Source organism: Rhynchophorus ferrugineus, unplaced genomic scaffold, assembly GCF_030347505.1.
Source record: "Rhynchophorus ferrugineus isolate W39M unplaced genomic scaffold, kcgeb_rfMv2 rfM1, whole genome shotgun sequence".
Lineage (NCBI taxonomy): Eukaryota > Metazoa > Arthropoda > Insecta > Coleoptera > Curculionidae > Rhynchophorus > Rhynchophorus ferrugineus.
This window is the reverse complement of record NW_027472580.1, coordinates 32,465,684-32,609,862: the sequence shown is the minus strand read 5'-3', so window position 1 is coordinate 32,609,862 and position 144,179 is coordinate 32,465,684. Positions and strand designations below refer to the sequence as shown.

At 31.0% G+C, this 144,179-nt stretch overlaps 3 protein-coding genes and 5 long non-coding RNA genes across 8 annotated transcripts in view; 4 read left to right on the top strand and 4 right to left on the bottom strand.

Moving 5' to 3' along the window:
- Positions 1–2,234, bottom strand: part of Sol1 (CUB domain-containing protein Sol1) — a 1,033,997-nt gene extending 1,031,763 nt beyond the window's left edge. Inside the window, exon 1 of the mRNA XM_076419377.1 lies at positions 2,096–2,234. The gene's annotated coding sequence lies outside the window, so the exon portion shown is untranslated. The remainder of the gene's footprint in view (positions 1–2,095) is intronic.
- Positions 2,235–17,669: 15,435 nt separating this feature from the next.
- Positions 17,670–67,362, top strand: LOC143206703 (innexin shaking-B-like). Its single transcript, XM_076419376.1, has 5 exons — positions 17,670–17,970; positions 24,198–24,456; positions 38,455–38,588; positions 66,813–66,993; positions 67,054–67,362. Exons 2-5 carry the CDS (start codon positions 24,250–24,252, stop codon positions 67,066–67,068), a joined length of 537 nt encoding a protein of 178 aa, XP_076275491.1. The 5' UTR covers positions 17,670–17,970; positions 24,198–24,249; the 3' UTR covers positions 67,069–67,362.
- LOC143206707 (uncharacterized) lies at positions 40,902–43,371 on the bottom strand. The gene is made up of 2 exons (XR_013008507.1): positions 43,154–43,371; positions 40,902–43,092 (listed from the first exon to the last, which is right to left on the bottom strand). It is a non-coding gene; the product is annotated as an uncharacterized LOC143206707 (long non-coding RNA).
- LOC143206705 (uncharacterized) lies at positions 45,784–47,266 on the bottom strand. The gene is made up of 2 exons (XR_013008504.1): positions 46,355–47,266; positions 45,784–45,940 (listed from the first exon to the last, which is right to left on the bottom strand). It is a non-coding gene; the product is annotated as an uncharacterized LOC143206705 (long non-coding RNA).
- LOC143206704 (uncharacterized) lies at positions 56,933–60,339 on the top strand. The gene is made up of 2 exons (XR_013008503.1): positions 56,933–57,141; positions 60,174–60,339. It is a non-coding gene; the product is annotated as an uncharacterized LOC143206704 (long non-coding RNA).
- LOC143206706 (uncharacterized) lies at positions 60,333–63,628 on the bottom strand. The gene is made up of 2 exons (XR_013008506.1): positions 63,299–63,628; positions 60,333–60,796 (listed from the first exon to the last, which is right to left on the bottom strand). It is a non-coding gene; the product is annotated as an uncharacterized LOC143206706 (long non-coding RNA).
- A 12,528-nt stretch (positions 67,363–79,890) lies between the features above and the next one.
- shakB (Innexin family member shaking B) lies at positions 79,891–143,604 on the top strand. The gene is made up of 4 exons (XM_076419375.1): positions 79,891–80,121; positions 82,888–83,426; positions 132,897–133,116; positions 141,078–143,604. The coding sequence occupies exons 2-4, from the start codon at positions 83,064–83,066 to the stop codon at positions 141,614–141,616; spliced, it is 1,122 nt and encodes a 373-aa protein (XP_076275490.1). The 5' UTR covers positions 79,891–80,121; positions 82,888–83,063; the 3' UTR covers positions 141,617–143,604.
- Positions 127,910–128,858, top strand: LOC143193712 (uncharacterized). Its single transcript, XR_013005078.1, has 3 exons — positions 127,910–128,084; positions 128,150–128,389; positions 128,446–128,858. It is a non-coding gene; the product is annotated as an uncharacterized LOC143193712 (long non-coding RNA).
- Positions 143,605–144,179: the final 575 nt, after the last annotated feature.

The window sequence follows — 144,179 nt, the reverse complement described above, 5'->3', positions numbered from 1 at the left end:
TACCGTCCTAATTACAAAGTGCATTATTTGTCAGAAAGCATCACAACATATAAGAAGCGAATGATTTAGAATTTTAAAATGCATGCTTTAGATGCAAATTTAAAAACAATATTAAATGATGCTTGAGAATATCTGAAGTAGAAGTACCAATAAAGAAGATAATATATAGCTAGAGTTAATCAGCTTCCTAAACGATAAAAACAATAGATTTACCATCCTTGAACGCTATATAAATATAAAATGGAGAATCGATCTATTGGTCAATAAATCAAGTATAGTTGATATCAAATGTTTCATTTTAAAGATATCCTACATTAAAAAGGTGAAAAATCAAAGAAATATAATCGATAACTCACCAAAAAAAATTATTTTTTAAAAAATCTATGATGGTTTAATTATTACATGATATACAACATATATTGAAAAATATGCGTTCATGAAATAGTCTTCATGAAATGAAATTATTTCTTGAATTATTTATTAATAAGCTGATCTAGGTCATTTCTATTCTATTCTATTTACCACCTGACTGTATTTTAAGTTTTATATATTAAATTCACAATTTAAAAATATGCAGTATATCGCAAATTGAATATATGCGAGATAGTATTTTACAATTTTTATTTTATTTTATATATTTTACCCAGCTCTGATAATACCTATATACTAGGCAAGACTGTTTCACTTTTAAGATGGTTAAAATATCTTCAGTTTTAGAAAATGTGCTAGAAAACATCTGATCCAAATTGTTAATGCTGTATCATAAGGTTTACTCAGAGTAATATTTATTTAAAATTCCCATTTTATTACCGAGTTTTCTAAAAAAATATTTTAAATCAGGTTTTCAATAACTGTTTGTTGTATTAATTATATGTATAGTATCTTGTAAAATAAATGTCATTAATTTGTCATTAATTTTGAAAATATATTGAAATTCAATATGACAACAATAATATAATAAAAATGACATAATATTACAATATAATAACAATATGATTGAAATAAAAAATTAGCATACAAAAGATCATTAACTGAAAACGACATTAATGATAACACACATTTTAAAGTTAATACTCGAAATATGTAATCTATCAAATAAAAAAAGACCACTTTTTTCATAATCTTTATTGCTTTAAATATTATATAATTTAAAACATAATTTTATTATAATATACGTAGTGAAATTAAATATAATCATCAATTTTACTATTTATATTTATTAATAATAGTTTATGCATTCATCTGAATTTTAATTGAGATCTTTCTAATCAAAGCAATGTACCTTGAACGCTGTTCAAATATAAGAAATGTCTCCATTCAATATAAGACAAGTTTATGTTCTTTACGACATATAGAAAGATTGTATTTTTAACAGATCTTATTAATTCCCCAAGAAGAGTCTGTTTGAATATATTTGTTCATGACACAGTCTTTATGAAAAGAAAGTATGTTTTGAATGATTAATAAGCTGAGCTAGGTGACTTCTATATTCTTCTATGCCTGACTGCATTTTTTATTTTATATTTTAAATAAACTATTAAAGATATGCAGAATATCGTAATTTGAATATATGCGAGATAGTATTTTGTAATTTTTATATTATTTTTAATATTTTGCCCAGCTCCGATATTACCTATATATTGAACAAAACTGTTTCACTAAAAATATCTTTTAATTCAAAAATATATTTTAGAAATTTTTTTCCATATTTTAGAGAATACAAAATCCAAATTTTTAATGCTCTACCATAATATTTGATCAGAGTAATATATATTTAGAAACAATGCATTTCTTGTTATACACTTCTTATTACTCTTATTTTTATGCATGTTAAGTTAAGTTAAAACTTAAAAATATATAATCTATCAAAAACAAAAAGACTACTTTTTTTCAAAATCTTTGGTGCTATAAATAATATATCATTTAAAACATATAATATTATTAAAATATAGGTAGTGATTTATTTAATTAACATTAAATGTAATGGTTAATTTTATAATGTTTTATTCCTAATTTTTTTAATTTTATTGTTTTTTTAAATAACTTTAATCAAATAAATGCATCTTAAAATCGTACGTTAAAATAACATGCATACCTTGAGCAGTATCCAACAAATCGAAGCGGCTAACCGAAAAACGTTTAACACGATTAATTCACCACCAAAACACAAACCGTCTAATTCTCAAACCACTCAAACAAATCCAATATTATAATCGGCGAAAAACCGAATACAAACAATTCATGGAAATATCGTCGGCGATGAGCACGGCGCGATAGGATACGCGTGCGAGTCCAGGCGCGAAGACACCGGTCTGGATCCCTGGCGGCAGATCCCGCGTTTATCGGCTGACTAACGGACGCGTCCAGACGCTCACCGGCTTTTCGGTGGACGTGCCCTGTTCGCGCGCCTGCCTAAACTTGTTTCGCCATGGTCTCTCAATCTTGGAGGAACTGGAATGCGTCCTCTGGCGTGAATGATAAATGTGCACGTCTCTTTTCTCGCCTGAAAAATGTTGACATATAATTAAAAACACATTTACCATTTTCCACTTTTCGTGTCATTCTTTTTTCTTGTTAGATATTGCCGTTCGTGATTCCAACCCGGATTGTTTACTACACAACGGAAAGTGTTTGCACCAATTACGTGAATCATCAATCTAGAATAGAGTTAAAGTACTTTTATTATACCACAAGTACCGTGACAATTTCAAAGTTTTTTTTTTCATATTTTCAGTGAGTTTTTTGTAAAAAACTCAAATATTTTCCATCCATTCGTTAAATTTTTATCTATTCTAATTCCAGAAAGTATATCTATATAATTAAATTTTTTTTGTGGGTTTCGAACCAACACCATTACTCTCTCATTTTCTTTCTTATTCTAGATTGACCAGCTAGAACCACATGGTCTTTTGCTGATGTCGCTTCGGATTCAGGATAGAGAAGGGTTTTGCGGGTGACAGAGACCCTGGGTTACGACTGGGATTGTCGTAGTTGGTTTAGCTACCGGGGTTTGTGGATGGGTAGAGATTTGATCAGATTGTTGTTATATTCTAGGGCGCCTAGGAGAACCTTACACTGAATATGTTCGTGAAACTTTTCACGAACGCTTTGTTTGATTCGAGGCGTGTGTTCACGTTCCTCATAATCCATGGGGCATTGGGCAACGGAGTTTTTTGGATTGGTGCATTTGGAGTAGTGCAGGTTGTCTCTCAGAGACGTACCCGTACCACATCTGTGCTCTGTAGAGTCAGACTGAACTGACTAATATCTTATACAAAGTAGCTTCCTGGAAGATGGGGAGTTCGTAGGCTCTACATCCCACTGCCTTTGCATATAGCATGCTGAATTTAGGCTGACCCTTGAGACCTACGTTCGAACTGGATATCGAGGTATAATACCCCCTGGAGCCTTCTTACTTACACAATCGTGTGATTCAATTTGACTTGAATTCTGTTGCGGATGGCTTCGGGACTGTAACCAGTGGTGAAGAAAGGCATATCTTCTGCATAAATTGCTCTGTGCGAATGTTTGTGGAGTGGGAAATCAGCCATATAAAGGCTGAACAGGGCAGAGGCTAGTGGAGTATTTTGCGGGACTTCTGCGGAGATCATTTTGTTTTTGATTTTGATTTAATAAGCAAACATTCAACAATTAACGACATATATTGGTATAAAGGGTTTGTGTAAAGACTCTTAAAATGTTATTATATCACGGCCAAGAATTTTAGAGTTAAACAACAAGAAGATTACTTCATAATGAAGGAAACAGAAGCAGGTGTACCTCAAGGCAATGTTTTGGGTTTTTTTCTTTACATACTCTGTAATGTGACATGTTAACAAATAGTTATATTTTCTGCGGACCCTGCGATACTTGCTATTGGAGACAATAGCGAAGAAATAGCCAGAAAACTGCAATGCGCAAGTAATAATATAAATAAGTGGGCCCAGACATTGAGAATAAAAGTCGACGAGAGTAAATATGTGCATATACGAAATGCTGGGTATCATGAATATTAACGCAAGATCTCGTTGGAAAGAGAGTATCAAAAAGGAAAGAAAAGAACTCGAAATAAAATACAAAAAAAGTATTGTTATTTGGAGGATTAAAGAATAATATGCTGCGAAGTATTGCGGATGCCTTCAGATACTACAAGAAAAGTTACTTAATTTGCAACAAGACATGAGGAAAGACTCCACTCCCATGTAAACACTGAAGTGATGCAACTCTTGGATAACACTGAACTAGGTCGCAGACTCAAGATAATCAAACAGTGTGATCTTATGTAGTTGTGTAATAAAGTGTGTTGTGCCCTGAAAAGTGCTGCTAACCTTTACTTTATTTGTTTAGAGGTTAGGTAACGACCAGGGCCTTCCTGGATAAGTACCTTAATTAAGTTGCTGTAGAGAAAAATTGTAAATTGGTCGCCAACGACTAGTATTAATATATTAATAATACTAGGTATTAATAGTATATTAAAATCTTTTTAATTTCTCATTTGCTCATGTTGCTCAAATCAAAGCATTCACTACCCCACATTAACCAGTGTTGCTGAAGCCTAACTTAAAACATGAACATTACCAATATACCGTCTTTATAATAATAATGTAATAATAGCTTGTATTATTTTTATTTATTTTGTTTTTTTAATTTTTTTAGTTGCTTAGTTTTAGGAGAGATGATAACTCATGGAATTTGAAATGAAAGTGTATAATGAAGCATTTGAAAAGTTATAATATAGACTTGTCACTAGTTTCTATCGGTATAAGTTTTCTGTGCTCACAGAGGACATAGGCCGTCATAAATATTAGACTGGCGATAAAAACAGAGCAAGCAGTATCATGTCTACTCTGTGTTACACTGACTGATGAAAAAACTCGGCAGAATCAGATACAGATCCAGAATAGCGATGAAAATGTGAACATCTCAATAGTGTCAAAATGGTATTCAATGGTAAATATTTCGTTAATATTGCTGAGCAATATAGATATTTTTTATCAAAAAATTGTTTAAACATGTAGATGCGTTTTGTACTAGGAATTGATGATTAGTCTAGCTATAATTAAATAGATAGACCAATTGATTGATAGAAAATTATGCTTGTAATAAACAATTTAAGGTCGATTTTTGCTAAACAAATTATAAGAAAATCTACACAGATATCAGAAAACATTTAAGGTAGACAAAAATTCTCAATGAACTGACATACAGAAAACGTAATATAACCATTTTTTTGTTTTAGGTGGATAATAGAATTTGGAGCAGGCCGCATATTTCTCGAAAAAATGTTCCTGTTACTTAATTCCACCACGCCACGTTGTATCTTTGTATTATTCCGTTTCAACATTATATGTATTATGAAATTAACGAAATTACTTTTTTGAGGTCTTATTTTATCTATTGAATATATTTAATATTCGTTCGAATATCCACCGCTGCTTGCTACGCCATCATGACTTTATATTGTTCAATTTTAAATGATATCTTCGCATAGATCTGACCTTATTTGAAGCAGAAAAAGTATTAGAAAAGTCTTATAGATTCAAATACCGATATATATATATACAAAGACATTCAAATAATTAATGCAAAATGTTCATCGTGCTGTCCACTGGATGGCACATAACTGCCATCTTCCTTCTGAAAACAAGTGAACATCATCATCATTAGTCCATAGCTGGCGCTCGCGGAGAATGTCTGCAACCTATATGTTTCTCTTGGTATCGCAAGTCTTCGAAAGTTTTCACTACAGTTACCACAGTTGGCGGTTGGTCGTATCTTCTCTGACCTCGAACAATTTCACTTTTCCATTTCTCAGATTTTGAACCGTGTATGTTTTGGAACTATTTACTATGTCTTCCATCTGTGAGGAATTCGTTCAAGATATTCAATCCACAGATATGTCAAATAGGATCATCACCACTTACCGGCTCGATATCTGCAATTATGTTTGCTAATACTATATTTCAAAAACAATAGCAAACACAATAACAAATAAATATTCTTTCAGAATATATGTCCTAGCATGTTGGTTTACACTTTCAATTTTGACACCTCTATTAATATATGTAAATTCATAAACCTAAGACAAAAATTAGCTTAATTCGGAAAGCTCGTTTTTAAAATAACCGACTTTTTTATTATATTTTAGAGTCTCTAGAGTCAGACTGGCGAGTGACCAATTTAGAAATAATTCCAGAGGACATTTGGTTTTATCCAGCCTGTTTCCCAAGTTTGCCCGGGATGCTTTGGCTTACCGAATTTTGCATTCTTGCCTTTTAGCATTTAAGTCTAAAAACTCCTTATTGTTTATTTATCGTCATTATTTTATTATTTTATTGACATTATTTAAATTTACTTAATATACCATGCCAGTAACTTCACTATTCCATCAAAATCAATCATCTCTCAGCAGTATGGTGAATTTAGAGGTAGCCGTAAAAATAATAGCATATTTTACGACTGTCAAGTATCTGTTCTATTTATTTTGTTTTGATAATAGTAATCCAAATAAGTTTAATAATGAATAATTAAGTTGTATTTAAACCACAGTAGAAAACATTTTTATGGCAAAATTAGTTTTTTTATTCAACATAATTCCCTTCATCGGTGATACCTTTATTTCATCCTTCAACGGTCCATTAACGCTGTAATAGTCACTGTTGATGGTCCTTGCTATTTCAAGGTAGTCAATGAAAATTATTCCATGCGCATCCCAAAATACAAACACCATAACCCTGCCAGACGACTGTTGTGTTTTCGCGCGCTTTGGAGCGGGTTCATCATGTGCAGTCCACTCGAATGACTATCGATTAGACTTCGAAGTGAAATGATGGAGCCATGTTTTATCCATTGTCACATATCGACGCAAAACTCGGATTTGTTACGCTTGATCATCTTCAAACACTGCTCCGAATCATCAACTCGTAGTTGTTTTTGGTCAAAAGTGAACTCGCGTGGCACCCACTTTGCACGGAACTTATGATCTACTCCTTCAGTTGATATCTTTAGAGTGTCTACTATTTCATTCAGTTTCAATATACGGTAATTCAATATCATTTTCTGGATTTTTTAAATATTTTTGTCGGTAGCACCTCTTTTGGGCGCCCACTGCGTTCGTCTTCGGTGCTCATTTCACCAGGTCTAAACTTAACATACCAATCCTTGATGGTTGATTTTCCTGGGGCACTGTCCGGAAACTGGGCATCAAGCCAAGTTTTTGCTTCAACTGTATTTTTTTCCTTCAAAAAGCAATATTTTTAGCAACACGCGAAATTCCTTTATATGCAGTTTTTTGCAGCAACAAAAGTACTAACAAAAACACTAACAGAACTTTGCTTCACTCAAAATGCTATAATTCACAAACTTAAGGTTAAGGTTAACTAAAAAATATATTGATTTAATTCAAGTAGCGCCATCTATGTGTCAGGCCGGGAACTTTTCAATTGCTCATCGACAAAAATTGTAATCCAAGAATTAAAAATCAATCCGTATCATATCAATTAACCAAGTTCTTCTCAGGTGGCCTATTAATTGATAACTCGCCAGATTGCTGTCCGGAATCCACATTCAGTAATATATCCAGTTCAGATCAACCTTATTTGGTAAAAGGGAGACTTAAACGATATTTTAAAAAATATTAAGAAATTACCATACCTAATATGTACATATGCGGTACAGATTCGAATTAAATAAAAATTTAAATATTCAATATTGCTTGTGATATATCATTATTTATAAATCAAAGGGTACATATGCAATATTTAACGTAATTCATGATATGTTACGGGGGACATTTTGGGCGATATATTAGCAGTAATACATTGTCCATTATTCAACGTCTCCTAATTTGGTAATTTATGGAAATTTAATGTTGATGGGTTATTTCCGCCGACTTAATAGATTATGATTTATTGTGGAATATTTCCGAAACAAAAATAGCGGCCCTAAAATCCTTTATCGGTACAATTGATAATGTACATGTTTAATATCGCATATTTTTTCTGAATAATTAAGTAGGGTAATTTTAACACTGAAATAGGGTTCAAAAAACTGTCTAGATGTCACGTGGTTCGTTCACTTCTACTAGTGTTTTTTTTTAATATTTTAAAGTCTGCTTTTTACCAACTAGGCTTTATCTGGAAAGAACGTACGGTTTAGCGTGGGCTCCAAACCACGGTCCTCGGCATTAAGCCAACCGACTGGCGAGTGACCAACTTAGAAATCATTCCAGAATGACATCCGATCTTACCCAACCTGGTTATTGGCGGGAATGACATCATTTTCCTTGTCAGATATTACGCTCTTGCTTAGGTCAATCACAAATATTAAATAATCACAAACATAAATTTACGACCATATCCCAGCAGGATTCGAACCCGCGGCTATCGCAACAGTATGTGAATCGTCCTGTCGCCTTTACCACAGCGCCAACCAAGCCGGCACTGGTGTTATTACAGTCAAACATATGTTACAAGAAAATTACGATTACGATTGTTAAGCTATAAAATCATATCTTTAATTTATTTTTTGTTAACATTATTTAACGTTCCGTCACGAAAAAATTCTGTTCATTGTTCTCACATTCAGAACATAGTTTATAAATTATCTGGAGTTCCAATCAATGTTGTTTTAATTTTCAGCTGTGAGACGATTTAGTTCCCAGTTCACGAATTATCCGGTATCTGAATTGTTCAACAATGAAGCCTAGATCCCGTTTAAATATTTCCATACAATTTCGCGATACGTTTGGAGTTGTTATGGGCATTTTCGATGTTTTCGCGATGTGACAGTCATCGGATGTTTACTGCATGTTATGATTTGCAACAATTATGTTTTTCCGGGTTTATATATACATAATTATTAATTCATTTACATTTGTATAAGGATAAAAAATCACCAAAGGATGCTAAATTTCAATCACCTATCCAAAAGCTAACATGTTGGCAACGCTGTTATTATAATATATCTCTTATCAGCGACCAAGTATAACTTGCCATTTTTCACACTTACACTTGAAGCTATTTCGCATCCACAAGTCTAAATAACGGATTGTAGAAAATCTATTTCCACCTGCCATAAGAATGAACAAAATAAAATTATAAATATTCTAAATTAACATATTTATATTTAATGCAACATTATGAATGAATTATTTTTCAATAATTTGGAAAGTAACTAAATAATCATGCTCACATAACGTAGCCAAAACCAGACGATATTATCTCTAGCGGACTAAGTAAATTTATTACTGATAATGTCCCAAAATTTTCGAGAAATTATACATAGGGAGGCTTAATAATATAAGAGATAAAAGAATATTTCGAACCATGTATTGGAGCTTCGCAATAAGCACGAGCTATAGTCATAGAGAAATAGAGATTTAAATTCATAAGAAATTTTGGCGACATGTTTAGCGACGTCCAATATGTAGATGTCGCTAACTTTAACATATTACTTGTTTAATTCGCTATGCTAAGAGCCGCGACGGAATCTCATTGGTTCATTTCGATCTACGGTTTGTTTATTTTGCACGCCATTTTCAATGTGCCCTATATAGAGAATAGTGTGATTAGCTTTTTATGACGTTTATACGTTAAATTATTATTTTATTTTATTAGTATACACGAATCGGCAGTTGAAATGCATTCCCGTTCTCGGAAGTGTTGTGTGCCCGTATGCACAGATAGTGAGGAAATGCATCATCGTTTTCTGTTAAAGAAGCGATCTTTAAGAAGTTAGTAGAAAACATTAACAATCCTAAACGGGTTGGGTTAAACATGAAACAGATTTATGATCGTTACCCTGTGAGACATTTTTGTGATACATTTAAACTTTCCTTTAAGTACTTATGGACAATTTAGTGATGGTGAAAATAATACCACGAGCCCAGAATATGTATAAATGGAAATGGATCAAAATCAAAAGTATATAGAAGGTAAGTTTAAGGAGTCAGTCACATTTCTGTTCAGAATTGTTACCATTAATTTGTAAACTGTCTTACTAGATTTGTAGTGCCTATTTCCATCGTTCCAGGCGCACAACCAGGGTGTTCGAAGCAAGTATAATTTACATTTGAACAAACTCCAAAAAATAATGCTAGAGTTTGTATGCATTCAGCCAATATCCCCGTTTCTGCTCATTCTTACTGTTAATTACTTTACTCTATAACTTCAGTCCAGATGTTCAGATAAGCGCAAACAAAGTTTTACGTTGTACCGTAATGTACATCTATGGTTATTTAGTAAAACTTAAAAAAAAAAGAAATTAAGTGTGATTTTTGTTTACATACAATTATGAATAAATCAGTAGACCCACAATTTGACTGATTTTATAGAGGCAAGACAATATCTCGTGCCCAGACTCTAACAAAATTATTTTATATACTGTCAGTAGATCTTTGAGCTATGTCTTACTTTTGCCAAGTCGATAATATAAAAAATATTTGTCAAATGTTTTAAAAAAAGTTAATTTAAAATCCTTCAATTGTACATTCCATGATGATCTTTTGGATAAAATATTAAAAGTACTGACGGAGAGACGGAAGAGAAAATTTTGATTTGCAATGCACCAAAATTTTTGCTTATGTTTTTAAATATATGTATATAATATTTATATTTTGTAGATCAATTTACATTATAAATTTATATTTATTGTTATGGAATATATTTATATGTATTTATTTTTACAGATTATATTTATATTTTTTTATTTTTAAATATTATATTTATATGGATATTTAATTGAATTTAATTTAATAAATATATTTTAGAAAAAAATAGTTTTTTTTTTAAATTTCATTGGTCAATTAAACATGACGAAAGCTGTTACGTACTATCAAACATTACTAATAAGCCAATCAAATGTCTTCACAGTAAGATATTTTTCTTACAGTTGCGTATAATGGAGATTCAAATTGACCAATGAGATTACTATTCAAGTATCACTATTCAAGGCCCATTATGGCTCCCTCTGGATGTTGGGCAAAGCAAAACTTTGCGCCAGAGTCCCCTATTAAGTTGCATCTCTATTACTCTATGACTATAGTGCAACAGTGCATATACTAGATTTAATTCAGAGACATTTCACCATTCCTTCCAGCAATCCTAGACATATCTCAGGCCTTTGATAAAGTGTGGCATACTAGATTGGAGATTAAATTATCGAAGCTTCTCCTTCTCCACTTTTTTGATAAGCAGAATTATATTTAATATATTCAGGAGTTACATAAGGCATTTAAATGGGTCTAACATTGTATATCCTACATACATTATCTAAAGACCAGAGTCATCACCATTATATCAACATAACATACAATAACATCATAGACTTCAATAACGGCATCAAAGAGCTTTCAAACATACCTCAATAATATAAAACTATGGCTGAAAACATGGCGAAACAAAGCAAACGAAACAAACTATAATGTAACAATTCATGTAACTTTTACTCCTTGTAAAAGAACATACCCGCCAGTTATTAAGAAACATTCACTCCCCAATCAGAGGATGCTAGATACCTTGGCATGCACTTAGACTTTCAAAAAAGATGTCAGGTTAGAGTCAGATTTCTCTAGTTCTTCAAGGTATTTTATATATAGCTGTTCAATATGTAACTAAAATGCTGATATGCACCCAACATGTACTCAAATGACCTATAGATATGCCTAATCCGAAGATTCCCGAAACTTGCGAATTCTGAAGTTTCGGAAATGCCCCCTATCATACCATTAGAGTTTTGAGTATATGCATCGCAATTTAAGATGTAAAGCAAGCCAAAGGCCATGGCCTAATGAAGTTTGGTAACACCAACGATAGGAAGTTAGATATTACATATGTCCTATATAATAGTACAGCAGGATTTCTATTTTTTAAAATATGATTATGAAAATTCGAATATATTCATGACAAATGTAAGAAAATGAGTTGACATTAAGTTTAACCTAAGATAGATATTCGTGATAAAATGGCGGAGGTATTTATCTGAAAAATTTATTTTAAAAGATATTTTTATAATTCCAAAATAATTTTTAAAATGTTAGCAAATTCGAAAATGATAAATGTGTTAATCAAATGTAAGCATTTTTTATTCAACAATAGGTAATGATACATTGTTTGTAAAGAAATAAATAATTAATCCTCTGGCCTACAATATACATATATATAATAAATATATAGAGTATCATTTGAAATTGTAAAAATGTTTATAATTTATTTTTGCTGTTAACTACTAGACATCAATAATCTTTAAGTTCTATACAATATTGTAAAATAATAATTTAAATTAGAGGTTTAATCAAAATAATAAAATTCATGTAGTAATGGTGGAGGTACTTGTTATCTATGTTTATTTTCTCAGTAAAAAAGATATATATTATTCTTTTCTAACCAACTAATAATTATAATATTATATAAATAAAGATTATAAGAATATTTTTTTCAGAATAGAAAAGAGAAATCTAAATATATATTTATACATGATTTATTTATGAGAGCTGTCTTAAATCAGAAAATTTTTCCAAAATGGTTTGTATGAAGGTTTTTAAATATATATATATATATATATATATATATATATATATATATATATATATATATATATATATATATATATATATATATATATATATATATATATATATATATATATATATATATATAAACAGTTACCAAAATAGCAAAAAGAAAAAAGGCATATGATATCTATCTAATAAAAATAAAAGAGATTTATTGTATTTCATTGAATTGTTGATAGTGTCGTTTAAATTTTGGCAATGAGAGGTGGTTTGACCACAGTTCCAGTGACGGAGGAAAAAAAATCTTACAGGCTAAATTAAATTCTGCTAGTCATGTATCAACGTAATAAAAAATCAAGGCAAAATACCCATAAGGGATGTTTCCATATATTTTTAAAGAAAATTTATTATGACTGTTTGTTTATTTTGAATAAATTTCCTTCGATTTTTTGTACCAAATGTATTTTGATCGGGGAAGCTTTTCGAGGATTACTGATATTAAATTTGTTTTTATTTCAGGAAACATATGTTTTTATTATTAAATATTATTGATGTTCGGATATTTTTATCAGTTTGTAGAAAACATGTGAAGGGATTCTTATGCTATGAAAAAGTTCTGAAAGAAGTAATAGAAGTTTTTGCTTCTAGCAAAAATAATGTCACGATACGTCTGACTACGTATAAAATATTAAGAATTTTTTTATTTTTTATAAAGTGAAAAGTCACATATTACATTACTTAGCAGACTTATCGAAAAATTTAATTGATTGTATTTTAGAAAATGTTATAATTACATTAGGCTATTAAGGTCTTAGTATCAAGAAGTGTAAAAGCTAGTTTTCATTCATAAAGTATTAGTGGAATATTGTAAAATCTGCCGACTGGCGAATGGATCCCCCATCAGAGAATGTATAAGAAATAATCACATCGATGACTAATGGTGAGTACAGACATGAACGAAGCGAACGATTTGGGGTCTGCGCGAGACTATGCCCGAAGATTCGACGAATATCTCACCGTTCGCGTTATTTTCTAATGATCCATATCAAATCGTGGCGCGTTGGCTTCCTGTCGGAAAGATTCAGTCGCTAAAATCATTTGACGGTTTTCATTATTGACAGTGGTTACATTATTGTATGGTCAGTAACATAAACAATGTTATGGTAAGGAAGAAAATACGAATACTATTTATATCCAACTTGTTAGTAGATTATGGTAAAAATATGTGACTCTTATGTGTATACAACTTTAGTACTCATTTTACAGATTCCTGAGATTTCAAACATTTACAATTCTATAATGAGTATGAAATAACCCAAAATCATTATAAAATATATTCAGCGCCAAGAGGAAAGATTGTATATGTAGAAATTTCACAATGAGGTAGACATAATAAAACCATAATTTAAGAATATTACCTTTATCTCGTAGCGCTAATGTATAAATAGAGTCATCAGGCAATTGATCCGTCAATGACAGAGACAAGAATTATATAAACAGGTATGTATTTACAGGATTTGTATTTACGGCATGGTATATGATTATATTCTAGAAAATTAATTGCTGTTTTGAAGGTGAAATGAAAATTGAAGATGGTTAAGTAGTATAAAAATATAAAAGCTGACCTGTACAAGATGACTTGGATGGAAGAGCCACCGTTTTGTAAGAAAATATTATGCTAGTATCTTTTCAGAATATAAACTAAAAATAAAATTTGTTAACATATTTGAGAAATATCTTGGAAAAAATGTAACATCTTCAAGCGGTTGTGAAAAAAACAGCTGTCTAAAGAATAATATAGGTAAGTGGCTCTTTTCTAAAATTACGGCATTTGATGAGCCTTATTTTATATTTTAGGTCAAAAATATGGTAGTATTTTTGGAAAGAAACTAAAAAAGCAATTTTTGATTGTAGCGCGGTTAATGGGTGGTTATTTTTACTTGTCCATATATTTGACATATTTTAAAATGTTTGCATTGCTCTATGATTTATATAAAATTAGTAGTAATATTATGTTATTGTATTTTTTCAACCTTTTTCTAATTGTTATTTCTAGTATTTGTACAACTTTCATATATGCTCTGTACAATAATATATTGTAAAACAATGTGCCAACAACCCCTAGTAAATTTAATTTTTTATGTCGTTAATAATTATTTTATATGAGATTATTATTAAACATCTTTTCTCTCACCAATTGTGACATAGTTTTTCCATAGCTGTCAAGTTTTGTGCTATGAAGAGCTTCAATGAAAAAGAAGAAAAACAACTCATAGTTTATGACACCATTTAATTACTATTTGAAAAATAGAAATGTTTTTAATGAGGTTTTTATATAATTATATGTATTATTATTAATCATATAGATAATAATATGAATAATTGATATGAAATACATATTTATTATTCAAAAACATCTTTGTGGTAATAATTCAATTAGAAGAAAAAACATGGTTATTTTGTCGAAACCAAAGCCTATGTTATTCATAATCCCGCCAATTTTTCCCAGTCTGGCTGAATTAATGAAATTTAGATAGGTGCCTGCGCACTACGACTTTGAATCAATTTTAAAACCTGTTCGGCTCGACTGTTCGCCGAATTCAGTTCTGCTCATGCGCATTTTCAATATTCTCTGTAAATTCACCCCGAATGCTCAGTTCTGTACCCACTATAAGGTTCCTGTTGATTATTTGTTTGCGCGTTAAAATAAAATTGTTGTCAACTAAAATAAAAGTATTCTGTTTTCTAATCCACATATTTCATAACTGATGCAGTCATTAACAGCCGAGAAAATCAATAGTCCCTTAGCCATAAACTATTAGAATTAGGAAATATTCCAAACAAGCTTTGAAAAACACCCCAAGGCCACCAAGGGCGGAACTTGCTATGAACTATCATAGTCTATGGTCACTAAAGGCAGGTTTCAGTAATTCATTTCCTCAGCCGTAGATACTACTCGAATTTGAAGCCACTAAATCTTAGAAAACTATTCCATTGAAACCTGGGTAAAAATAGTATAATTTCGATGATCATAAAAGGTAAACTGACGGGAGAAGGTGATCTTCAAAAAAATTACTACTTTACATTATACAAACATTAATATTACTAAACAATACTAATAACTACAACACTGATGATGAATACATGATTATTGTCCAGTCCATGACGAACCAGCTTAGAATTAATAGTTTTAAATATGTATTAGTGTTATCTGGAACATATATAGTATCAACACACCGACTCGATTGTTTAGTTAAGAATAGTAAAATTATTTTTGTAGCTATATTGATAATTATGTTGAATATTGGACGAATTTTATTCATAATTACGATTGGAAATGCTATGCACTTAATATAACAATACAAATTATCATGCTGTCGTGTCTTTAACATTAACGTGTTGTAGAAATTTTCTATAATTGTTAACTTTAGATAAATTCACCAGTTATTATTATCAACATTTTCTGAAATGGAAAAATAAATCGACTTATTAATTTTTCCATATTTACTTCTTGCTTGTATAAAATATTTTTATTATAGAAAATATTGATATTGATACTGATACCAATTAAAATTAGATACCATAAAAACTTTGATTGTTTGGGAAACCTACGAACCAATACAAAATAAAATTTCTTGTAACCCTTTACAGAATTTTTTGATTCAAGTTAAAAATCAAAAAATATTTTTGTTCTTGAACTATTGCTACATTGCCGATATTAAGCTATGGTCGCAAAGTTTTTCAGATGGTTAGGTTCTACCTATCTAATACGTGCTAATCTAATAAAAAGTTTGAATATTCCAATTGTATAAAAATGAGCCAAGAATTAAAATAAATGTCTTTTTTAAATAAAAAAATATAATTTTTTCATAAAGATCACATTAACAATATCTGATTATAAATATAAGAAATTTTTACACATATTGTCTTAAAAATCATATACTATATATAATATTTCATTTTAAAATGGTTAAGTTATTCGTATATTAAAATTTGTTGAATATATTTACAGCTGAACAATATACTGACAATTTGTTTCTTACTGACAGTGTGGAATTTCATTGAGAACATTTTTAATATTAAAATATTCTTTTGCCGGCTTGGTGACGCAGTGGTAAAGGCGATAGGACAGTCCTCCTACTGTTGGGATAGCCGCGGGTTCTAATCCTGCTGAGGCATAGTCGTAAATTTATGTTTGTGATTGTTAAAAATTTGTGATTGTCCTAAGCAAGAGTGTAAAATCCGACAAGGAAAATGAACCCAATCACGCCAATAACCAGGCTGGGTAAGACCGGATGTCTTCTGGGATGATTTCTAAAGTTAGTTGGTCACTCGCTAGTCGGTAGGCTTAATGCTAAGGACCGTGATTCGGAGCCCACGTTAAACTGTAGGTCCAGTCCAGATAAAGCCCTAGTTGGTAAAAGGAGACTCTAAAATATATTTAAACGACATTCTTAACCGCGATTCAAAAGAAACTAAAGACAAAATTTTTGATATTAAAAATATATTTGAGATATAATCCTTTCTTTCTTTGATTGAAAGTTTCTTGTCACATGTATATTGGAACATATATTTATACAGAAAATTCGACTAAATTATAATTCACTACCATTTTAAATGTTATAATATATTGAAATATATTACATTGTTAATGTAATGTACTCTTGTATATATGTTCGAAAAATTAATTTCAATAAGCAATAGCTATTTCCATGTCCAAGGCCAACTTAAAATATGGAATTTTTCTAAACAATTGAACTAAAAATGTAACATTGTGTTTTATTGGTCGGGCGTAAATCATAGACGAAGTGTGAATCAACCGGTCTGTCGTTGAGTTATGCTAGCGAAAGAGTACACAATAAAAACTTAAATCTCTGGAAATAAATTATGTTTATATCCAGCAAACGTTTAGCTGTACATTGATTGGAAACCATATCGTATCGTTTATAGAAAAATCATCCGGAAAGACATTATTTTAAGAGCCGTGTATATAAGTCGGCTGCTTAACAGCTGCTTGGCCGGAGCCTAAACAGAAAAACATGAGTTTTCCGCAATCTACACCGCGTATCCAGCACTATTCGGTTTTCAAGTTACGCCAATGGTTTCGCTTTTACGCCAGCTCATACGAAATAGTAAAATTTCAGGCGGGAACGCTCAACAAACACATTTTTCACAAATCTTGATAGATTTTCTCGACGAAAAAAAAGTTGTATTTAGTAATACGGACAACGGTTGTCGACAAATCGTTGATTTTTCGAACTAGGTTGGCCCAATTCGGGACGCCGATCCCTACTATGCATTTCATCGGGTTATCGTTGGTGGACAATTGTCATTTGTTTGCTATGTTTTCGTGTTGTTCTTGACGTGACGTTAAAATGGTGACGTTTAATTATGTTTACAACGGTTGCTAGGCTATTTCTAAAGTTTACTGAATTATTTACAGAAAATCTGCATTACGAGTAAGTATTATCATCTTTATTTAATTAATGATATTACAAAATTTATAAAATGATTATACTAAATTATTAGCAAGTAGTTTAAGACATAAAAATTATATTTTAACATAAAAAATAAAATACGTCCACTATTATCACGTGTAGTATAATATCAGTGGCTAATATTAGTTATCTTATTTTTCGGTATCTCCGCTTGATTTGGGATTCTGCTGATAATTCATGTTTTTTTCAGTCATAGTAGAACACATTTTTATGGTGAAATTAGTTTTTTTTTATTCAACATAATTCCCTTCAAGAGTGATACACTGATTATAGCGACCCCCCAAGTTCTCGATACCATTTTTGTAGTACGACATGTCCTTTTCTTCAAAATAACCCTGAGTCTTGGCGATCACCTCTTTATTCGACAAAAATTTCTTTCCAGTGAGCATCCTTTTGAGATCTGAGAACAGAAAATAATGGCTGGGGGCCATATCTATAGAATACGGTGGATAAGGAAGCAATTCGAAGCCCAATTAATGGATTTTTGCCATCGTTTTCACTGACTTGTGACAGCAGCACTTTCTTTTTCTTCAAATGCGGCCGGTTTTCGGCGATTTCCTGCCTTCAAACGGTCCACTAACGCTATGTAATAGTCGCTGTTGATAGTCCTTCCTTTTTCAAGGTAGTCAATGAAAATTATTCCATCCGCATCTCAAAATACAGACGCCATATTTGCAACGGGTTTATCGTGTGCAGTTCACTGGGATGACTGTCGATCGGACTTCGGAGTGAAAGGATGGACCCATATATCATTCATTGTCACATATCTACGCAAAATCTCTGGTTTATTACTATTATCATCTTCAAACACTGCTCCGAATCATCGACCCGTCGTTATTTTTAATCAAAAGCAAGATCGCGCGGCACCAACTTTGCACAGATCTTTCTCATACCCAAATATTCGTGAAAGATATGATGTACACGTTCAGTTGATATCTTTAGAGTGTCTGCTATTTCATTCAATTTCAATTTACGGCCATTCAAAATCATTTTGTGGATTTCATTTTGATGTTTTTATCGGTAACAACCTCTTTTGGGCGTCTACTGCGTTCGCCGTCTTCAGTACTCATTTCACCACGTCTAAACTTGGCATACCAATCCTTGATGGTTGATTTTCCTGGGGCAGTGTCCGGAGACTCGGCATTAAGCCAAGTTTTTGCTTCAACTGTATTTTTTCCCTTCAAAAAGCAATATTTTATCAACACGCGAAATTCTTTTTTATCCATTTTTTCACAATAACAAAAGTTGCTTCACTCAAAATGGTATAATTCACAAACTAATGATCCGATAGCTGTCAAATCTACACACACATCTTTTAAGGGTTAGGTCTAACTAAAAAATATATGGATTTAATTTTAGTAGCGCCATCTATGTGTCAGGCCGGGGTATTTTAAATTGACCTGTTAGAACTGTCCCAGTTTCTGCGCTTTTTTGTCTTCTCTTCAATGTTAAAGTCACTTACAACATAATACAAATTCTCTCGCTTAGGTCAACTTAAATCTACACTTTTCTATAATTAAAATAAGAAATGTCTTGAAATTAGATGAATTTCCCGCAAATGACGCGTATTCGATCCAAAACTAGACGAGAATAAAAAATATACACTGCTCAAAATCACTGATATATCTAGGTTATCCAATCTTCTTTGGCGTTTTACATCACGTAATTTTAAAATAATTCGTCATCGATCGGCGGCATCTTTTCCGGAACGGAAAACTATTTCAGCCACTTTCAGTGACAAGTCGTAATTTTGCAATAGGAGTAGAATATTTAGAACAATTTCACAGCACACAACAGCTGGGCTAACACAACTAAGACTAAATCATTGGGATATAATCCAAAATTTGAAGATCAAATCAAATGAAATAATATAGATATTATTGCAATATATTTAAGAGCACCTAGACAAATATTAAAATAGACCTCTCATACTTCATGGTAGAACACGTATGTATCCATAACACTCTAGACATGGAAGGTTCTTTGAATAATTGACTTATCTTAATTTTATTATATGCTACCATATAACTTACCTGCTGCTTTATAGGCCTCTACATTATTTTTAAAGGATTTACAACAAACGTAACATTAAATCACTCCAGCCGCATTTGTAACGAATTTTGTTTTATTGCGTTAAAAATGTCTGAATATTTATTTCTAAGACAGGGTGATGAGAGTGGAAACAACCAAAGATGTCTATATAATTAATAGACGATAATTGTAGGAAATCGTATTAAAGAGTTTGAATGATCTATGTCCATTAGATATGTGTGTAATTGTTCAGAATATACATGAGTATTTGGTAATTATTGGAGTATTGGTATAGTATATTTTATTAAAATGTGCGAGGAGAGAAAAAATACAAACTGTTTTGCAAATAAGGTATATACTTTTGACAGAATTCAATGATTAATTTTATAAAGAATGGGGTACACAGATATCAGAAGAAATAAAATGTACAGTGATATCAAACTGACTTGACAAGGAAACACAACTTCGAAGGAAACAAGAAATAAATGTAAAAAGGTAAATATGCTCTGTAATGAGAGTAAAATACGTTATTTGTATATATAATTGTTGATTAGGTGGACTAGGCCTTCGGATACCTCTGCATAAAAAAAACGCGCCTAGAACTCTACCTCATGGGTGGTGTGAAAAAGAGTACAATATTAATATAATAAAACAAATATAACCTATAAATTATTGTGTCTGTATATTTAAATGTAGTTTAAATTATTCGCTAATATATGCATTAGATGTACTATAATGTATAAATAAACTATATATATTTGGTAACATTTTTGTTTTATTATTTTATTTAAGCTAGAATTTTGTTATATGTCAAAGGCAAACTGAACTAAAACTCAATTGATACATTGGGACAACGCACTAAATTTACACTAACTTTGGATATACTATATATTCTATTTATATATTTTTTTCTGAAGATTCAGTTATAATATTATAAATATTTATATACTTGTTTTCTTCTGTATGGATGTGTTGGCTTTTTTAATAACAATGATCGGATTTACTACAGATTGAAACAAGATACACCAGCATTGAAAAGCTATATTTTTGTTCAAGTCCGTGGGAGCTATTCATGGATTATACAATTATTTTAATTAAAATAAGGAAATTTATATTTATAATTACTAGGAATTATTACCGTTACTTGAGCTATATCTGTCCATAATATATCAACTGTTTAGAATCTGTGCTTATGGATGACTAAAATCCCTATCATTAAATATGAGGTTGTGAAATTTCATCTAATAATTCTTTACAACGGAGCACGTTTTTCATTCAACTAATAAATTTCACGCAGCCAGAAAATAGCTTGTTTAGCAATACGATCAGTAGTTTACGACAATCTGGTCGATTTCCAGGCCGATTTGACCCGATTTTTGAGCGTCCAAATGAGTACGACACGTTTCGTTCGTCAATTGTTCCCCGTTGATTATTTGTTTGGCGTTTGCTCGGTAACGGTGTACTAGTCGCTTGTCAAAAAAACATGCCGTTATAAGACGACGAAAACCGCAAACATAACCTAAATTTGTTTGTCAAATCTCAGTAAGTCTCCAACCGATTTTTAAAATAAACCTTGTCTGTGTCTGACAAAGCTCTCGGTGTAGGGACTAAAAACGAGAGATTTATCGATATATATCTGTTTGCGCTTGAAGAAATATATTACTGCTAAGCAAAGAAATAAATTATGCTTTATATCCTTGAAACTCTTTGATGTATTTTAATATTCTTAGTAATGTACGTCTGGTTTCCTATATTTGGTCTCATGACCCTTTTTCATATTAAAAATAAGTTAAGAGCTGTGTAGTCTGGTCTTCTTGAATTGCGTTGATAAATACTAACTTTCTATTCAATTAGTATTTCGAATTTTGTATTAATATTTTTTCTTTAAATTTTTTAAAACACAAACAGTAATCAAAATACCTATATGAAATACTTCAAAAATACAAATTTTTGTAGATAACTCAATCATAAGCAAATATTCCTCAAAAGTGAATTGAATTGAGTGCAGGTGTATTGATACTCATGCAGAAATAGTGAAAAAGGTAACTGTGATACGTAATTGTATATATTCTGAATTTTTTAAATATATTGTAAAAGACAATCCTCGTATAAAGTATATAGATGTTTCGAGGAATTAGTAAAATTCATACATCAATGAGGTAAATTTTAACACTAAATAATTTAGTATGTTATATTATACATTTTATAAAAACTATTATAAATATAGTTGCACGAGAATTTTACTTGTGCCTAAATGTAATTGCACAAAAGTAATTATACCTAATTGTAAAAAATATTTTAAAGATAAAAACAAAATGAATGAAAACTATTATTCATTTAATAAAATAATATATTATTTTGGCTATAGTATAATGTTGACATATTTATTTTTTAACTATTTGCTTCTTGATGAGTCCGCATTTCTATCTTTTACATACACTTTATTTATTCTACTTATTTCAACTTTTGCAATTATGCAAAATCATCTAGCCGTACACAATTACTATTAGAATATTTTTAGATAATAGATATAGAATATTAATCGAAGCCTAATAATTAATAAATTTCAGACATAAAAAGATAGATTAAGTTAGATAGATTACATATTTTAAAATGAGGTCATTTTAAGGAAGTATTTTCATTTACTCTTATACAAAATTATAATATTAAATTATATTATGTAATTTTTCGACTTTTTAAATCTATATTTTTGTTACCAATCTATAATCTATTCAATTATAAAATCTAAATATTTTTATAATTTTCATTTATGATCCCCAGCCATAATAAAACTTTCTTATCATAATGAACAAGAAAATTTGTTAGAATATTTTACATTGATTCTTGCATAATAGTGCCCTCTCTTTAACTAAGAATGGTATAAAATATATTTTAAATATCTCAATATTTTAAAAGCGTATTAAGTATTATATCTACTGGTCAAAAATAACATTAAAAGCATGGAAATAAGCGACTTAACAGATATGAAACGCATAATATATCAATTTAGATTCTCGATTTGAAATTCAGCTTAAAATATAATGTAAACAAAGCAACGAAATGTATTTTATGAGATCGAGACAAATATTTTTTTTATAACATCTTTATTAGATACGCTTAGTACAATCTTAATCTACAATTAATTTATTACTACTTTCCCTATGTACTTGGATTAATTAACAAGCAAGACGAGTGCGAGAAAATACATCAGTATGTATTCCTCAATTATAAAATTATAATTATTTATTAATTATTAACTTATAGCTATAGTTTACACTAATAATACACACTAAATGTTTACACAAGTTCGTATGGTTTTGTTCGTTTCAATCTCCTGACATCGTGCGCGCTGTCCAGCAGTTGTATTGCTTCCACGTTAGTATGATTTAGTAATCTTCTTTCGTGTTTCAAGGCGAAATCCTGCACAAGTTCGCAAATCCATTTGATTTCCAGGTCATCATGCAGTTCTTCATTGGTTACATAGCGATAGACATTGGTAATCAATCGAAGAACCTTATTTTGACAGCGCTGTATGACTAACTGATTTGAATTTTTAGTGCAACCCCATATTTGCACCCCATAGGTCCAAATTGGCTTTATAATTGTATTGTAGATCCACCTTTTTGATTTTACTTCAAGTTGAGAGTATCTTCCGACTAACCAGTATAGTTGTTTTATTTTGGTTTTAATGTGTTTTGCTTTTTGTTTAACGTGATGCTTCCAATTTAATCTACCGTCAAGATGGATACCAAGGTATTTTGCTGATTCTGCTTGAGGGAAACAAATATGTATTTTTTACTAAAAACAATAGAAACATTTAAATTATATATTAGTTTAAATAAATTCAATGAAATTTGTTATCCTTTGATTTTTCGTAATTAGATAATATACCGTAGCAACGAACGCGCATTCTTCCCATTATTAGGGGTCATTATTTCTTTGAAAATAAAACAATAGGTATCGAATGTAATATAGAAATAACTATATAAAAATACGATATTCTATGAACTTTCCGTTAAATTTTTTGATATTTCTTTAAGAGATTATATATTCTACGTGATACAAATTATAAATACTCCATCTGGCTATTTATATATCTATATTTACTAAGTACACGATTGATATTTCTATGGTTATTTTATATAAGTATATTTCAGATTTCGTCGTTGGCTGCAACTGGTGATACATGGCGGGTAATAGTACTCTCAAATGGAACAAGCTAAAGTGGACGGTAGTACTAATTTGCCACCCGAGCATGTGAAGAAATTTGTCTACAAAACATATCCACTACACCAGTCTCCTCTAAGGGTAAAGCTTCATAAAAAACGAAAAGAAATTCCGCACACCCGTCGAACAATTCGAGAAGATAACGTTAGAGGCATGGAACTTCTTAGAGGATTTTATACGTTAACTCAAGTAAGTGTATCAAATTAAGTCTCCAGAGTCTCTTTCATTAATACAGAATTTGTTGTATTAATTAGTGTGCCATTTCTTTCGAGAGCTAGCTATTCACACTATTAACACTAAATAAAGCTTGTTTTAAGCTATACCTTAATGCATAAATTTGGTATACATGTATGAATACTTTCTTGTTGCCAAAATTTTGGAATAGACTGACTATAAATACTTAATATAGTGGCTAGAATCTGAATAAAAATAAACTATATTTTAGGATGTCGTTAATTAAATCCTTTTCACAATGATTTATTTTATTTTCTAAGACATTTCTATTCGAAAACGATACATAATTCTCTTAGAAAATCAATACTTGTTAACAAATGTTTTTAAACTTGATTTATTTGGGATATTATTCTTGGATAGAAATTCATATATAAATCAATATGAGAGTAACATATAAGAGTAATTTACACATATTTCGATTTGTTTTAATATTTTAAACGGAAATAATGGATACTTGTTTAACATTGAAATAAGTGACACAACAGTAAACTTAAAAACAGAGAAACGGCACAATTTCGTAGAAGAACTCGTTAATATATAAGCATTCAAGTTTATTTGTTTTTTAAATATATTTGCGATGTTCAAAATTATATGCGTGTAAAAAGCAGTTCCTTTGATGGACATTTTTAGAATTTTTAAAAATGATAGATTTTTAAATATTAATATGTTCTTCTGTTTTGAGTTTTTGATAAACAAATAAAAATAGTTTATAGAACGGGTAATTCAACTTTCGTAGTCGTCGTGTGCAACTTAGACTACTTATTTTTAAATAAACATAATAGATTATTGAATTTTGAATAACTTTAAAATGGTTGTTTTTAAATTCTTATAAATATTTCTGAAAAACATTGTCCCTTATATAACATAAAAGCAGTATACATCTCAGCAATTTTCTACTCGTAACATTGAGAACATTCTGTTCTCTTCTCCTCTAATTTCTCATTATCCAACTTTGTCACCCGATTTGTTTGTTCCTTCTTCAACATTTTAAACTCACCTCTTTTACCACGAAAATGAAAAAAGGATTTTCAACGCTTTGGAGCTATTGGCTTTCGGATTGGAGCTATTTTTATTGATTAAAGATTATTTAATGTTATTCAGGACGATGTTTTGAAATCTTTGCAGATTGTATCTTCAGTATGGTAGATCTGACATTGCAGCTCTTAGAATCAGCAGAATCAGATATTTTCATATTTAAGCAACTGTCTTTTTCATGGATCGTTGAATTATTAAAGAGCTATGAGGATGGGAGCCAGAGGGTTAGTCTTATAGTCCTTGTTTTTGTTGTGATTGTTTTGATGTTCTTCCAATCTTAAAACCCTCTCGATATAGATTTATGGAGTGACTAAAACCTTAACTTTATTGAAACGAATGCTATGACCATTACCCGTTCAGTTTTTAGCCAAAGCTGACAAAACTGTGTTTTCTTGTCTCACACATCATTGATTCTCTTTTATCCGAGTATTTATCACCCTCTCAGTTTCACCTATGTACAAATTCCCCCAAGCGCATTAGACCTGATACACACCTGTTAGCTTTAGCAGATGTGAGATTTTTGTTATATTTTCCCCTCCTTTTTGCCAACGAGGGTTTATCTGGACAGGACATACTTTTTCACATGGGCTCCGAACCACACATTAAACCAACCGACTAACTTAGAGAGTATCGCGGAAGACATCCGGTTTTACTCAGCCTGGTTACTGGGATGGTTATTCCTTGTCTGATTTTCTACTGTTGCCTATAAAGACATTTATATTTTCAATTACAAACATAAAATACATCCATTCCGTAGCAGGATTCGAAGCCACGACTATTGCAACAGTAGCAAGCCCGTCCTAGCCTTGACCAATACGCAAACCAAACCGGCGATATGTGATGTAAATACAACTGTGAACTTGTGTTTCTGAAGTATCCTTTCAGTACAGTCTGTTCTTTCTTCAAGAAACTGGAAAACTGCTGGGAAACCTTTTTCGGTCTTATCTTCTTCTGTTTCTCTTTTTATAGTAGGTGAGGATTTGATCTTATTGCTCGTTTAATAATCTTTTTATTTACATCTCTTAAGCTGTATCCATTTTGATATCTGAGGTCATTAGGTTTATTCTCTAAGTAATCTATTTTAGGGATAATGACGGCCCTATAAATTAAATAATTTAGGTAGAGTAGAAATGCATAACGTATGTAATGTAACGTAGCCTAAAGGTCTACATGAGCTGCAAGTTTGAAATTTTAACGCGTTTATTCAATGACTTTTTAAGTTGGTCTCTACTAGCTACCTGTTAATTATTTTTTCCTACTGCTTGAAACACCGCAGAGACTTCAATTTTAAATTCTGATATTGCCAGGTGATATTTGTACAGATGTTTTCCCGTCCTTCACGTCATCCAAATGCTTCCTTATTATTTTTGTCATCGGGTACAGAAAAAAGTCCGCGGTACTATATTTGACCAATATAGTGGTTGTCAAAACCAAATGTTTTATATCAAAGTACATCCAGGAGCCTTGTGATTATCTAGGAACAATGCGTGTCTCTATCGAAATACTGAATGATTGTAGATCGGAAAATTATCATCCCTATTGATATTTTGCTCGTTATTTTTAATCTGTTTTTGGCCTCCTTATCGTATTTTCTCTAAAAATTAAAATAAGAGGTAACATTTTCAGCGCAGATATATCAAAGCATAAATAATTGCGGTTTACTCTTTAAACATAAGGAAATAAATATTATAATAGAAATTTAATTTAGAGAATATATTGGGACAATATTAAACTTTGCTATAAATAACTATTGCTAGAATTATATTGGTAGTCCTAGAACCGTAAGATTTACTATACACTTGCTGCTTAAAATATATTTCAACTATATTTATGTTAGTAAAATAAATTTAATGTTATTAAAGATTATCCGTGGATTGAAGCCAATATGTAGAAATTTCACAGTTACATATTTTACAATTAACATATTTCCAAAGCGCGTTGCTCCGTAATAGACTCACTGTGCACTTGCTTGTATTAAAATAAAACGGTTAAATCAAATTTAATTACAAGCTGTATTATCCATTGGCAATAAATTTAACGAGGTTTTATTTATATTCGGAATCAAAATTAAAGCATTAAAGCCATAAATTACTCCGTAATGGTTTACCCTCCTGTCATACCTGCAGTATAAATCTTACAAGAATAATTACTTTTTTCGAAATGAGATTAATCAAAAATTCAATCTGAAATATTATTAGACTGTGTTTACAGAATTATGTAATTATTATAAGAAAATGTTCGTAATAACAAAATGATTGATATATAGTAGGGAAATATAAAAGCCAAATATTTTCATTCAATTTTTTTCATTCTCAGACCCACAAATTTTTAACTGCACATCACTCAATAAGTTTTCGGTCTAATACATGACTATGGATTGACTCACATGATTTCTGGTTGATAAGAAACTTGAAACGACACGCGTCAAAGTTTTGTTATTCCAATTATTTCAAAGCAATGGATAAACAGACAGAACTTCCTGCGACAAATATTGCTTTTATGGTAGAAAATAGTGTTGTACGTAAAACAATGGCTTAATTAAGGTTATGAAATCTTATAAGCACCTATGATCAGGAACGATGATTTAGGAATATGAAAGTCTTCTAGATGATGTTTTTATATAAGCAAACCATCTCGAGAAATAAAAGTGTTGAGAATTCAGAGAGGTGAAGCTACACAACATTTTACGTCGGTATGTAAGCGTAGATGAATCTTTGTATGGAGAAGTATGTGCTTTTCATTTAAGCAATAAAAAGGCGAAAACACGAAACGATATTGCAAATCATAGAACCAAACTACAACTTTCGAAAACTCAACTTTTAAGCTAAAACTGGAGCTTATACTTAAATTTGAAAAATATCTAAATACGTTTGGGGCGAATGTACTCTGCAGATAACTCAATTCAACATTTCTAGAGCAGGCTGAGAAGTGCACACTAAAATGGTACGACCTATTGCTCTAGCTTCGAAGAATAGTACGAATATGATGCTCAAGTATGTTGTATTATTACCGCGAATCTACCTACTAACAATCCACTAAGGAAGGACTTACTAACACAATTATGTATGCCAATATTAGTTAGACAACCAGGAATGCCAATATTAGTTTTTAATTAAGAAGAAATGAGACAAAAATTAGTTTAATTCTTCTATATTAAGTAAGTGCAACAAACCGACCAAAACCAAAAGCTTAAAAAACCCGCCTTAATACGTTCAGGTAGATTAGCCTTTCTGAAAGTGAGAATTAAGCTCATTGTAAAGGATAATACACCATCATTTTTTAAATGAATCCTCCTAACCCTGATTTTAAAATCTGATGTAATTGTTTTAATAAAGTCATTAATTGACCATAACCACCTACCACCATAAAGCACCATTCCATAATGTTTTTACTGAATCAATCTCGTGTAGGAATCAATCCATACATTAAAATATTACAAACGGAGACGTCAGCTTTACCGAGTCATTCTCAGCAGATACCGTAAAATATTTATCAAATACCCTTGTTTCGAAATTCTAAAAGAATGTTATTAGTTGAACTAGGGAATTATTGAGCAGTATTGGCTTCTATTAAGTAATTAATTCTTCTGTTCATGTGTATGTTACTGAACCCCTTCTAAAGGGCGGGACGAAGTTTGATAAGTTTGTGTGTGTGACTATGTGGATTCAAGAATGGTTTAGATTCACAACCGGACATGGTAGATAGCAATACGATTGAGTTCGAGGATCTATTAAGTGTTTTTTTTGTTAATATATACATTTATTATAACATATCACAACAAATCACCAATTGGATGTTACTGTTATGTTTTTATGGTATTTGTTTTATTGTCGAAATAAATTATTTTCACCAAAAAAAGTCAGTGTTGGAGCAGAACTATGTCTGTTGGTCCCCTAATTAATGTATCTTCGTTTATTTTCAAACACCGTATTAAAAACCAAATGTCATTATCTGCTTTTAAATATGTTGTATATATTTATATTGAAATATGAATAAATAGTTATTTTAAGGAAGTTATTCTAGAAACTTTTTAAAATAAAGCTTACTGGTATAGCTACTGCAATTCTTTTAATATTATTATACAGACTTTACCAATTATATATTATTTAAGAAAGAAATATTATTTAAAAAAGATTTAGGTAAGAAAAAACCAAGAAATATTATTAATATTAACCAACCCTTTATTTTATTATTTTTTTATAAAATATTAAAATATAACTGTTAACTATAACAGTAACTATTGTTATAACATACAAATTATATGAAGGTAATTTTCAAAATATGTATATTCTATACTAGTTATAAGCTGTTAACTAAAATAACTATAGATCAGAATAATGTGTTTCTACGCGGTAGCAGTATTATATATTCACAACAGTATTAATCACGATCACCTATGAGATTTTGCTATTTAGCTTGGGTTTATATATAGAAAAATATGAAAAATGTAATTCTAAATATTATTATAATCTGTTGTTTTTAATGATGAACATCTCTATTAGATAGTGGTTCCCTAACTGATAGAAACGATTAATAATGATTATAAATTTTTGCTTTAGTTCTAATTTTCGAATTGCTATTTTTTACTGTCAGTTTTATTAACTCTAGTTAAAAAAAAACACATAACATAAAAATAGGATAATAATAATAATAGTTAGGAATAGTCGAGAGTACTGGAGTAACCGAATTGGTAATTTTATTTTCTGTCAATAACGTCATAAATTTAGATCCTACTTTGAACCTATGCTTAAGATAATTAACAGACCATATTTTACACATTGTCAACACGTAGTGCGTATTCAGTGCTTGAGGTCCGTGAATCATGTTAAGCATTAGGTCCAGTTACTTAAGAAAAAATCAGAATAAATATTGACATTATTAAAAATCCTTAAGGAATAAACCACAAATAGTTAACGATAATGATAAAAAAATTAAGAGCTTTAATATAAAAGTAATAATCGTAACCACCAGTATTTTTGATATTTATTTTATGCATCGTGATTTGACTCATTAGATATTATTATTCTAAAACTTTATTAAGCAAACTCTTTTATATATGGTTATTGCAATAAAACAGCCAATGTCAGATACTGTCAAATTCAATTTGGAAAATTATAAAATTCATTTTAAACATGAAGGGGATTTTTCCTTCTCATTTGAAATATCCAGCGAGTCCGGCAACTAGAACTAACAAGTCAATTGAAAAGTCCCCGATCTACCAAAATAAAACATATTTTTTTGGCAAAATTAGTTTTTTTTATTCAGCATAATTCCCTTCAAGAGTGATACACTGATTATAGTGACCCTCCAACTTTTCGATACCATTTTTGTAGTACGATTTGTCCTTTGCTTCAAAATGCGCCTCAGTTTCATCGATCAACTCTTCATTCGACGAAAATTTCTTCAAATATTCGTGAATGATATAATGTACACGTTCAGTTGATATCTTTTGTCTGCTATTTCATTCTATTTCAATTTAGGCTATTTCAAGGATTTTTTAAATGTTTTCGTCGGTAACAACCTCTTTTAGGCGTCTATTGCGTTCACCGTCTCCGGTGCTCATTTCACCACGTCTAAACTTAGCAAAGCAATCCTTGATGGTTGATTTTCATGGGGCAGTGTCCGAAAACTCGGCATCTAGCCAAGTTTTTTCTTCAAATTTATTTTTTCCCTTCAAAAAGCAATATTTTATCAACACGCGATATACCTTTTTATCAATTTTTTTCACGATAACAAAAGTTGCTTCTCTCAAAATGCTATAATTCACAAACTAGTGATCCAACAGATGCCAAATTTATACACGATATTTTGAGGGTTGGATTTAATTCTACTAGCGCCATCTATATGTTAGGCCGGGGACTTTTCATTTGACTTACTTTACCATTTCATAGAAGCTACGTACTAATCAAGATACGAAATAACACAAAATCAATACAAAGATTAAAACTAATCCCAATGTTTATTACTGCAAGGGACGTTAGTGTTAAACACACAGCCTGTGATCCACGATTAATAACACCTGGAAGAGAAAGCGAATTACTCGCAGTAATAAATATTACTAGTTATAACTATCAATCAGGGCGCAAACCCACTTAGGAACAGTTTTTGCAGGAACAAATCAGTTTACACGTAAGACTCAAAACTATGGACGATCTTGAGCTGCAAACCCCAAATATAATTGAACAAATTCGGTCTGTTGCAAATGAAGCTACCCCAAAATCAAGAGGGAAATCAGAATATGAGGTAAATTACCCCCTTGAAATTAGGGAATTGGTAAAAGTAAGACGAAAAGCTAGAAGAGTACGGCATAGAACCAGAAATAGACAAATATTACTCGCTATGGAAAGCAACTCATAGATTGCCAATTAAAAATGATCAAAATTAATGGGTTCGACGCAACGATGAAAAAGTTGAATTATTCGCAGAACATTTAGCTAACATATTTCAACTGAATAATATAGAATCTACAATAGATATAAATCCTGTTTATCAGCCCGATGTAGTTTTCTTCAATGTAAGTTGCCACAAAAATTGACAACAACCTCAATTCTAAAAAGGCTCCTGGAATTGATGATACTGTACCTAGGTTATTAAAAAAGAGCTGCCAATAAGAGCAATAATCATTTTGACATATATATTCAATGCTTGTTTGAAACTGAACCATGTTCCGGAATGATTTAAGTTTGCTCGAATAATTATGCTTAAAAAACCTGACAAACCTGCAAAAAGTTGGATATTACAGGCCTATTTCACTGCTAACTGCAGTATTAAAATTATTTGAGAAACTGCTGTTAAAACACATTAAACCATTAATAGAAATACCAGATTTCCAGTTTGGATTTCGGAATCACCATTCGATAATCGACCAAATGCATAGAAGTGGTAGCTGAAAAGGCATTCGAAGAATAGAAATACTGCCCTGCAATATTCCTGGATGTCTCACAAGCTTTTAACCGGGTATGGCATTTGCGATTAATCTACAAAATGAGCAAATTGCTACCGCGGTATTACTGCCGACTATGTTAGAATCATATATAGAGTTCCACAAGGTAATATCTTGGACCATTTCTATATCTGCTCTATACTGTTGATATTCCAACAACAAAAGGAATAGTACTTGGAGCATTTGCTGACGACACAATTATGATGGCAAAAGATGTATATCTATCTAAAGCTATACAAAAAGTACAAGTAGTGGTCAGCAATATCTTCAAATAGAATAGAGACTGGAAAATACAGCTTAATATCTCCAAATCCGTCCATGTTAATTTTTCATTGCGGCGAATTGACAAAAACTGAATTATATCACTTGACGGATGTCCGATTTCTCAAACAGAATCAGCTATATACCTCGGAATATATCTCGATGGTAGGTTATACTGGAAACATCATGTGAGACAGAAAGCAAAGCAAATTAGACTCAAAGTCAAGCAACCTTCAAAGAGATTGGTTTATCAGTCAATCATAAAGCCCGTTTGGACCTATGGGATATATGGGGTTGCACTAAAATATCAAACCAACTAGTAAACCAACGCACCCAAAACAAAGTTCTACGATTAATAACCAATGCTTATCATGCATCAAGGTAGCAATGTAGCAATTGTTGTATTGCTTGCTCACAGCAACGTGGAAGCGATACAGCTACTTGACAACACGTATTAAATTAGAATGTTGGAACGAACCAAACCACATTAACTAGTTTAGTTTAGAAGTGTATTTTTAGCTTTAGCTTAAGTAGATCAGTTTTATTCTAATTTAGGATATACATACTTATGTATTAACCCGATACACGCTTTGGGTGTATATTAATGCAAGTACAACAGAACAATAGTAACAGATTAATTTGTAAATTAAGATTGTACTAAGATTATCAAATGTAAGATGTAAATAATAAAAAAAAATTGACCATAGTTAAAAAGAGACGAAATGCTGTGTGATGCATTAGAACAAGTAACCGTCTATAAAATTCAATTTGTGATGGTAGCCGGCTTGGTGGCGTAGTGGTAAAGGCAACAGGACGGCCCTCCTACTAGCCTCAGGTTCGAATCCTGCTGGGGCATGGTCGTAAATTTATGTTGTGATTGTTTAATATTTGTGATTGTCCTAGGCAAGAGTGTAAAATCCGACAATGAAAATGATCGCAGTCACGCCAGTAACCAATTTCTAAGTTGGTCACTCGCCAGTCGGTAGGCTTAATGCCGAGGACCGTGGTTCGGAGACACGTTAAATAGTAGGTCCATTCCAGATAAACCCATAGTTGGTAAAAGGAGACTTAAAGAAAAATATGTAAAGAAAATTGTGGTGGTAATGGTGGACAATTGGTCGTCAAATATTTAAATAAGTCTTCAAAACATAAGCGACTCTTTTATAGGATAGATCATATTTACTAGGAAAAATATTATAAACCATTATGAACCACCTTCTTCCATATTTCGGGGATCATGAAGATTCATGCTGTTTTAACGTCTTGAGCTGACGGGCATTATGATGTAACAAAACTACAAGTAACAATATTATAAGTCATAGCATTGTTGATATAGCGGCTGTTTTTCTTTTAATATCCAATCCAAACATTAACAGGTTTGTCAACAATATTCATCTAACAGCTCATCTGATGCTTCACTGCTCCAGGAGGTTTTATTTTCTTTCTACGCAAAAGTTCAAAAATAAACCGTCATATCATTTCTACGATCAGTCTACATACTTCATCTATAGTTCTGTTTTAATAATTAAATATAAAAAAGCATCAGTTCCGGCATAAAATGCATTATACCGATTTTCCACAACAAAGCTTCAAATTTAAAAAATCCATAATAGTAAAATCTTTAAAAAAGTTACTTGACCAAAAATTAGTTTATTAATAAATATTATTTAATATTTATGTATAATGCAACATAACGTAAACTTTTTAAACGTATGATCTAAATTGCAGTATATTTTAAGACTTTAAAGAGTCTTTCGAAAATACACATGTATAATTTTTCAAGGATTTAAGATTGTTTGTGGTATACGTTTTCACATAATTCTGGTTAATTTAACATCAAAGGGAATAACAGTAAATTAGAATTAAGCCACCATCGTTAAAACCCATTTTATCGTTCTATTTAAAGAGGACTTTTTTGGGATATTTTAAGTTATGTGTCACTGGCAAAAGCTTAAGATATTATTCAACGCTTTTCGGTAATTCGTTATCTTTAGAATGGCTTTAATTCCCAGTCCAAATTCTATTTATATATTCATGGCGATATTTAACTTATTATAAAATTATAATTGGTGTATATATTATATAATTTTTTATCCCATTTTTTTTTTGTTTGAATATTGTAATACTGTCATGGAAATTTATTCTAACGGCATTACAGTCGAAATAAAAATTATTGAAGGCATATCTAACTCTATTTGTTCAATGTTTTATAGGTGTCTAGTTAGAAAACATATGATATATTACACGCTGCAGTTTCCTTGTGCAAGCTAAAGGTGTGTTAATATTGTGATTAATAGATGGCAGCAGTCAAGAGTGCCGTTATATGTTTGTTATCATTAGAGACATTTTCGTATGATTATATGTTGTAATATCATGTCTGAGTTATTAATCATTTTACTAGTACATATTTATATTTGTTTATGCTATTAAAATCACATTTTTCTAAATATTGTAGGATGTTATTTAGAATACTTGTAGTTGATAAATATTTTTGGTTATTTAGATTGAAATTATATAATTTTAATTTTCCAATTCAATTATTTATGGCAATTGTAACAGTAAAATGTAGCAAATATTAACTACAGTAGCTGATGCAATTATGCTAAAATTATTCAAAAAGGTACATAGTGCAACCGAACTGACGATAATTTGCTAATGGATAGCTTTGCATTCCCTGATACTGATGTTGAAGCTTCTAAAATGCTTCTGCAAAGCTGTATGGTTTGAGAACTTATAAAGATAATACAGTATTAACAACTGACGCATCTGTTATTATAATACAGCATCCAATTAGAGCAAGTATTTGAAATCTGACTAAGTTGCAGGAGATTTTACTAGTTTTAGGCAGTACGCGTAGAGGAAATCAAATGTTATATATCAGATAATAGAGAACGATTTGATAAATAGTAAACTTGGTTGCTGTTAATATCCAACAGTGGCAGGTCTCAATAATTTTCATGATGCTCGCATTTTGAGAATTATGTACATTTTAAATATGTAAATTGTTAAGATTTATCCAATTGTCTAATTGTTTCCTAAATTAGTCCAAGATTTCTTTAAACTTTTTAAACTTGGGGGCATTTTTTGAATAGAAGCTTCCGGTCAGTAAATACTCTCTGATTCTACACTGTTCAAAATTATTGAAGGCATATAGAACTCTATTTATTCAATGTTTTATAGGTTTCTAGTTAGAAAACATATGATATATTACTTGCTGCAGTTTCCTTGTGCTATCTACCGGAGTGTTAATGCTGTGATTAATAGATGGCAGCAGTTGAAAGTTCTGTTATATATTTGTTATTTAGATACATTCTGGTTATGATTATATGTTGTAATATTATTTCTGTGTTCATTAATCATTTTACTAGTACATATTTATATTTATTTCTCCTAGTGAAATCACATTTTTGTAAATATTGCAGGATGTTTTTTAGACTACTTGTAGTTGGTAAATATATTTGCTTATTTAGATTGAAATTATATGACTATAATTTTCCAATTCAATTGATTACGATAATTGTAACAGTAAAATGTAATAAATATTACTAAATGTTATCAAATTATATGCAATATAAATATATTTTAATTTCCCATTTGTTTGAAAATCCTGGAAAGTAAGAACCATATACTACTAGCTTGACATATATATAATATTCAATAACGAAAAATGTTTTTTTACCATATGACTCCATTCTACACGTTCTGGCGCAAACGTTGTGGACGCTGTCTATGATCTTAATCCATATCATTTTTTGGAGCTATTGATTGCACCTTCCTAACAAGCTTGGAGTCGTTCAAAATTCACAGGATTAGTTCCTTAACCGTACACTGTCGCATCTTAATCGAATGACTACATTTCTAATATGATCTCGGAGAACAGGTAGAGATTGGTTCAGAGAGAACAGGTAGAGAGTGATTCAAGCTTAAAATTATCAGACATCTCAGTGTCCAAGTCTCGCAACCATGCAGAAGGAGTTAGAAAATAAGGGTCTTTATAGGGTCTTACCTCTTTTTCACCAGTACGATCTTACAGAAGCAAAAACTCATGGAGTTTAGATAATTCGGCTTTTTACTTGAGTCATAGATGCTACTTGTATAAGATGGGACAAAAGTTCCGCTACCCTTTTGATTGCGCGCCATCTTAGTTATGTGACAATTTCGCTCGTTTAACCATAGTGTTGCGTAGACGTGCAAATTTTATTATGAATAAATATACGCCACAAGAACGGCCAGAAATAGTGACAATATTTATTGAAAATAATTGTTCTATTATTGCCACTCAGCGGAAATTGCGCCCATGGTAGCGGCACTTTTGCACAACCCTATATTACTGGTGCCAAGTACAATAGCACTATATCCGTCAATTGTCAATACTTTGCTCTTTTCTTTATGATTTTTCATGCCATATAGCTATTTTTATATTGATCCTACATGCAAATTGTATCGTCATTCGATATCCTCTCAACATCTGTACCAGTGATCGTATCATATCGAACGCTATCTCTCCTATTATCTTCAGTTTACATAATTACAAGTTTACATATTTCCAATTTTGAAAAGCAATTGTCATTAGGTGCGGATCTAAAATAAAAAAGAAAAATAATTCTAAAACATTCAAAATGCAATGCATTGCTTCCCAAGATGCCAAAATTTAGGGACACATAAACACGATACTTTTTGAAGTCTTATTTATAAATATTCATAAATAAATTTCACACAATTGATAGCAGACAATTTTTACTACAGTCTTTCCAATAAAACAGCAAATTTAAATTTTCGTTTATTTTGACTCTGACAATAATACTCTAATGTAAAAAAAATGAGACAAAAATAACGTTATCAAATACAATTTATTTTAACATTATCGTAGATCTAATGAATATTATATAATGCATATTGTATAAGGATTAAAACTACAGTTAATTAATCACCCATAATATTCTGTAGGTTAAAGTTGTTTTATTATATTTACATTAGCGTATGACAACGGTATCTTAGTTATCGTGCTCTAAGGTGCCTAGGGAGAACTTTACACTGAACATGTTTGTGAAACTCTTCGCGAATGGGATGCCTGATTCGAGATCGACCAGTACTAACACAAATCGAATTTTATCAACCGAGTTAGTTACAAGTTAGGACGCATCAGATTTCATTCTCTCTCTTTTTAACTAGAGCAATGCTGATTAGTAAAATAAGGAAGAAAAATGTTAGGAGTTTAAAAGAGGTTTTTTTTTACGTTTTGATAAATTGAATTTGTCTATACTTTCGACGGTGTTGAGGTGTATTGGCTGTTTTATTCGAAGGACTATATCATCGTTTTTGTTGACTCTTTGTTGTCGAATTTGGATAAACAGAACGTGATGGCTTTGATATAATGTTTTCTCGTCGGACTTTATAACAGTTGCTACCATTTGACCTACACCTGCTATTTTAACGTAATTTAATGATTTCATTGCCGTTTTCAATTTACCATCGTACGATCGTTATAAGAAAATGTGGAATATCAATTATTGGTTGAGCTGCTAAATTTTTTAAATGGTTACTGCATGAAGAACTTTCTCCATCGCCTACCCAACATTTTAACGAAGTTTTCATCCGCTCTTTGATGTTGCCGTTGGAAGATTTACTATTGGCTTTCATATAAAATTCTAAATACAAAAATATTAAATAAACACTTGGAAACATTAGTAATTTCTAATTTGTTTTATTTCTAGACAAATGCTATTACACGAGATTCGATTACCTTTCGGCTTCATACAAGATTCACGGTGGTGGTGCTTGTGACCTTATCCGTAGTGGTAACAACGAGACAGTATGTTGGTAATCCCATCGATTGCATTCACACCAGGTAAGTTGCTCAACCAATTTACTTACTACACATACGCCTTGATACTGATGGGAAGTAATATTCAACAACATTATCGATAACCAAGTATAGAAGATGGATTATTTAAACTGACTTTAGTCATGTTGACTATGGGATTTGTAACGCTGATGTTATGTTATAAGTCTCTATAATATAACAGTAAACTCACGTCATCTAGATTTATGTTGTCAACTCATCGAGATTTATGTTGTCAACTCATCGATGACTCACAGCATTTGATTTGCTTGTACGTCTTGCTTGTCTTTTTTCAGGCCTATTTCTAAATAAGTTACATAAAATCCATATAAATATTTAATTTATATTTACCAAGTAACAATTTGAAATACTTCACTCTTTAATGTGGTATCTTCAAAATTTCATTTACGTTTTGCAAGCCATTTCTTAAGTACAGTCTTTGGCGTTCCACTTACTAGGATATTTATATTGGATTTCTGTTTCTAGCATGATTAACTGTTTATTTAGCATTAATTATTAACTGAACTGAATAACTGAACTTTTTCCATTAAATTTTCTTACTTTTACACTTTTTTTTTAATGTCTTGCTAATGATAGTCTATCGATCTATTTTAAAATATTTATGTTTATATGGAAACTGAAATAACAAATCTTAATTTTATTATATGTTCCCTAGGACCTCTTTATGGCCATATACATCTAGGATATCGCTGCTACATTGAAAACTTATCTACAGAATTATTTTATTTAATGTCTAACTGCCTCAAGTCTTTGTTTTTAAAATTGCCTGGAAAATTATGTTAAGAAAATTTGATTCTATTGTGGACGAAAAACAATCGTTGATAAAAAAGTAAGATTATAGGGCTTGTATTAGTAGGTAACCGTTCATCATTTGATACATTGATCGTAAAATAGATGGTCGTAATGATATCCTAGCTAAGTCAAATGGAAATAATTAAGATAATCCGCAGAAGAGGAAGTCGGTACGTCGATGGTCCCAACGCTAATTAAAGTCTTAAGTTGTTCCTCTAAGTGCCCATCGGTAATGTCAATGATCTCCAGTCTGGAAGAGTTTTTAACGTCGAATGTTTTATATATGTATATATTATATACGTGTTTTAGTTTCCAAATTTGTGGATTTGAAAATGTTAGGCCATTCTAACTGTTATTTTAGAAAGTGCCGTAGTTTTAGTGAAAAAAAAAATCGGTTGGTTTCAAAACTTTAAATAAAGACGAATTTGAATATCTGAATAGTTCATTAACTTTTTTTTATTTTGATGGGAAAAATAATATTAAAGTGACTGATACGTATTATGGAGACTTTGCAATCTGGAAATGCAGTATTATTGGTTAGCTTACTAAATTAGATTGTTGTGGTACCTATACCGATAGAAAACAGAATGCACAGAAGTGCTGCGTATACCTAAGTTTTGTATGGATACTTTATAGACTACTAATTATTTCAGAAATAATTAATGTCAATGTAAATTTCATGAATTTAATATCAAACAGAACTAACTTTAAGGTTTTTCAAGGTTTTTTTTTCGGTGAATCTAACATTATATTGTTTTTTTTAACAGATTTTAGTATTAATATTCAATGCAGCTGCAACACAATAAAAGCAGCAAGTTAATATTTAATAGTAATAATAGTTCCATCTCTAACGGATTTTATTAGCACGAAGGGACCCCCATTATTCTGTTCCTGGTCGAAGTCATTGATTCGTAATCTATTTGTGATGAACCATTTATTAACTTAAATATCTTCAGAGTAATCACAAATATTAAGCAGCGGTTTGAAATTTATCAAAACAAGCAAAACGCCGAAACAACGTCTGCGGGTTTATAGATTCATATGCTTCATATCAGTAATACCTTTCAAGTATATCAGTAAGTGTTTTGCAAAAATTGAAAAATTAGGCGAATTTTTGCAGATATATCCGTTTATATGCTTAGACCCATCAGAGAGCATTATGTTTCTTTGTAACTAGAATAAAATATAGAAGAAAATATTGTCTGGTATTAAAACAAATTTACATATAGACAATTGTTAGACATAGTAATATGGAATACGTTAAACATCTTAATGATGTGAGTTTACTGCTATTTTAGATAGACCATAAGCCTTTATTTTTGTTGCATTCGTTCTGTATTTATCTATATCTGAAAACGACAGCAAAATTAATATGAGTGATACGTTTTGTAGGAATGTTCGTCGGGTCGGTCGGTCGGTCGAAACGTGTGGCTGCCGCTGCGGTTATCTATCAGAACACTCACTACTATATTTGGAAGGAATTTGCACGGGAACTAAAAACACTGGTTGAATCAAAGTTGTTTATTTTAACTTGCGATTGATACATGTGGTCGATGGGAGAATGGACAGGATATTAGGTTAAGGTGAAGGAAGTACGGTAGCGCTGTGGAAGTGGTACTGTTACAGGGGGACGGTGATAAGAAAAGAGAGCGAGACGTCGTCGTGATGGCCTTTTATACTCCAGAACTGCATGGTACCAATCCACCGGCGTTGCCAACCTTTGTAGTTGTTGATGGTGAATTGGTGGTGGCCTAAAGGGTCGTGGCGGTCACCACATAACTCCCCTCCTAGTGGAACAGCCGTGGAACGTACCTATATGTGGTGCAAGTTCCGGAATGCACCCGCAATCACGCAAACAAACGCCCGGGGACTGCTGATGAGATGGGGATCCCAACCTGAGCGAGGAGTTTTACGGGATCAGCTGCCATCGGAGCTGTAGCAGGACGTCGTTCGTCTTGAGGCGTTTAGCTTTGTTTGAGGGTACCTGTAAATGTGTTACGTGTCCCGTTTCGTGTTGCGAGGGTGCTCATGTGTTGCTGGTATACATGATGGGCTTCTGTGGTTTTCGTCCATCAGGCTAGTCTCGTGGGATGTCGTCGACCACGTGATGTTGATGAGTTCCGTTCCTCGTGCTATCCTTCCATGCACGTGTCAAGCACCTGTCGAGTGGCTTATGTTGAGTTGATTTACCTGTTAGGCACTTTGATCACGTCGGGGTCACCAATTGTAGGAATGTTCGTCGGGTCGGTCGGTCGGTCGAAACGTGTGGCTGCCGCTGCGGTTATCTATCAGAACACTCACTACTATTTTTGGAAGGAATTTGCACGGGAACTAAAAACACTGGTTGAATCAAAGTTGTTTATTTTAACTTGCGATTGATACATGTGGTCGATGGGAGAATGGACAGGATATTAGGTTAAGGTGAAGGAAGTACGGTAGCGCTGTGGAAGTGGTACTGTTACAGGGGGACGGTGATAAGAAAAGAGAGCGAGACGTCGTCGTGATGGCCTTTTATACTCCAGAACTGCATGGTACCAATCCACCGGCGTTGCCAACCTTTGTAGTTGTTGATGGTGAATTGGTGGTGGCCTAAAGGGTCGTGGCGGTCGCCACATAACTCCCCTCCTAGTGGAACAGCCGTGGAACGTACCTATATGTGGTGCAAGTTCCGGAATGCACCCGCAATCACGCAAACAAACGCCCGGGGACTGCTGATGAGATGGGGATCCCAACCTGAGCGAGGAGTTTTACGGGATCAGCTGCCATCGGAGCTGTAGCAGGACGTCGTTCGTCTTGAGGCGTTTAGCTTTGTTTGAGGGTACCTGTAAATGTGTTACGTGTCCCGTTTCGTGTTGCGAGGGTGCTCATGTGTTGCTGGTATACATGATGGGCTTCTGTGGTTTTCGTCCATCAGGCTAGTCTCGTGGGATGTCGTCGACCACGTGATGTTGATGAGTTCCGTTCCTCGTGTTATCCTTCCATGCACGTGTCAAGCACCTGTCGAGTGGCTTATGTTGAGTTGATTTACCTGTTAGGCACTTTGATCACGTCGGGGTCACCAATTGTAGGAATGTTCGTCGGGTCGGTCGGTCGGTCGAAACGTGTGGCTGCCGCTGCGGTTATCTATCAGAACACTCACTACTATATTTGGAAGGAATTTGCACGGGAACTAAAAACACTGGTTGAATCAAAGTTGTTTATTTTAACTTGCGATTGATACATGTGGTCGATGGGAGAATGGACAGGATATTAGGTTAAGGTGAAGGAAGTACGGTAGCGCTGTGGAAGTGGTACTGTTACAGGGGGACGGTGATAAGAAAAGAGAGCGAGACGTCGTCGTGATGGCCTTTTATACTCCAGAACTGCATGGTACCAATCCACCGGCGTTGCCAACCTTTGTAGTTGTTGATGGTGAATTGGTGGTGGCCTAAAGGGTCGTGGCGGTCACCACAGTTTTAACATAATTTAAGTAGTTTAAGCAGTTTAATTATAATTTCTTTATTGGAACATGTTTTTCTTTTATATCGAACGTTAATATAATACTTAAAAGACTATTGGCCTTTTAATAAATTGTTGTTATATTTTTGATGAATGTAATAATAAAAGAAATATATTGCAGATCGTCGTATTCTACATCATAATACTATTAAAAGAAGTTGTAACTGGAGTGCTCTAATTTTATAAAGATTTTCTTCTTCTGAAAATTGGGAATTCATAAAAATATGTATATTTAATCTTTTTCACATTAAAGGAAATACTTCGTTATTTATCTGAGGAATATGATTCCGGTCAGTCAGTTATTGGCGTTAACCAGGCTGGGTAAGAGCGGGTGTCTTCGGGGATGATTTATAAGTTGATCACTCGCAGTCGGAAGGCTTAATGCTGAGGACCGTAGTTGGGAGCCCACGTTAAACTCTAAGTCCAGTCTAGATAAACCCCTAGCTGGTAAAAGGAGACTAAAAAACATATATATCAAAAAGATATTATATATATATATATATATATATATATATATATATATATATATATATATATTAGTATTAAAGAGATAGGATTTGTTTAACAGGAGTGGAATAAAAATAGGTAAATCTTAGCGTCAAAACGTCTATAAAAATATTAGATAAATATAATTAATTTAATGTATTCTCTATGGCCAATTCAACTAATAAATCAAATATGTTAGACGCGAAGCAATTTAAAACCGTTAAAAATAAATGTTGGGTTTCGGTGAAGAAATAAAGAAGTGAAGAACACATTAGCTGTGGTAATTAAAGCAGACAAAAGACAAAACCCAGAGGTGCTAATGCAATAAATTAGCTGTCGGTTAAGTGGAGAACATTGACTTTAGTCTGAAATTTACGGTTTTGATAGGTACTATACATGTTGGTATCTGGGCAATAACATATTGCAAATAATAAATCAAAACTGAAAAATAATGTGTATAGAAGAACAACAAAAATCATTATATCAGAAATTTTTCTATTCTATTCCCGAAATATTTTAGCGATTTGTAGTATGTGGATTACAACACACTAAGGGTGAAATTAAGATATCACTGTGATCAAATAATAGGAATAAGAAGAATAGCATAAGAATTTTGGTTTTCATATTAATTTCTTTAACAGAGTCAAAGGGACTAGGGATGCCTAAAAAATATTGTTTTATCGCCGATTTTGGCCCATATGTCGACAGTTTGGGGACTGGTATTTGTCGATATTTTTGAAAAAAAATTCTAAAAGCTTTTTTAATGTACTTAGTTTTAGAGGTGTATAAAAATATCGTTACTGTTTAAAATTCGAAATTTTTGTTTTCCTATATTTTTTAAAAAATATATCATCGCAGCCGAAACCTCTTACAAATACTAAATATAAACGGGGGATATTATTTCAGTGTTAAGAGATGGACATTATGAGTCAATAACCATTATTCATCGTGATAAAATACCATTTAACTTCTAATTATAATAACATTTTCAAGGTCTTTTTGACACCAATTCAACAACTTTTTTCAAAGATTAACAAATTTAAATAATAAAATTAATAATACCTTTGTTTCCTACTTTAAGATTATCATTCCTCTTGAACTGCATTAGTAAGCCAGGGGTATTTTCTAGTGTACATTTCTTAGTACATTTGCTATACGAAACAAATGAGGAAGTGAATTTTGCTCTCAGTTTGTAGATAGGTTTTTTTTGGAAGGTTCATGTCTCCTAATATTATGGATCTACTTCTTACAACAGTTCTGATTGCTGAGTGCGAGCTCGAAATGATTAAATTCATTAGAGTTTTTCCACTACTTTTCAATATAGTAGTTGATGCAATTATGCAAAAGTTATTCAAAAAGGCACATGCAGTAACCGATCGGATGATAGTTTGCTAATGGATAGATCTACATTCGCTGATAGAGATGTTGAAGCTTCGAGCATTCTTCTGCAAAGCGGTATGTATGGAGAACTTATGAAGATAATATAGTATTGACAACTGACGGACCGCCTGCTATTATAATACAGCATTCAATTATAGCAAGTATTTGGAATCAGTAATCCATTATTAAGTAACAACCCGAATTGGCTAAGTTGCAGGAGATTTTGCCAGACAGTACGCGTAGAGGAAATAAAATGTTATAAATCAGATAAGGCAAGGTTTAATAAAGAATTTTCATAATTCTTGCAATGTGAGAATTATATACATTTTATATTTGTAAATTGTAAAATTTATCCAATTGTATAATAGCTTTCTAAATTAGTCCAATATTTCTTTAAACTTCGGACGGAATCTAATCCGTCTGCCCAATAGGCGTTTTGCGTTAGTAAATACTCTTACCCTTTGATTCTAATGTGTTCAGATCTAATCCCACATGAAACAGGTTTATCTATTCTCAAGATTCGATCGGTGTTAAACTCAGTTCAAACTCAAGTCACTTTCCACATATCTGAACTTCTGATTGTATCATTAATAAAACAGCGTTATACGTTGAAAACGAAGAAGAATTGCCTGTTGCGATTATTGAAGAAACAGGAGAAAAATTAAGGGTTTTGATCATTTTTGTATGTTTCTATGTCTACACGCTTGTGTTATTATTTATATATAAGCATTGAATGTGGTAACAATATGATGGAATTGAACGGTCATTGAATAAAGAAACAATTCTATTAATGTATTATATATAATGCATATATATATATATATATATATATATATATATATATATATATATATATATATATACTCACTGCTAGAACAATTTTTCTGTATTAACATATAGATCTACAAATGATAAACCTGTTCTTTTTGGGTTTTATTTGATATCTCAAAACAAATACATAAAATATGAAAACTATGGCATTATTAAATTATTTAAGCTATATATCATCAAGCAAAACATAACCTTGAGTTACGAAGAATTTATTTGTTATAAAATATAATAAACGGTCTTCTAACTACAGAAACAGTGTTGTTTGGAATTGCAAGATCCACTACGTCTTCCTCTTTTTTGACAGTTGGCTACACATTCATCCTGACACGATGCCCGTTTTAGCCTACTACCTAAAAAATGATTTGTTATTACCAATTAAAATACGTAAAATCAATATTTAGTTAGTTATTATCATCTGTATACAACACGACTTTATTAGTAATCTTCATTATTCATCACTGTCAATTTGTAATAAAGGAATAAATGAGAATAAGATTAATAACAATATATATATGGACGTATGGATTCGCACAGAATATTTAAAATCGCTATCGTTCTGTCATGATAACGGATTTATAAATGGAAGTTAAGCCATTAGTAGCAATAATGAGTGTTTGAAGATTACAATACAACGTGACAATTAAATAATTCCTGTAAATGATTCCAGAATATCGTTGATAGACAAAAATACAATTGTTTCACCAGGAACTGAGACGAAATTTATAAATACGATATTATAAATATTAGTAACAAAACACACATACCTATTTGAACTATTTCTTCATTTAAGGCCTCTCCTTTTACACCAAAACTGCATAAAGCTATAATAGAAAAGATAACAAACAGCACGATTCTTATGTAATTCATTTCCGCTGAATATTTTACTAACTAATCGACGATTTAACGTTTGTTTGACTTTATATATAATGCAAATATTAACAAAAAAAAGTATCACGTCAGGATCATGAAGCCCGATTTGCATGAATACAATCAAGTTTTAAGAATTAGCTCTTGTCTCGTGTATTAAAGTATTTTATGGGGAAATCCACTCGCAAATTATTCTATTAACATATATGCCTTATTCGTTAATTGCCATTATATATGATCAATTCACTATTACATTATATTATTGTTTGACAATTAATCGTCTTATTTGGTTATAGATTCTGAGTATAATTATATCGATTTTATGGTAATATTTTTCATTTCATAATTGGTTAAGCAAGTAATTGACTATACAGTAGTACTATTATGGGCGCTAATATATTCCGCAATGTCATACTAGAAAGATTAAATATTACCGGCTTGGTGGCGCAGTGGTAAAGGCGATAGGACGGAGTATTCATTAAAAATCATCGTGGTTTGGAGATTCGGCTGCTATCAGAACTATATGTATATTCCTCGGCGCAATCTAATCGCCGCAAGCCCAAAAGCTAAATGTCGCTGTTGCCAAATTATGGATGTATTTTATTTTAGAAAAATAATATATTTAAGAAGACATTCTGACATTAATTTTTATATTTGGTTATGAAAATTTTTTGAAAAAAAAAGAGTAGATACGTTTTTTAGTATTTAATACAATATATAGTCTTGCCCTTAGATTTGGCAACACTGCATGGTATTGCAAGCCAAGCGTTTATTAAAAGAAATGTACCGTATTGCTTTGATTAAATGTTTTAATTTATTTTATTTATAAATAATACATTTGTAGTATTGTATATTCAAATGATGTGATTTAGTAAATAGTTTATGGCATAGTTAAGGCTCATTGTTTTATATCCTCTAATTTATAATTTAAAATTATTATTACATTTTAAAATATATAAATGAATATAATATAAAAATGTAGTATTATGCTGTATTCTTACTGTTTTTTAAAGGCCGTTTTTACTATATATACATATGTATGGTATATATAGCTTAATATAAAACTTATGAACATTACCCTTGATTCTAATAGCTAATACAGAGTATATTTTACGCCTCATTACAAAGGCAAACATTATGCCGATATCAGAAGTTTGGTTAGAGATGAGACACAGTCCTACACATGACGTCCGAGCAATACTGAAAATATTCAAATATTTCTAACTCTGGGGAAGCGCGCGCCAACGCAGTATAGTCAATCTACCAGGATACATTTCTAATGTATCCTGATAGGACAGTCCTCCTACTGTTGCGATAGCCACGGGTTCGAATCCTGCTGGGGCATGGTCGCAAATTTATATTTATGATTGTTTAAAATTTGTGATTGTCCTAGGCAAGAGTGTAAAATCATAGTTGGTAAAAAGAGACTTTAAAATATATTAAAAAAAAAAGATTAAATAACCCGATCTAAAAAATTCTCAAAATTTTTGATCTGGCTTATAAATGGCTACGCTCTTCAATAAACTATATGATATTATGAAAATGTAAATTGTTTGTCCTGGTACATAGGTGCATGATGTTTATTATTCTCGACAATCTGCAGCGGGATATATAAGTAATATATTTTTTTATAAGTTTGTTAATTGTTTCAAATAATTTTGGATTTGTACGGGCGATGATGATTGACGAAAGTGATTTTTAAAAAGAAAATATAGCTAGATATATCACAATTTACCTCTATCCTTAATAAAAAAATAATCATGAAATACATGATTGATCAATACAATGATTCATACATAAATTTTTTATAGTCAATTTTTTTTTATTTATTATTATTTAAATATTAGTAAATACTAACAGAACACTATTTTTATATAAGAATTTTAAATGTTATGCATGTCGAAACAAAGAATATCCATTCAAAATAAAAAAATCCATTTTAGAAATCGCTAGATAACCTTTAGCATGTATGATAACATTTTGCAAAATACGTAATTCGTTAAACGACAAAAAAATAAAAATTAAGTTTTATGATTTTTATGCTAATGTAAATGTTATTGAAAATAATTACTATATTGACGATATTCATAATTTATAATGGGAGTAGATTGAATAACTTTATGATTTTTATGATAAATATTACACTTTTAGCTATGTTCTGCAATGCCATAACATATCAATAACGCATTGCCAATAACTATATTTTTCTTTTCCGATGCTTTTGAATTCGGAGAAACCTCGTGTCTTTTGAGACAACCAGAGTCTGTTAAACTTTTTTTGCTTAATCCGATTTCATTTTTCTAGATAAATCCTGAAGCATAAATTGAGCGAGATTGTGCGGTAGCTGTTATGTATTGATTTAGTGCAAAACATGCTCCACTGTCAAAAAAGCGGGCCAATCCGAAAAAAAAATTATTGATCAATTATCATTATTGACAAATTCATATCCAGCGTCCGGACAGAGAGTGTATTAAACATATTTTCTCCTTTTTACCAACGAGAGTTAATCTAGACTCTCCTTACAGTTTAACCTGGGCTCCGAACCATGGTCCTCGTACCTCAGTAAGTCTAGCGACTGGCCAGTGACAAATTTAGGGACCATCCCAGAAGACATTCAGTCTTATCCATTCTGGTTACTGAGGTTTTTGTAACCTCAATCCAGATTCAAGTCCTTTTCCATATGCCTCAATTTTTGATAACATGATTAATAAAACAGTATCAGATGTTCAAAATGAAGAATTTCCTCGGTCAATTATTATCTCTCAATTACAGAAAAAAAATAAGGATACGAAAACCCCATTTTATGTGTGTTTCTAGGTCTACATGCCTCTTTTATTATTTATGTGTACTCATTGTGTGTATATAATTGAATAAAGGGCCAATTTTTATAGTTTTCTTATAATCTTATAGTTTATTCACGTGGACTCTGAACACGCCCATATAACTGAGATTTTCGCACAGCACAATGAGTAATTTCGTTTTTTAAGGAACTATTTACCTTAGGATTTTATTATTTATTGGCCGAGTTTTGCTCTTACCAGTCTCTATTTAAATTTGTAAAGAGTATTGCCAGCAGTATCGATGACGCAGCAAAAAGATTTGCTAGCTTCGCCAAGAATGCCACTAATTTGGACACTTTCTTTATGAATGTAAATGCTTGTGAACAAAATTGCAACATCTAGCCAATCTTCTTAATTCAATCATAATCTTGACTAAGATTTCTTAGCTAATCTTCACGTTGGTCACTTGATAACGAGTGGGTACATTTGACGATTTGTTAAGCAGGATTAGACGAGGTACTCAAGAAACAAATACACTGGAGTACTTTCTTGAATTTAAAATGTTTTAGTACTTGAAAGTAGTACTTGAAGTACATAAACAACACGTAAAGTATGAAAAAGGTGGAAAGAAGATGGACGGAAATAATGGAAAGATGCATTGAAATAAAATCGACGAAAATTACAATAATTATATTTACTTAATTTTTTAGTACAATTAACGTGATTTAATTTTTATGTTATTTTTAGTTTTATGAAAACACGCTTAAAACTAAAGTACGGATTTCTTATTAATATTTTATTTACGGCAGATACATGTATTTCTTCTATTACAATATCCTCCTTTCTTTCCGATAACTAAGCAATGTGCTGCACATAAGGAGTCGTTATATTTCACGCCAAATATTCGAAATTTTCCCAATTGGCATGTTGCTCTTTTCACTCGCGATCTTCCTATAAAAATATATTTTTCATTTGTGACGATAAATATTTAAGAAGAGCTGAAAATAGACATGTCCAGATTAAGAAGCCTGCATGTATTCCAAATAATAGTACAAAATCAAATACCAATTACAAAAAAAAACGAAAGTTAATGTTGAAAATAGCAATAAAAATCATATTAAAAATCATCCAAATTTTAAGTAATAAATAATTATATAAAATATTAATAATTAATAATAACATTATTATGGGTAAACTGAATATTCAGAACAAAAACAATGCTCCTATAATATTTAACGCAACATAAAAATTATAAACCTATATTTACTTATAATTTCTTGAATTTGTTTTTAATAAACTGAATGTTTTCAAATGCAGACTCTATTAAACCTATATATACGATAGACATACAAAATAATTACCTTCATGACTAGGTGTTTCAAAATCATCTAGTAGGGGCTTACAATATGCACTCACGGAAAACACAATTAAGAAAATCAACAGAATAGCTCGAATGTTATTCATGTTTTCGACTGTTTCTTATCTAGTACAGTAAATTCTTTACTGCAGAAGATTCTGCTTATGTGTACGCTACTCGGTTTATATAGATATAAATATTCCTGGTCAAAATAAACCAATGAGTCATGTTCAGTGCGTTTCCGCTTCTTTTTTTGGCTTCTTATCGCCACGAAAAATGTATATTTTTCTCTCACACTTCCATTATACAATGCTGTAAAATGATTGACTCTAACTAACTACTTTAACTTGCACTAATTTTTTAACTAATTATGATTCTGGGTAACATATATGATTATATAAACATATATAAATAAAAAACTTTATTAGTCTTTGCGATATTAAATATTAGCAAATCTTTTTTTGGAAATTACTTTTAAATATGTAAAGACAAAGGGTACTTTATAGCAAGTGGATAAATACGAGTAAATTTTGACAGATTTTTTTTTCGAGAAGTACTGTGAACAACATCTAACCCTAGTCTAAATTCAATGAAACCTTTCATTCTTAGCAACAATTTTACGATAAAAAAATTTGAATACTCCGGTGTTGTTAACCTGAAATGTTAAATAAAAAAAAATAATAAATAAGGCATTATAGCGACAAACTTATTAATTTCTTTTTATTTGAAATACATACGACACAAATTATTACTTCAATCGTTTTCAATGTCTAATAATTTTTTCTTAACATTGTTCTTCCAGTCTAATTTCTAGCTTAAATATAATAGTACAAAGTAACAGATAGGGCAAAAGTCCCGTTACCATTTTTATTCGCTCGCCACCTTGGTTATGTGACATTTAGCCAGGTTTAGCTTTAACCATTGTGTTGTGTAGACGTTCTGTTGTGGATAAGTACAATTGTAGTTTGAAATTTATTGTTTACATGCCAATTTTCGACAACGGACGTCTCGTAACGCTGAAAATGTAGTTCTGGTTCGCGATAATGTTGCAGAGTCCCCAGAAACATCAATTCGGAGACGTGGTTCCCAGTTACATATTTCTGCACGCAGTTTAAGACGAATTTTGAAAACTGATTTAAAAATTTCTACCGAGAGATCCTGATCAACGAGTTGAGTAAATTAAACAATCCTAAGGCTGTTTGGTGAAATTGAATGTTTTTCGTCTAAATAATATTGAGCGATGAAGCCCATTTTCTTCTCAGTGGCCACGTCAATAAATAGAACAGTCATTTTTGCGTAACACAATAAAGTAACGTAACACAGTAAATCCTCAATTAATTCATGAAACATCATTGCATCCATTATGTATCCACTGTGGTATTCATGCTGGAAACGTTATTGGTCCCTTTTTTTGAAAATGACCAAGGTTTTGTTATTACTGTTACTGCTGAATGACACCAAGACATGATTCGAAATTTTCTTGTGCTGGAAATCGCAGAGCAAGGACCAGAGGACATGTGGTTACGGCAAGATGGGGCCACAGACCACATAGCCCGTTCAGCAATTCAATTATTGAATAATGTTTTTCCACGAAGATTAATTTTGAGAAGTGGCGATTGCCGACCAGATCTCTGGATTTAACAGCACTAGACTTTTTCTTATGGAGTTTTCCTAAAATAAATAGTTATGTGAAGAAGCTCCAAACGATTCAGCATCTTGAGAACAATATTTGTCACGAAATTGAAGAAATTATGCCTTAAATAGAGCCGAAAGTTTCATAACGAATCGCGGTCACCATTTAGCCGTTATAATTATTCAATCATAACGAAAATAAAATGTAAAGACCAAATAAACTAAAAATTTTTATGAAAACCAAACTTACTTATCTTTTCTTTGAGCAAAGTTATAGGCAATCAAAATGGTAGCGGGACTGTTTCTTCACGTTGCATTGATGACTCTTCAATATCCTGGTAAATTCACACTTTCCGAATAGTTATAGTATTTCGTACGGTCGTTCGCTGACCGTGGTCTTTTCTAATATACTATGGAGCATTGATGATGTTTCGAAGAAATTTGTTATGATATATTTGGACTATACTAATATTCGATTTGCTTGTACAACTCTATAGTTGTACACGGTAAGATTTTACTGGCCGCAAAATGTGTTCAAAGCAAGCATGTTCAAGCTGTTCCTTTCTTCTTAACATGTTTTTTCTACTTGAACTTGATGTCCAGTGGCATAGTTAAACACTTTGCTTGGTTCGCATACGGAATTACTCTAGAGGTAATTAGCATTAGCAAGTAGGCTATTTTGAGCTGAAATCCGTACGTAAACTTCCTGGCTTGTAATTTTATTCCCCACTTTTTGGTCCATACTTGTGCATTATATGTATATAACTTATATGGACTATAACTTCCTATAGTTATATCAGCTATAGCTTAAATTAACTAAAGGTCGACCGCAACAGTCATTTGTATAAAAAAATACAACATTAAATATCACATCTAGTTTTCGAAATTGTCACTAAAATTTTATTCTACAGCTTGTTTTGTCTGTTGTTCTAACAACATGTCCAGGCCTTTCAAAACTATCATAATCAATATATCTTTCATCAGATGTGACAATTAGTTCACTAACTAAAATAATTGAAGACGTTGAATAAGAATTAGGGAAAAGATATTTTATCATTTGGTCGTTGGATTTAACTTGGAGATAATTTTGTCATAATATTTAAATATTTAAATATAACCTACATTATATTAAAACTAAAATGAAATAACTTGACCAATGAACACTTGTAACCCAAAAATATTATTTTGTACGCTTTGGCTGACACGTACTTATCCGTCAATATCCTAACATCATTTATGATTGTACGCTATCTTATATTTGTCGATGGAACAGGGGAAATACTTTATTTACAATCGTCTGCATCATCAAAGGATTGTTATTAAACTATCGTAGCAGAGGCAACTCATTTATTTAATTTTTTTTAATACTATATCGACGTTCTTAAATTTTTTAGCTATTATGTTTTTAACTAGAAACTTATGATTGTATTATTTATCATCGTTCTGTGGTGATTGCTGTTGGCATACATTGATGACAATTGAAATATGTCAACCAGAAATTGGCTGTAAAATATTTTTGCGGATGTATTGCTTATGTTAGTATATGTATATAGGTAACGAGACTTAAAAACTATATAAAAGTTACTCGCTGCAATTTTCGTTTCCTTAAAAAGAATATTAGGTATTCATAAAAATATCAAAATAACTTTTGACAATAATATGTCTCATAGTGATTAAAGGGTTCACAACTGATGGATTTCCCAAAGTAACTAATTTCTAGGACAGTTGTTTAAACAAAATCATTCTCGAGATAAGAAACATTAAAAGGCTTGCATCTTAATGCTCAAATAAATGAAATTGAAAACTAAAAAAGGTATACCTCTAATTTTGATTCAATATATTAATTGGCATTTTTGTTGTTATTTGCATAACTAATAATACGAGATATTTTACTAAAATTGTTAAAACGTGACTTTATGCTTATATTGTATATAACTATCAATATTTATAAAATAAATATAACAAATACATATGATTATATATAATAAACCAGATTATTATATGTTAAGCATATAAATCATATGTAAATATATAAAAAAAATTGAAATGATGTAAACATTAATACATAATTAGTTAGGGAAAAAGAAATTTTAGTTTTTCTCGTATTTTAATGTAAATTAATCTATAATTCCATCATTGCAGAACCTCTGAGATTTATTCGGCGAGTAAATGAATCACCTGATTTACCATTAGAAAAGTTTTGTAGCGTCTAAAGTTAAAATATATTTTGGTGAAATCAAGCATCTCAAACGAATTTCTGTCGACTTTTATCGAGTCATTATCTCGAAAGAAGCATTATTTGTGAGTCGAATTAGTGGTTTGCCTGGGTTCTAGCAGCATATGATAAAAAATATCTTTACCATCAAAATTTGCGAAAATAAACAACCAACACAATAAACAACAAACACTTTCCAACATGGATGTACTGTATTTTCCCTTTTCGGGCATAATAAGCAAAATATGACGAAAACTACCATCTAGAGTATCAATTTACAAAGCACAATAACTTCTGATTGAATAAGCGAATAACGGTACTATCTGGAATATTCTCTCTGAACTGACCGTTAGTTATATGCTATATTATAGCTTCACTAAATACATTTTATTAGATATATGCGAAGTTTATTTGTTGTGTCGCTAAAATATAATTATATTCAAACTCTGAAGCACATTCAAGCAAAATAAATGATATTTTATTAGACATAAACAATATTTCTATTAATCATCTTCAATATACGTGTACAGTATCATCAAAAAATTAAAAAAGGTCTAATACTTTAATTGTAGTATAAATATTCCGAATAAATATAAGCGCGTAGAAGAATTAAAAGATAAATTAGTCCTAAATCTACTACTTTTTTTTATCTTAGGTTGTAAACTAAGAAACTAATATTGATGACACTGGTCTGGAATAAAAAGTTGCTTGTGTATTTCCAACAGATTTCTATGTAATTTAGCAAGCTGATAATGAACATAATATGGAAAAAAATAGCAGAATGTTGGGATTTAGTATGGTTGTGTCTAAGACCCCCTTGACATTGACAAAATGGTGCCAATGGAGATTTGAATTGGAAGATGATAAAAATACTAAATTGTATTCCCACAGTCAGCTGATTGATTTAGTAAAAAACTCCCAAAGATACTTCTGAGTTTTGACTCAAGGCTCAAAAGCCGGAAATTCAAGATAGTTTTCTTCCTGGATTTGATATCGTAAGAAAGAGTTTACTCCCTACTTTGCCAAAGAGGAAGAAGAGGTTAATTGTTCAACGATTGAAGGTTTGATGGTTGCATTTCAAATGCAATATGATATAGCACAATGGTGTATTTTCAGGCATCAAAAAAAGCTTAATGCCTTTTATGATTCCATTCTTGTAGGCCATTTTTACTCCTCAAAAAAACCTACAGGAATTTGGAATTGATTATTCGTAATGTTAAATATGAAAATCGTAAAAAAAAGCGGTAACATTTTTGAAATTTTGTGGTTCTTGATGCAGTAACAAATTGGTTTCTTTTTTGTGCCTATAAGATAGCAGACACCGAGCAAATTACTGAACCTAAAAGCGTTAGCTGCTGAGTGGGATTAAGTTGGCGAAATGAACATCTTTCAATAAACATTGACACCTACTTATGAAGTTCCTTTACTACCGTTCGACGCCAAATTTGAATTCATGAAGAAATTTTTAAAAGCTCTTCCTTAAAATAGAGTTTTTATTGTTTTAAATACAAGGTTTCAAAGTTTTCAGGCTTCTAAGAAACAAAGGCGAATCTACTAGCCATTATGCAACTACCCAACTGACTAAATATATATTAAACTACAGCTAATTAAAATTTGACAATGGTGATAAAATATAATGTGATACTCATAGAAAATTTTTGAAAGAAGATCAATTGGAGATATGATTTACCCTGGATCTTTTTTAATAGAACTGGAGCTAAAAAATTATGGGTCCAACAAATTCAATTTAACTATTTGGGTTAATGTTATTAAATAGATATAGTTTCGTATTAGGCCGGGTGCGTTGGCGCAGTAGTCAAGGCGACAGGACGGTCCTCCTAGTATTGCGATAGTCGTTGGTTCGAATCCTGCTGAGGCATGGATGTACTTTATGTTTGTAAAGGCCATTGTAGGCAACAGTGGAAAATTCGACAAGGAATAACTATCCCAGTCCTGTCAGTAACCAAGCTGATTAAAAGCAGATGCCTGCTGGAATGGTCTCTAACTTGGTTAGTGGCCAGTCAGTAGGCTTAATGCGTAGGACCGTGGTTAAACTATAAGTCGAGTCCAGATAAATACTCGCTGGGAAAAAAGCGACTCTAAAATATTCAAAAAAAAATCATAAAAAATAAAATATTCGTACTAATACAAGTTAGTCTTAATATTATATATTTGCTATTGAGAGTTTTATTTTTAAAGTTATTTTAACTAGGAACTTCCTATTATTAAATTAATTTTATTACCTTAACGCTTTCTTAAAAATTTCAGTAAAACGAATGTAAACTTAAATGTGCTCGTATATTTATTAAATAATGACTATTAGTGTTGTTCAGGCTATGTTAAAAAATAATAAAATATTATTAAACTACATACGTTCCCGTACGCGTGTTAGAATATTGCCACGAAATGTATTATCACCAAATAAAAGGCACGTTTTTTTGATAAGTTGTATTTAACAAAGTAAGACCAACTATATAAAAGCGAACTTTTATTAATACATTATTTTATTTTGAAGCTAAGAAACCGCAATGATGTTAGCTTCAAATAAAGTTCTTTTCGTTTTTCTATCGTCAGTTATATTACTAGCACAAGCGTTCAAAATATTTGAGCCAATTGTCGAGGAAGAAGAACCAGAACCATGTTCAGAAGAACGCCATCACCACCACCACCATCATCATCATCATCCCCATCATGAATTACGTAAGTATTCAATTAAACTAGAAAATTAAAACTAGAAGAGTTGTCACAACTTTATTTAAGTGGTTAGTGAGGTGGACAATTTTTTTTCACTGTCTGATATCTGGTTAATTGAAAATTATCCATTTCCAAGGATTATTTTTTTGTTCTAATGTTCATCCTTTACCAGTGAAAGAAAATTTGCAGTAAGAATAGTAGCTCTCCTGTCCTAGATTACAGTTTTTATAAAATATTAATTGGTGAATATATCATCACGTTATATGTGGTATAGATTAAATATTGTTAATCGTTTTACTAATGTTTAACAAGAACAACTTTTTGATTGCCACACGTGGCGGTACACATGTTAAATCGATTTAAAATACGACATATCGATAAGACCTAAATCTGGAATATTAACTTATTTAATTCCGCCACAAACAACACTTAGCTTATCGAACGCAATGTATGAAAAATTGAAGAATTAGATGGAAATTTGATTATTTTGATGTACATTCAATTATATTTTTATAAAATATATCTCTTGAAGGAACAATGACAAAAATATTTGAAAAATGATAACAGTTTGAATATTTTTGTCATATTTAAATCAACCTCAAATTCAGAAAACACAGCCTTTGAATAAATTGTCTATCACAATGCCAAAACATATACTCATAATAGCTTCCAAATTGCATTTTTGCAAAAGTTGTATATACTCAATTAAAAAAAAATTCAAATCACATTACTCCAAATAATAGATTAAGGATATAAATTAACATATAGTCTATTAAACGTTTTTTTAGTAATGCATCATGTATATTTGTGACGTCGAAATATTGCAATGTTGCCGAATTAATTCTGAGTTTTAGTTCAGTTTGACTTTGATATACAACAAAATTCTAATCTAAATAAAAATATTAAGAAATAACATTATAGTAAATCTAATAGATATATTATCGAAGGACTTGAAACCACAATTAAGACACAGCTATAATAGTTTGTAAGTTAGATTTGTTTTATTTACATTTAATTCTTTTCCACACCATCCATGTGGTAGAGTTTCTAGGCGCGTTTTTTTATGTAGTGGTATCCCCCTGGAGGCCTAATCCACCTAATTAACAGTTGAATATCAGAGAAACGTATTTTACTTTAATTCGAGAGCATATTTACTTTTTTCGTTTAGTTCTTGTTTCCTTCAATGGTGTGTTTACTTGTCAAGTCATCTTGGTATCACTGTATTTTTTTTTTCTTCTACTATCTGTTTACACCATTGTTCATAAAATTAATCACTGAATTCTGTCTAATTACCATATCTACAAAGCAGTTAGTGTTCATTCTCTCCTTATATGTTGTAACCTAATGCTCATGTTTGATTTTGAACAATTACAATCACATCTGTGCACACAAATCTTTCACGTCCTACATTACAATTTTCTACAGTTATATTCATTTAATTATATGCACACCTTTAGTTGTTTCCACTCTCATCACTCTGTCTCAGGAATTTCTAGCATTGCACAGCGTTATCACATAATATGTTCACAATTCCACCATTTATCAATTACTTCCTCTGTATGTCTAATCCAGTCCATCCAAACCCAAGGTGTTATAGTTGACAATGCTTCCTTCCACATATCCAAACAGTTTGTGATGGAATATCCTTCTCGACCAGCAATATATCTACAATTAATTATTAATAAATATAATGATCAACAAAATCTAATTGAATGCTATTGTAACTTTTACCTTTTTCCATCAATTTTTGTTACCTTTAATACTTTTTTTGTTACCATCTTACCAAGAGTGCCACAATGAACCATTTTGAAACATCCATTTTGTTCCATCAAGATACGCAAATTCTAATAATTTATCTTCCTTGGTCTTATTTTATGCCTTTCAAAATTTAATTCTTTTTAAAGTAAGGTCTGGAAGTTATGCTAAACCTCTCCGAGGGTTATATTTACACCATTTAAACCATATGCCTTGTAAAAGTGTATAAAAGCATGTCTTACATATCCGAAAAAGCTGCATGTCCCTAATTCTTTATGTATACTTTTCAGACAGACAATTTTCTCTAAAATAATTTATAAAATAGTTAAAATAGTTTGTGTACTTACTGTTCTTATACATTTCGTATATTTGGTCTCGAATAGAGCCATTATCAACATGGTTAAGATTCGTCACCCACTTTGTATGTAGACGGGTTTTCTTGGGTGAATCTATCTTATTATTCTTCATTTTGTAAGCGATGTTATTCACAGTACTTATAGTAATATTTAGCCCGGCAGCAACCCGCTAAAAACATTTTCAATAAAATTGTAAGGAATTATACTATTTAATATCATCAATACCTCACCTATCATCATCACCACTCTAACCAAATTTACCATCAAAAGGAGGCCTCCATTATCTCGTTCCTTTTCGAAATAACCTACTAAAGCTGCAATCAATTTGTGACACTAAATATCTATTGTTTTCAGCATTTTCAAAGTAAGTAATATGATATATTACGGAGCGACTTAAAATTTATCAAAATAAAGAGCCAAAATAATGTTTGCCGGTTTATAACCTGTAGTAATTATAACTAATATTTTGAATAATTTACCATAGATCTGACAACCAGACAGCGACCGGCTGTCAGATGTATGAAAAATTATTGAAAGCAATAGTGATAAGAGATTTTAACTCTTACCTATAAATTATTGTGGCTGTATAATTAATTGTGGTTTTTATATTTACTATAATGTTAAAATAAATTATATTTCATAATATTTTTGTTCAATTATTTTATTTAGATTAGAATTTTTTTGTGTGTCAAAGCCAAACTGAACTAAAACTCATCAGAGTTAATTCGGCAACATTGCAATAATTCGACGTCACAAATATCCATGATGCATTACTAAAAAAACTTTGAATAGACTATAAATAATATTTTCAGATCAGAGTTCGCTAGTTTGGATAAGTTTTCGATAAACTTTAAAAATCACCAGTTCGTTCTTATGTTAAAAAATGTAATAACATATATTTTTTACTAATGCTTATTACATTTTTAGCTGCGGAGCCATGCAAAATGTTAAAATTTGATGTCGAGATATTTGGTAAGGAAATGCTCTTTGAACTATGTAAAAAGAAGAAGAAAGGATTTGTCATATAAATAATTCCTTATGTAAATTAACATAACATCAAAATTGTATGAAAATAAATAATACCACTTTTCAACATGTCTGTTTATTTTATAAACCTTAACCGGTAAGTAGTTATAAACAATATTAGTATTTAGGCATTGTCAAATTCATCATTAGTTACATTATTATGACTTGAAATCCATAAAGCTTAGATGACTTTGATCACTTCTGGATTATTCATCTGGAACAATTTAAAGTACCCACAGTCTCACCTACTGGTTGTTTTAATTTTGTTACTTCATGTTTATGTTATACAAAAGTTTATATAATAAATGTTAAGTTCCTAATTATAAATTAGTCCTATATTATACACGTCTTGCCAACATATGTTGATTTAAACTAATTGTTGCATATGCACATATTATTTAAGCCACATTGTCCACCATTTCGCTTTAACATACGACATTCTAGGGAACATAGGGAACTTCCCAAGTTAAATCCTTTTATGTTAAAATCCAGAAAACAGGCAGACCTCTTGTTGCGTACCAGACCTAAAAAACACCAAAGTTACTAATTAAAAAAGCACTCCTCGTAATTTTATAAAAATGCTGTTTGTTATTAGCATTTTGCAATATTAATATAAATTTATGATTACTCCTGGTATTCTACAGGACACTATCCATGTCAATTTTATATAATTGAATTTCGTCCTTATAGATTTCAATACTTGCTTGTATAATAGTAATTTATTAAGTATTAATAATTGAGATTGTTGTAAAAAAGTAAAAAAAAAGTGAAGCAACTCGAAAAAAATATTTTAAAAATAGTTTTTGATATTTTCGAATCTTTAAAAATATTAGTAAAAATCCAAATTTTGTTATAGTGTCATTTTAATGCCATAGAAGGGTATATAGGGAAGAGTTACACCATATTTCAAGTAGAACCTATCTTATGGACAGATGTTTAAAGGCCTAAACCGCTATGTCTCTGGAAGTAAATTACCTTTAGAAAAATCTTCTTAGAAAAAATTTCAATTTTTTCAAAGTTCTAGACTAGAATACCCCCTAATTCCTTCTGACGATTGAAACAGCTACTTAGAAGTACAGCGTCTTCAGCGAAATCGTTAAAATATTATAAGTCTATGTTTTATTGGAACAAAAACACATGAAACAGAAATAAATTTTAGTATTTAAATATTTATCGATATGTAATTACTATCCATATGTTTTTCATTCCTTATTTTTTTGCGCCAGTTTTTAAGCTCAATAGTTACTAGCTTCGTTCAGTCCAACTAGGATAATAACAGGTCAATTGAAAAGTCCCCGGTCTGATACATAGATGGCACTACTAAAATTAAATCCTGTTTAAATAAAATTAAAAATGTTTTTAGTTAGCCTTAACCCTCAAAAAATGCGTGTATATATTTGACAGCCGTCGGATCATTGGTTTGTGAATTATAACATTTTGAGTGAAGCAAGTTTTGTTTTTATAAAAAAAACTGGATAAAAATGAATTTCGCGTGTTGATAAAATATTGTTTTTTGAAGGGAAAAATTCAGTTGAAGCAAACACTTGGCTTGATGCCAAGTTTCCGGACACCGCCCCAGGAGATTTAACCATCAAGGATCGGTATGTATGCTGAGTTTAGATGTGGTGAAATGGGCACCGAAGAATGGTGAACGCAGTGGACGCCCAAAAGAGATTTTTACCGCTGAAAACATATAAAAAATCCACAAAATGATTTTGAATTACCTTAAACAGCAGACACTCTACAGATATCAACTCAACGTCTACACTATATCATTCACGAATATTTGGGTATGTGATAGCTTTGTGCAAATTGGGTGCCGCGCGAGTTCACTTTTGACCAAAAACAACGACGAGTTGATGATTGATGAAGGACAAATCCTACTAGAAAAATGATATCGAAAAGTTGGAGGGTGGCTATGATCAGTGTATGACCGTTAAAGGAATTTATGTTGAATAAAAAAAACTAATTTTGCCAAAAAAATGTGTTTTACTATGGTAGGGCGGGGGCTTTTCAATTAAAGTGTTAATAAGGTTCAACGCTTTCTAGCAGAAACGCCTAAGGCAAACGGAAAAATTATAATTATATCCCTTTAAAGCTTGCATTTGCTTTAAAACTTGGTAAGAATAGAACGCAATTATTGTTCTTCTTTATAAAGTGAAACATCCGTTTCAGAATATCGAAAATGATTGAATGTTTGTATAGAGAACATTGCAGCTCAATATCATGATTCCTTCGTACTATATAGCACATTCCAAATTTAGTATGAACTTTCGCAATGGGCATTCTGAATTATTTAAATGATATATCGTTTCGTTTGCTTGAAGCTTCTTTGACAGCTATGTATCTTTGTGAAATTTCCATATAATTCATATTATTTAGAATCTAATTTATATTATTTAAATGAAATTTAAGACAACCTTGAATGTTATTCTAATAATCGAATTCAAGAAATGTTTCGGGAATTGAGAAAAAATTGCCAAGGGGGATTACCTTGTAATGAATGAAATACATTTAGAAAAATATAACCTTTTTGCATTTTACTTCAAAAACCCTGCTAGTTTTTGGCTGCAGGTAGTGTATGTTATATTAGTATTCAAATAATTGTTTCAAAAACTGCAGCCTACTCTTTCACTATGAATTAACTATGTTTAAGAAGAAACTTATGGTAACAATAAAATTTACTGATTTGTTTGAATTTTTATTGAAAGTGCAGTGTTTATTTGCCAAACAGAGAAAAGGTGAATTATAAATTTGATTTGGAATAGTCTATTTAAAAAATATCTCTTATTAATACTGTTCTATATTTTAAATTAAAAGTTTTCTTTCATAAATTTCAGTGTTTGTGTATTTATATGATTATTTTTTTCAAATATATTATGCTAAACTGCAGAGTTTGATACCGATTGCCAATACAATTTTAAAGTTATGACCGGGTCGACTCATAATTCTTAAATCAAGTGAATTATGTTGTGTATTTGTTTTTAAAAACAGATTATTGGTTGTATTTTCGTTTCTTCGCTTACCTATATCGTTATTTTTAACATATTCTGTTGATACTGGTGAACTATATACCTCGATTACTAAAATAGAGAATAACAAGCACATAATCAACGTGGAGCGCACCATTTTGGCAGACGATTTTTGTATTGAACTGACAACTAATGGTAGATGGGACATACTTTGGTTTATATAGATCATTTTTGTGTTAAATATCTGATATTGGTACGCAATATTTAGAAGATAGCTTGCTATTAAAATGAATATTGCCATTTTATGCTTTGTAAATATTTATACACTGACTGGGTTGTTGTATCTATTTAGCACTGTACTTACATGTATCCTATTATATTGTAAACAAATGGTAGGAGTGGCTTTTCCGATAAAATAAATTTTGAGATAGTTTCTAGAGTATGTTAAGTTATAATTTGGATGTAAGTTATGTATGTATAGTCAATTCAAAATATCAGTGACACGGGAAACGTCGCTATGTTGCCGCAGTTACTCTGAGTTTTGGTACATTTAGGCTCTGACATATAACAAAATTTTAATATAAATAAAATAATTGAACAAATATTCTATTAAATGCAATTTAGTTTAACATTATAGTACATCAAATTTATTATTTATTATCGAAGAACTTAAAACTACAATTAATTTTACAGCCACAATAATTTATAGTTTAGAGTTGTTTTATTATATATACATTAAGCTTTTTTCCACACTAGTATCGGTAGGGATCTAGAATAGTGGTATCCTTCAAAGGTCTAATTCACTTAATTAACAATTGTATATTGCAGTAATGTATTTTACTTTCATTAGAAAACATATTTATGTTATACGCTTAGTTCTTGTTTCTTTTGATGCAATGTACCTTTGTAAATTTATTATGATATTACTATATTTCTCTTTAGTTTGTCCTGTTACCATCTGTATACATCTTTCTCGCTAAAACTACATTTAATCAATGCATCCTCGTTAATGCATTTGCCATATCTTCAAAACAGTTAGTGTTATTTCTCTACTCATACATGCTAACCAGACGTTCATGGATATTCGGAACAATAACACACATGCTCATAAAGCTTTCAAACTCTATAATACAATACCCTACAGTTAAAATATATTAATTGTATACTGACCTTTAGTGGTTTTCATTTCCCTGTCTTGGTAATCGTCAGCATTGAATCATAAACTAACATTCATAAAGTTTTATTCAATCACAGTCACTTGCAGAAATACCAGTCAAGTTAATAACCAAGCTGTTTATTTCCTATCTATTAAACACTTGCTCAAGATTCTACCATTTGTCAATTTCTTCTTCAATGTGTCTGATGGAGCCCATTCAAATCGAAGGTGTTATTTCGACAATGCCTCTGTCCATAAATCTAGACAGTTCTGGTTTGAATATCCTTCCTCGACCTGAATGTCTATTGTAATAATCCTTTGCAATACCCCATATCAACTTAATTGGATTAAAAATGCAGTGATAGAGAGAGTGACATAAAACTCTGTATCCATAATATTCAGTAATCTGATCTACTATATATCTTTTCTCAGGCTTAATTCTAAAAAAGTAAATTACATAAAATGCAATTAAATATTTCATTTATATTTACCGAGTAATAATTTGAAATAGTTCATTCTTTAACATGATTTCCTCGAAACTTATTTTATATACCATAATTTTTTAAGCCATTCCTTAATTGCAGCCTTTGTTGATGAACTTGTTAGGATTTTCTCCACCAGCGTATATATATGGTAGATATGGTGCATTGTACATAACAATAACTGATGGTTCCTCCAAGTTCTTTAAAAGCTGATTTTCAAACTAATGTAAAGACAAGTTATAGTTCATTTCTTCATGATAGTCACCCTTGGACTTAGAGAAACACTAATTCTGCACCAGGAGTAAAACCATTCCTGTTTCCAGCATGAAAAACTATATGTCGGTAATGAATAAATATTATGACTAAAAAAACCTAGTCGATAGTTATTCTAACGTCTACCTTTTTCCATGAACTTTTGTTGTCTTTATACTATATTTATTATGATCTTGCCATGAGCAACCCATTGTACCATTCTGAAATATTCATAGCTTTTTTAAATATATAAATTGATATAATTCTTCCTTGATTTTGTTATATGTTTTTAAAAATTGTATTTTTTAATCTCTGGAAATTCTGGGTTATCTTTACACCACTTAAATCCTAGATTATACAATGAACGGATGTTCTACATCTCTCAAATAACTGTATATGTTTTGGATTTTTATGGATACTTTTCAGACTAATAATTTTCTCTGAAATAATTGTATTAAATTATGTTTCGATTGAAAAAAAACTACTTACTGTTTTATACATTTCCTATATTTGATCTCTGAAACACCAAGATTGATCTTGATTCGTTACCTGTTTCGCATAAACACGGTTTATTTTTGGCGAATTTAAGGTTATATTGTTTTTTATTTTTTAAGTTATTTTAGTGAGCGTGTCCGTACTAATATAAATTGCAACTGCTAGGCGCAAAAAATATTTTCAATAAATACCGCGGCGATTTCAAGTTCATTAAAACAAGCCTTAAAACAACGTTTGCCGGTTTATAACCCGTAATTATAATATTTTGAAGAATTTTCAGAAGCTTGGCAAATGGACAAATTTTGCAGGCTCATTCCGTTACATGTTCGAACCTCTCTATCAGCATTCTATCATTTTTTAAATAGAATAAAATGACAAGGATTATATTGTCTGACTGTAAAACGAATTTACAACTTTAGACAGACATATATTGACACTCGCGTCACTGCTATTTTGAATTGACTATATATTAAGTTTGTATATCGTGATTTAAAAGTTCTCTGTCATAGGAATTTTGCCTGTAGTGATTTGATAATAATAATTTGTTAGTGAGTTTGACTTCAGCAGCACATTAGAAAATGGTGGACCACTAACCAAGAATAACCACCTTCAAGAGTAATAATAACAATGTGTTCTTTAGTTTAATAGTAATAAAATCAATCATGGATTTGTTTCAAAAAATAATTGTTATCGCAGCCAAAATATATTTCTTCTTAATAATTTTATTAATACATGTTAAAGAAGTGCTAAAATGAGTGATTCTTCGGAAATTTAACTTTGTTCTACCAATACCGATGTAAAAAATGCAACCTATAACAAAAAATATTAAACTGTTTATGTTATTATTCTTATTATATATAGTAAAAAATTGAAAAATAGTAAAAAATTGAAAGAAAGACGCATATAAAAAAAATAGATACTACTTCCTATACGACACTATACAAAACATTTTTTTATATCATCAAAAATCTATCATTTCATTGTAGTTTACTCAGAATCTCCGCTTATATTAAAAAAATAATTTAAATCTTCTTTCTAAATGTAATTCTAATGACCATAGTTCTGATAGAAGCAAACAAAAATCAATTTAAGTAAAAATTAAAATATCAATTGAGTTCAACTCTAATATTAACTAGATTAGAATTTCATAGAAAAATAATTTTTAATGGTAACTTTTTTACAGAGATATTCCGGAAGATGTCCTTAACACATTTTGTTGGATACACTCAACATTTACTGTTGTTGACGCAAGAAATAAATTAATCACCGATACCGACCACTATCCAGGAGTACTTTTCACGGGAAACAAGCCCGTCAAGCAAATTAAATATTATCAGTGGGTGGCTTTCGTTTTGTTCTTCCAGGTAAGAAATATGTTTTATTTTTTGTTTTTGTCATGTTTTGCTCTAATATTTTTGTTTTAGATTTGTTGTGTTTAACAATATAACCAAAGCTTGTGGAGCTCTTTAAATAATATAACAATTTAAGAAAATACCCAGACATTCTAATGGTTCCATATTAATAAGTTTTTGAGAACAATAAACCTTTTTAATGATATTAAGTTATATAATAAATAAAAACCTTCAAAATGGTCGCAAATATATACAGAAATAGCTGTGTTTAAATGTAATGAAGGTAATAATATATAGCAAAAATTATAACTGGTTAATAATTAAAGAATTAAGGCACTTTACATTTGTTTCTATACTATTAAATATTGTTTTATATTTTAATATGGGAAAATATACGGCTGCATGAAATATAATAATTTAATAATATCTACAGTTATTATCAATATTTTTATATATCTTATTACTTTTATGTAAATACATTATTTGTGTCATAATTATTAATTTTATAATTTCCTGTTTAGAAAAAAATTGGGTTGGATAAATTGAAATAAGCATTTCCAAGGCATGACTAGTTGTTTGTTTCCAATTACCCAACATTTTGAAAAGGAAATTGGTTATTGCAGGTTTTATTATTGTTTACATTGTCATACATCAGCTAGTGTACTTAAAACAAGTGAAATAAAAAGCTTAGAACTGATAACTTGACCGAAAAATTCAGTATCTTTATATAGGTATTATCTAATCATGCGAAACAATTATTTGTAGTTAGAGTGTTGCCAAATGTTCTAAATTAAGTTCATGAAATAATTCCTCAAAATGTACAGTTAAGTTGGTATGTAGTGATATTTGAACTTATACTTTTTTATTAAATCTAGTAATTAAATTAATAAAAAAGCGGCCCGGACTGACTAAAATTATTATATCCAATCTAATATCGTTAATATAAATCCTTACCAAGATCTGTAACAAAACTATAATTTGTTTATAATAGAAACAATTAGATTATTGGGCTGTTTCCATTATTCCGTTTTAAACTTGAACGTATACGAGAGTAAAGTAAAAAGTTCTCGGGCCGACAATGAATAACTGCGAGTTAAAATTTATTATATTTTTCTACATAATTCGTGTTGATATCAATACACTTAGTTCAATGTTTCTCCAGCATCAATATCCCTTGCCGGAAATGATATTCCGGAAGGCCGTGAAAAGGTTAATGTACGGCTCTTTTAGTTTCTTCATTGAATACGAAGGATTCCCAAAAACAAATTGTGTGAGTTTGGATAGAAATAGAAATCTGGACGGTGCAAGGGTGTAATCAGGACGCTAAGTGGATGGCCGAGCAAATCGTACCTCGAATGTCCTCCAGTTTTCCAGCAGTTTTCCTTAAATTCCACAGGTCTAGAAAGTTCGACTATCACTCGTCTATAATTGTTCTGCATTTTTCGTTAGATATGATAGGAGGAACAGAGTCTCATTTGCCAATTTCGAAGAAACTTTTTTTTGAATTTTCGTCCGCGATAAATCCATACAAAACAAAGAGTTTTGCAGCTGCGACATATACATGTGTTACAGGTGCTTTTGTTAAGATAGAATGGTGCAGCGAGTTTTGTATCGTCGTTCAACAAGTCATTTCTTTTTTTCTAATTAAATAGTATTTTAATGTAAATGAAAAGTTTTGTTGTTTCAGAATCTTTCATATTTCATAAATCATGGTCATCCATTTAAAGAAAAACTAACAACCTGTTTGAAAGTACAACTTGACAATTGTTATACGGACTAGTTACACGTGCTTTTTATCGAGAAATATTCACGTTAGCCTCGTAATTTGTTTTTTCTAGAATAACATTTTTTCAATCTTTTAGAAATGAATTATAATACATTTGCGGGTATATAAGGAAAACAAATGTTGGCTCTGCTGTTTCTCGTACAGAAAATATAATGCCTGTAATCATAAAGAAATTTCTTGCAGGTGCTAGTTTCAATCTTCACGTTAACAAAGTGCGTTTGACTTACGCGTTCAGAATAATAAATATGTCCGATGTATACGTGCAGATTTCCTTGATATATGTAGAACCAAAAAACAAAGTACATGTAACAAATGCTATAATTTGATTAGAATTTAGTTGGAATATTTAATATATGTGCAAATTTATATATGTTTTCGAACAAACCATAGATCTAGATATTTTATTAATAATTAAAAATGGTCAATTAATGAAGACTGCTCAATTATTTAGAAATATATTATTTTCTAAAAATATTTTTATCGTAATAAGTAAAACACATATTCAACGATTTCAACATTCAAAACCCTTTTCTTTTTATATCCCTCTACGAATGGGTATGATGACAATAATAAAGAATTAAAACAATATTGACTTATAATAATAATAAAAGCTTTTTGGTAGAAATAAAATCAGAAAATTAGAATACCTGCTATATTAACTCAAAGACCAATCCGAAATTCTACGAAACATTGCCATCACTTAACGCTTCCTAATTGTCGCTTTCGTATTCTACAATTCTTATACGCCTGAAAATTTTGAGGCAACTCGATTTTGTGCCACCAATAGTATCCTATATATAGTATAAGTCACTATTTAATAATTAAGTAACCATCCATGACTAAATTACGAAATAGAAATTTTATGATTACTTTAAGATACAGATACAAATATATGACAGGGATAACAAAATATTTATTTTACATGGCTAACAACCAACTGTAACATAAAAAGGTTTAATTTATATACATTTCATGATGGATGTTTTGATTTTCTTTAACTTTTAGGGGCCTGTGTGAAGAAAAAGTGTACTCTACCATGTTACAAATGTAAAGTGTATTTCAAATTGTAATTTGAAAGTTTATTTTAATAAAAGTCTTAAGAACTTATAAGCACATCTAACTGCAGTATTTATTAAATACTTTACAATGCATGTGTCTAGACATGCCATAACATTATTAATAATCAAATTTATTTGTCAGAGGTGATCGCCCAAACATAGGCCTATTTTGAAGCAAAGGACAAATCATACTACGAAAACGGTAACGCATAGTTGGAGGGTCGCTAAAATCAGTGCATCACCCTTGAAGGTAATTAGGTAGAACAAAAAAATAATTTTTGCAAAAAAATTTGTTTTACTATGGTAGGCCGGAGACTTATCAATTGACCTGTTATATCCAATATAGTAATCCCGAAAAAAAAGAGATACATAAAAAAGAGATAAATATAATGTATTTTAATTATTAATCGAGTACGAGATCAAAAGGTATTATTTTTATGAGTGTCTGAAACATAAATAATCTTGAAATATACTAAAATTTTAGGGAGCGAATTAGTTTTTGGTACTACATTTCGCAAACATCCTAGTGAATCTGTTCATTTAAAATCAAAATAAACGCGACGAATCTTCAAACTAAACTTACCCACCACATGGAAACATTGTCAGTTGACAGTTTATATTAAATTAGTAGATGAAAGAGAATGGGCGTCAAAATTTTTAATCTCGGGTTACGTTTGTTTAATATCGTATAAAATATTTTCGATATTTTGGCCAAAATAGAAAGTAAAATTACATTAAAAATAAATTACTAATACCGTACATATAATTTCGTGAAAAATTTGATTATTTTATATGTTTGCAAAATATTTCTGAAAAAAACTGACTCATTAAAGTCTTATTTTTGTAATTCTTGGAAGAATAATTGTACATAAATAAAAATTAAAGAAGTAATTGGGGATATAATAATAAATTGACTCCTAAAATAAAATTATGGAAATTTATTTTTAAAGGAATTAGTATACATGTGTCAGTAAAATTAAATACTACGCCTTTAAGTAGGTGTTACTGTGACATAGTAAGGAATTTCCTGTTGTGTTTTGAGAAAAATCACTGTAGATGTTTAAAAATAAAGAATCATAAAATATTTCGTAGTAAATAATAAAAGGCTTGCATTTAGAGATATATTTCTGAATTAGGTCTTGAATAATAGTTACTCACTTCTTACAGTTAGTCATACATTTTCTCGCATTAAATACTTTTAAAAGGTATGTCATCCAAGTACAGCTACACATGCTGTAACTGTGATGTTCCAAATAATAATTAAAAAATGAGTTTGCATAATTAAATCTCTTAGTTGAAGGAAGCTGGTTGGATTATTCTATATAAACTCAAATAGATGTTTGGATAGTTTGTTGAAATAAAACGAAAATTCACATGGGTTCAACTTCAATATACTTTTCTAACGATCCTATAACTAATAGATTTCAAATCCGAAACACAGTTAAATTATTTTTTAGGAGTGAGAAGGTCCGGAACTCAGAGAGTTTTATATTCGATTAAAAAAGTGAATTTTGATCAAGAACAAACACTTTGTATTGAAGTTTGGCACCAGGGTTATAGCATACTTTGTTTAAACTTAAGATCATAATGATGGTACCAAATCTCATCCATACTGATATACATAAAATCCTTTTATTAATTTCTAAATTGTCAGTTCTAGAGAGTTATTTGTTTCGTGTTCGTCAACAAATGCAGCACCTATTAGGCATACGTTTAGTTCTTCCTCTTTTAAATTTTACAATTAAATTGTATTCAAATATTAAAACAATTTCATTATATATTGACAGATTGAAATGGATAGAAGCAGTGGACTTTCTGAAATTTATATGCTTTTTAGTATAATTTTTAATAATCATACATTTTTAATCATAACTCATCTTGTAAAAAATAGGTAGTGCTGTAGTTGGGTTTGAGCAATAATTCTACTGCAATAATAAAACTTCGCATTCTTAAGGTAAGTATATTATCACGTTTGGTATAGAATTGGTTTTTGTGAAAGTGTTCGTTGAAGAAATATGGGATATAAGTGGCAATTTGTCAAGAAATGATGTTGTCTACAGGAAAAGTTTTTAAAACAAACATGATTATTTTCTATATTCGCTAATATAGATGTTGAGGCTTCTAACATCTTTTATAATTTGGTTCGCACTACAGAGTGATATGGTTTTAGAGTTAATGAAAAATAGACCAATGTATTGACAAATGACGCATCGCCTGCTATTGTAAATTTCAACGAGATCCAGTCAGAGCTAGTGCAGGATTTCAAATGTTTTTGATCATTAATATAAGAGAAGAAAATTGCCTCTCTAAGGTGATGGAAATGTTACTATAAAGACAATCAGCATGGCTTCCAGACTTTAGCACTATTATTGTCTGGCCTCTATAAGTTTGAAACCTTTCAAATGCTATTCTTAATGTAAATTCTACATTTTTCTGTCAGAAACCGTATCAGACATGAAATTTACAAGGCGTCAAACAGTGCCTATAAAATCATAATAGATTACTTTGACGAAATAGAGAAATAGGAAACTAAAACTGTCCGTAATTTGTAAACTATTGCGAGATTCAGTGAAAATGTGCCGCGCAGGCTTTCACTTATGCTGTACCAAGAAGTTATGCTATGCGCTCCATTATACAGTCTCCAACTTTAACTCACCCTATCTTTTCTTTTCAGTTAATGCGCATATGCAACAGAATTTATTTGGCGTTTAAATTCTAGAGGTTTTTGTACACCAAAGTAATTTTTATAGAGTATGACAAATTACTCCTACTCTTTATTTTTCCAACATTATTCCATGATTCCATATAAACTGGAATAATAAAAAATTGGTGGTACAAACACTTGAAATTTAAAAAATATATAGCACAATATTTTCCCTAATTGTATATATTTTAGGTGCCTTAATAACTTATTAACCACCGTAAAATGTTATTATTTCAATAGTCTTCTGGATTCCCACTTTATATATATATATATATATATATATATATATATATATATATATATATATATATATATATATATATATATATATATATATATATACTGCCAGGCCTATAATTAAATCCTAACGAATTTCAGACAGATGGTGTTACTGATTATTAAAACACATTGGATACTTTTCTAACCAACTTCTTGTAGAAGTCACATTTTCGGGAAGTTTTACTTATTACTTCAATATGAAGAAAAGAGTAGATGAATGTCATTGAATGCTGTTTGAAGGTTATGGCATCTATGCCAAATCGATTTCATTATGCAGATACTGGTTTTGATGTTTCGAAAAATGGTGATTTTGATACCGCAAACAAAGAACCTTCTCTGTTATTCAATAAATAGGTATATAAACAATTTTATGATGATAGATTTCAAGAATATTGAAACAAAATGTTTGATTTTTTGAAATATGTGTATTAGTCAGTTCAGCACTTTTGCATAAAAAACAAAAATAATTACGTTCATGTTAACAGATTTTTCCGTTTTAACTGCCAGGAAATTCCTTCTGTTATTATAACACAGTACATGAATAAAACGGTTTACCTTCGATATTAGATCGAAATAACCGAGATTTAACGATTAATTGACTAAAACAAACGTTGTACGTAAAGGTAGTAGATTTATAAACAGTTCCAATATAAATATTCTGGGAAAACTAAATATGCAATAGGCGGTCGCCGAAAATAATCCTAAGAGTAAGAACCCGTTCTCTACTGCCAATTCAACGGTTGGATCTTTACAAAAGGAAAACAGACTTGTAACATAAAATAAAGGAATTCCTTATTATCAGAGACGTTGTGGCTTCAGGAAATGTTTATTTTCATTTTTAACTGTAGCTTATTGTTATAAATAATTACTACATCCAATTGTATATACAGAAACGGTTTTATACTTCATTAACAGTTATTTCATTTAACTATATTGCGTTATATTGAATAATTGAAAAAAATTCAATGAACTTAAAATGTTTCGTCTTAAATCTGTTAATTGTTTTTTGATCATATTTGGTTTTTCATTTTATATTAAAATAAAATATAGGTAATACAAACAATTTTTTGAATTATTTGTAATAATTTAAAACAAATTAAACCTTAATTAACTTTAATTGATAAGTAATTTAATATATTATTTGTTGTAATTTCTTAGCTTACTCTTTAATCGTAGAGAGTCCATCTTTTACAAGAATATAACCTGCATTAGTTTCATTTCGTAGGGAAACTTAATATTAAATTCATAATTAAATTAAATATACTTGATTCTTGCATGTATTTAGATCAGTGACATTTTTTGTGTAACTTTAGTGTATCAGTATGAATATGTATTCATTAACTTAACTTAACGTTCTTATTTGATTTAAAAAATCTCAAGCCAAAGCCCATAAAATATTTTTAGAAACTTATGAGGATGCTGCCAGTTCGAATAATATAAAATTCATGAAAATATGTTATTTTGGAAAGTTTGACGATAATTCATTGTAAAACCTATTATGCAAATACTTGTTTAGATTGAAGTGGTAACGCTTCGAAACTGGGACGGATTTGGGCATTGTGGGATGAACAAAAGCACAACTATAGCATTAAGAAGAATTTTATGCATTCTTGCGTTGGTATGGATAACATTTAGGTTATTCAGTAGTTTAGAATGAAGATAAGAGTTTAAGATGCCTAGCTCTTTAATTCACAGCCAAGTCAGGCAAGAAAGTTACATATATTTTTGAGCATTTGACGGGGATTTGTTCGTCGATGACTCCAAAATCAGTTATTCATAAACTTCTCTTATTCATCTGCAGGAAAACCATTACAGCGATTTTATCCATAAATTAGGGCGTTAGGAATAACCAGACATCCACAATTCACATTTATCGCTCCCTTTAATCTCCAGCTTTTGACTAAAGTGTTTTTTGTCAGCTGTATTAAAATCTTCACTCTCAAATCGTCGATATCGATACTTATAAGTGTTGTTATCGATGAACATGAATGTGTGCTCTTTATAGTAAACCGAAAAACAAAGCTTTCTGAAACTCTTATTTTAGTTAGAGTTTAAACATTTATTTTTATCAATAAAACTGCTGTTTCATTATAATAACGCATCAGACTTTTTCCTCGAATCAGTTCGTTATCTAGGAAGAAGTAAGTTGTAGAAACAAAAGGTGCATTTTCATTAAATTGGTGGCAAATGTCAGAACGTCCTAAAATATATGTTAAATAATATATAAAAATTTGTATAATACTAAATACCGATACTTAATTAATAGTATACCTATTGTCATCAGCTAAATCATACCGGTAAATAATATATACTAAATTTTTTTTATATATTCTTGTAAAACTGTTAAAACACCCAACGCACATGAATAAAATATGTTATTATGTAAACATATTATTATTAGGATTAATATATTATTAAGTCGCAGCTAAATTATTATTACCTTCTTGGCTAAAAAACCTAACGAACTTAAATATGTGAAACCGGCAAACCTATTTAATGACAGTTCAAATTAGGAGGCCAACAATTTAACCTAAAACAACTGCAAGTCGGAGGCTAGTAATCATTTTAGTTAGAGTTAGACGGAGTCATCTTATGCATTTGGCTTTCGCCCCCTTTTAGGCGATTCGCCAAAACTTATCGCCGTATTGTAGTTTTAATTTTTATTTCGGCTTGGTTGAATACATGTCTGAATACAAATAGATATGTTTCAATGTTAAACTAATATTAACAATTGTTATAAACTGGACATTTAGTATATTTTGATACATTTGTATTCAAAATAAACCGTTAAAAATTAAATGGTCTTAAAGCCTGTTTGGTAGTCGCAACATTTAATGCAATAGTCACGGGCTCGAATCACACAGTGTTTCTACATTTGACACATTTGAAACGTCGACAACAAATAACCATGATTGAGCCACTAACCAGTGTGGGTAAAATTGGATATTTTCTAAGTTGACCACTCTCTAATTAATAGACTTAATTCCGAGGACTGTGGTTTTGAGACCACCTTAAAGGCCCTGTCCTGACAACTACTATTAAAGAAATGTTACAAAGTACGTGAAACGCGTTGATTTGATATGGCATGATATCTTTTATATAGTTTTATATTACTTTGCCAAAAATTTTATTCATTACATGTTGAGTAATTTATTTTGAGATGTGTACCAATTCTATATAAATATAATTTATGAAAAATATATTTAAAGCTATTTTATTTATCATAGATTAAATTTATTGGAAAAACGGAATTAGAACCTGTTGAATACATTTTTGTGTTTTGAGTTTAATAACTTTTTAGTTACAAAGGTGAGCTGAAAAAATGACTTTGATAGAAATTTAATTGATTGAAATTTTACAGCTTTAAATTACTATTTTCCCGGTGTCTGAACTAGTATTTACATGCAGTTTCATTCAGTAAGGTAAACTTTAACAACACCTCTCCTGAAAATTATTTTATAAAGAAATTCTTGCTGTAAAACCTTATACACGAATCAAATAATATTATTAGTATAAAAATATTAATAACTTTATTTACGTTTTCGGAAATAAGAATAATGATATAATTTATGGGAACATAGCGAAATTATCGCTATTATTGTCTAAATATCCAAACTGTGCTACGCTTATGAGTGATACGTCGCCAATAATTCGATCATGGCCTTAAGGCTATATTACTTTTTAAATGGTAGGTAGTTCATGTGTTAAGTTTTGGTTTAGTTTAAAATACAAATAGATCGCCAGCATTGCTAGTGCCTCTGTGGATCTAACATGTGACCATTTCTTATTCTTGATATAAAGTTGTTTAAGTAAATAAAAGTGTATTGCATACCCAAACTTTGGAAAATCAAAACTGGCGCAGTCAATGCGATTGTTGCGTGGTGATTATAAGGCTGTTTTTGAATTCATTCAGTTTACTGGAATCGAACACATTTTCAAGAGAAGCGGACAGGTTGACATTGAATCGTCAATCGCTTCTAAGTTACTGAAAGTGTCTCTTAATATAGGTTACTAGAGTTCACAGAAGCTTTTAGTCCAGGATGTGAGCCCAATAAAGGCGTACTTAAGTAACTCAATTAGTCCTGAAGTCCTGAACTATTGAAATTAGGGAACAAGATGGAAGGTTTGAATAAAAACCACAGTCCGTGCATTTCTGGAATCTGGGTAACTTTTTAACTATAGTTTATTCTTTGGGGATTATGTGGCTCAGTGAATTGAGGTAAAATGAAATAAAATCGTGTTGGTTACATTATGTGGCCATTATTTATTGAAGTTATAAAAAGGTGAAAATACAAAGGGAAGAACGAAAGCAGCGCTGGGTGTGTATGTCAGCAACTGAATGATCCGAGGTACCCTTCAATGATACACAAGATCAATACTTGGGGTTTGACAGAGCTTAATTTTCGTTAACTGAACATCGCTGCTTGCACCCCATACATGTTTAATAGCTGAGATAATATTTTTTTGTTAATTTATAGGCCGCAGTTTTAAGATGTAAAACGACGTGCCTCAGGATCGCTACAATTCTATCCATCATACCTGTAGAGTGAGATTCTTTTTCAAATGTTAGTTTTCAAGTAGTGGCATGCGTTTATGCTTTAAGCTTTCGTTTAGATTAAAGTAAAAGCTACAGGGCGGTTTTCCTGGTGTTTCGAGACTCGTCGGTTGGAATTCTGCAGGTGCAGAGTTGTAGATTTATTTTTGTGATTGTTTAACAGGTGTGATCGTCCTTAGACAAGGGTGCAAAATCCCACAAGGAAAATGATTACAGTTACGCTAGTAACCAGGCTGGATAAGACCAGATGTCTTCTCCGACGATCTCCATGTTCGTTATTCGCTAGTTAGTAGACTTAATAGAGAGGACCGTGAACAAAAAACATTTTTTAGCGCCGAGCATTTCACCACATCTCCTTCCCGAATCTAAATTGTTTATGTGTTTGCAGGAATGTTCGTCGGGTCGGTCAGTCGGTCGAAATATGTGGCTGCCGCTGCAATTATTTGTCAGAACACACTACTATTTTTGGAAGGAATTTGCACGAGAACTGAAAACACTGGTTGAAGAAATACTGTTTATTTTTAATATTAAATTATACATGTGGTCAACGGGACAATTGACAAGATATTAGGTTAGATAGAGGAAGTACGGTAGCGCTGTGGAAGTGGTACTATTACAAGGGGACGGAGAAAAGAAAAGAGAGCGAGACGTCGTCGTGATGGTCTTTTATAGCCTGGAACTGCATGGTACCAATCCACCGGCATTGCCAACCTTTGTACTTGTTGATGAATTCGTGGTGGCCTAAAGGGTCGTCGCGGTCGCCACATAAATCCCCTCCTAGTGAAACTGCCGTGGAACGTACCTCTATGTGGTACAAGTTCCGGAGTGCACCAGCAATCAAGCAAACAAACGCCCGAGGACTGCTGATGAGATGGGGATCCCAACTTGAGCGAGGAGTTTTACGGGATCAGTTGCCATCGGAGTTTTAGCAGGACGTCGTTCGTCTTGGGGCGTTTAGCTTTGTTTGAGGGTACCTATAAGTGTGTTACGTGTCCCGTTTCGTGATGCGAGGGTGTTCATGTGTTGATGGTATACATGATGGGTTTCTGTGGTTTTCGTCCATCAGGCTAGTCTCGTGGGATGTCGTCGGCCATGTGATGTTGATGGGTTCCGTTTCTCGTGCTATCCTTCCATGCACGTGTCAAGCACCTGTCAAGTGGATTATGTTGAGTTGATTTACCTGTTGGTCACTTTGATCATGTCGGGGTCACCAATTGTAGGAATGTTCGTCGGGTCGGTCAGTCGGTCGAAATGTGTAGCTGCCACTGCGATTATTTGTCAGAACACTCACTTCTATTTTTGGAAAGCATGAGAACTGAAAACACTGGTTGAAGAAATACTGTTTATTTTTAGTATTAAATTATACATGTGGTCGACGGGAGAATTGACAGGATATTAGGTTAGATAGAGGAAGTACGGTAGCGCTGTGGAAGTGGTACTATTACAAGGGGACGGAGAAAAGGAAAGAGAGCGAGACATCGTCGTGATGGTCTTTTATAGCCTGGAACTGCATGTTACCAATCCATCGGCATTGCCAACCTTTGTACTTGTTGATGAATTCGTGGTAGCATAAACGGTGGTGGCGGTCGCCACATGTTTATGTATGTGTCACCCTCCCTACAAAAATCTAAACTTTTATATTATATTTTACACGTTAGATTAAAAGTTAAATCCAGTCCTCGAATACCTCATGGATGCACTCTTGGCCAATTTTGACCAAAAATCCAACCTTAACAATCCTGATAGCGAGGTCATCTAACTGCTTATCCGAATTACCAATAGTGTTGGCTCTGGGCTTAGTATACATTAGGTGAAAGATCAGTAAAAATCGTTATTTTATACTAAATAGATTTTCATTACTTCAGATTTTGCACAAATTTACCAACATCAAATATAAAATTACTTGGATGTTTTCAGAGGGTCTGCATTTTCCGACACCTTTAGCCATTGCCTATTTATCACCTTTACTGCTAGAGATATATCTAAGGTATCTTCATGTCAAGTATTGTTCTGGAATGTTTGTATCATTTTGATTCTGGATATTTTGGCTTCTCATCAAATAAAATAAAAAGCCTGTATAGGATTCTGAATTTGCTTCTAGATAATTATTTATTGTCATATTATTAATATTTATTAATAGTCCATAAAGTTGCAAGTAGGTGATATATTTCCTCTTGTTAATTATATAGATGTCTGTATGAATTTTTATTAACACTCAATTAAATTAACCAAGTAAATTTAACTTACCAGTTGATACTTTATCGTATTAAAAAGTAGTTTAAGTAAGTTTAAGTAGAAGTGTTTCTTAACTAGCATTACTTAAAAAGTAGTTAGTATATGATGCTTCCAAAGAAGCAAATTTCTTTTAAAAGGAAATAATCGTACCTCGGTATAGCTAAATTCTTCTAGATATCTACGATAATGGTAGTTCAAGTAATCATTTTGAAGAAATTTGAAAAATACGGTTCTGGTCAGCTTACCTCCACCAGTTAAAAATACTTCTCGGCTGTTTCATGTTGCCGCTCTCTGAGATCCGAAATAGCCAGCGTCTCGACGCGGATCGCGGCTCGGAGCGCCTCCGTCCCGACGCCCAATTAGTGGATGCGAGCGACGTCGTCGAGACAGACCTGCGGAACGCGAAGAAGTACACGTGCGATAACACGTGGCGGTTGTTGATGTCGATCTGGTTTATTGTAACAGTGTTGTAGGCTCGGATCCTCTCTGGTGGTGTCCGGTTTATCATTTGCCTGTATCTGTGGTGTGTAATAACGCGAAACATCTGGAAATCTTGTTGATTTTCATTTCCTGTTCTTTTCAGTATTGTTGTCCAAAGCTTGCTTCAATGAAACTTATCGTTTAACATCTTAATATTTTGTGGAAAATTGTCACAGATAAACATATTTGGGTGAATAAAATTATTTCAAATGTGAATTTACCAAAATTGGTAAATTTCTTAAAATCTTCTGCCAATACCTCATAAATACTTGTGGAGGTTAACATTATGAGTTCTCGATTGGTAATAGATTAAAATTTAATGTCTAGATACAAAAATGTTTCAAATACTCTTATGTAGTATTTTGAGAAATCTAAATTTTTAATAACGTTAAATTACTATTTTTAATAACGTTAGAGTTTTAATAATTGTTGTTAATATTTTAATTATTATTTGAACAATAATTTTATTATAGCTTAATATTATGTGCAAATTTGCTAATATGTTGAAATTTTGCTCTATAGTGCTAATAGATTACAAGTTAAATTAAGCTGAAAATAAGTTAAGATGATGAATATTAGGTCTTAACATAAGTTTACAGTAATTTTTGAAAACACAAAAATCCATGGCTGAATATGATGTCGTTTTGGTATACTCATGAAATGTAAAGAGCTATGCTACGCGCTAGATATACTTCTAGTACATAACTAATTCTATACTAAATATGACAAAAATACAAACTCGTGATGTTTCCATAATTTTTTATAAGATTTTATTATCATCTTTTTTATAAAATGATATATAATTTTGTTGACACAACACAAAAGTTTTATTTCCACTCTCTCGTCTATTTTATATTTGTCTTTAACGCAAAAGAAAACTGATTGCATTTTCGAACAATGTATACCGTAATATATAGACATTTTGAGTTAATAATTTTATTCAATTAAATGGATAAGTCGCTTTTTTCAAATTAATTAAAAAATTATTGTTAAATTAAAAATAATTGTTAATTTCACTGGATTATCAAAGTTTCGTAAATGATATGTCGATAAGATGAGATTTCATATCAATTTCAAAATGTACCAATTGCTTCTGCTAATTGGACAAAGAGATCCCATCAAGAATATTCAACTTATCCATCGGTACAGATGAAAGACATGATTTTCAAAGGTGTCCAGTGAATCGAATCTCAGCCTCTTCCTTCACTTCGCAAGTCCAACGTTCATCTTAAACGCTTGTAATTATTAATTTTCGGACTTTTTCAGATGACCATCGACACCCTCAATGCTTATCGATACTTTTCGTTTTGAGATATATATTTGGGATGGATATACTTTGAAATGTTTTTTAAATTTAAGTAGGAATAGTAAATATTTCGAAAAATTGCGCTTTGTTAATCCGTAGTTCAACATGGTGTGGGGGAAAAATGCTGTTTATGCAATAATGGACAGAATTTTTTACAATATAAAATAAATTTAGAAATACATTATTACATAGCATATTTTATTTTAACATATTTCATTATGTTGAAATAATTTATATTAAAAACTTATTTATTTTGGACATTTATTTTAAAATATTGATTGTTATCATATATAATTTATTTACTTACATATAAATTACCTTATAATATAGTTAACATCATAAGAAATTATTTAGACCATAACAAATACAACACCTATATTAAGATTCCCATTAATTTTGTTTTATTTTCTTCTAAAACCAATTTAAACCATTAACATTCTCAGACGGCTCCAAGATCTTTAGATTCACTCAAACAAGATTTTATGTTTTCACCTGAATGTCACGATAATATATGTTTCTTTTAAGGGTTTTAATAAATGACGACGTGTTATAATGTTAGGATATAAATGTCAAAGTAACGGTAAGAAGTATAAATACAATCAATCTCATGTGGCAAAGTTTCAAACAAAAGAATTACTGAATAAATTAAGATGTTTTTCTTGACGTAATACATTACTATGTATTATATTCCCAAAGGTGTTTAAAAAGTTTTGTGATGAATTAAAAATAAAATGAAGAATCTTTGATCATTTTTGAAGTTTATACTATATCTTTTGTTGACTGCTTTTTATCATATAAATAGTATTGCATCTGTGATTATATATGATTATTATATCATTACTACTTCTCATTATTATTATACTATTGTTTAGAAACAACTATCAACTATTGCTTCAGTTCAATTGTTGATTTTAAAAACAAAACCTTTGAGCTCTCATAATTTAACAATGATTAAATTGCTCAGTGTTATCTTTATACGATTACACCTCCTGTTTCCCTATATTCAATTGTCAATGAATTTCATAGCCATCTCTACAAAACTAAATATTTTATATATCTTATGGCCTATGCTTCAGCGTTTTTTGTAATGCTTTTATACTTAGAACGACATTCTCGAAACATCATGTTAACAACCAATATTTTGTGTCCTTATAATAGACATCAATGAGCAGTTTTAATTATCCTATTGAGTTGACGTTGACACATGTTTAGTTGTAGGCCTGTATTTATATAGATCACTTTAACAATAATTCCAACCCATCTATTTTTAGTTTGTCTATATATATTCTACTCATTTTCATCATGTTTTCAAAAGATTTTTTTATTATAAAGTCTCAGGACATTTAACAATATAAGCCATTCCAATTTGGAGCATTTGTTCCTATTACAGTCTAAATTCAAAATAAAGACATATTATTATTGTAATTAGCATCATCTAAGATTCATTGAAGCAAATTTTATAAGCTACAAACAGCTTAGATTGATATAATTTTTGTAATTTAGAATAATGCGCAACATACTACCGTTAAGCAGCAATACTGAGAAGGATCTAACTGATCAAGAACACAGTTTTCCTTCAATACAACCTTGATTATGTGCAAGAAACTCGAACACCATTATGTCAAAAAGCGAACAAACAATCGAAAACTGCCGAACACCTGAAGATCTCTTGAGGCAAGATGTTGGATATCTTCAGAGGACTGAAATCGTTGCTGAAAGTCAGTGCTATACACATAGATTCGCCCATATTTCGCCTTCATTACTCGATAACCGTATCGATACTCATTGCTTTTTCATTGATTGTAACCACCCGACAATATGTAGGTAACCCTATAGATTGCATTCATACCAAAGAGATACCAGAAGATGTCTTCAATACGTTTTGTTGGATCCACTCGACTTTCACAGTTTCGACCAATAAACAGGAACCATATGCAAGAATGTATTTGCCAGGTAGTCCTGGAATAAGGACCACTCACGACGATAAAGAGAAGAAAGTGTACAAGTATTACCAGTGGGTCAGTTTCTGCTTATTTTTTCAAGTGAGTCAAATCTTATTTTCTTTGTATTTCGGTAGTTTTAAATTAACTATATCTTTTAATTAGTAAGTACTATTTTGATAAAAAAATTCCGGTTTACTGCAAACCAAATATAATTTAACTTTTTTTTGTTTGACGTTATTTTTCAATGTTTTTGTCCAAACATTCCAAATAATTACGGTTCCTAGTTGGTTATGTAGAGTTATTTTCACCAAATTTAATCCATAAAGTTCAAGTATCATTTTTTGGCTACAACGTATTTAACTCAACGTTTTTTCAATATCAAAATTAACTCCAATCCGAGTCCTGTTACTCGTTTTTTTTTATTTAAAGAATAGAAGAAGGACTTAAGAAGGAGCTATTTCTCTCTAATAAGATGCACTATCCTGGAAAAAATCCATTTCTTATTGAGTTTTGACACCATGCAAAAAAATCACTAACAACCAGATTCTTGCGTTACGTTTTTAATTACTGTAATACTTGTTATATTCAGTACAAATCATAACTAGCACTATTTTCACTAAAGGGTCAACACTTCGACTAGACGGACACTCATGTAATAACATTTAATAAAATTGGAAATATTAAATAATAAATATTATTATTTATTGTAATTATCGGATTATTATTCTAAACAAAAACATAAAACATTGAAGAATTTTCCGTATATATATACAAAACTTTGGCAAATTTCTTTCATTGATCAAAATGTGCGTAGACAGGTTTTGTGAAGTGTGCTGAAACAACATGTGTATACATGTGTGTACTAAGAGGCTAGTGAGTCAAGCTTCCATGACCTCTAAATACCTTTAATTTGTCTATATTCACCAAAAAACTAAAATTTTTATGTACACAAAAACTTCCCATATGGGATCTATTTATATTTGATAACTGAGAGTTTTAGGGGAATAATGGTTACTATTTTAAAAGTCTTTGTTAATTCGTAATTCAATGTGAATGTATATAGAGTAATTTATATAATATATTATAAGATACTACGTTCAATGACAAAATGTTGAAAAACGAAAAATTTTCTGATTATTTTCTGATTTTGATTATTATCTTACGGTTAAACATGATAATTAATGATCTTCTAAAACCAGGTGTTGTGATGAAAATATAAAAATCCACAAAATAGTTGAAGAACTGTATACTAATCGAATATTATAGATGAGTAATAATCTAATCTACTGATAAATCAAACATTAATTTGTCTTTATTTTACATTTATTTTTCCAATTACATTTACCAAAAGATAAAGGAAATTTAAGTGACACTTGCGGTAGGTCTTGCATTTGATCATATTGGATCAGAGACAAAAATACATCGATTGACAAAACACCATTTCAGTACAAAAAGATTTCTAACGAATAAACCTTGATCTACTATAATACATATAAAATCAAAAATGATTAGCTCATTGTAGGGCCGATAAAAATTGTCTAAACTATCATATTCAATATAACATCTTAGACAAATAGCTGAGAAGATCGAACTCAAACGTTAGAAAAATTGTATTGGTTAGCCGAAAGATATTAACAACTTGACCTAAGATTAAAGAAATGTATTGATCGGACTAGTACTTTAACGCAAAAAAAATATCAAAAGGAAGTTCTTCGACTAATTATTAATGCTTATTGCTACGCAACCAAAGAAGACGAACTAGAACATGATAAATCTAGAAATCAAAGAGATTCACGGAGACCAAACCCCACGAACTTGTTTAGCGTGTAAGAGTTACTATTGGCTTTAGCTCGAGTTACTCTAGCTTTATTAATTTGGGAACAAATATATATATATATATATATATATATATATATATATATATATATATATATAGAGAGAGAGAGAGAGAGAGAGAGAGAGAGAGAGAGAGAGAGAGAGAGAGAACTTAAAATGATATATATTCCAGAGTCCTATATTATTCTTTATTTTTCCATAATTAAGAAGTTGCTATATAATAGTAGATATATTTCCATTTTAACCTTGAAACTTTATAAAAATTCAGTTGTTTTCATATTGTTCCAGAAATATTGTCCATCATTTTCAGTTGATGCAACATAAACCTATACACATTTTTCCAATTACGAAAATTTTGAAAATAGGTCGCACCTAAAAATAAAAACCATCGGATCTGAGTGAGAAAATCTGAATCGATGGAAATTAATACACAGGTAGATCGATTAGTTTTAACTGTAATTGAAATGGGTCAGTTGTTTCAATATATCTAAAAATTAATGAGTTAATTAATTTTATAAACTTCGAGACGCTCTTGTTACGGAGAGGTGTTTATTTATATGACAATTTTCCAACAATAATTTGTATATAAAGTAATAATAAAACAAATATCGTTGATTCATATCAGATAAACGAAAACAAATGAGGCATGGCACTTTCCCAACAAATCACGGATGATGTTACGAAGAATCGGGAGAGAAATTGAATTTATTTTTTCGCCAAACATTTGAACTTTATTTAAAGCTGAATGGTATAAAATACATTCGTTATTTCCTATTTATTTTTAGATTCGTGCTAAATTTAATTTAACGCTTTTTTCCTTGCTTATTTTAAATGCATATCATTTATATTGGCTTAACTATATTTTTTTTGGTTTGACAGTTAAAATTTGTTACACAGGTTTTTGTGGGCGAGCTAGTGACATCTTAATATTATATATTTATATAAGTATAGACATACGACTTATCACATTTAATAACTACAAAGCATTAATCCTTAATACTTCAATCATTTATAATATTCTGTATGAGTATGAATTGGCTATATATATTTTGTTTTTATAATAATAACGTTATTTTAAACACAAAATTTTCCCCTCATTTCTCGTTCTTGTTTTATCGATTCATTGTTCATTATAATTAACATGTGATAGTACCAGATGGGCTGATAGGGTATGTTTATTAATATAGTACTACTCTTCAATTATATGGAAATAAATTCAAATTAAAATACTTAAAAAACTTAAAATTCAACCTGTTGTTGCCACTTGTTAGATAAAATATTGGGCAACTATAATTAAAAATGAAGTAGAATATTCCTCTTCGGTGCGATGATTTATAATTTTCATCATTCTATATTGTGACAGTTTACTACTATAAAATAACATGGCTGCTATTATGTTACATACATAATAGCAAAAAACAATATTTCATCAAAAAAATAAATTAAAGTTGTTCTGAATTCTTGAACTAATTATAATTATTTTAAATTATTAAGATATGCAATAAGCATATAAATATACAATATTAGTCTTAGTTTTGTATTTACTGGTATGATTTAGATGATTTGTTACATGACATGATTTCATAATTGGTGATAGAATGATGAGTAATCAATTTATGTTACCAATTATATAATTATATTTATAATATAGCTCAAATTATATGAAGCCAAACAATTAAAAGGGGCAATCCTTTATAAAGTAACTAAATTCTTAATCTTTTTCACCCATGTTTCGACAGTCATGCGAGTCGACTGCACACGATGAACCTGCTCGTTTTACCTGTTATGGAGTTTGTATTTTGGCATGCGGATGGTATAATATTTATTGACTACCTTGAAAAAGGAAGGACCGTCAACTGCGACTATTACATGGCGTTACTGGACCGTTTAAAGGGCGAAATCGCCGAAAAACGGCCGCATTTGAAGAAAAAGAAAGTGCTGCTTCACCAAGACAATGCACCGTGTCATAAGTTGGTGAAAACAATGGCAAAAATCCATGAATTGGGTTTCGAATTGCTTCCTCATCCACCGTATCCTCCAGATCTGGTCACCAGCATCTATTTCCTGTTCTTAGATCTCAAAGGAATGCTCGTTGGGAAGAAATTTTCATCGAATGAATATGTGATCGCCGAAACTGAGGTCTGTTTTGAAGCAGCTACTACAAAAATGTTATCAAAAAGTTGAAGGGTCGCTATAATCAGTGTACCATTCTTGAAGATTTCAATGTTTTGATATGAGTTAGAGCTCTAAGTGCGTTTGTATTATATCCTCTGGCGGCCTAATCCACGTAAATAACAATTGTATATCTTAGTAATATATTTTACTTTCACTAGAGAGCATGTTACGTTATGTGTCTTATCGAGTTCGAATCCAAACCGAAGGTGTTATTAACAATTCCTGTTCCCAGAATGAATTACAATGTATCTGCAATAAATTATTAATAAATGTTATGAGTAATCAAACCTAATTAATTGTTATTCCAACATATACCGTTTTCTATCATATATATATATATATATATATATATATATATATATATATATATATATATATATATATATATATATATATATATATATATATATATATATATATATTCTTTTGTTGTCATAACACTATTTTTATCATCATCTTTCAATGAGTGACCTTTGGGTATATTGATCCCATTCCCAAAAGTAATACCCGGAATTTCCATTTGGCCTCTTCGATACTTTTCAGACTAACAGTTTTCTTTGAAATAATTATATTAAACTATGTTTGTATTGAAAAACTACTCACTGATTTTATACATTTCAGATTTTCTAATCTCTGAAAGAGCTCAACATCAAGCTGATCTTGATTTGTCATCCGCTTTATATAAGGTCGGTTTTTTTCGGTAAATTATAGATCATATTTTTAAGTTTTTGAGATGTTTCAAAGACCGTGTCCATAATAATATTCAGTGCAGCTGTAACGTGCTAAAAAATATTTTGGATAAAAATTGCAGCAAATTAATATTTAACAGTAAAAATGCTTACTTCTAATGAATTTTACTCTATTATCTCATTTCTGTTCACAGTTACTGATTAGAGACGTATTCTGTTCTGTCTGGCTTGACAATTTTCAATCAGAATAATAATAAGCAGCGATTTGAAATTTATCAAAAAAGAACAAAGCAAAACATTAAAATAACGTTTGCCTGTTACTAACTCCTTATCACTATTGTTTTGAAGAACTTTGTATACGTTTGACAACCGGGCGATTTTGACAGGCTAGTTCGAACGTGTAACCGAACGTGTATTGAAATGAACGGAACATTGTCTAATTCTAAAACGAATTTACAAATTGCGGCAGGCAATACATTAAACATCTTGATGACGAATATACAAAAAAACTTTGGATAGGCTATAGGTCTATGAGGGTACAGATTAAAGATATTTAAAAGAATCTTCACAAAAGTTTTATTACCTAATTTACGCTTTGCAATATTTAACAATATTATTAACAACATTTTTTGCAGATATAACATTTTTATTCATGTTTATTTATTTATTCAATGTAAAGCAAATATGTAGAACTGTTGTGATATAGTTTTCATCGTCAGATATGTTTCATCAAACTATTTGTTGCTATGCCATTATAATAACAATAAATCGGTAGTCTCTTTTGTGCCTCGGTCAATCAGACAAGTGTCCAGTAATGTTTCTTAAAATAAAATATTTTAACTGAAGTAAAAGTACGTATTCATCCACACAAATATCAAAGCTTATATTTCACCGTGTATATGTCTCGATGTGGTCCAGCGTGAATATAAAATAAGATTAAATTTTAAACAAATGACTGAAAGAACGTACATGTCGTACACATATAACTGTCACCTAAATCCTTTTTAATAGACAGTCACGCCTTCTGCAGATTATTTCAGGTCATTTAAATTGAGTCCGATCCGCCCAATAAATATACTAAATAAATTTCACCGATATTAAAATATTCTATTTTTACTATTGGCTGTATATAAATAGAGATAAAGAAATATTTGGAGAAAGCATTGAATACAGCTGAATGTATTGTTTTGGAATTTGAAAAGGTAGTAAAACTATATTTAAGTCGTAAATTCACAAAGTGGAATATTTTTTCCTTACAATGGGGCAACCTACATCAGATATAGTTATATAAACATATTTGCATATAGTATCAATCTGTTTCTAAAACTGTTTATCGATAGGAAATTTTTGTAGAATTGTGCTCTCAATGTCGGTTTGTTTCAATCAAACTAAATGAAACTAGGCTATGCAGATGGCATAGCAAACAAGAACAGGAGGGCTCTTTCAAAATATTTTGAAACAAAATAAATTACTTCTTGAATAATTTATAGAATACATCTTCTTGATAAGTTAGGTTTTAATGAACATTAATAGAATTAGAATCAGACCGAGCATATTTATATAAGAGCATAAACTAGATCTATCCCCTAACCAACTTATATTATTAGAATAAATGAGAGTTATTGTGACTTGTTCTCAGTTTGTGGTTATCCAACCCCCTTTGTACTTGTTATTCCTCGCTCCAACATTGTTTAATGATAATTTTAGTTGCATACATAGATTGTGATATTTTTTTTCATTTTCAGATACATTTACAGTAAACAATATATTTTATATATTCTTCTAATATATTTCCCCATCCCTCCAGCGACTTATTGATCCCATACGCGAAAAGCGATGTTGGTTTGGACAAAAACCTGATCCATTTTCCCACTTCTTCAAAGAAAAATGCACCATGCACCACGCAAATTATGTTGCATATGTTTGAACAAGCGATATTACGTGATTAAACCTGCGTGTAGTCGCCCATAAATTGTGAGTCTTGTTGACGACCCATTATATTTTAACAACACATTTAAATTCAGAGTTCTATTTCTTCCAGATGAGTTTCTAAACGAGCAAATCAAATATAAATCAAAAAAAGCCATATTTACTTAATGAAAATATTAAATCATAATTTCATCTATTTCTTTACCTAAAATAACCATTTTATATTTAGTATTATTGTATTCAGTGTATACAAACATTTAATATCAAAATTTGAAGTGAAATGTTCAGTGTTCATTACTTTGTACTATCGAACAATTCTGCTGCCGAAGCCAATCAAATACATCTAGAAACTTTTGATTATGCTGCTACGTTATATCTTATTTGTCAGTTTCTGTTTCAACGATTTAAAAGTGGTTATTTTGATGGCTGATGGCAAAAATGGCTGCCTTACATGTATTGACTGTAAATGCTATTTTCAACCATTGACGGCTTTGTTCAAAGGCAAAAAAGAAAATATTTCTAGAATATATTTTGACTGGCTATAAAAAGTGAATCGCCTATGTCAATATTAAACATAAAAAGTCTAGGGCTAATCCGGACGAATCATCCCAATGCCACCAAAGCAGAATAGTCTTATTGTGAATACGGTACTGCGAATACGAGCTGCTAAAATCAACTGAAACTATCCAGCGACGTCGATTGAACAAAATCAACGATGTGTCGGTGAAAAGAAGACTAGCATGGGGAGTAACAAACACAAAGTCATCTTCTTACATGACAACGCAGGCCACAAGCGGCAAAAGTTGTGAAAAATATATTATATTGTATGAACTCATCGAACGTAGCGTAACTATTAAGATTGATGCAGCATGATGCGGGAGAACATAGTATAAGAATATACTTGCAGTATATATGTATCAGAATAAAATTGTAAAAATATTTAAAAAAGGCAATAATATAAAATTCTGCAAAGTTGGTTGAGAAAATGTAGGTAAGACCGGATGGTTTCTGGAATAGTCTGTGGATAAATAAAGCTGAAGACTACAATTCAAAGCCCATATTAAGCATAAGCCTAGTAATGATAAACAAAACTTTAAACTATGAAAAAATATTTTTTTTAAGATATTTTTTTAAAATACAATCTAAAGGTTTTTAGATATGATGTAAATATGATCACAAAGTATATTGAAATATTATACTGAATAATTAAAATAAATAATTTAAATAATACTGTTATTTGCCAGTATATATATATATATATATATATATATATATATATATATATATATATATATATGAGTCATTTGGAAGTCAACTAATGAACTAAATAATCTAAAAAGCTCTTTTTAATCCACATTTTTGACTCTTGGCACTGTTACATATAATTTCTTTCGTCCTAATATAGGGAGCTTATTAAAATAAGCCAATATTCATTTGGCAACTAATTATCAGAGCATATCATCAGTATATAAGATCTTGTTATTTGCTTTAATGTGTTTTATTCAAGAAGTCGAAATATATTTCGGATAAACCGCAATGTTATATTTTAAATATTACTGTCACAAAGACTGACCAAGTTAAAATACTCGGAAATATTTCGAGTCAAGAAATAAATCCTATAATATTTAGAGCATATCCTTTCTTTCTCTTTTTTCTGTAGCATTTGTTGTCGACGTTTGGTGTCAGTTGTAATATCTAGAGTAACTATACTATATCTGGTCTGATATAGTATAATTTATATGCAAATTTATATTCTAAAATCTTATCCAAAACTCTTATAAATATAATGTGTACATTTAATAGTAGATGAGTTAGGACCAAGGTTCGCAAGACGTACTTGTATATTTGTTCATTGTTAATCAGTTATTCCACTTTGACAAGACCTGACTAATATCCGATCTCCTAGACCTGACTCCTATCTGTCTTCCCGAAATTATTATAGATTATTATAGAAATAATAATAGATATATATATATATATATATATATATATATATATATATATATATATAAATGAAATATAAATACGTGGACACAGTCGATTTACCTATTTCATTTTTGTAGGCCCATCTCCGTTAAAAGTTTTAGGAATCTTGAAATCTTGAATATTGAAATTTTGTTTTCTAAAAATAAATTCTTACTTCGTAATTTGTCTAGAGTATTTGCTTTATTTGTCTTAAAATCATCGCCTATATTTTATTGGACTTATAGAAAGGACTTTACTATTGGAAAGGTTTTTCTGATGTTTCTTAAATAGATGATATGATTTCAACACATTTTTTATATCGTTACATTGTTAGTAGTCGTTACTGAATAACCTACTTTTTTCTTATTAACTTTATTTCTATAATAATATAATAATAATATAACTTTATTTATATAATTTCCAAGTATATTTAGAAAAGCTATTCTATACAGTAATAATATTTATGTATAATTAACCCTTATATTTTTCTGATAAATACGCTTTACTGCACTAAATAAGATCAAATTGTTTAATTCGTCTAAGCCTACTCGACTATTATCCTAAAGTTAACATGAGAACGAAAAAGTCTTGGCGATTCTCTTGCTTTTCTGAGAGACAGTCGGTACATGAATATATCGGTGTAAGTAACCATCCTATATTATCTGCGTGCATACGATGTCCAAGTTATAGGCAGTGGTTTGCTTGTGTTAGTATTTACACTCCATATCTGGGTTACCAGTTACATATAGTTTCAGTCCAGCTAGCTACGTGCTATGTTGGGTTACTTCTTCGCTAATATTTCCAATAGTTAGTATAGTACTATCACCAATAAATGTAACCAAATACCCAATTCCTGTGTTACACCCGCTTTAGTTTGTTATATTTATGGTTTCCTCTTGTTTCAATCAATAGCGTCTGTAATTCTTTGCACCTTGTTAATTGTCGAATGTTTGTTTTGGAGTACATGTATTAGATTGTTTGTCTATTACTGGTTTTAGTCTTTTCAACACGAGGTTTTCAAAAACTATAGCGACTATCGGTAGCAATAAAGTAGATCTGTAGGATTTTAATTGATTTGGACATTCTTCTGTTTTTTTTTTGGACCATATACATTTCAGCTATTTTCCAAACGTATGGGGCAAAATTTAATCAAAATACTGATAGATATACAAAATAAATATATTTAAACAAAATGCTTTTAAAAAAATATTTATCAATGTCAATCAAATTGATGAGTTATAATTTCCATTCTTAGTAAAATTTTATCAAATTATAAAAATATATTTTACTAAATTATATTATATTATTAAATTATAGCTATGCTTCAGTTGATGTCAGTTTCTGTAATTTCGGAGCTTCTTGCAATGCTCAAAAGTTTATTTTTGACATTCGTCACTATTATTTTATATTCATTACGTTGCTTGATATGAGGAAATTTGCCGCCGAAGTCAATAAAAACACTTTTAGAAACTTATGGTGATACTACTCCGCCATATCCCCATTGTCGTTTTTTTTTGTTTGAGGATCCAAAAGCAGTGATTTTAATGTCAAGAACTAAGCAACTAGAGGACCAAAAAAATTTTGAAGACAATTAGTGGCAAGACTTATTGATGAAAATTCGGCTCAAAGAACTCAGTGTACCACCAGGCATGACTGTGTTGCTAACCACCCAATGAATTATCATGTACTTAGATCGATGTAGTGCATCGCGGCTCATGCTTTTTGGATTTATACATTAAGAATATTTGTTGCTTCTATTAAGTAACACATTTATTGGCAGCTGTCAATATTTACCGAGCACACGCTGAGTTTCAAAATTACTTCGAAATAATTTCCAATAAACAAATAATGTTTTTTAATTAACACTTTTTTGAAATATTTCTTTATAGAACTGCAATGAAGTATAGTATAAAGTATCTTGGTCAAATATAGTAAGGATCGATGGGGTGCAAAGATAGGCTTGCAATAAAATATCAAACCGACTAGTAATCCAACTCTGTTAAAATAAAGTTCTACGATTAATTACTAATGCATATCGCTATGTAACCAACGAAGAGCTACATGGTAATTTCGAAATCAAATGGACTTACAAAGTGTTCCAAGATTTTGCCTTGAATCATGAAAAAAGTGTACTAAATCACAACAATGTGGAATCAATACAACTACTGGAAAACACTTAGAAAATCAAAACACTGAAGCGAACCAACGAACCAATGAACTTGAATAATATATACGAGTTACTAGTAACTTTAGCTTAAGTAGTTTAGTTTCATTTTGGGAATAATTGTATTTGGAGTATTTTTGTAACTTGTTTGTGCATTGAAAAGTATATTTGGGAATTCCGTACTCGTCTTGTGTGTTAATGCAAGTACAACCGAACAGTAGTAATAAATTAACTTATAAATCAAGAGTTTCCTAAGCATATCTAATGCAAGATGAAATTAACTTAAAAATAGCAATTTAATTATATTTTAAACTTTGTCACTCACTTCGGATGGCCAACAATTTATTTAGGTCATTTTCATTTCGAAAATCCTTTAAATTTGTTTATACAAATTGGAAATTCAAGCTAAAGTACTCTGGGGTAACGTTTTCCAGTCCAATTTAGTTGAAAGTTTCGGCAATTAAATTGATTAATTCCGTGAATGTGTGACGTTTGTTCTTGAATTTAAAATTGATAACAAAAATTCGAATCATCCGAAGAGTGAACAATTGTTTAGAGCTTTACATTAAAAAAATCGATTCTTACCTTTTGATGTGTAAATATATAATAAGATTTACGTTAAGTCTAATGAAATGTGAAATATTAATTTCACGATAAATGTTATCTGCAACTCATTTACACATCCCAATATTGATATAAACCTTAAGAAAATTGATTTTTATTGAATATTTAAAAAGTCAGAGCTCATGTTTATTAATACACAAGTAAAATCATTTTTTACTTTTAAGTTATAGCATATTAGATAACAGATCATTAAACTTGACTAATAGTTTTAAAAATAGAATAACCACTGTATATTTTTAAAAATAACATTTTTACACTTTAAAAACCTAATAAAAGAAATTTTCAAGGCTGAGTCATGTAAAAAATGTCTGTCCGGTTTTGTGACTTATGACAAGAAAAACGTTTCTAGGTGTAAGTTGCAAATCATTTTTGTGAATCAGATTTTAGTTTAGTCGAGGTAGTGCAGCGTTTTCTTGTCTTTAATATTTTATATTAAAAATAGGATTTCTTTTATTGTTTCTAAATAATTTGCCATTATTCATAATCTCCATGAATCGTAGGGTAACATATAATTTAAATTGTTAATTTTCATTTATTTAGCAGAGCTCTATTACAATCATATCATCACTTTTTCTAAGCTTTAGATGATATTGTTGCTTATTAAAACTTTTATTGTACCTAACTGTAATATACTACTTTCGGACATCGATTGCTGGTATTTTGAGGTATTTCTTTTGATCTTCTTGCTTTGTATCTCACGATGTCTAATAGCTTTTTCTATTGCCTTATCAAGACATGGTTTTTGACATTTGACCATCTAAAAATATATAATATGATTTCTATACAAATAATATATTACCCATTGCCTGCTAAACTACAATGGTTTTTACAATAATTACAATGCTTTATGCTATATATATATATATATATATATATATATACTATATAATAATACTAGCTATATATTTAAGAGAATATATTAGTTGCTGTTTAGCTTTTAGAGTAATAATATTCAGGTATTGATTTTTGCAATGCTGTTTTTTTGTCTAAATACACTTTCCAGCATTGCAACATCAAATAGTTTAAATCTATTGGGTTATGGCTATCCAAAAGTTACAATAGTTTAGTTTTAATATGAGAATTGAGTTTCTCCTTATGTTTCTTTCAATTATCTTGTTTTCTCTGTTAGAGGCGGTATCTGAAAATCTCGAAGTAAATAATAATTTCTATTGTATCTGGTTGTATGTGCGATACCTTTTAAAATATTATTTTGATTTCAATTTAATTTATATTACTTTTCGAGGAACACTCCCTAAACTGGATTCCATAGATCCAAATCAGTTTTAGAATTTGCTTATAGTACAGGAATTTATTAAGTTCAGATAATAAATATTAATTGATGGCACACCTTTTTAAAGGACAATAAAATTTCGCACTATATATATTGAACGGCTAAACTCTGCGTAGTATTTTCATTATTTATTGTGTCGTTTCGTATTGTGTTTGTATAGAAAATGATGCATATATATATATATATATATATATATATATATATATATATATATATATACTCTATATAAATAAATGTATATATACCAGGTAAAAACAATGCTAAGTAACACACACATCCTTAATCTAGATAACATGGGCTGTTTTGCTTGATTTTTTTTTTGTAAATAGGGCTGGAAATTTCTTCCAAGGAAAATGACGTCTCGTTTTTTTTATTATTTCCGCACAAATACCAAATACGCAATACGTTTAAGACTGAATATATTATACATGATAACGTAATAATGGTGATTATAATTAATTCACAAAAACTGTGAAAATGCCGATCGTGCTCTATGTGAGGCACACAAAAATGGCGACATAAACAAACAGAAACAAACAATCGCTTTATAGAAAACAGCCAAGCAAATACCTTTGTGGGTGGTATACCAATTCAAACGACCCGATCAAACGCCTCGAAGGAAGTGGTTTCAGTGACTGCATTGGTGGATGGTGGACTACATTGGTGGACACTAAACAAATCCCCGACTTCACCTATTTAATTTAATCCTCTATATAATACTCTATGGATATTACGGAGGAATGTGTTCTCAACGAGCTTTTTCTTCTGTTTTTGCTATTTTTATATTTTAAACGCAGTTCATTTCTTCTTCTTTTTAATGTTGTTCTTGTTGATATTATTATTCATTGTTGTCATTGCATGTGCAATTTGATTGTATCTAATCCCAATTTGCACCGATTTGCTCGGGTTAACTTTTATTTTCAATGTCTCGAGCCACTACCTATATTTTTATTTGCCAATTGTAACTTTCTATAAGTATGCAATTGTTAAAGCTTCATCAGCAAATGTAAGCATGAAGGTATTCTCCATCTGTGGTATATCACGTATATAAAGTAGACCTTGTTTGCTTTTGTTAAACCTAGTTTTATTTCATAAAATCAAAATGCTGGTTAAATTCAAAGTGTTTTTTTTTCTATAAATGATTTCAATATTTTCAAACACCTGAGCAATTACCTTATTAGAAGGAATAAAATAGTTCTAAAATCATAACAATTTCAGCTGTGATACTCATTAATAATTTCAGCTATTTTCCAACGGTCTGGTATATATTTTAGTTAAAATTCAGAATTAATTACGTTTCTAAATGTATAGTTCCATTTCTTGGTAACTTTTATTCGCCCATTTCTATTTAAAAAAGAAGTATGTTACAAATAAACTTATTTTCCAGTCTTGCAAAATCACGAAAACCTATGTATATAAAATAATACAATTAAAGAATATAAATCTAACTTAAAAATATTTTTGTGAAACACAAACAAACAAATTTCATTTTCTGATAGCTTAGCTGAAAAACTGAAAGCGTGATCTGTTACCTAATAAAAATGTTTATACGAAGTTTTCGATGAAAAACTATAGACAGCAAATCATTAATCAATTTTCAATCAATCAAATAATCATCACTTTTTACCGTTCACTCAGAAAAAAAGTTCAATATCATAAATTGCCTAGCTACAAGATCGAAGTCACACTATTTAATGAAATGGAATTAATTAATTAACTCAATCATTTATACCTAATTATTTCTTCGGATATGTCAAAAATATTATTAATAGAAAATCCTTTGTAGTTGTCATTATTGAGGATAATTGATTGCTAAAATACACGTATAAGGTCAACACGAGTTTGATTTAAAATACAGAAAATTAAACAAAAAACAATATATAATAATTAATAAAATTGCAAATGAAAGCAGTAAATAAATACAAAAATCTAAAAACTATAAAAATAAAAGCGCTAATATTTGCATATTATAATGCTGCTAGAAAAATATGAATAACAATTATTAGGCAATGAGCAATGTTTCCTAATTTCGTATTTCCTGAACGAAAAAGTAATCCACCTTTTAAAGTTTAAATGTAAAACCCATAAGGAGGTAAAAGTGAAAATAAGTAGTAGTAAAAAGTAGTAAAAATATTAAACAGTTTCCTCTAAATAAAACATGTCACATAGTCATCACTATGGCGAATATACATGTTTTCTTAGTATCATAATATTTCACAATAATAAAAAATAAAAAATAAATTGTTCCTCAAAATCTTACTTATAACTTATTTATTCAACTGCTCAACAACAAAAATAAGAATAAATAAGAATTGCATGGAGACGGGTTACATCAAGATTTTAGGAAACATTATGACATTATGTTCAACACGTAGAACAAATATCTAGTTATTATTAAGTATCTCTTTGCTTTCAAATGATTTGAAAAGCCGCAGTCTTCGTCGAAGTATGACACTATATGTTTTAACATACATTAAGATTTTTACAGATATATCTGAAGTTTATGAAAGTAATATGTATGAAATATAAGTAACACGTCATCAAAAATTACAATAGAAAAATAATATACATATTTCAATCCCATGTGTTGTTTCGTAAGATATAACATATACATGTTCTTAGCACCTTTTTTCATGGTTGTTTTTCAAAGTAGCGTAAAATCTCGTGTTCATTCACCGTAAAACCTATATCAAGCTACACACAATAAGATAATAAGCACACAAGCTTTGGACTGAGTTCAAGTAATATTTGTAGCTCTATCTTTAAGTCAGTTGAAAGTTTTATGATTGACAAAAATAGACTTTTCCCAGTAACTGTAGAAACATTAAAAGAAAAAATTACAGCAAATATGATTTATGGTTTTGCTTGCTTATAGCGAATATTAAATGATTCCTTAAAATAGTTTTTTACACAAATATTAGGTGTATAGTTTAAATTTATTTTAAACAAAAAAATTGAATACAACGGATTTAATCTTGAAATTCTTCTCCGTTTTTCTTTATGACAATGTTCCATTTGCCAATTTACATTGATGTGGTGAATGGATATTTGGTCAGTAATACAAACTTTGGAATGAGCTGGATTATATGAAGATAGTCAATAATTCGCAGAAATTCAAGATGTCGGTCATAGTATACTCAGTTAGTAGACTCCCCTCTTTAGGAGTCTCTGAAGCTTTGTACCCTAACCTAACCTGCTCCTAAAGTGGAAGAGCTCTAAACTGAGTAAGACGTGGAAAGTCGACCAATATGTGGTAGGCCGAGATATGCATAAGGTGATAATACTCGCAGAATAGGCTGGCTCAAAGTCATCAACTGACCATCAAACGAGAGACAACAGTGAAACAGTCTGCGACGATTAAGAGTTACTGCATGAGGATAAGAGGAAGGAACGTGAGGAGAGGAGAAAAATTCTGTTTTGATTCTATAGAATTTATTGTGGTTGGCTCTCTAAGCCCAAGTTGTTGTCCACCATAAATGCACTGCTAAACTGACTATGAGATTTAGAGCCATCAGAAGAGATACGTTTGCACCCAGGGTAAGAGGACCTAAGTTCCCAGAATTTAGATCGAACACGTGACAAACAGTATTCCTTCTTGAAGTATTGATAAAGCAACGTGCTTAAAAAGAGGAAAGTGAAGGTTCTAATGGGGAAAACTGGGGTAGTGAATGACAGTTCAATTGAAAAGTCCTCGGCCTGACACATAGATGGCACTACTAGAATTAAATTCATATGTTTTTTAGTTAGCTCTATTACTCAAAAGAGGCGTATATAAATTTGACAGCTGTCGGATCATTAGTAGTGAATTATAGCATTTTGAGCGAAGCAACTTTCGTTATTGTGAAAAAATGCATAAAAAGGAATTTCGTGTGTTGATAAAATATTGGTTTTTAAAGGAAAAAAAAATACAGTTGAGGCAAAAACTTGGCTTGATGCCGAGTTTCCGGACACTGCTCCAGGAAAATCAATCGTCAGGGAATGGTATGCTAAGTTTAGACATGGCGAAATGAGCACCAAAAACGGTGAACGCAGTGGACACCCAAAAGAGGTTACTATCGACGAAAACATTTAAAAAATCAACAAAATGATGTTGAATGACCGTAAATTGAAATTGAAAGAAATAGCAGACACTCTAAAGTTAACAACTAAATGTGTACGTCATATCATTAACGAATATTTGGGTATGAGAAAGTTCTGTGCAAAGTGGGTCGCACGAGCTCACTTTTGACCAAAAACAACGACGAGTTGATGATTCGAAGTAGTGTTTGAACATGATCATGCGTAATAAACCCGAGTTTTTGCGTCGATATATGACAATGGATGAAACATGGTTGCATCATTTCACTCCGAAGTCTAATCGACAGTCATCCGAGTGGACTGCGCACGATGAACCCACTCCAACGTGGGAAAACGCAACAGTCGGCTGGCAAGGTTATGCCGTCTGTATTTTGGGATGCGCATGGAATAATTTTCATTGGCTACATTCAAAAAGGAAAGACCATCAACAGCGACTATTACATAGCGTTATTGGAAGGACGAAATAGCCGAAAAACGACCGCATTTGAATAAAAAGAAAGTGCTGCTTCACCAAGACAATGCACCGTGTCACAAGGCAGTGAAAACGATGGCAAAAATCCATGAATTGGGCTTCAAATTGCTTCTTCATCCACCGTATTCTTTAGATCTGGTCCTCAGCGACTATTTCTTGTTCTCAGGTCTCAAAAGAATGCTCGCTGGGAAGAAATTTTTGTCAAATGAAGAGGTGATCGACGAAACTGAGGCCTATTTTGAAGTAAAGGACAAATCGTACTACAAAAATGGTATCGAAAAGTTGGAGGGTCGCTATAATGGGTGGATCAAACTTGAAGGCAATTATGTTGTATAAAAAAACTAATTTTCCCAAAAAAATGTGTTTTACTATGGTAGGCCGGAGCCTTTTCAATTGACCTGTTATATTGAGAATAATAAAATAACGACCAAAAAATTATTTAAACAAACAAAATTAAAATTAATTTATGAAGAGTTAGAAAGTCAACAATTGTTGAAATATATAGACATGTGTGCATATGTGTTTAATTACTGCGCCTTGATGCACAATGTAAACTAGATATCAAGAATACATTTTAATTAATCAGAAAATAGAACCATTTGCCTCAGATAACCAAACAATAGGATAAAATCGCCTTTGAAACATAATCTTGACACTGAAACGCACGTAAATAAAATGATGTCAGATATTTCGAAACTAACACCGCGCCCGGTTCAATTACGAACGCATCCCTGACAGTTGCACGCAGCATCAAATAAAACGAAATCTTACTCACGCTCACTCTGCGTAGGAACTTTCGCAACGCCTAAAATTGTTCGGTTCAGAAATATCTAATTTCTTTCGACGGTCATTGACCAATTTGTTATTTTCGTGTTGGTTCCTATATACTACTACTCGTTGAAAGTTTGCTTTTATTCCGGTTTATTTCGAACGTTGTTTTAAGGTGAAAATCAGGTAAATCTTTGTTCGCAGTTTATGTTTGATATTGATATATTTTTACTAGAAATGTTTTAGGAAACTCCTTCTGATTTCCGCAATAGCTATACTATTTTTACGAGAAATATATGCAAAAAAAGTCTCTTTACAATTAAATAGAACTGCAATTAATACCTATTAGAATAATCGAAAATCGGTATAAAATATATGACGAAAGTAAAGACCAGAGATGAACAACACTTTGAACCATCACTGGGTTTTTAAAAATAATGCGTCGAATCTTGCAAAGTCACAGAGAAAAACGGTCAACATTTTCAAAATTACTCGTACTCGTTGTAACCTACACCTAATAGTTGTGTAAAAAACTATTTTAAGCAATTATTTAATATTGGCTATAAATCCATTCAAAGCAAACCCATAATTCATATTTGCTCTAATCTTTTCTTTTAATGTTTCTACAGTCACTGGGAACATTTTTATCAATCCGTTATGATTTCAAAAGATTTTTTACGTAGCTTTTGAAAATTTAGTTTGAAAAATAAAAGAAAAAGGTTAGTTAAAGTTGGACGTTTCTTACTTATTATAAAGCAGTATTTCGGATTGAAATAATTATTTTTCGATTCAAATTTTTCATCATATACTATTTATATTTTATAAAAAAATATTTTACAGTACTAGATACACCTATAAAAATTTTAATATATGGTTTAACCTACCGTTATAGTTAAGATGATATTTGCCATACGTGTTGTAAAGTTTATTCAAAGTTTTTTTAGTAATGCGCCCTGGATATTTGTGGCATCGAAACATTACAATGTTGCTGCATCAACTCTGAATTTTAGTTCAGTTTGGACTGAACAAAACATACAAGAAAATTCTAATCTAATTAAAATAACTGAACAAAAATGTTATCAAATGCAATTTATTTTAACACTATAGTACATCTAATACATATATTATCGAAGGACTTAAAACTATAATTAAGAATAATAGTTTGTAGGTTAGATTTGTTTTGTTTACATTTAACTCTTTTCCACACCATCCATGAGGTAGAGTTTCTAGGCGCGTTTTTTTATGTAGTGTTATCCCCCTAGAGATCTAATCCACCTAATTAACAATTGTATATCTGAGAAATGTATTTTACTTTAATTCGAGAGCATATTTACTTTTTACGTTTAATTCTTGTTTCTTTCGATGGTGTGTTTACTTGCCAAGTCATCTTGGTATCACTGTATTTTTATTTCTTCTGCTACTACCTATGTACACCATTCTTGATAAAATTAATCACTGAATTCTATCTAATGCATTTATCATATCTACAAAACAGTTAGTATTCATTCTCTCCTCATACATTCTAACATAATGCTTATGTTTAATTTTGAACAATTACAATCATATCTATGCACACAAATCTTTCACGTCCTATAATACCATTTTCTACAATTATATTCAATTAATTATGTGTGTACCTTTAGTTGTTTCCACTGTCATCACTCTGTCCCAGGAATTTGCAGCATTGCACAGCATTATCATATATCCTGAAAATTTCCTTTAGTCAATTTCACTTTCTGAGTCACTGTCCAAGTCAGTCACTAAACTGCTAATTTCTAATCTGTCTAAAACATATTCATGAGTCCACCATTTATTAATTACTTCCTTTGTATCTCTTATCGAGTTCATCCAAACCGAAGGTGTTATGGTTGACAATGCTTCCTTCCACATATCCAAACAGTTTTTAATGGAATATCTTTCTCAGTCAGCAATATATCTGCAATTAACTATTAATAAATATAATGACCAACAAATCTCAATTGAATGTTATTGTAACTTTTTACCTTTTTCCATCAATTTTTAGTATTTACACTTTTTTTGTTACTGTCTTGCCAAGGGTCCCACAATGAACCATTTCGAAATATTCAAGTTTCTTATATTATTTTATGCCTTTAATTCTTTTTAAGGTAATGTCTGGAAGTTCCATTAAACCTCTCCGAGGGTTATCTTTACACCATTTAAACACTATGCCCGGTAAGAGTGTATGAAAGGATGTCTTACATCCCTCAAGAAGCTGCATGTCCCTAAATATTTTATGTATACTTTCCAGAGAGACAATTTTATTTAAAATAATGTTATTAAATTATGTTTATATCGCTAAGATAGTTTGTGTACTTAATGTTCTTATACATTTCGTATATTTGGTCTCGAATAGAGCCAATATCAAGATGGTCAAGATTTGTCATCCACTTTGTATATAGACTTATAATATTTAGCACGGTAGCAGCCCTCTAAAAACATTTTCAAAAAAATTGTAGGGACTTATATTATTTAATATAATCAATAATTACCTCACTAACTGAATTTTCCTCCTTTTCGAAATAACTTCAAATCAAATCACTTCAAGCCGCAATCAATTTGTGACCCTGAATATCTATTGCTGTCGGCATTTTCAAACAAAGTAATATGATATATTACGGAGCGACTTAAAATTTATCAAAATAAAGAGCCAAAATAATGTTTGCCGGTTTATAACCTGTAAGTCTTACAACTAATATTTTGAATAATTCAGCGTACATCTGACAACCGGACAGCGACCAGCTGTGAGACGAATGCAAAATTCCCGAAAGCAATAGTGATAAGAGATTTTAATTCTTACTTATAAATTATTGTGGCTGTATAATTAACTGTAGTTTTTAGATATAGTATAATGTTAAAATAAATTATATTTGGTGACATTCTTGTTCGATTATTCTATTTAAATTAATATTTTTTGTATGTTAAAGCCAAACTCAGAGTTGTTGCGGCAACATTGTAATGTTTGCTAAAAAAACTGAATAGACTATATATATAATACTTGATTCCATACGTTCCTGTTTAGTACCATCCAGTCTCTACTTAAGGCATTTCTGTATTTAATTATTAATTTTTACTGTTACGTAACAGTTATAAGATTTTGAAGAATATATTTATGATTTACTTTTTTATTAATGCGAAATTTTATGATAGGATTTTTTATTTAGACATTGCCTTACAATAGTCCAGCTTTAAAAAAAATATGGTTGATGATAATAGACTAAAGAGAAGAACCTAAAAATGATATGTTAATATTACTAAAACTTATTTTAACAAAATTTTAATATAGGATCATATATATGTTTGATATATAACATTAATTACAGTAACGAATGTCTGTATATTAAAATATATGTAATCTATCTCAAGAATTAACACTCAGTAACCTTTTTAAAATCATATTAATTTTATTAATTATTTTAAATAAAATTGAGAAAAATAGAATTGAATTAATAAAATCTTTGAAAGAACAGCTATCATATTTTTCCTCTCAGTTAATTATTATTTCAATCATTTAATAATATTCTGGAATCTCTCATCTCAAGAGATAGCTCATCTTTAATTTGTCTTCTATGGCTTTCTTACTGATTTCTACTTTGTCTTGTGGCCCCCATGAGGACTAAAAACTTATCAACCACTCACCAATTTCAAATTAATGATTCGACTATTTTGACTTCAATCTTCGCCGAGTAATATTTACAATTCCCTATCTTCAATCTTCCTTGCTCATTATTGACATATCTAACTTGCCTACCTATTTAGATTAACAATTCTATCTTTTCAGAAATATGTCATTATAATTTTTAGTTTCATATCTGTAGCTCATAAGTAATATAATAATAAATATATGAATACTTTTGAATAATAAAATTAAATATTAATATAAAGTTTAATATGAGAAAATTGTATTATCTACATAAATATTTAGTACTGTTATGTTTTCTCCGTCAATGCCGAACGATAAATTATAATTTTTTAATATATAATAAGTAAATAAACTATTTACTATGCAATTTATCATTTACTGAAAGAAACAAACTATTACATTTTGGTATGTAGAGCAAAATACAGGAAAATTTGCTAATAAGAGTTAGAAGTGTGGCAGTTCAAATCTTTAAATAATTTCTTGTAACCAAGAAACAAAACAATTGCTCAAGATTTAATGAAACACTTCTTGGACTGGTTCCAACTAATTTTTACGAACTATTGTTCTCTTATTCTCTTTTAATGCGTCAGTATAGTATTACTGAAATCTAATATTTTAAAATTCCTTTTATTCAGTATATTTACACGAGAATCAGATCACAATGTTTTACCTCAACATATTTGTCATTATTTATATACCTAATGTGTTCAGTAGAAATAGATTATTATTAGGTACATTATTACATGCATCAACGTCAATAACTGTTAAACAACCTAACCTAAGTGCTAAATTCGATGTTTTGATACTTTTATGGTATTATGGTATTTAACATAGTACGTATTTCTTTTATTAATTCCTTTTAATTTATTTGAAAATTGCCTTTGCGATATCCTTTACTTTTCTGATTTCGTTTGAGGAAATATTTTGCCGAGGTCCATTAAACAAATTTAGAAAGTGATGGTGATGTATATTCCAATTGTAGAGTTTGGATTCAATTAATTAAAAATGGTGATTTTAATATCAATGACAAAAAACGGTATGAAAAACCAAAATCCAAAAAAAAGAATAAGCTGCAAAATTTATTGGACGAAACAGTTGCTCTAACTGCAAAAAAACTTTCAGACAGCTCTGCAGTTGATAAATCAACTGTTCCTATACGTTTACATGCGATTGGAAATATTTGAAAGTAAGAAAAATGACTACCACACGAATTTATTGGAATGAGTTTTTCGAAAAAAAACTTTACTTTTGAAGGTGAAAAAGTAATCATACCAATATTCAATGCAGCTGCTATACAATAAAAATCTTTCCAACAAAAACCACAGCGGCTTAATATTTAATAATATCAATACCAGGGGCGTGCAAATCCAATGGTAAGTAGTGGGGCAAAGATTTGCTTAGTTCAATCTGCTGACAACGTGAATTTGATTGGTTAGTTTAAAATAGTTATGTAGAAACCTGTAAGGAAAATACTTTGCTTTGATTGGTCTGCCATTTCGCCCGATTATTTTGTGACGTGACATTGGCCAATAGTATTTAAATGAAAATCAAATTTCATTTTTAAAATTAATTTATTAAAATAAGTCCTATACAAATATATATAAGTGTAAATAATATAAATTTATATAAACAAAAAGCAAAAAAAAACAATTATGAACTCTATTCTAGGCAAAATTATAATAACTATAATTCTTCTATAACGCCTTCCCATATTTGTTTAGTGCCATCAATTTTATGGGATCTATTAGAGTTCTAACTTATCTTGATATATTGAAGGTAAACTTTAAATCCTTCCCTGTTGATATTGCATTAACTTCATTAAACCAAAAGTACAATCACACCTCATTATAACTTAAAATTCGGTCTTGAAAATCATTATGGATTGGACAGTTGAAACACTAAAAATTTATGTGTTTTTTAAAGATATTTAGATTTTAGAATATTTAATCTGTCGAACTACTTAATATAGAATGTAGACAAATATTGCATGTTGTCTATTTTTCAGAAGTTTTGTCAAATAGCCTGAAATAAGACAAAAATACAATATTAAACTCTTGTTTTTCTCAGAGCAAAGTTCTCTGGAACTGAAAATATAGACTCAACTGGTGATTTAACAACCTCAAGTGGTACTAGATTTCCTGTTAAAAAAGAATAAGTTATCTAATATGTTCATCTTCTTTACAATTTTCTCCGGGAGAATATTGTGAAAAAATTGAAGTGATGATGTGCCCTTTTTAAGATTTCTCGAACACACTAGGTGAAGGATGCTGTTTCTACCTCCATGACATCTAGTAGATCCAACAAAATTCTTTAAGCAATCTTGGTTAAGATTTGTTAAACAAATGTAGTTATTTGTAAATTTAGACAAAATAGATTTTTTTATGGTAATAAATCCCCTAAAAGTAGTAATTAAATTTTTAATTGATGGCACCGTAACAAATATTTTCTTAATAAGGCAATCAAGTTTAAATATACAATACCTCTACTATAAAATTATTGAACACTGATTGTTATAAAAAGTTAAAGTATTACAAATATTTTAGGGATATTTTACAATTAAAAGTAGTATTTATTACTACTAATTATCTAGTTAACTTAATTATTACCTTCTTGTAAGACTTGTAGTTAAGATTAATTAAGAAGTAATTTTAGAAAAATTGCATATCCTTTAATAACCTGGAAATTAATAGAAATGACTAACAGAAAATATGAATAACAGAAAATATGAAAGTAATAAACAGAAATTAATTAGTGACTTTAAGAGGTAGTTCATAATAAAGCCTATCTGGACTTACGGGGTGCAAACGTGGGGTTGTCCCAGGTCATCAATCTTAGTTATGTCCAATGCTGCTAAAATAAAGTTATTAGATCAATTGCCAATGCTTATCACTATGTAACCGACGAAGATTACACGTTAAAACATGAAAGAAGCGCATTGAATCACACAATGACCTAAACAATAGAACTATTGGAGAATTCCAAAAACATTTAAGGATTTTAAGGAACCAAATTATACGAAATTGTAAAACTGTTACTACTAAATTTAGATTAATTTTAGCAAATATATTTGTGAACATCATCCAAATATAATTGCAATATACTAACACATTAATTCATATTTAATGGTGTACTAAGCCTATGTAGGATTATATCGAATATCGAATTATAGAAGATGACTAGACGACTAGGAATTTAGGTGTGACATAGAAGACAGTACCACCCTCTATGGAGCAGAGGTATGGGGAAACATGGCAGAGAAGACAAGAATCAAGAGAAACTAGTCCAGTGCGCAGAGACCGCTGCTGATAGCCACAACGGGGGCCTATAGAACTAAAACAACCGAAGCCTTAAGGATTGTAGTGGGCATTCCATCTTTGCACACAAAAGCACTGGTACAGGCCACTTTGAACAAACGATATGGTTACCCCATGGGTCCCAAAGCAGTTGATCCAGAATCTGAACCGTGGCCATGGAAGACTGCTTGGACAAACATGGAACTGGCAAAATCAGACAATATGGGTGGATGCTAGTGCTGGCAAAGAATGGACAGGAAACAGCATATACAACATATATATTAAGCTAAATGGCAGCCTTAACGCGGGGGTGGCGGAATTTGTCGCCTTGACGCTAGCGGTGAACATTGTTAACAAAAATAAAATAATTGGCAAACACATTGTCAGAAACGACAGCAGCAAGATAGCGCTATGGTGGGCAGAACACGGTTCACAAGGGAAGATTATGTACATAGACATCCTCAAGACGACAATGAAAGAGCTGAGTGAAATTTCTCTTAATATAAACATACAATAGACAAGGGGCCTGTGCACATCAGAAATGATAAGGGTAAATAGATAGGTAAGGGAGGCAACAAGAAAGGCGTAGACATGGATAACCAGGGATGAGTAAGTAAGAGACAGATCAAATGCAAGAAAAAAAGCGAAACAATCGACAGATTGCATCTGGCATGGAACAAGTCAAGCGATGACAAAACTCTCAATGACTTCTGTGAGAGGGTGGGGTGCAAGATACTGAGCTTAAGCAGAACGGCGCTACAGTTAACAAGAGGACACGGAAATATGGTTGCAAACATCAGCAAATTTAGATTAAGAGAGAGTGAAGGTTTGTGCGAATATGGTAATGGTGTGGAGGACACCAAGCACATAATGGTCGCATGTACCCTGAACGAAAGAATAAGGGCCAGAAACCTGTACGTCAGGGCGCAGGGTCTTAGAGATACACAAGGAACAATAACAGTTCAGATATAGAGCTGATCAATAACTGGGCGGAGGCAGTAATTAGGAACGCCGCCACTGATCACATATGGGAAGAGTCGGTAGAGGCATAAACAATGAACGCGATGAAGTAGAGGTTGGGTATCTGGACCTTACTTGATAATTAATGTTGACTTAAATACACAGACAAGTTATACTAACCAATTGCCAATGGCTATTATTCGGTAATTAAGGAGGGAAAAAAGAAATAAACTAATTGACGGACATTGAGGGTCTGAAAACTGACAGTATCCTGACAGAATTTAGATAGCTGGGCCAAGTTCAAAGCGAAAATCGCGTCACGATCATCGGAAACAATGTCCCCAATAAAATTACACACGACAAAAAGCTGAACGTAAGAAGTAGTGTGTACATATAGCAAGAAAAATGTGTCAACGTACTTTATCAAAAATAATTTTCTACTAAGTAAGTCTTTTATTGTTTGTCCGCAAACCACAAAAATAAGTTGGTATTAAATAGACCGGGAACTTTTCAATCAAGTTCTTATTTTCCCACAAATTGCTGATACTGTATGAGCCTAGAAAACAACAAAACAAAAAATATATTAGTTGTAAAAATGAGATGCTCTTGCATAATTTTAAGAACGAAACGCAGGTTTGTTATGACAAGTTAAAAATTCGCACCACCCGTGTATATTTGTATTATTTTAAAGCAGACCCATTTTAAACAACGGCTTTTACTCGTTGGGATATAATTTAGCCATAGACCTTGAAAAGATGTGTGCCGATCAGAAATAGCACTTTTGAAACGTCTTCGTTACGTAATTTGTTGAGAAAAAACGTAACACATCGATATAATGACCTATTAAATCAATTGTTGGATGCGTTTGTAGTTTAATGCTAGATTAAAATTCAACGATTTCGGTTATTTGAAACCATTGGCAATTTAGAGTTGTTATTATAATTTACTGATATTAATATTTTCAACGTAATTTTGTGTTTCATTGGTTTATGTTTAAAATGGAGCGCCATAAAGTGAGTTATATTTATAATAGAGTTGTTTATATTATAAAGGGAGCTAAAACATTAAACTAATGGAGGTTTTTCCTAGTTAAAAATAAAAATTAAGAATGTTTAAGATTCATGAGTCATTTGTTTATTTCGGTATTTTTTGTTTGACATTGCGTGCATCAAAAATTAAGAATTTATAAGCACTCTTAATAATTTAATATTTAAAAATCTATGTATAGAAAATGTTGCTTAAGATGTAATAACAATATGAAATATGTTTTATACAAAGTTGTAAATAATCACTAATAGATATTATAGATGATAAGTGGTAGTTTAGTTTATATAGACTATAATAAATTATACAATAGACCATTGTTGTATTTAGTCGATATATATATATATATATATATATATATATATATATATATATATATATATATAACGACCAATAATTTAATTAAAAATATTAACGGCAATATGAAAATGAAAAGACTGTGAATCAATTTTCAAAATTTTTTGTAATTCAAGGTCTTAGTTAAAAAATGGCCTTCCTTATCCTTTTGAGACTTACTCTCCAGTATTCAAGTATACACAGAAGTGAAGGATTTATTTGGTCGCACTATCAGTCCATAACAAGAACAAGTAATAATCAAAATGTCTAATGTTTAGCTACCCTTATATGTGTAGGACCTTATTTCATTCTCACGAAGTTTCCTACGGTTTTCACAGCATTTATCTGAACGTTATAATGTTGAACAATAATACACTAATGATTTGTTCATATATATTTATATTTAGTTATTCGTTTGATTTTAAAATGTATGGAAAATTTTCATCTGTATTCGAATCATGCTGTTAAAAATTCACAGGAATTTGTTTTGAGTAAGCATCACCATCATCATCATTAACACATGGCCGTCGCTTGAGAGGAGCGCCTACTTCTCAACCAATACACTACTTGTTAGTCTCGCAGCGCTCCGAATATTTTTCGCTAAACCTTGTCACAATTGACGGTCGGTAGAAGTTGTTCAGGCCCTGGACATCTCTCTTAAACAGTGTAATATTGGTTTGACAAGCATTAGAGCTTAGCTATTTAGTTGTAACATGAGGACCGGGCACATATGATGTGATTTATTGTAAGCTAATTTACCTACTAATTCATTAAAAAATATTATTTTAGTGTTTGAATCCTTAGTAGGTTTATTTCTCATTTGTAAACCATTCCTTTTCCAGTAAATATCTTTTACTATTAAATTTTTCCCAGGAAATATGTCCTATAATTCAATTGAAGCAACAGTATTTTATTCAACTCATGATGTGCAAGAACTTGCAGGAGCAGTAACGATTTAATCATCGATTATAGTTAGTTGGAACCAGTATTAAAATTATAACATTTCGTGACATGAATCGACTTTTACTGTCTTATTTGACGCAACAATAACTAATTCGTTTGGCAAGGTGCCACGAGTCAGGCTGAACTAAACACATCTGACACAATTTGGTGCATATGGAAAGAATTACTGGCCATTAAACAGTTTCCCGTTGTAGAGCAGAACAAGCCATACGACTTTATTCAGAATAATGATGCTTTAATAGTATTCAACTCGCCTAAAATGTCATTAGTTTTAAATTTTGTAGGTTATGCCAGAAATTATGATTTCGGTATACTATGAAAAAATGTAAAAGTAAAAATATTATATTATATTATTATTAGGCTACATTCATAACCAATGTAAATTATCAATGAATATAACTTAGAGAGTCTTGTCACATCATCACGTCTTGTCTTGTCACTTGTCAGTCTTAGGGAGACTTGTCAAAACGTCGCAATATTGCCGCAACAAATCTACGAGTTTTAGTACATTTTGACTCTGACCTATAACAAAATATTAATATAAATAAAATAATGAAACAAAAATGTTTTGTATTATAATTTATTTTAACATTATAGTAGTACATCTAATGCATATATTATCGAAGAACTTAAAACTATATTTAATTATACAGCCATAATAATTTATAGGTTTGAGTTCTTTTATTATATATACATTGAAGGCCTAATCCACCTAATTAACAATTGAATATCTGAGTAATGTATTTTATTTTGATTAGAGAGTATATTTATGTTTTACGCTTAGTTCTTGTTTCGTTCCATGCAATGTATCTTTGTAAAATCATTGTGATATTACTGTATTTCACTTTAATTTGTCCTGTTACTATCTGTATACATCTTTCTTGGTAAAACTACATTTAATCACTGCATTCTCTTTATTGCATTTGCCATATTTGCAAAACAGTTAGTACTATTTTTCTCCTCATACATGTTAACCAAATGTTCATGTATATTCTGAATAATAACATACATGCTCATAAATCTTTCATACTCTATAATACAATTTCCTTGAATTAAATTATCTTGGTAATTGTCAGCATTGAATCATAAGCCAAGATTCATTAAGTTTGATTCAATCACTGTCACTTTTAGAAACACTAATTAAGTTAATAATTAAGCTGTTTATTTCCAATTCATCAAAAACTTGCTCAAGATTCTCACATTTGTCAATTTCTTCTTCAATATGTCTGATCGAGCTCAAACAAACCGAATTTGTTATTTTCGACAGTGCCTCTTTCCATGCAAAAACTCCAGGCAGTTCTGGTTTGAATATCCTTCTCTACCTGAATGTCTATTGCAATACACCATATCAACTGAATTGGATTAAATATGCAGTGGTAGGGAGGAAGATATAATACTATGTGGCCATAACATTCAGTAATCTGATCTACCATGTATATTTTCTCAGGCTTATTTCTAAAAAAGTAAATTACATAAAATGCAATTAAATATTTCATATCTATTTACGGAGTAACACTGTGAAATAGTTCATTCTTTAACATGATTTCCTCGAAACTTATTTTATGTACTTTAAGCGATTCCTTAATTGCAGCCTTGTTTGATGCACTTGCTGGGATGTTTCCCACCAGCGTACGTACTATATATATGGTAGATATGATAACAATAACTGATGGTTCCTCCAAGTTTTTTAAAAGCTGATTTTCAAACTAATGTAAAAACAAGTTATGGCTGATTTCTCCATGGTAGTCACCCTTGAACTCAGAGAAAAACACTAATTCTGCACCAGCAATGAACGCATTCCTGTTTCTAGCATGAAGAACTATATGTCTGCAATGAATTATTAATAAATATTATGACTAATAAAACCTAATCGATAGTTATTCCAACGTTTACCTTTTCCCATCAACTTTTGTTATATTCATATCTCATTTATATATATAAATTGATATAATAATTCTTTCTTGATTTTGCTATATGTTTTTAAAAATTGTATTCTTTTAAAAGCACACCATCTGAACACCACTTAAATCCTATATTACCCAACAGTGTATGAAGGGATATTCTACATCTCTCAAATAGCTGTATATGTTTTGGCTTTTTATGGATACTTTTCAGACTAACAATTCTCTCTAAAATAATTGTATTAAATTATGTTTCTTGAGGAATAAATATTGACGTATTTTCTCGCACTCGTCTTGCTTGTGAATTAATCCAAGTACATAGGAAAAGTAATAATAAATTAATTGTAAATTAAGATTGTACTAAGCGTATCTAATAAAGATGTCTAAAAATTATGTTTCGATTGAAAAAACTACTTTTTTACATTTCGTATATTTGATCTCTGATACAGCTAACAACAAGCTGATCTTGATTCGTCACCTGTTACGGCACTCTATCTGTTTTTAAATAGAATAAAATGAGAAGGATGAAAAATGAAATTTTTATATTCTCCAGCAAGCGCTTTTTCAACGTGGGTTTTGGATACATTCAATATCTTGTCAATTGCTGCTTGGCACAAATAAACTAACCAGTTTTGGAACCAAGAACTTTTTATGCAGGTAGAAAATCTATACCTTTATTAAGAAAGTATGAATAAATTGATCAGTTGTATTTCCTGCAGTTACATAATGCTTTTCTTCGACCAACAATCACTCAAAACGTCTTTATTTATTCAATTTATATTTTTAGTAACGCCATATATACTCCAAAGCTTTGTTAGATATAGCACATCAGTAATATTCCAACATCAAACCATAATAATATTATTATTGCTACTACCGTAAACTGGGATAAAGAGTCGTGTTTGTCTCTATTTTGCTGTTCTTGTCCACGTTTTGCAACTGCGCTCGGCTTCTGAATTTAACAAATTTAAGAATAAGGCAGATCTGAGGTTTCAGAATAACTTCATTTTGCTGTTTTCTCACCACACATTACGTTCTGTTACACAGTGCTATTTGTTATCTCTTTCATTCACTGTGTAGCGACCTTGAAGCACGTTGAATTTTATATCGTGGAATAACTGTCCACAAAATACATAGAAATATAATCCCAGATGTCGAACACGGGCGGGGTGCTATCAGCGCCAACTATGAAACGATAACGATTATCTGGCAACCCCGAGACGTTTATCTGGGATGTTATTGAAGGGTACTTGCAATCATTCAGTATCTGATCAGCGTTGAGTTCAGACCACTGACTGAATATAGACCCGAGCTTTACCTATTAACTGCCCAAGTTTCGTCAATAAGTGAACCCAGCGCCTATACCTTTCATTTATTTGTATTACCTTAATATTTTATATCGTCAATAAATAACGGTCACATCATATAAACAAGACTGTTTCATTTCGTTTTACCTTCATTCACCGAGTCAAATCATTTACTCATCATTTTATTTATCATTTTTTTACGTTATATTTTCTTTTATACAAAATTTTCAATATTTTTAATATGAATCGTTGTCGATTTTACTTTTGTTTCATTTGTTCCTCATTATTTTTTGTTTTAGTGCTGGAACAATGAACCTTAAATTTCATTTCTTTATTTCCATTAATTTTTTGTCCAAATTTTATTTCTTTCACAATCGTTTGAAGCCTTAGAGCTTTTGACATCACTATCTAATCATCAACATTTCGACTAAACATTTGTTTCGGTGCTATGTTTAAATCATAATGTCTTCCTTCGTTCGCATTCTTAGTCATATTGACAGATATTCTGATTTCAAAGGCTTTTAACATATGTGGCTACGGGTTAGTCACAGAGCAGCCCCAGAAGCTAGGTGCCGATTACAGTCACCGTAGACTCGCCATGCCTTCGCTGCGGTACCAGAATTGCCAATGTCTCGTCGTCGAACAAACGAATCTCCCACAGCGTCGATTACGGAAGCCCTGTCCGAAAAGTAGCTTGTTTTCAACATCGTTCATAGACCACGTTCTAGTGCCAAAGCAACGATGAAGCAACTGTATCTACAATACCGTAAGATATTAACAGCCGTATTAGCGCACCTTACCTTACCTTACCGTGTATTTCGTTTAACCAGCAGTAAAAAGCAATTTTGTTTAATCATATCCAAATGTTTTAGAGCTTTTTCTATATAGCATACTTTTTTTTATATATATTTATACCTTTTTTGTATATTTTTTGTTACGAATTATGTGTAAAATTCTGACAGGGGAGTATTGTAGCGACCTTGAGGCATGTCGACTTTTCATCGTGGAATAACTGTCTACATAACACCTAGAAATATAATCCCACATATTGAATAAAGCTATGAAACGATAACGATTATATGGGAACCCCGAGACGTTTATCTGTGATGTTATTGAGAGGTACTTTCAATCATTCAGTATGTTATCAGCGTTGAGTTCAGATGTACCACCATCAACTGCCCAAGCCTCGTCATCAGGTAAACCCAGCGCCGATACCTTTCACTTATTTGTATTTCCTTAATATTTTATATCGTCAGTAAATAACGGTCACATCATGTAAACACCACTGTTTCATTTCGTTTTACCTCCATTGACCGAGCCATATCATTGATCCAAAAACTGAACATAATTCTTCTCAACTTTGTAATTAGTAGTTATTTGTCCAATTGCTTTTGCCCACTAATTACATCAGTTTTAAATTTTGCAATCCACGAAATAGAGTAGATTGCCGTATCCAGAATAATCTGTTCTGAGTTTATTAAGAGAAACACTTTAGTAATGAAACCACGATGCTGTTCGACCATTTGAAATTAAATAGTTATCAGAAACTTCCTTTTTGTAGCTAAAAAAAAATAACAAAATTCTAACTTTACCTATTGAATGTGTTGAGCAGGCCTAATCTGGTACGGTTTGGCAGAATGATCTGGAGAGCAGGGTATAGATAATTAGGAAATGTCATAAGTGTACGTAGTAGTTTTTGAAAATGTTGTGCTTTATATATATTATATAAGGATGTCGCAACTGATTCGTAACGAAACGTAGCTTACTCCATATTAAAACATTTAATTGAAAAAATAGGTTATAAATGAAACAATATTTAAGTAAAGTATCTATTTCTCGTTTTGGTATCGTGTAAAACGAGATTTGATGCTTAACTCCATCGTGAGTCATAAAATCATTGCAATCATCAAAGTGTGCCAAGTACCCATGTTGTTTATACGTTTATTCTTAGACGGAAATCAAAACAATAACCTCACTAAAGCCAAGATCTTGTCAATTGTACAAAATGATAGTCGTTTAATTAATCTATTGTTTTCAGCTTTTGTTAAAACCGTTTTATTGTGAAAAAATGACCCTCATATATCATAACTGTTCTATTAATGTCAGAACGAAACGACTCTTCAATATGTCAGGAAGAAATATATATGTAAACTATTGTAATTTAATATAGATATAGGTTAATATATTGCGCAGTTTCGATGATAAATTTATAGAAGATTTTCAGTTTGTTCGAAAATGCTATGAAATCTTTTATACTTCACTAAAACATATGAATAAGAGTTAAAATAATGACAATATCGATAAAATAAACCTGTACATATGTTATACGAAATAATTTAAATGCGTTTTAAAAATTGGAGTATTTTCAAGTAATATAAATTCTTATAAATAAAGTGTTGGGAAAATTTTAATAATTTGTTGTTTTTCATTATTTGTATATACTAAACTTCCGTCATTGTAGGGTTACTGAGATTTCTGTGTGAAACTAGACCAACCTATATTCACAAGACTCTTTTGAAAAATTTTTATTTATTGGAACTGAAACAAACCTTAATCGGACTGACCCAGACGACACTAAAAGTCGACACGGCTAAAATTTCATTTGTTCACACCGTACATGCGCACTTTCGGAATTACTTAAAATCTGTCGGAGGACGAACAATTGACAGAAGACCAGAAGAATACCTGATTGAAGTGGCGGTTTTTACGATTAAGTTATAGACTGATAATTTTGATTAATAATAGAAAAATTAACATATATAGATAACTATGAATCTAATAATTTGATAGTTTTTCTTTGTGAATTAGGTATATAGGGATAATAATAAAATTTGGTAAGTTTTGATTAATACTTTAAGGTTAAGTTAACCTCTACTTTGTTATTTTATAGCTAGGAATATAATATAAAAGGATATTTATTATTTGTAACATGTTCGAAGACTATTAGGAAATCTGTACAAAAATATTAACAAAACATGAACAAAATTAGGAGTCAGAATGAAATAACAGCCGAATGAAAGTAGTCATATTCATCTTCATTTGTTGACAGTAGACCGTTCAATTTGACCAGTCTCTTTGATATCAGTGCGGGCCCTGTAGGTATTTATGAAGCTTCTACGGGTCTTTGGGTATAACCCTTTTCGCATATTATGGTTATACTTAAACTAATTTTCATCGTCCGTTCAAAAATGGACACTCGGTCTACTAAAATTACACTTTTAATTATTGAGGAACCCAAGTATCGATCTTATTTTGATATAAAGTCTCATGTCAATGATTCAAAATTATTTTATGGTCGTTATTATATGTCTGTCTATATACCAGAGTCTTAGCTTAGCTTAGTGTCCAAAGAAATATCCAAAATGGATAAATGTTGAGGTAAAGAACTTTATGGCTCTGGAATAACTGAATTACGCACTCGACAAATATTTTGTTATGTTAAAGTATAAGATCCCAGCGTTTGCCGTAAGCCGTAACCGCATTTAAAATAGGAACTACATCACCAGAGCAAAAATTCATATATATCCATCCACCTGATTTATCATCATTTGCATTTTTTCAATTTGCAAAACAGATGAAAAGAAAAATATTAGCCCAAATGGCACTAAAACAAACAATCATTCTGAGTTAAATTAGACTGTTGAACGGACTTATAATAAAAATAGAATATATTTCACAAGTATTTTTTTTCTTGTCAAGTCATATCAAAGAGATCTCTGATATCAATATAATTAAAGTGTAGAACTGGACATGTGTGTTAAAACCTATGTTACAAATATTGTTTTTTATGTAAATTGCTATATAATTTTAATTTGTTAGATATAAGTTTACATCTTAGACTTATTTAACTGTTTATATTACACTTGATGACGCTCTATAACTATACATTTTATTACACATTATATAAAGAATTAAACTTTATCTAACTATAAGATCTATTTTTAAATTTAAATGAACCAACTAACGCAGAGTCTGCGTCAGTAGCTGTGCATTTTGAAGACATACTCAGACGCCTTTAATAGATAACATTTGGGTCTCTTCATCGAGTCAGTTATTTTAAGAATTTTTACCACCACCACTTGGAATTGTTGATATGAATTCTGCCTTCAATAATTTTACGATTATGGATTTCAGTCATAAAACTTAAAGGCAAAACTAAATAAAACATGCTTATTTTTCGTTAATATATGATAAAATGCATGTATTTTTAAAACTAGTTAAGCAAACTGCATTTCTGTTTGATGTGCCTTAATATATGAACGATAAATAGTTCTTCCCGATATCTACAATTATATAATGGTGATGAGTTGGCTACTTTCATCTATAATGGATATGGATATTCGCAATTTAAGCTCAGCAATAATATTTAAGTAGCATAATTTCAATTTTGATAGAATAAAACTAGATACTTAACGTGTTTATGTATAAAATATCATATATTACAGCAGTAGGATAGACCTCTTGGTTATTGTGATTAATCACTTTTTTGTTTGATGCCCATTTTGAAGAGTTAGTTATTTTGGTGAAGAGACCTTAATTTGAGGCACTTTTCCGAGCAGGATATAGAAATATCAATAAACCATATATAATATCCATTTTTTAATTTCTATTTTTTTGACGTTTTGGGATAACATCTCATTATTCTCAGACCGAATGCAAACATTTTACATTTTTTCACGCCAAAGTTTTAATACGCCAAAAGGAATTTCCAAAATTGACTATCAATCAGTCTAAAGAACATGTTTATGGCTTAATAATCTGATATGTGGTGTAAAATCTACCTACAAAGGGAATTATCAAACTCAGCAACTTGAAAATGGATGAAGTTATTATAATACTCAAACGTGGAACACAAGCATATTAAGTAAAATGTTGTTGACCAAAGTGCTACCAGTAATATCCGAAGTATTTAAAAAAACACTCTGATTTGCCTTTTATATACATGTGACATATAACAATTACAAAATATTACAACCGCTACATTTACTGATGACACATGAATTTATGGAATTCAGTTATTTGAATTTTCTGCGAGAAGTAATATCAACATAATACAAATAACAGTTCAATTGAAAAGTCCCCGGCCTAGAATAGTAAAACATATTTTTTAGCATAATTAGTTTTTTTTAATCAACATAATTCCCTTCGAGGGTGATACATTAATTATAGCGACCTTCCAACTTTTCGATAATATTGTTGTAGTACGATTTGTCCTTTGATTCCAAATAGGCCTCAGTTTCGGCGATCACCTCTTCATTCGATGAAAATTTCTTCCCAGCGAGCATTCTTTTGAGATCTGAGAGCAGGAAATAGTCGCTGGGGCCCAGATCTTTGTCCAGATCTTGAAAATATAGTGGATAAGGAAGCAAACTGAAGGCCAATTCATGGATTTTTGCCATCGTTTTAGTGACTTGTGGCGCGGTGCATTGTTTTAGTGAAGCAGCACGATTTTTTTTCTTCAAATGTGGCCGTTTTCGGCGATTTCGTCCTTCAAATGGTCCAATAATGCTATGTAATAGTCGCCGTTGATGGTCCTTCCTTTTTCAAGGTAGTCAATGAAAATTATTCCATGCGCATCCAAAATACAGACGCCATAACCTTGCCGGCCGACTGTTGCGTCTTCCCACGCTTGGGAGCGGGTTCATCGTGTGCAGTCAACTCAGATGATTGTCGATTGGACTTCGGAGTGAGATGGTGGAGCCACGTTTCATCCATTGTCACATATCGACGCAAGCACTCGGGTTTCATCATTCATTTGATCTTCAAGCACTATTCCGAATAATCAACTCGTCGTTGTTTTTGGTCAAAAGTTATCTCGCCCGGCACCCACTTTGCACAGAGCTTTTTCATACCCAAATATTCGTGAATGATATAATATAAACGTTCAGTTGATATCTTTAGAGTGTTTAATATTTAATTCAATTTCAATTGACGGTCATTCAAAATAATTTTGAGGATTTTTTAAATGTTTTCGTCGGTAACAACCTCTTTTGGGCGTCCACTGCGTTCGCCATCTTCTTTGCTCATTGCATCACTCATGCATCACCACGTTTAAATTTAGCATACCAATCCTTGATGGTTGATTTTCCTGGGGCAGTGTCCGAAATCTCGGCATCAAGTCAAGTTTTTGCTTCAACTGTATTTTTTCCATTCAAAAAGCAATATTTTATAAACATTCGAAATTCTTTTTTGTCCATTTTTTCTCAATAACAAAAGTTGCTTCACTCAAAATACTATAATTCACAAACTAATGATCCGACAGCTGTCAAATCTATACACGCAACTTTTGAGGGTTAGGGCTAACTAAAAAACATATGGATTTAATTCTAGTATCGCCATCTATGTGTCAGGCCGGTGACTTTTGAATTGACTTGTTATTTCAGAATATACTCCTGAGACATATTATGAAATCACCCAGTGATCTTATGTAGTCGTGTACTGATGTGCCCTAAATAATAAAAATACTGAAAATGCGACCAAGTTTTGTTTTCTTTTATTCTATTATAGACTATGTAATGGGTTTTCCTAGAAAAGCAGCTAGTTTTCAGTCACTCTAGAAAAAAATTGCTGTAAAAACTTAGTCGGCTACGACTAGTGATTATATATTTATTAAAAAACTAATTTTGAACATCTAAACCTCTAATATCAAAATAGATAAGCAATGCCAATGAGGAAGTTCCCATAAGCTTTGCTTTATTTTCATCTCAAAAATTTATTTATTCACAGTTTTGTATTAAATATTTTCTTTTGGTTCATAAAATTTTACAAAAATATTGTATCTACTTATAGTCACACCTAAGCGAGGTATTTATCCAGTGTTTATTATAATCTTACATAGAAAAATTATCTTGTTGATTTTACTTGTGACTCACAGTCATGCTACACAAAATTGGAAAAAGCATTGATATAATGTAAATATTTATTCTTTAATTTGGAAGCAAACGTTTTACTAGTTCTTTATCTGTTATACGGCCTAGATGAATAGTATCACCTCATAGTAATTACACAAAATTCTAATTTCTACGTTCTTCTTAAATAAACAGTTCCAACGTTTTGTTGTTAATATAATAGTACTAGGTATGTGTTAATATTCTAATTATACAGTATTTACGTATAAATTGTAGTAGTATGTTTTACTAGGAAGTATATTCTATTTATTTTATAGTTTTACGTTGATCTAAACTAGAGTGTCTGTTTCGCTACCAATATAGTCGCGAGTTTGAACCATGTATGAATTTGACAGATGCCTAGGTGGCTTCTAAGATGATATGCATAGTCAGTATTTGGGAGTCGTCAGAGATTAATATTTTAAGAGGTGTAAATCTGGAGTAATTGATAGCCAAGGTATGCTAATTAGAGATATCAAATAGAAACTGCACAGCAGGACAGATTATTAAATTCTCACATACATTGATCTTTGAGTAAACTCCAACCAGACTTTAAAATAGGTAGATTTTCGGTATATACTTGCACAGTATATATTTATATACAACTAGCTGACCCGACAGACTTCGTCCTGTCAAAAAGATTTGTAATGTGGCAGTTTTTGTGCCTACGTATTTTAAAAAATTCTCCTGAACAGAACCATCACCCTGGTGATAGGGCGTTGTGAATAAAAAATAATTAAATAAAACATATATAAGGATTGAAAAGTAAGTAATCGCTTTATTGTTAATCATGTGAATCATAATTATTATTATTATTATCATTGTAGTGCTTTGTGGTATACGATGTTTTTTGTTTGATTACCTGGCGCATAGAAAAACAAATCTGATGGTTTTCCAACACGGGAACAGGCAACATACAATTGACCATGTGAGAAACATGGGTTTTCTAGATTAATACCACAAACACTTAATGATTGCCCCTGGGACTTGTTTATAGTCATAGCAAAAGCAAGCCGCACTGGAAACTGTAGTCGTTTAAACTCAAATGGCACATCAGTCGGAATCATTGGGATGCGCGGTATGAGAACATCTTCTCCTTTATACTTTCCTTTGAGTATAGTTGCTTCTATCACATTGTTTAGTAATTTTTTTATCGCTAACCGTGTACCGTTGCAAAGACGCGGTTGGTTGATATTTTGCAACATTATAACCACCGATCCAACCTTTAATTGAAGATTGTGAGGTGGCAATCCTGACAAATCCAGCGAGTTTAAAAATTCCGGTGGATAGTTGACTACATCATCTTGATTAGTAGCCGAATCAACTGATTTATATATCCTCAATTCGCCTGTAATTTGTTGTTGAATTTTGAAATTTAATTCATTTACATCTATGTTTTTTGCAGCCAGTATAGCTCGTTCGCTCAACCAATCATGTTTTCTGTAATTTTGAGAAACATCTGGAAACACCTTCTGAATAAGTTCATCTTTTGATCGAGTTAACTGACAAAAACTTTGAGGAAAGTTAATGCAGCCAGTCAACATGTCTATAGGAAATTTGCCATTACCAATGTCAATGAGTTGTTTAGAGAATATGTTTCCAGATTGGTCATTTTGCAACTCGACACGCATATTCTTGCTTAAATGAAGTACTTTGACATGTTTCCACAAATTGGAGGACTTTAGACATGCATTGAGTTCATCAGCTGGCGTTGATCGTGGAATCACTGGCAATGTTTGACGAAAATCTCCTGCTAATAAAATCATTGCACCACCAAATCGGTTATTATTGCTACGTAGATCTTTTAAGGTTCTGTCTAAAGCCTCCAAAGATTTTTTATGTGCCATCGTGCATTCATCCCAAACAATCAATTTACATTGCTGCAAAACCTTTGCCATTGCAGAGTTCTTCGAAACGTTGCAGGTTGGAGTTTCATTGCTTTGCATATTTAATGGCAATTTTAGTGCTGAATGGGCTGTTCGACCACCTTCAAGCAAAGTTGCTGCGATTCCCGACGAAGCGAGTGCAAGTGCAATTTTATTTTGTGAGCGAATTGTTGCTAATATTAATGAAATCAAAAAAGTTTTTCCTGTACCACCAGGTGCATCTAAGAAGTAAATCCCTCCAGTTTCATCATTTGTTACTTTCATAAGAGTTTCAAATACATACTTCTGTTGTTCATTTAACAGTGGAAGATTTGTTTGAATTAATTCTTTCAAAGCGTTGAGATCATACAGTCTTTCTCGATGCAACTCTTGGTTAAAAGCGTCATGCATTGGACGATTGGGCGCGGTCAGGCCTAATTGAATTAATAGTTTGTTTGACATTATCAAGCACATGTCCTCAATTGAAATCAATGCTTCATTGTAAATTTCTTCACTGATTTGTATATTTGGATTTCCCATTCTATTCCGTATTTGATACAAAATATCATCACACATATAATCTTTGTACTTCATCCACAAATCAATTGGGTTTGATGGGAAGCATGTAGATATGATTATAGAAAACAATGTTCGTATTTGATGAGCGTGTGATGATATTACAGCATCATTGAGAGTTTGATCCCAATGAGCGTCATTTTCAAGCAATTGCAAACGTTGACAGGCTTCTCTGTAGGATCCACACAATTCACCATCAACAGTTCGTAACTGTTGGAATGATGTTGGGCCACGTACATTGACTAATAGCAGTCGTAAATAAAAACATTCATCATTGCTTGGATGTACTGAATAAATCCGGCCAATCGCATCGGTGGAATATACATCTGTATATCCTGGAACTGGTTTTCCTTGTTTCCGTCGTATAAATCTCCTTGAGGATTGATTCCAGGTATAATATTTTGGCATTTCAGAATATAGCAATGTTTGTGCGAAATCATCGTTTTGGCATGTCTCAAAAAAACTGGTTAATGTAGTAGATGGTGGCTGAGCAGCTCTTTGTACTGCGTTCTGTGCTGTAAAATACACTCTTTGTCCATTTTCTAAATGCACAGCTAAGTGAACAACAGAAGGGTGTCTCTCATGAATAGGAAAAGAAAATATTCGCCAAACTGCTTCATTACTACTGACATAGCGGCCCATTTGGTATTGGGTAACTTCATCATTAGAATTCTCTGCACCAATTCCAATCACAGCCATATCACTCCCTTTGGTTACATATTTGCAAATGTATTTAATCGATTTCACTGAATGGCAAGATTCAACGTTGATGTGTGCTTTGAATGTCTTTGATAAAATGGGTGAATATGGAACAATCCAACGATTATCTATTTCAATATCTTGTTAATTTAATTTGACTATTGTTGATTTTCCATTGTCTGCTGTCGATCTGCGACGATACAATGGATAACCGTCATTACCAGTAATTGTTTCCGATATTAATGTCCGTGGATATCGTTTTGAACATTTACCATCCATCATACACGGTGAATTTTGATTAAGAGTTCCACAGGGACCATGTATCATGTTTTTGATAACTACCTCATGCAATCCAGGATCTACTTGTACATTAGGGATTTCAGCTGATATCACTGCATCAACTTCATTTGGCCTTATCTTTTCAACCAACCAAATCAAAATGTGTGCATGTGGCAATCCTCGTTTCTGCCACTCCACAGAATACATCCAGCAGCGTGTCTCACCAAACACATTATGTTTTACGATGAAATTCATTAAAGATTTCAACTTTTGTCTAAAGACTCTGGCTGTAATATCATGACGATCAATGGGTGATTGCCCAGGGAATAACTCCTGCTTAATTTCTATCCATTGCGGATTGCATGTAAATGTGATGAACAAATCTGCTGTACCATAATGACGAACATACGACATGGCATCTTGAGCATATTCGTGCATATGCCGAGGGCTTCCGATGTATGTTGCTGGAAGAATAGTCATCCGACCGACATTCTGTGCATTTCCATCAGTATTAATCGCATCTCGAAGGTGAATATACTCTTCAGATCGGAGTTTGGTTTGATTCAACCTGATGAATGTTAATCTCTCCGTTTCAATTTTAACATACATGTCAACAACATCCTTGAACCGTAAAAACCATCCTTGAACTTCAACGAACATTTTAAAAAAAGATTTGGCCAAATTGGTCCAGGCGTTGTTGAGTTATACGCTTACCAACACATTTTGCGATTCATTTTTATATATAAGATTCTTCTAAGCGTGTGTATGTAATTGAATTCCTAAACGGTTCGGCCGATTTTAATCATATTATTCGAGTGTATCTGGGTGGATTCGAGAACAGTATATAGTTACAATTATACAGTAGGTCGGTGCGATAAGGTCCAGAAATTCATAAAAAGATGTTCATTCTAAACAGGCGTATGTCTGTCAAAGACATATAACAAGCAAGATGAACGGCTTTGACAGATCAAGCTAAACTGAACCTGAACTGAACCTAATCCCCAATATACATTAGTTATACATTAATGTTCACGGTACATTCACGGGATATACTGTGTCATATATTATACAGTATGTGTTAATTTATAGTAGCAAATTGAATAATAGGCAACATTACCAGCATATGAAATATATTGAGATATTGCCATTTATTGTTATATTTTAAGTATTTTCCTGTTAATTTTAACTTATGAAGTTACTTATATACATTTGTTGTGTATTTATCACAGCAAAATAGTACGTCTTCGAGTACGAACAGAAAATATTGGTCGATGTTCACATAATGGAGAAATAGTTCGTAGAAATAGTATTCAATAGAATTAAAGGAAAACACCTGACGGAAAATGTATATTTAAAAGACCTGGTTGCAAGCATATCTGTAAATGAAAGTCGAGAGAAACTCAAGTACATCTGTGAGGTAATAAATTGATTGGAACAAGAGAAACGTCAACGAGACACCAACACAAACAGAGAATTTGATCAATAACACGTGCAAGAACATTGCGCATTGACACGTTTATCACAGACAACGAAATGGACTATTTGTCATGAAAAATCGTCATCGGCAACATGTTGAAAGATTAATCAGTTGGTATTTACTGTGCATCAAGAAAAGTTTCATTTTCATTATTAAGTATGCCACCTCAACTACTGAAAACGGTATTAGCTGGAGCCATAACTCAATCAAAATTGCTTTTCAGTAAAATTAGTATATTCAATTCTTGCCTCCAAATGACGTCACTCGAAGCAACAAAAACCGTTTAGAATCAGTATGGTCGTATTTTTGAATAAACATTCAATATTTAGTGTTGTGCGATCAAATTGGTCCTTTGTTTTCAATTCCTAATACCCATCCAATTTTTTTCAATTTTACTGTTTGTGTAACGAGTATAAATACATTAATACACCCTGCCTATACAACTACATGGAGGACAGCGGATTGTAGTAACTTTGTTGACGATTTTACAAAATCAGTATCAATTGGTCCAGTTATTGGTCAATAGTTTAAAGATATAAAGTTAAAAAATCCTGTTTCAGAACACTAATTAAATAAAATGCAAAAATATTTTATATTTGGTTTAATTGTTCCAATATTAGAATTATTATGTGTTTGAATGATTCTGATCAGCGATATTTGTTGTTGAAGGTGCGAAGTATTAATCCAAATAAATATTAAAAAGCCTGACCTAACGGTTAACTTCGTTATATTCGGTTTTTATATTTCTGTATATAAGTCAGGTGCAGGTTGCAACATAACTGGTACAAAAAAAACAACAACAAACATAAGGAAATGTTGTACAAAATGGGCTGGCAAAATAGACAATAATTTGAGTAACATATATTCCAAAAATTTATCTCACTAAATTCCTGCCGTTTCTATAGAATATAATCAGCAAACCAATGTTAAGAATACATGCAAGTAACACCCAATGCAACGTTTGACCCTAATATCGTCTCATATTTTCTAGGATGCGTTATTCCCAACATCTCCGAATTTGACATATGCGCACTCTTCAGCATAAAATAAATCATAGAAAAGAATAAACTATATGAAACTATATTGTCCTCCTTTTCTAACGGCGGTCCATTCTTTTCGAGTCGATCGGTACTGTCAATCAGATCAAAACAACAACAAAGTCTAGAATATTTAGATTTTATGTTACATTAATAATTCTATAGTAATAGTAATTAAATTGTTGTATTATTCTTGGTGGTCTAGCATACATTGGTTTTAAAATATGAAAGTACAAGGGTAAGTGCAGAATGTAAGGTTAAATTTTCAAAAGTTATAAAATCCATACAGAATCGATTTTATTTATAGTGGGAATTTTAGCTGCCAAATTTATAACACATCATTTTCAACTACCTGGAATAGGTACATATGCCAAAATTTAATGATAACAAGAACAGAGAAGAAAATGATTCTTGTTGTGTTCAAAGTATTCAAGTCATTAATGAGGTTTATCCATCAGTAGTAGCAAAAACTGTAGTAACTGGTAATAATTAGACATTTATTTTAAACATAATATATTTTAGTAATGATGTAAATTTTGTTTTATAGCTAAGATGTAGCTAGAATTTGTTGAGAGTAAAAGTTGAAGAATGTGAAATTCAGAGAATCACAGAATAAATTAGACAGCATTTTGCTAAGATATAGAACAGTGTATCGTGATACTTTGAAATAATTAAATTTGCTAACAAGAATGGACCTGGATCAAATAACCAAACTATAAAACTATCAACGACACCCTAGTGATCTAATGACAAGGAAAATATAATGCATTATTATATAGGGGCATAGGTAAACAAATTATTGTTTTGTGAATATAATGATGTATTGACTGAGATGTCTTTTAGCTTTAAAACAGGATCATCCATTTGTTTTAGACTAGTAAATGTACAATATGTTAAACGAAAGCTTGAGGTAGCCAATTTATTAATGGAGTTTTTGGATCAAGAATAGTAACGATAATATTTGGAGATTTTTAGGAATATTTTACTGCTTTCATATATAGTGGTGACTTTTTCGTTTCATTTTAACTATATTGGCTGTGTTTAATCTAAATGATTTTGGTCTTTTTTATGGTAATGTATTATTTATATGATGGTAATAAATTATTTATATGGTTCTTGGAGTTCTTGTTAATTGTTCAAATATGTAAATTTATTTAAATATGATGTTTTTATAAAAACAGAAAGGCATATACAAATTACTTTTATTATTTCCTTTTATTCAATAATTTTTTAAATAAAATGTGTTATTTCCAAAATTTTACCATTTTTATTTACCTCCTGAATCTATATATTATACCTGCTTAATATATTCGACATAATCGCGATAAAAAATAAGTAAATAAACATGTAATAAAATATAAAATATATATATATATATATATAAAAAATCTATAAACACCAAATTCGGAAATGTTACCGAATAATGTGTCCTATCGAGATATGCATATATATTTTCTTGATCTTTTAATTGCTTTTAAAACTGCTTAATCGGTGTAAATCGAGTGACATCGACAATGCCAACCAGTTAAAAATATTTGACAACAAATATTAACCGTTTAACCAATATCATATTTAAAATATAGGAACCAATAATATTCATTCAAAGATTTTAGTAATCTTAATATGATCCTTTATTTTAAATATAATTTTTATTTTAAGTTACTTCAAATTCACCTGTTTCGATGCTTGAAAAATATCGACGCTATAACTACTTTAAATCGGACAATCGTGATGTTAACCAAGCAACTATTTCAGAAGAAATAACATACACAGGTTGAAGAACAATAAATAAGGTTGATACAAGAAGCTCAAGCCTGAGTTGGTTCTAAATTTATCTCGGCACGGTGTGAGAAAGGAAAGCAAAATATGTTTACCGCAGAGTATATAAAGTTTTCCAAACGTGGTGTCAGTTGTCGAGATGTGTGAGCTGGAAATGCTTGCGCTCATCACCGAAAATTATGGTTGAGTCAGTAAAAACAATAGGTGGCGTTAATGGACATGTTTATTTTAAACATTCTCTGTCGTTGATTAATTCTCAGATCAACACAATTCAAAATTAATAAATATATCACGTGACCTTTATTTATTTTATACTATCTATTAATCCAGAAATATTTTAATATTATATTGTAAAATTGCACTTTATCTCAAAATAAATGATTAATACTATATGAACATAATTTAAGGGTAATTAATCCTATAATTTAATTTTAAAGGATTTAAAACAGATGGTATTAAATCGCATCGAGTACATTTGTAACCAATCATTTGAATCATGTTGAAACCTCATTAATAGACTTTACTTTTTAGTCTACGTCATTTGGTCAAAGTTTGAACACAATATTTTTAGTGTGCGTGTGCGTCTAAATGTATTTTACTTTTTTAATTAATTTTGAAGAAAAAGACGACTGAAAGTCATCGAATGATTTGTGAAGTTTATAGCAACAAGGCCTTATTGATTTCGACCGGTCAATACTTGGTTTAGTTTTAAAAGTGGTGATTTTTACGTCGAAGGCAAAGAGCGTTTTAGACAGACATATAAATCTGAAGACGAGGATTCTCGATGAAGCATCAATGGAGATTTCTATAAACTACAATTGCGTTTTAGCTAAAAAGCTGTGCGAAAAACGGTCAGAAAGCAAAGTCATTACAATGTTATTTTTCAGCAATGACAATACTTGACCCCATGTTGCAAAACTGGTCTAAATATACTTGGAAACATTAAAATAGGAAGTACCTCCCGACCCACCTTATTCTCAGACCTTGCTCGTTCTGCCAAACAATAGGTCGATTCGTGGATAGCATTAAAAGTTACATCGTCCTTTAGAGTCAGTAATTAGTCTGAATTTGCCTGATTTAGACTGAATAATATATATTGTACCGACTTTTCATAATATAGTTTTAGATTTAAAAATATCATTTAAACATTAATTTATAAGCCATAGTGTGAGAATTTTTAAAAAATAAATACGATGGCAGTTTAATAAGACAATGGCTTTTTGAAATGATATTTCTTGTGCTTTTTTTTTAAATTTTATTCCTTTCAAGTAATAGGTTAAAATGACCTCCAAATAGACGCTTGTCTATTTGGAAACGAGAAATAGTAGCAGGTGGCTAAATCCGGATAACATGCTGGACGATGTAACAGTCCGTAAATCCATTTTATGAATTTTTTAAGATGATTACAATGGTGCACTAGCGTATTGTCTTGATCAATTTCAAGATAATGTGGAAAACTTTGACTGGCTGTTGAGCCGCAAGTCGATGTCTACAGCTTCTGAAACCTCACGTACTTTTATTCTCCTATCATCCAACATTATTCCAAGGATATCTGGCGTGACGACGTCTTTAGGATGACCTGACTATTCGGTATCACTTGTTCATGGGTACGATCATAACGTAACTCAGAAAACTACTTCTAGCCATTGATACTGATCAATTCAGTTATATTTTTTTTGCGCGAAAATGTATAGCGAATCCGCGAAAATAACTTTTCTCCATTTTCGTTTAAATGCAACAGGTTGTCTGTTGTCGATAGCTGTCAAAGATAAAATAAATGACGCAGCTTGAAAAAATCTAATAATTTTATCAAACTATATAATATAACTTGAATGGACCTGTTTAATGTCCTGCAATGTAATGAGTTGTTTAATGACATGATGAAATTAAAAGGGGTGATTGTCGGAGTAGAAATGAAAGAAAAATCAGATTTAAATTTAATTTGTTTTTTTTTAAATATATTTATTTGAACAACCCTCCAATTTATGGATCTCATCACTACGGTGATTGTGAATGATACGTTTGTGTTTTTACCATCAATGATTGCATCGTGTTGCACACTCACTTAGGCATTGTATTTATGCTTGCATTGCATTGCTTCCAATTACAGCTTCTTATTTTGATGGATATTCAGGCTATATTAATTTTTAGATAGTTTTAAAATGTGAGTATTTCATAAATTTCTGTTTTTCCGACGTGTAAATAAAATTCTAATTTAGATGAAAAAATATTATTTAGATTACTTGTTGCAATTTTTAAAGCCTTCCATTATTAATCATATGATCAATCGGTGCTCTACTTAATGCTACTACAGATAATATATATTTATTTTCGTGTATTATTTGGTTTAGCTTTTAAAGCAAATAGATTTTAACTACGGTCGAGAACTATCGACTGAAAACGACTATCGACGGCTTAACAATTGACGACTTTTTACTAACGAGTGTTTCATTTGACTTCTTTGAGTTGACTATTTTTGTTTGACCAGTTTCAATTGTGACTAGTTCGTTCGATAGTTGTTAGCTACTAGTCGATTGAAACAGTCGTTACTACTTTTTGACTGTCTATAAAATACTGGCTTTGTCATTCCAGCTTTAACCTTGAAAGTTATGTGCCGTATTTATGATTATACGTAAATATATGGTTTTTGGTTTTGTTTGTAAAATATTGTTAATTCAAAGTAAAAGACCAACATCTTGATTGATAAATAGTAAAATAATTTTGACTGTATTTGTCTTTACTTGGCAATTATTAGATATATTTCTGATTGACTTTTTTAATTTTTTAAAGTCGATGTTTATACAAGGCTTTTAAATGTTAAAACTTCTTTCATTGAGGTTTCAAGGAATAATAATTTTGAAATATTATTGATTGCAAAAAATAAGGCTACTATTTTAATTAAAAATAGTGCGAAGGTTAAATAGTTGATACAGATTGATTGATAAATTACGATAAAAATATTTGAGGATAATTATTCCATTGCTCTTTATAATTTATTCAAATATATAAAATATAAAAATAAATTTACATCATTCAAGATTGAAACTGATCTTTGAAACATAATAGAATTCGGAAATTATCTCTTTACTGTTCTTCCCCAAGGTTAATCGCAATGCTAGTTCCAAACCTAGCTTCAACAAAAAAGATCTATTATTTATTATTAATATATAACTAAATTATTTATCTCATGATGTGATATGGCGCATGAAGAATACATCTCGCAATATTGTCTGATTGAACTGAATGTCTGAAGTAATTACTATTCTCAGTCGATTACTTATTTGACTATAGACTAGTTGGAGTGTCTTGTGACTATCGACTGTTTGTACTGTTCTCAGTCAATATGCTAGTTCGAAACCTAGCTTCAACAAAAAAGATTTATTATTTATTACTAATATATGACTAAGTTATTTATCTCATGATATGATATGGTGCATGAAGAATATATAATCGCAATATTTGCGTAGTTTAAGAGAAATAATATATAAAGTAATAACATTTCTGTGTATTTTTAGGCTATACTGTTTTATGCCCCGCGATGGTTATGGAAGTCATGGGAAGGCGGAAAAATTAGCGCTTTAATGATGGACCTGGACGTAGCGGTGTGCTCCGAAATCGAGAAGAAACAAAAGAAGAAATTGATGATCGATTACCTATGGGAAAACCTTCGATTCCATAATTGGTGGGCCTATCGGTATTACTTCTGTGAAGTTTTAGCCCTAATGAATGTTGTTGGTAAGGATATCATATTGCATATTAATAAATATATAATTTGAAGATTAATATCCAGTTTATAAAGAAATGTCTTACGTTTTAAACAAAATAATTCTAGTTAGAGAGTGTTTAATCTGACCTATATATTAGATATGAAGCAGAAATTCATGATCATCTAATATCAAGATAGTTTTAAAGCATCCACTTTAAGAACATTGTATTTCTTCGAAACATTATTGGTCAGTCGTGGTCAAGAAATAGTAAGACTTAAAAAAATAGGTACTACAGAAAGCAATCGATTATTGTTGCATGCAGTTACCCTTGTCCTTATTGGTAAAAAATTGAAAAAATCGAGTTTATAAACCCTATCTTAGTTCAAGCAAAGGAGGCAAGGTTCCAGGCCGAGACCATAAAGTAGATCTATAAGAGTCTCCCATCAAAGGTGTCGGATCTTCTGAAGAGTCGCTATCGATAAGTATGGCCTGGCTTTACCTTGACTCATTGAAGCAATTTTTGTACAGGTGGTCAAACTTGGTCACATGTTTACTTCCAAATGCTCCAATTATTCACAGTACAGGTTCGAATTCAGATTTTGACCGTAGGGAAATATCCTATCGCATAATGAGGTATGGTCTATGATTTCTGGCTAATCCTACCAAAAGTAAAATGATAGATTCCTGCTCGTCAATCCAATTCAATAGGTTTTACCAGCCTTCTCGCCGACGCGGAATTATCCTGGCAAGTTACTGTCCTCCTCAAAATGTATCAAAGCAGAGTCTGAGCCATATAAGTTACCGTCTCTTTCAAATTTTGTAAAAAATCTTATATATTTCGTATATTCTTGATAATTAGTTCAAACAAAATTGACTTGAATTATTTCAATTTAGTGTAAAGTGGTTGGAGTTAAAATAACCCAACCATCCAGTGCCTCACAAAACTACAATTTATCGTTTACATGCAAATTTTCGACAGTACGATACGACAGCAGACAGGCCTTGTTCTGGAAGACAATAGACTTTTCGTAACGCTGAAAAGTAACACAGTGACAAAGAAAAGTAACGCTGTCGCTCTGGTGCGCGATAGTGTTGCAGAGTCTCCAGAAACATCAGTTCGGAAACGTGATTCCCAGTTACATATATCTGCATGCAGTTTAAGGCGAACTTTGAAAACTGATTTGAAATTTCCAAAAAAAAAATTCAATTAGTCCAAAAATTACTAGTAAGAGATCCTGATCAACGAATTGAGTACAGTAAAGTAATCCTAAGACTGTCAAATTGATAATGAGCGATGAAGCCCATTTTCATCTCAGTTGTCACGTCAATAAATATAACATTCGGTGTTGGGGAACACAGAATTCTCAATTAATTCATGAAACATCATTGCATCCACTATAAACAACTGTATGGTGTGGGAAACAACATAATGACTGAAGTGTTGCCGTTACTGTTACTGTTCAACGGTATCAAGACATGATTCGAAATTTTCTTTTGCCTGAAATGGAAGAGCAAAAACTACATTATATCTAGTTTCAGCAAGATGGGGCCTCAGCACATACAACTCGTTCAACAACTCAATAATAGAATGCCGTTTTTCCACGAAGACTAATTTCGCGTAGTGGCAATTTAGCATGGCTAGTCAGATCTCCAGATTTACCAACACCAGACTTTTTCTATGGGGTTTATTAAATTTAAAACTTTATGTAAATAAACCCCAAACCATTCAACATCTTAAAGACAATATTCGTCACGAAATTGAAGAAATTCAACCCCAGATGTTGCAGGATGTCATGAAAAATGCCTTATAAAGAGCCGAAAGTAGCATAACAACATATTGTACATTTTATACACAATGACATATGAAAATGGGAAAGGGTTTTAAACACAGAAATACTATTAATTTCCTTTAAAAACTATTTCTATTAACGGATAGAAGAGGCGACTGGACGAAAAACAGGCAAAAATCATCCCAACGCCTATTTCCAGATATCTCACTCGTAACACCATTCAAAACAAATGGCTCTTCAAATCACAGTGCAGTCCTTAGCTAGTGCAGTACTAATCATATAATGTAATACATATAGAATGGCATCAAACGAGAGGAACATAAACGCATATGAACTTGAGTGCAGCCCTCACGTTGGTGTAAAACATAAAAATAAAATATAAGGAAAAAGATGCAGTACATTAAGTTATATATAACAAAACTAAAAGCCTCCTAAACAGAATAACTAACATTTATATATTTTAATATATTTATTTGAAATCACTTAAAACCATAAACCGTTTGTTGGTTTTTTGATTGGAACATCTATCTAGTTAAAACAAATGTCGATAAAACAAATATCGAGCAATGTTAATAGCGATATTGCGCAATCGGAAATAAAACAGCCACAAAACATTAATTTTGTAAGCACTCCTGCGTTTGAAGAATTATTGGCTTACGATTCTGGATTATAAAATTTTATAACGTGCTATTTACAAGTCTAAAAAATCATTTCGTGTGTTGTAATGATAATATATAAAATGATCTCAAGACTTATCTATTAGTTTTTAGTCTATTATATATTGTATATTTAACAGATCAATTGAAAAGTTCCCGGCCTACCATAGTTAAAATCATTTTTTTGGCAAATTTTTTTTTCAACATAATTCCCTTCAAGGATAATACACTTATTATAACGACCATCCAACTTTTCGATACCATTTCTGTAGTACGATTTGTCCTTTGCTTCAAAATATGCCTATAAATAATATGTCAATAATTATACAAATAACAGGTCAATTGAAAAGTCCCCGGCCTACAATACTAAAACACATTTTTTTACCAAAAATTAGTTTTTTTTTAATCAACATAATTATCTTCAAGGGTGATACACTAATTATAGTGACCTTCCAACTTTTCGATACCATTGTTGTAGTACGATTTGTCCTTTGATTCAAAATAGGCCTCAGTTTCGGCGATCACCTCTTCATTCGAGAAAAATTTCTTCCCAGCAAGCATTCTTTTGAGATCTGAGAACAGGAAATAGTCGCTGGGAGCCAGATCTGCATACTACGGTGGATGAGGAAGCAATTCGAAGCACAATTCATGGATTTTTGCCCTTTTCGTTTTCACTGACTTGTGACACGTTCCATTGTCTTGGTGAAACAGCACTTTCTTTTTCTTCAAATGCGGCCGTTTTACGCCAATTTCATCCTTCAAACGATCCAATAACGCTACGTAATAGTCGCTGTTGATGGTGCTTCCTTTTTCAAGGTAGTCAATGAAAATTACTCCATGCGCATTCACTGTGTTCACCGTCTTCGGTGCTCATTTCACCACGTTTAATCTCAGCATACCAATCCTTGATGGTTGATTTTCCTGGAACTGTGTCCGGAAACTCGGTATTAAGCTAAGTTTTTGCTTCAACTGTGTTTTTCCCTTCAAAAAGGAATATTCTATCAACGCGAAATCCACTTTTATCAATTTTTTCACAATAACAAAAGTTGCTTCACTCAAAACGCTATAATTCACAAACTAATAATCCGACAGCTATTAAATTTATAAACGCATTTTTTGAGAGTTAGGGCTAACTAAAAAACATACGGATTTATTTCTAGTAGCGCCATCTATGTGTTAGGCCGGGAACTTTTCAATTGATCGGTTACAACTAGTTATTTTTGTCTCTTTTTTCTGTTGAATATTTTTTTTATTTTATTTTAGTAATTGATACATTTCCGTTGTATACATATAATTTTGTTTTGGTATGTTAAATTATATCTTCTAATTAACAATATATTTTCTTATTCTGTCCATTTTTATTCGTTACCCGCTCGCGCGTTACCCGACTATCGACAATAAAATTTGGCCTCAGTGCCGACCACGCTCTGGGGCATGACAAACAAAATAAATTCTCATCAAAAATATAAAAATCTACATTAGACACACGTTAAAAGACGTTATTAGGAATATTTTATTGTTGTAATCAGAAACAAACGTAGTCGGCTTCTAGGGTCTAACGTAGGTTCGAACGTCTTAGCGTACATTGGTAGAGCGATCTATTAAAAATTTATTAAAAACTATAATTAAATTACACTGAAATAGCTACGAAATTATGTTTGATTTGGGAGTGTTTTTTTTTTATCACTAATTATCACTTACAGCAATTCATTTTATTTACATGGCTTATATCAGATATGTAATTCAGATCAATATTATTTTTCCTTGAAGTCGAAGCCGAAATAGCTTACTAAACATCTAATAATTTTGGTAATGATTCTATATTAAAATCTCTAGTTGAAATGAGATAATTGCTAAAATTACAATTTCTATAGAGAATTATTAGTTTTTGAATAAATCAAATGTAAATTTAAAATAAGCATCACGTGCTGTTTTGTTTTCAACAAACGCACCTCGTTGAACTATCTCCATAGCAGTTCTTGTGTGGAGAACTTAATGTTATAATAAATACTTTAACACCTTCTGTAAACGTCATATTTACTCCGTGGGCGTGCCGAGTTATAAATATTTTATGAATCCACACAATAGTTAGAAAGAACATGTAATATTAACGACGCGAAAATTGATCGGCAATGTATCATATTATTTTTGTACCGAGTATTTAAATACGTTTTAGATTTTGAATCACTTTTATTCTTATGCTGTTGAGATATACACGATCGATGTTAGATAAAAATGTGTTAATGTTATAAAAGTTTGAAATTTTAATGTAACATTTACGGACATAAAAAATAAATAAAATTTATTGAGAAAAATTGGTATAATATATATTATACAAAATATTCAATGGAAACATTTTCTCGCCAAAATGACGATAAAGTTTCTGGATGTAGAACGATGCTGGTTTATTGGCGATTTACTCATCATCAACTTCCAGCATTTCGAAACCGTGTGTCAGCCAGCCTTGCTGCATGCACATGCACACTGGACGGTAGTGACAGTTCTTCACATTCGAGTTGCAGCAGTATGTGCTTGCATCCAACAAATCTGGCAACATATGGCAATGATGCAAGCAAGATAATGGCCTTGCGTCTGTTCTATTGTTGGGCTTTCTTACGACAATACTTTTGGCAATATGTTCGGATGATATCAGGCAAACTTTTACCATTTTAACATGTGATAATACCTCTACACTTTATTGATCCCACCCTATGCAGAGCGAGATTTTATGGCTATGAACTAACTCTTGGGGTTAACTCTTGGTTATCATAGCAGATTAACTTTTTATCTTCAGTGCCAATACGCCATAGAAAACCTTTCTTTTGTTCTGGCAAGCAATGTAACTGCGAAGTTTTAACGGTTCGAAATAGCCACTCGTGGCATTTTCAGCTCCAATTGAATGTAAACATCTGAAAGTAGTTGATTCATTAAATCATAACCTGTATGAATGTGTTTTGGAAGTTTTGGGCTGGATTTTCGTTCAATATGTCTTTCAACTTATTGCCTTTTTTTACGAAAATGTAATTTGGGCGTTGTATTGGCGTTACTATATACTAAATAACTTGATAACACTATGGAAAACATAAATTACTATTTTATATAAAAAAAAACATCAAAACCATCGACTTCGACTTTAAGATCAGGCGATTTAACCGCTGCTTACATTGACATATTTTCACCAATAGATATCGCTAATCAAAATATAGGGCAAAAGACCCGCTACCATTTTTATTGCGCACCATCTTGGTTATGTGACGTTTAGCTCAGTTTCGCTTTAACTATTGTGTTGTCTAAATTTTATTACGGATAAATATACGCCACAAGAAAGAGCAGAAATAGTGACAATATTTATTGAAAATAATCGTTCCATTATTGCCAGTCAGCGGAACACACACACGTTTCACTCTGCATCAAACCGTGAATAAATGCATGTAGCATCAAACTCCAAACATTAATCATAACGCGGGCCAGAAACGCATTCCGTGCCAGAGCCTCCTATCCACACGTTTTCTGTACGAAAGGAAACTAAACAAAACAAGTTCAAACACGTTTCATACTACGGATGAACTATGGCCGATCGACGTGGGGAACGTCCAATCATTCAGCGGGACTGCTCCTACGCCACACTCTTCTAGGAACCTAACCAGAGTTGTACTCGGGCTACTGTGTGGGATAAAGAACGGATGCTCACATAAATAAAAGATTCAATGTGTGGGTTATACAGTACCTTGGGTTTACAATTGACGAAAACCTAAAATATTAGACATCAATCTGAACGTGAAATTAGAAGAAATATCAACAAAACCCATATTATGACAACTCCAAGTAGTAGTCCGTATGAGAAAGTTTACTAAAAAACACGTATAAGTAGTCGCTACATGTCTGTACTTGTCACCGAGTTTGTATCTAGTGGTTTGTGCAAAAGCTTGCAAGTAAACTTATTTGCGAGAAAAGAGTCAAATCTTATATTACAAGTTGTTTTTTAAAGGGTTTTGAAAAAAATTGTATTCCTGGTCTTTTCATGCTGTCTTGCGACGAAAATCTGGTGAAGAACATTAACAGAAAAAAAAACGATAACTGTGTACGAGTATAATGTGGAAAACATTATTTTGAATCTCTAAGATTGACATCAATGTATCGTTTGTTAACTTTCACAATATGAAAACTACACTGAATATGAATACATGTACTTAACCAGCTTAAAAAATAATGGTACTAAACAATTTCTGAAATTGAGGTGTCTACAAATTCACAAACAATACACTCTATTTTGATTTGATGGCATACTCATACCAAATAATTAGCGTTCTATACTAAAATATATATATTTTTTAAATAAGTTTCCTGCTATAAGAAACTTTTTTTGTTGAATAGTTTATTTTATAATATCCAAATTTTAACTAAATTTTAAAAACATCTAAATTCGATTATTTATATTGTAATTAGCTCTAGTTAATTAAGATTAAAAAAACAACCATTCCAGTCACGCCAGACTGTAACCAGACTGAGTAAAACCGAATATGTTCTGGAAAGGATTTTGAGTATTCACTTAATAGATCGTAATTCAGTCTACGATGTAGTATAATACTTCTTGTAGTCTCTAAGGGCTCAAATATGTGATTTTTATCTGTCCCAAAAAGGCATTATTATGAAAAAATAATACGGCGGCTGCTAATTAGACATAACAATTGACTTGGATGTTTTGTATAAATAACTAGCGATATACCCAAGTATTTAAGTTGCAATTTAAAATGCAACCTTTTGCTGAAAAATATTTTTAGAAATATATAATTAAATTAATAATAAATATACTACTACTATAAATATAACTAGTATTATTGTTAATAATAATATATAATTTCATTAATTAATATTAATTAAATTAATAAAATATTCTTAATACTATTAGTATTTATTAATAAAATTAATAAATCAATAATTAATTAATAATTAAATATAATATAATTTCTACATTGTAACAATATAAAATCTATATAAAGTAAATTATTAACATATGGACTGAAAAGTCCCGGGCGTAACAAAGAAAACGCATTCGTTTTTGTTCAAAATTGGCTTTAGTAACCAGCGCAATCTCCGTCAAGAGCCATACAACTATTCCATAGCCGTTCTAACAATTCAATACTCACTTTTGTAGAACGAATTACGGTGATTTCGGTGATTCTAAGACCACCTTTGAAGTCAGCAAACCAATGTTTTATTGTTGTTTATGATGGAGCGGAAGCCTTGTAACACTTTTTAAGACATTGCTTCGCTTTTTTCGCATCAAGAAGCAGTACAAAATTTAAACGCGAAATTGTTCTTGTTCAATGTTTTGGAAATAGCAAAAGTAGTGTCGTTCTTAGCACAACAACTCACAACCGTATGAGTAGAATATCATTAAATTTTAACAGTTTTTTTTGAAGGTTAGAACTAACTGAAAACGCGGCGTATGTAATAAAATCAGCGCCATCTATGTGTTAGGCCCAAGACTTTTCAGCCAATGTGTTATAATAGATAAAGTAATGTTTTTGTTTTTGTTTTAGGGCAAATGTTCCTAATGAACCGTTTCTTCGACGGCGCTTTTCTCACCTTCGGTTTCGACGTGATCTCCTTCATCAACACGGACCAAGAGGACCGGATCGATCCGATGATCCAAATCTTCCCCCGAATGACCAAGTGCACCTTTCGCAAGTACGGCGTCTCCGGCGACGAGGAGAAGCACGACGCTCTCTGCATCCTGCCGCTCAACGTCGTCAACGAGAAGATCTACGTGTTTCTGTGGTTCTGGTTCATAATTCTCACGCTGCTCACGTTGCTCCTGGTGATCTATCGGATAATCATCATATTTTCGCCGAGGATGCGCGTATATTTGTTGCGCATGCGTTACCGACTCGTTAGACGCGAAGTTATAGAGACCATAGTGCGTAGGAGCAAAATGGGTGATTGGTTTTTGTTTTATATGCTTGGCGAGAATCTGGACTCGTTAATATTTAGGGATGTATTGCAAGATTTGGCGCATAAGTTAAACAGGCACGATTTTCATCATGCCCCGGGTTTCAAAGGCGAGATTCAAGAAGCGTAGAAGCGACTAAGTGCCCCTGATAATAAATTTATTGGGTTTGACCAATGTAATGTTATATATCTTTAATTTTTTTCTGCTCTTAGATGATACAATTACAGTTAAAGTTAATATGCACGAAGCACTTAAGTATTTTAAGTGTTATCGAAGTTATTGATGAATATGCTGTATACAGGGTTACATAACTATAATACATTATGCATACTATACCAGAAAAAAAATGTATAATATTTATTTTGTTTAATAAGTGACACAAGAAATCTAAAATAACATAAAATAATAGAAGGGGTGTAAATTTTAATTCAAAATAATTGTATTGTTTGGAAAATATCACTTTCATGTGAGTAAATTAATTGATATCGACTGATATTTTTTTAAATAAAAATCATAATAGGCAATGCATTTTGATGGAAATATGATATGATATTTATTTGCATCAAGTAATTGTTTACGGGGTTATATCGGTTTGGCATCCAAAAAAGAGGTTTATCTGTGGTTTTTTTAAGTAATACCTTTTCAAATAGAGATTCACTACTTGTGATGTAAGAAAATGTCTTCATTAACATGTGTTTTGTACAGTGAACAATTTGTGAGTCAAATTGTAGATTTCTTAACATTTTTCTCAATCGCGCATACTGTCCTTATTTTTTTTAATACATGTATTATTTTAGTATTTTTAAGTCTTAGTGTTACTAAAAAATATTCTTATATCATTTCTGAGTTATCGTATATCATAAATCTAGAAGTGTTTTGGTATAATTTGAGCGAATAAAGATATATTTCGAAAAATCCAAACTAATATGACCTCTTAAATTTCGGATTTTTAACTATTTAGTACGTTTAAGTACTTTTTGTAAGCATATTTTAACTTGTTATCGTTATTTAATTCTACTGAGGTTAATGATGATCCTTTATAGTTCACTAATTATACAAAAATGCATTCATACAATCTTGTCATAAATACAGTATAGTGCAGCTGCCAATAAATAGACTGATGAATGTAAAAAAATCAGTGTATATAGTAACTTACTGACATAAAGTGTGATATATGAATTATACATGACGAGTTTTAGCAATACTATAACTAGAGTTATTTGTGAAATAAATATTATCCTTTATTAAGAACATTTTTAAAAAATTAACTGACGGAGTGATATTACCTTTTTACACTGTAAATTGTAATATTATTCTATCCTTTAATATTAAAAGGACTTACTTGATTAAAATCGATGGAAGCAGAAATAATTATAAAATTAAAGTTATTTATGAAAAAATAATTATCCATATATAACCACATTTTAAAATTAAAAAAAAATGGTTTGCCCATTTGTATTAATAATTGTTGCTTAAATACTGTAAAATACATTGTCTGTCATAGTATTGATATTATATTTCCAAACAATATTTGTTTGAAAATATGTAGATTTTTAATGAAAAAATTTCCCTTAGTTATAAATGAATAAATAAAAAAGTTTAAACGTCTGAGAAATATATGTCATAACTATTTCGGACTTTCCTAATAAATCTAAGCATAATTAAGTGAACCAACGCCTTATTACTGTTATATCTTTTAATGGAGACTTAGACAATATATCACTGCCATTAAATCGTAACTTATGTGCCAAATAAACACTTGACAATAAATTCCCATATATTAAGCCAATTAGAACTAAAACTGTTTAATTACATTTTGATTAGCCAATTTCATTTCTTTTTCCTTTTAGTTTTTATCTAACAAACATTCCTAGTCAAAAAAGGCTTTATTTTAATTTATTTCCTTATCTATGTTGTTGATATTATAATTTTAGTATACTTTTATGTTCTTAATGTGTGTGATGAAATATGGATTTGATTAGTGCTCCATTCATTCTGTAAATAGATTAAGATAGGCCCGGTTGCTAGTTATAGTTGATAAAAACAAACATTAATTGTTAGTATGTTAATTATCTCGAATGTTTTGTATTTTACGAAAATAAATGGGTTTTATTTAAGTAGTGATTAATTTTTATTGTGTTTAGGAAGTATTGTTTTAATTGACACATTTTTGAACCCTATGGCGTAGTGCAATAATCGCAAAAGTAGCAAAGTTTTTATTCTCAGCAAACTAGCGGAGCTCACAAACAGCACAAAAATTCCATCGGCTTTATAATTATCTGAGCAATTCCTCACCAAAACGTAACCACTATTGTAGCCAGAGAAATTGATAGACTGAATTAATATAATAGACTATAAAAGAAACTCCCCCTTCACTATGGATATACTCCTGGGCTAACCTATTACATTTTGCGCTAAGAATTATTATGATAAATGATATGCTGGGGCAATATTACCACAAGTTTTTAAATATGTATAGATGGAAAACTATTCTCAGAACATTTCTAAGTTATCTGGGATCATAAATCTAGACTTGTCTTGGTATAATTTAATCCAATTAAAATTTATTAAAAACTTACTACATTTAAGTAATTTTAATAAGTAGATTATATCGTGTCATCATGATTTAATTATGCCTAAATTGATGATGATCACTTACAGTTTACTAATTATACAAGGATTATATTTAATT

Bases quoted from the DNA above. Each gene is read 5' to 3' on its own strand.
- LOC143206703 (XM_076419376.1), top strand. From the start codon at position 24,250: ATGGAACAAGCTAAAGTGGACGGTAGTACTAATTTGCCACCCGAGCAT. The intron at 24,457-38,454 runs GTAAGTGTATCA...TTTTATTTCTAG, and splicing joins GATTTTATACGTTAACTCAA to ACAAATGCTATTACACGAGA. The intron at 38,589-66,812 runs GTAAGTTGCTCA...ACTTTTTTACAG, and splicing joins ATCGATTGCATTCACACCAG to AGATATTCCGGAAGATGTCC.
- shakB (XM_076419375.1), top strand. From the start codon at position 83,064: ATGTTGGATATCTTCAGAGGACTGAAATCGTTGCTGAAAGTCAGTGCT. The intron at 83,427-132,896 runs GTGAGTCAAATC...GTGTATTTTTAG, and splicing joins GTTTCTGCTTATTTTTTCAA to GCTATACTGTTTTATGCCCC. The intron at 133,117-141,077 runs GTAAGGATATCA...TTTTTGTTTTAG, and splicing joins AGCCCTAATGAATGTTGTTG to GGCAAATGTTCCTAATGAAC.